This window comes from Megascapheus bottae, chromosome 9 (assembly GCF_031878675.1).
Source record: "Megascapheus bottae isolate mThoBot1 chromosome 9, mThoBot2.hap1, whole genome shotgun sequence".
In the NCBI taxonomy this organism is placed as follows: Eukaryota; Metazoa; Chordata; class Mammalia; order Rodentia; family Geomyidae; genus Megascapheus; species Megascapheus bottae.
This window is the reverse complement of record NC_143517.1, coordinates 35,039,334-35,183,512: the sequence shown is the minus strand read 5'-3', so window position 1 is coordinate 35,183,512 and position 144,179 is coordinate 35,039,334. Positions and strand designations below refer to the sequence as shown.

General features: G+C 34.5%; 1 protein-coding gene across 1 annotated transcript; it reads left to right on the top strand.

The window, feature by feature from the left end:
* Positions 1-39,927: 39,927 nt before the first annotated feature.
* Triqk (triple QxxK/R motif containing) lies at positions 39,928-114,859 on the top strand. Its single transcript, XM_090339055.1, has 7 exons — positions 39,928-40,058; positions 46,093-46,196; positions 47,859-47,939; positions 62,269-62,423; positions 74,848-74,929; positions 106,535-106,620; positions 111,820-114,859. Exons 4-7 carry the CDS (start codon positions 62,346-62,348, stop codon positions 111,928-111,930), a joined length of 357 nt encoding a protein of 118 aa, XP_090195181.1. The 5' UTR covers positions 39,928-40,058; positions 46,093-46,196; positions 47,859-47,939; positions 62,269-62,345; the 3' UTR covers positions 111,931-114,859.
* Positions 114,860-144,179: the final 29,320 nt, after the last annotated feature.

Sequence of the window (144,179 nt, the reverse complement as noted above, 5' to 3'; positions counted from 1 at the left end):
AAATGGAAAGACTTAGAAAAAAATCATATTAAGTGAAGTAAGCCAGACTCAAAGGAACATAGGCTCAATGGTTTCCCTCATTTGTCATAATCAGTAGAAACCTTGGGCTCTCTTAGCAGAGATTTGCAATAGAGCAAAACCTAGATACACAAGGCCATATAGGATGAGGCTAAATGAAAGGACTTCTAGGATATAAAAACAAAAGCCATATAATGAGTGATTGTTGTCCTTAACATACTCTGTTATCTCTCATCTCTTTTGCTCTCCCTTGGTTATCTCATATTGTTACAATATTTCACTTTGTTATCTCATATATTGGATAAATGTGTATTTGGTTATTTGAAATTGGATGGGGAAGGGGGGAAAACAAGATGAGGGGTGAGGGTGGGGGGAGGGAAATGGGGACCAAGACATGAGAAAGGGTATCAATGTATGTGAAGTAATGCACCTTCTATTTGGTGAATATAATGTAGCCCTTCTATTAATTACAATAAAAAATATATGAAAGAAGTGCTTTCTTTACATATCTATCAGTTTGTATCTCATGCTATATAAATATAATATATTCTGGCTTCTATTCAGCATGATTATCTTGAGATAATCATATCATTAGATGACTTTTTTAATGATGATTACTGCTTTGTATAAGTATATTATACTTTTATTATAAATGAACCAGTAATGGCTTCTTGTGTTATGTAGTTTTCATGTATTATTTCCTACCAACATAGCTGTTATGAATACAGTAATACAAGTCTGTCTGACTAGAAATAGGTTTTTGTTTCTCTTCAGTAAAACTTAGTAATTGAATTGTCATGTGATATAACACATATCTGTTTGCCTTTAAAGAAATTTTCAAAGTGATTCCAAAAGACTTTTTTTTATCATGTTGCATTCTTACTAGTACATAAATGTACTTAGGATAGCTTGTTCTACATAAACTTCAAATATGCCTGTAGGTTAAGTACTGTTTTTCCTGTGGCATAGGATGAAATGAAAGATCAAGGATGCTAAAAAACTATATTTCAAATTTAGTTAAGATTTTAAAATTATTTTTTGTGGTCACAGAACAAGTGAGTGGAAGAATTGGAAGTCAAACCTAGGTCTGACAGCCCCAGAATAATTTTCTAGACTGCCTAAGAAAAGCTTTGTATAAATGGAGGATGAAGGTTTACTTTGAATAGTTGTGTTCCTCACTTATTCATTTACTGGCTCCCATTTGACTTGGATAAATGGATATAGTGGGAAATTATTTTAGTTAAAGTGATGGCTCATTGACCATACAAGGTCAAGTTATAACTTATGGTTGAGTGAAATTTAAACTTGTGACCTGCCATCCATTTCAGGAGAGATATATAAGAGCCTTGGATAAACTAACAATCTCCTTAATTTAAGAGAGTAGCTCCAATTTAGATGAAATTCTACTTAAATCAGCAACCATAGCCATGCTTTCCTTGGTTTAATGGCTTTTTATTTTTATTGTTGATTTTGTTTCATGGAATAGATAGAGATGCAAAGACTAGAATGGAAAAATAAATAAATATAAAACCAGCTGTATGTAGAAATGAAGAGGTTAATGCACCTGGAGGAGATTAATGGATGGAAGTGCTTTCTTTTTGTTTCCATTTTTAATAAGACAAGCACATTATGTAAAATTTTAAATGTGAGAACTGTACATTGTTGTATGAAAAGCAACCTTCAAGAGCCTCTTGTGGTTTTTGATGCTGCTGTTGGCACAGTTTCTTCTACCTACTGAGCAGCATTTTGATTTCTACAGTGATTTCTCCTCATACAATCCACTACAGTAACCTAAGACAAAGTAGAGAGGATGAAATAATGGCTTTTGCCTTGCGGTCATTACATTTGGTTCCAAAATTGAAACCGCTGAAGACTTTAACTCTTTTATCTTTCACGAAAAAATTGGGTAGAGGGCTGGGTATTATTTAAGTGTCCATGACTAGAGGTCTAAAAATGTCCACATCTGAATCACTAGTTCTCATACCCTTCCATTCCACTCCATCTCCATTGCCAACAAATGCAATAGCTTTTTATCTTCCATATTTTTTTTTGCCAGTCCTGGGCTTTCTCAGGGCCTGAGCACTGTCCTTGAATTTTTCTCAAGGCTAGAGCTCTACCACTTGAGCCTCAGCACCGCTTCTGGCTTTTTTCTATGTATGTGGGACCGAGGAAGTGAACCCGGGTCTTCATGCATGCTAGGCAAGCACTCTACCACTAGGCCAAACTCCTCGGTACCACATACATAGCAAAAAGCCGGAAGTGGTGCTAAGGCTCAAGTGGTAAAGTGCTAGCCTTGAGAAAGTCCAAGGACAGTGCTCAAGCCCTGAGCCCAAGCCCAGGACTGGCAAAAAAAAAAAAATTACAAAAAAAGGATAAAAGTGTATGACATTGTTAAGTGTGATCATCAGATAAAAGTAGTTTTCATATAAGAATAGGCTAGGCAATGTCTGAAAAAATATGCTCCATAATTATTCATTATTTTTCTGACAGTCAAGCTGAGTTGTGTACCCTGTATTTTTATCTAGCATTCCTCTCGCCAGTAATCTCCTCCTCCTTCACTCTGGTTTCTCTTATTGTAGCAGTGGCAAATTGGAAAATTAAAACATACAGAAGATATGGAATACTTTAATTTAACATGAGCCATTGAGATTGACAGAGTTTTGGTGAATCTTTCAAACCTAGTGTTCTCTACTTATATAAAGATAGAATCAATAGATGATAACTTCAATAAATTGGGAACTGACACCTCCTTGATAAATATGTTGAAGGAATAAAAAAGGAACAATTCTTAGCATAAAACTCTAATAGCAACCTATAACTAACATTCTATTTTAATACTGTTTTATAGTAGTTGTACAAAGGGATTGCCATTCAACAGTGCACCTTGATCAATATCATCTCTTTCATCCTTCTCACTCAATCCTCATAAACTAATCCTTCCCCTCAAATTTCCTTATTTTATAGTATATGAATTGAATAGTATCACTACCTGAATCTCTTTCTTTGAGTCAGCTAGTAAGGGTGTCGGCTCAGTCCCAAAGACATAAAATCTTATGAGGCTAAATCATTATTTTATTCCCATTTTATGTATAGGTAAGGAAACTGAAGAATAGAAAAGTTCATTTTAGTTTTTGCCTTAAAGCACACAGAATTATGTATCAGAAAATTCAGTTTCAGAGACCATATTCTGAACCACTCTGTCATGATGACATTCTCCATAGGAACTGTAATAAATATGCATTGTTCAGGAACAAGATGAAATATAATAAAGATTTCTACTATCTAAGAGTTAAGTAACTGGATATATATTTTCTATTTTTGAATGACATATTTTCATTCCTGTCAATGAAGTCACACCTGCTATTTTATAAAACTTTGTAACTATATTCTAAAATACTGTGGTTGAAATCAATGAATTATCCATTAAATTCAATTGTATTTTACATTTCTAAAAATAAGGATGACTCTTGAGCCACAATGCTACTTCCAGTTATCAGGTGGGTCATTGGAGATAAGTCTCATGGACTTTTGTGCCTGGGCTCCCTTTGAATTGTGATCCTCAGATCTCAGCCTCCTGCATAGCTAGAATTCCAGACATGAGCTGGTGCCCCACTAAGGATGACTCCTTTTAGAATTATAATCAACTATCATTACATTATCATACCTAAATATTGTCACTTACCCATTTGGTATTCAGACTTCCAAATGTTTCATAAATGAAATAATTATTTCATAGTTATTAAAATAGTTTCAGAATTCAAGCAAGTCTACCTAATGTACTTGGTAGAAAGGACTACAATTTTTTCTTTCACCAACTGTTTTTCTTTCTTTCTTGTAATTTATTTGTTGAAGAAAACAGTTATCTAAAAGAGTTTTACACATTCTGGGTTTTGCTGATTGCTTCTTATGGTGTAACTTGACATCTTCCTGTGCCCTCTGAATTTCTTATAAAGGGCTAGCTCCTATGGTGACATGATGCCTTTCAGAGAGATTTGTTTTGGCTTCTTTTAGAAACACTACTTCACAGGTGGGAGCCTTCCTTAGAGAAGCAACTACTGTCTCATTACATTTTTTGAACTGCTAGAAGCCACAATAGAGTTTCTGCTCTCATGGAGAGCGTATTCCACTGAGTAAGAATATTGAGTAAATGGTGCTGGAAATATCTGTTACCCACTGGAAAACATAAAAATAAAGAGTGATAGTTTATGCCATAAAGCAACATTTAATTCCAAAAAATGTAAAGATCTAAATGTATATTTTTAAAAACTTAATCCATGTCAAATATCCAGTTGTTAATTACAAATATTCTTTTAACATCCACTCCAGGTAGTATTAATTAAATCAATGAAAATAATATACAAGATCATTATTCTTATAAGGTAGACATTTACTGTTATGACACAGACACTAAATTAAAATTAGCTCTATAACATATAAGAAAATTGTAAGTGCTTTAATTTTTTTGTGGGTCACAGGCTTGAACTCGTCCCTGAGCTCAAGGCTACCACCCTAATTTCGGGCCTGAGCATTGTCCCCTGAGCTCTTCTGCTCAAGACTAACACCCTCCCCTTGAGCCATAGCCCCACTTCCTGTTTTCTATAGGTTCATTGGAGGTAAGAGTCTCAGGTCCTTTTGTGCCCAGGCTGGGTTTGAACCTTGATCCTCAGATCTCAGCCTCCTGAGTAGCTAAGATTACAGGCATGAGCCACCTTTCCCAGCCAATGTGCTTTAATTTTTTTTTTTGAAAAGAGCTGATTTGGATAAAGAAATAAGGAGTGACTACAGAGATGAGAATATAGTTGCATGGAATTTAGGAGAAAATTATTTGTGATCCTAAGAATATGAAATGTTCTTCTGTAAAACTAAAAAAAAATAACAAAATAGAGGACATATTCTTAATTAATTTGACAATAGTAGGTAAAAAAATTGTACATCAAAAGACACAAGATAGAAACCAAGATGTTTTCAATACATTTAACAACCCCAAAATTAGCATTTAGAGTTTACCAAAGAACCTGTATATTTTCAAAATACTGCATGTCGAAAAAGATGAGGTAAAAGGTATTAGTGAAGAATTTGAATTATACCTAGCAGTCATTTTTTTCAACTTATAATTAAAAGGGTTAACTTATAGGTTACCCAGAACACTTGATTCTTCCCACTTATCTTAGTGATGTTCAGCTGTCATTTTTAATTCAATGCTCAGGGAAATCTCTTCAGAAATAATAAAATACATATTGGTCATAAAAATTACTCATTGAGGCTGTTTTTTCATATATTTTTATTGTAATTGTAATTAATATAAGGGTTGCATTGTGTTCACCAGATAGAAGGTGCATTATTTCACAAAAATTGATACCCTTTCTCAAGTCTTGGTCCCCATTTTCCTCCCCTTCTCCCCCGCCCTTCATCTTGTTTTTCCCCTTTCCCTTTCTGATTTGAAATCAGATAAAGGCTGTTTTAATGCCCGGTTTTCCTACATGTGATGGTGAAGGCAGACCTTGTTAATGCAAACTTTATCACTGCCCTCATGGTTCAAACTTCTACATTCTAAAGGCAATAAATAACTTGGTTTTCTGAAAACAGAAAGCCTTTGTTCTTTATATTGTCAGTTTTCCTTATTCTTCAAGAATTTGCTAAGCACCTTTGATGTGCATAGGCACTGGAGTTTTTGATATAAAATTTTTCTCTTTTCATAGAGCTTCAAGAGACAAAAAAAGTAGATGATAACATGACAAAGCAAACAGTACCACTCATGTCCTAAGGACACTTTTGAAATGATCTGGAATAGAGTGATGGAGAAGAGCTATTTTAGTTAGATTGACAAAGACTTTTGACAGAAATAAAACTTGAATACAAACTTCAGGAAAAATACAATTAGAAAAACTAATGCTCTGTATTTGTCAATAATGAAATCGAACTAGGTTAGTACCAAGTCAGTTTAAAATAAAAAAATCATCAAGGGCAAGACGCCAGTACCCAAGAGATTTAGGATGCTTTAAATATGTGCACTCTGCCAGAGAATTTTTTTTTCTAAAGTAGGAGGAAAGGGGCTATAATCTTTTGAAATTCTGTGTACAAATTTTCTGAATAACTAAAAAAAGTGTTCCCTAAGGTTTGGAACACTTGAGGTTCAACATAGGTATAGCTATTTGATATTATTACATTTGTTTTTCTAGAGAACATAGCAAATTCTGATGCCAGGCTTCAGATGTAAATGTGATTAACTTATTTTTAAGTAGGATAATTCTTTGTATTCTTTCTGTATACAGACATTAAAGCCTCTTCTTTGTACAATCTTTCCCTAGCAATCCCTTTCACAAGTCAATACATTAAAAAGAACTATGAAAAGATTACAAAAAGTATTTTTGTTTTTTTGTTGGTCATAGAGCTTGAACTCTGGACTTGGGCACTGTTTCTCAGCTCTTCAGCTCAAAGATAGTGCTCTACCATGTTGAGCCACAGCACCACTTCTGGTTTTCTAGTGGTTAATTGGAGATAAGGGTCTCACGGACTTGAGTGCCCAGGCTGGCTTTGAACCACAGTCCTAAGATCTCAGCCTCCTGAGTAGCTGGAATAACAGGTGTGAGCCCCTCGCCCCTAGCTACAAAAAGTCTTTATACTGATAAAATAAATGTATTTGTACTTTCTTGGGAACATTTACAATATAAATAATAATGTGAGGATCAGCAGTTATTATTTCCCATGGGGCTAAACCAGCCTACTCTCTAAATATGCTTGTGTGAGCTTATTTATGCTACAGCCATAACCACCACTCTACACTCTGAGTGCTGACTTTAGCTAGCTAAACACAATCTCACTCGACCTATGCTCTCAGTTTTCAAAATATGGTGGATAGACCAAAGCCAAGCAATACTCATTCAACTACAGTTTTTTTGGTGGGACATAGGGACAGATGAAAAAGGACATTACAGAAATCATTTAGGAAAACATGTCTGAAAGTGTGATGAAAACCAAGAGTTAGAAAGAATTTTAAAATCACAAATTGAGCATTTCTAAAGTAGCTATGAAGCGTGAAACTATTTACTGTTTAATCATGATAAGGTGTAGAATTAAATATCTAAGTACTGTTCTTGAAGAATTAATAGGTCATGCAAACACGTGGTTTTTGCAATGTAATCTGATGATTGCTTTGTTAATCATTTTCGCAGTCTATTTTGGAACTGCGGAGAGTCAGTTCTGAAACATCCTGTGGTGCAGGAAGGGTTCAAGGAAAGCCTCTTGAAACAACATCTTTGCTTTGAATTTAAATGACCATTTTAGCGAATTAGTACTCTTAGTTCACAATGCTGCCTCTCAATGAGCACTCCATAGGCAATTTCCCTTTATTTGCTCATGCTTATATTTTTCCTTTAGCTGTCATTAGTTACATGACAACAGTTCTGATCACCACCTTTTCAGGCCATTCCAAGAAATACTGACTTCCCTCCCTACCCTGTTCCCATGTTGGACAGTGGTGTTTCCAGGAAGAAGTGACAAGATAGTCTCCTCTGCTTAACAATGATATGCAAGGAAGTCCATTCCAGGAAGTACTGCATTCAGGAATTGAATGCTGAGAAATCTGAATTGGCAAAGATTTTACTTCTTCTGCTCGGAACCCCAAAATTATCCTTCTAAGCAGAGACATTAGCCTCTGGAGGGAACTTGATCAGACTTCCACCATGAAGAAATATTTCACCTAGTTCCTATAGCCGTGCTGATTTCCACAGCAATTTCCTTCCAAGGGGTAGATGAGCATCAATAAAGGCTCATTCACACTGAACTTTCAGTAATCGACTCATAAGGAACTTTAATGTAATTTGTTGTTACATAATGTAGGCTCATAAAATTCCTCATTTTTCATACCCAATTCATAGCTGGGAAATTTATCGTTAAGAGGTTTCATTCAAGGCCAGGTCCTTTAAAAAAATCAGGGATCCCTCCACACCCACTCTAGAAACAATCCTCCTTTAAAGAACTGAAGTGCTTCAAACATCCTAGTAATGGTACAGTAAATTACATTTTCTCATTTGGAACATTGTAATAGATTTCTCTACAGAGTGATTTATCATGCAACAATTAGGAACCCAAGGGAATTAGATGACCATTTTAAATTTTTATCAGCTTGTTTCAATAAACTGTTAATGTGACCCTAATGTTTGGGAAGCACTTTAATATAATCAGATTTTGGTTGTTCAATCTACTGACATTAATGGCTACCTCATTAATCATAGCATTCTCATTGAGACCTTGGAGGCTGAGCTAAGTTCAGTGGACCAATTCTTACAATAATAAAAACAGGCTATTTTCAACAGGGAAATATTCTCACTTTAACTACAAAACGTGTTTTGTTATTTCTTAGAAATTGACAAGGGTAACTGGAAACTCTAAAAGCTTACAAAATAGCAATTAAAACTCCTTTAGACTTAATTACCAAATTGGTCAATTAAATCAAGTTCTCCTATGATCATTACCTGTAATGATTTTCTATTATTTAAAAGTATAGAGCTATATAGCAAGGTCTAAAATAGGCCAGACGACCAATACATAATAAATGTCTGTCTCCCAATCCTGGGTAGCATCTGATAGTTTACAAGCATCCTACAGAGTTGAAATATGCCTTCAACTTTTCAAAGCCTGTACTTAATTCCTCAGTGGTCTTTCAGGAAGGAAAAGGAAATAGAAAAAAAGTATTACAGGGTGACTTACAAGATTTTTGGGAAATCATGTGAATGTAGAGGTTGTTTTCAGTACTTTTGATTCCCCCCCATTTTAATAATTCTCTCTTAGGTTCTTAAATGTCTACTTTTGAAAGAAACAAGATGTCATGTTTTTATTCCACATCACACCACAGCAAGGTAGCTGTTACAAAATACCTTTGTATTATATATATGTCATTGCTGGGAAAGAGGATAGGATACCATCTGTTTCTCAAGTTATAGTTTTATTTTATTATTTTTTCTTGTAAATTTAATAGAATATGATCTTATTGGAAACAGAATTTAGAAAGCCATATAGTTAGCTGAAAAATGAAAGCTCACGTTTTCAAGGCAGACTGAACTGCTCTGTGCTTTAAAAATATTTAGTTCGGAGAGAAGAGAGGAAACACGAGGCAAGAATTCAATTTATATCCTACAAATTAAGAAAAATGAGGAAAGGGGCAGGTAAGGGAAGGATGTGTGCACATGTCAAAAGGAGTGACACGAATCAACATTCACTATATTCATAAATTGTTTTGTTAAGTGGCAACTCCTTTGTACAACTACTTGGAGATAATAAAAAAATAAGGAAAGGAATCAAATGTGTGGCTTATTTCCTGTGGTTTATATTATCTTCAAAGGTTAAGCTATAAAAAACACAACCACAGAAATAAAATATAAAAATTGATAAAAATGGAATCAAATTTATTTTCCCAAAGTAAACATGAAAATGTGCTATGATTTAATAACAGATCATACTGTTTAACATTTTATATATGCAAATATATCATCTTGAATAGAGATTTGAAGGTAGCTATTTTTAAGAGGCATCTTTATTTTTTATTTTTTTATATATTTTTTATTGTAATTAATAAAAGGGTTACATGATATTTTCCATATAGAAGGTGCATTAATTCACATAGATTGATACCCTTTCACATGTCTTGGTACCCTTTACCCTCCCCCCTTCCCTATCCAATTTCAAATAACCAAATACAAATAAATTCAATATATCAGATAACAAAGTGAGGTACTGTAACAATATGAGATACCCAAGGGATAGCAAAGGAGATGAGAGACAACATAGATTTGAAGGTAGGTATTTTTAAGAGGCATCTTCAAAACTCTGTGAAAATATTCTGATGATATACATCATCCAGGTGACTGTAAACACCATTTTAGACAGTGATGCCAGATCAGCTATTCTGTGACCAAATACCACTTGAGAACATTCTAGTTAGGAATATCACACATTCAAGACTCTAGATTCTGAAAATAGCTTCTTAGTTGCATTATCCTTTACATGATAATGCTTTCTTAATGAAAAGTAATTATATCTGTTTTGCCAAGAACTATGTAGGTACTTACTTGATTCCTGTATGTTTAAATGAATAACTACACCATAGGCTAGCAACTTTTCACATATTCATCCAAAATGCTTTAGCTGAAAATTCTTTTTAAGGGTAAAGTCTTCGTAAGAAGAGAGGTTTCTTGAAAAATATAGATAAAGCTTAACTGTTTATTAGATTGACTAAAAGGCATAGAACAACTTATTGTCTGCCAGGTTAGAATTGTTATTTTAAAAAAAAACAATTTTCTTATTTGGGAAACAAGGAGAACATGAAGGCACATGGCTCCAGTGTCCAGCTGTGGAGACAGCATTCGCTAACAGATCTACTGCTGCTCCTCTCAATCCGTAACTGTCCAGGTATGATAAGAAGCAAGACTTCTCTGAAGGGAAGTGATGTGAACTCCACTCACATCATCGAAACTTTCTTAGCACTATGGTTTAAACTAAGATTGTTTCTTTCTCATTCTCCTTCCTTTCTCTTCTCCTTTCAGACTCCTCAGACTTGCACTGGAGTGTGAGCCTGTCCATCTTCTGCCATTTTATTCTTTGAACATTTCTGCTTAGTAAAATTCTGTCTTGGCTTCTATTTCTTACAGGACCCAAACACATTTTCCTTGCAAAGTCTTTTAAAATACATGGAGGAAAATTGTATCTTACTTTGTTAGAAAGAGCTTTCACTATTAGCAAGTTATAATATTTACTCTCTTTCCAAACACATACAACTTTCTACCATTTTGATCCCATTTTTATTAGTATGACATCTCCCACATCCATACACACTCAAAGCAATTTATAATTGTTAGAGACCAGCATTGATATCTATTAGAAAGAATAAAAATACCATTTCCTTAGCATCATAAGCTTTGACTTGGTTTCTGGTTTCAATGTACAGATGGAGAATGTGTACAAATACATTTTAAAACTATATACATATGCCCAGATGATGACCCGAGATAATGACTTAAGACTATTTTGTCTTGACAAATACTGTAAAATAGAAGACATTTTATTACCACTCACCACTTGGTTTTTACTGTGATTTCTGCTAATGCAGTAATGCCTTTTATTCAGCAACATCATTCCCATTTTCCAGTGTGTAATCCAGTAATTTTCAAACCTTTTCCCTTTCTAACTATATATTTTCTTCTGATAGCAAATACTTTCTAGTAGACAAATAAAAGTGTTAGCATTTAAAGGCTTACATAGTCAACTACCCTAAGGTGCCTAGAATTCTACCTTGGAGTTTGAAAACGACGATTTAGATTATTGTAATCTTTTGGATCACAAACTAAATTTATACCCCCACATGCTGAAAGAAGGTATTTACAGCCCTTGTTCCATATGGCTTCTTTTTCAATTGTGACAGAGCGTTTTATGAAGGACAGTAGAAATTACACATCTGATGTGGGTGAATTAATCTCAGCCAACACTAAAGGGTTTGGTTGGGAGACAATTGTCTTTGTTAAGAAAAATACTTTTATACATTTTTCTTAGACAGTGACATCTGATACTCTTAAGTGATGAGATCTGAAGATAAATTTAAAAGTGATAAGCAACCTGCTCTGCCAAAGATATGTAAGGGAATGTAAGTTGGAAAGATGAAGAATTGGGAGGACAGAAGAAGCAGACAAAACTCAGGCAAGACAGTTAGGGACAGAAGCCTGAGTTACATTTGCAAAAGCTAAAATGTATGAAAAGTCCCATTGTACTTCCAATTATATAATTATATATGACTCTCATTTTTGATGTCAACTTCAAGCTTCAATCTAATTCCCTTCTAATTTATTTCTAATGAACAAAGTGATGTATGATGTACCATCCATTTCTGCTTGACTGATAAAACCAGACTGACACTCTGCCTTTATGTATCCAGACTGAGTAACAGTAGCATATTTATAGACATTTTATTAATGAATACCCATTGTACTAAAAGTTGGCAGTATGATATCACAGGCCACAGAAGTGAAGGTCACAAGCTCAGGGACTGAAAATGTATCTGCTCTATGCTTGTGGTGAAAGATTCCATTCTGAATGCATATTTTTATTTTTAAGACAATATGTTCTAATGAGTCAAACTCTATACACAAGGCCACTCTGTGCTAAGTTAGACACCTTGGCTTTTCACTTCTTCGTGTCTTAGAATAGACCTGAAGTGGGTGGATAACCTAGGAGAACTATACACCTTACCATGTGTTATTGATTACTTCAGGCACCTTTCATAGCTACTCACAGGACTTGGAACAGTGCTTTGAATTTAAAATGTCTTCTTCTGTGCTTGATGTGCCTAATTATGTCAGCACCAGCTGGAAGGAGATATTGACAAGACAGTACAACACGGCTATGTTCCCTACATAATTCAAATTCAGTGGCAGGCTTCCACCTCCGTCTCCCCCTTCCACCTCCGACAGCATGAAGTCGAGCGAGTGTAGAGCTCCATACTAAATGCATAAAGGATAAAGGGCACACAAAGATAGTTTTTGCGCCTCTTTCCATGCTCTATCAAAGGTCTCGTATCGAAATTATCACCAAGAATGAAATTACTTCACAGCCAAGGGAAGTACCAATTATGTTAGCTTTCAGAGGCTGTATTGATGCCTTATTAATTTGTACTTCCGATGACCAATTTTGATCCCTTTGTTCCCTCTTCCTGGGGCTGTAACAGTGTAATAGTCACTTGTTTTCATCGTTTTGGGTGCATAAAGACCTTCTCAGTGTAACAGTGGCTTAAGAAGAACTCATAGTGGATGGATTCAAAGGAAAAGCATCATTGACAGTTCCTTTAAGAAAGGTGGCAACAATGTTCAGGGAGTACTGTACTCACTACCTTCTGCATGTAACTGTAACCCTTCTATACATCACACTGACAATAAAATGCAATTGTAAAAAATCGTTGCTTTCTTTGCTTTGTTTATTCCTTGACTTGTGTGGCTTAACAAATACATTTGGAATGCCTACTATGTTCATGGTGTTGAGGACTCACTAAACCTGCAGCCCAATTCTCTCTCACTAGAATTTCCATGCTAGTGAGGAACACAGACAAGCAGACAAGTAAATTATTTGAACACGTTGAGAAGAAAAGAAAAAATTCCAGGGGAGCACATAGTACAACAACCTAGTATTAGATCAATTTTTAGTTCCATGTAAAATTTTATATGTAAAAGAACATGTCTTCATGCAGTCTCCATGGGGCAAACCAGGCAGTAGCTATTAAAATCAAATGATAGCTGGAGACAAAATTAAACTACACCAACAACTCCAGCAGACACAACTGCCTGATAAAATACAGCCAAGAAATCAAACCACCCTTCTCACCTATTGGTTAAAACACAATGCTGTTTTTAGAAAGTGTTTATCCTAAATGGTTTCCCTAATTTGTCATAATCAGTAGAAACCTTGGGCTCTCCTAGCAGAGATTCACAATTGAGCAAAACTTAGATACATAAGGCTATATAGTATGACGCTAACTGAAAGGACCTCTAGGATATAGAAACAAAAGCCATATAATGAGTGATTGTTGTTCTTAATGTACTATGTTATCTCTCATCTCTTTGGCTGTCCCTTGGTTATCTCATATGGTTACAGTATTTTACCTTGTTATCTGATATATTGTATATTTGTTTCTTTGTTTATTTGAAATGGGATAGGGAAGGGGGGAAAACAAGATGAGGGACAGAGGTGGGAGGAGGGAAATGGGAACCAAGACATGAGAAAGGGTATCAATGTTTGTGATATAATGTAACCCTTCTATTAATTACAATTAAAATGTATGGGAAAAAAGAAAATGTTTATCCTAGCCAGGCGCAATGGCTTATGCTTGTAATCCTAGCTACTCAGGAGGCTGAGATCTGAGGATCCCGGTTCAAAGCCAGCCAGGCCAATGAAGTTCATGAGACTCTTATCTCCAAATAACCACCAGAAAATCAGAAGTGGTGCTGTGGCTCAAGAGGTAGGGTGGTAGCCTTGAGCTGAAGAGCTCAGGGACAACGCACAAGCCAGAGTCCAAGCCCCAGGACTGACCAAAAAAAGTGTATATCCTATTTCTGTAGTGTAGATAAATGAAAATAAGATTGTAATTTTTAAATATAGCTATTATGATAATTATGCCATCACAATATGAAATTAGTATAAAATGGTTAATGTCTTATATACATTTAAGTGCTGAAAATTTGCACTATTTATAGAAATGTACTCAAGATTTCTCCCAATAGATTAAGTATCAAAAGTAAAGCAACACTGGAGAATATAACACACTGTAAAAGTACTGTGCAGATTTGCAAAGAATACAATTTTGCTATTTTCTCTGATTAAACATAAGGCACTAATAAACTACATCAAAAGGATACATATATTAAGTCCAAAAGTTAATCAGTGTCTGCAGTATTTCTAGTTCTATACAGGTTTTTTTTGTTTGCAAAGAAGGAGGATTATTTCACATCACCTAAAGCAGGCATTACAGAAATATAAGGATCTTAGTCAATATTCAAGGAAAGTCAGGAGCAAAAACTGCCTTAAGCAAGAATAGGAATCAATTCATAGGCAGGCTTTGTGGTGATTATGACCTTTTCAAGGTCAACTCCACTGGCAAGTTACCTCTTTGCTTCCTCAGTTGCCTGAGGGCCATTTCTCCTCTGGTTTCCACCTGTCTGACTCTTTCTGGCAATGTTTCCACTCCAGTTCCCACCACTACTAGCTGCTTCTCTACCTGTCCCTCTTCAATTCTGCCCAGACATCAATACCGCTGAGAGGTTAAGACTCTTACATCATGCCATCTAAGGGGCCTCTGCTTGCTGCCCTAACATCAAGTGCTAGTCCTAGTTACATTTCAGTGGTTTCAAAATGGTAAGATCAGGTGGAGGAAAACATGAGAAACCATGATTAATTTGATGCTTGTAAACATTAAAATTTCAGAAAATGTATTAATTCACTAACATTGTCTTCTAATGATTCTTCTGGTTTACAATATGGCATCTTTGTCATCTGCCACATATATAGTTACTTAGTTATTGTGTGTGTGCATGTGTGTGTGAGAGAAATGGTGGCCCATTTTCAAATGCTTTAGTTTTCTTAGAAAACATGAATAGCATTTATAGAAAACTGAGACCAAAAGGTATCTTCTGAACTTACCTCGAATTAAAAACATAATTAATAACTGGGCACTGGTGGTTCATACCTGTAATGCCAATTACTCAGGAGATTAAGGGCCACAGTTCAAAGCCAGCTTGGACAGGAAAGACTATAAGACTCATATCTTTAATTAGCAGCAAGAAAACTGGAAGTGGAGCTGTGACTCACTGTGGTAAAGTGCTAGATAGTTCTGAGCCAAAAAGCTCACAGACAATGCCCAGGCTCTGAGCTCAAAACCCATAACAAAAAGGATAAATAAAAATAACTGTTTGGTATCTTGCAATATAAACAGCAGATTAGAAAAAAAAAACAAAACAGGACTTGAGACTCTAATTATTTCACAGGTGAAGCTTTATTAACACAGACTAAAATAATTATTACTTGCTTTGAAGAGGTCAAGAATTAGACACTCATCAATTAATTTGTTGGTTCTCCATGCTTTCATTGTTACCAGTGTGCTATTACATGCCTTTTACTTAGAAGAGACATGCCATAAATATTCAGACCTATAAATTATTATTAATAATTTAAAATGTCAATAGTCCATTTGTTAACATTTGTTGACGGATTACTATGTGTCATACATTCTGCTTACTTATCTTTATACTGTAATGTATTTGCTTATTCATATTTACTTTAAGGTTCTGAAGAGTAAACTCAGCATGTTAGGCAAATGCTCTACCACTGATCCACCCCATCAAGCCACATGGGATATCCCAAGCCAGTAAGTTAGTGGCTATTAATTTGATCCATTTGTAGACATAGTAAGGTAAACTATTTGCTTAAGGTCAGCTCACAGCTGTCGAGTGCCAAGGCCAGGATTTTGTCCAGGTTCCCTGGAATGGAGCTTACTCTCATCATCACTGTGCCAAACCCACTCTGAGAAAGACATCTTTAGAGGATGTAATCATTTTTACTTTGGAAGAAAGTCTTATTTATCTTTCATCCTGTTGAGAAACTATATATTATCCTTTCCACTTTCCAATGTTTAGAAAAGTTTAAGAAGAAAAAAGAAAAACTGATGAAATAAAGGAAACACTTAGACAATATAGATTTATAGGAAGTTTGGATTGTTCTGCCAATATGACTCTTCTTAATACCTATTCCCTGGGCATATGTATAGTTTATACTACCCATCTTCATTACTATCTATGTTTCCATTAAATCTGTTTGTAAAAACATCATCATTTGTTTTTATGCCAGTACCTCCTATCCTATCTGGTTTTGGTTCTATGGAATTTTGTGTTCCAGAAGTTACTTAACAAAAGTTGATTCTGATTAAACTATTACTAAGCCCATTTTAAGGTGTAGAGATGGGAGAAAATTGGAGAGAGAAGGCTGTTTGTGTGTGTGCGTGAGAGAGAGAGAGAGAGAGAGAGAGAGAGAGAGAGAGAGAGAGAGAGAGAGAGAGAGAGAGAGAGAGAGAGAGAGAGAGACTGCAGTGTCGTTACTCTCTGAAATCTGACTTCATATCTCCAATGTCAATGAGGCTTGATTCAAATAAACCTAAATTTACTTGGAAGACAAGGATAAGAAGAAAGTATCAATGCTATATCTTTTATACTAAAAATTTTACTGTAAAATAAAAACAAACTTGTCTTTTTTGTCTTAGAGAAATAACTCTTGACTATTGCTTTCTGCCATTTTAGAATAACTCATATCTTGATTTATGGAATTGTAACCTATTTGTACAACTATTTGATAAAAAAGATATGAGTGAGAATGTCACCAGCAAAATGAATCCAAATGAATCCACATATACACTGGACTCCTGGGTACTTTGACAGTATTTTTGTACCAACACCTCTCTGAAATCAGATGCTCTGAAGGATGACATCCCTTCACTCATGGTTTCCATGACAAAGAGATTTTTCCACAAGTGCATGCCAAGAGACAGTGCTGGAAGATTGCAAAAAATAGCACCAGAGTTGATGCCAGAAGTTTTCCCTCAATCATATTTCTTTTTCTTTCTCCTCATTTCTTTCTTAAAAGATCTTTAACCTAGGATATTGACCTTCAGCAGTAGTGTGACTTCAATAAGTTTTTGTCAGCTGTTATTAAAACCTAACGTGCCTTCATGTCATTTAAGTGCCTTCAAAATCTGTTGTGAGACTTCTTTTATTCATAAGATATGTACAGCGTTACTTTTTATATAGATTATTTTAAACTTAGAATATGATAAAAAATTGTGGGACCATGCATCTGATCCTACAAAATAATATTTATTGAAATGAACTCCAGGAAAAGAAAACAAGAGGTTTTATATTTTCCTTTTTGCTGGTTTTGTTTTATTTTGTTCTGTTTGTTCATTTACCTTATCTGTCTTTGGGAGGGTGAAGAGAGGCACAGAAATGGAGGAACAAAGAGTGAACATATGTGCCAATGGTATTCACTGGATGCTACTTGAAAATGAACTCTACGACTTGCAGATAGGCAAGTGGGGGAAACCAGGGAGAGAGCAAGGAAAGGAGGGACAGCATTGAAATGAATGTACTCTACCTGACTTAGGTAACTGTAATCCCGCTGTACATGATCTTTATAATGACAATTAGAATAAAAAATAATCAAAAGTTAATGTTCTATGATACATTTTTTAGATCTTTTGAGTATTTTTATTTTTGAATAATAACATCTTTCTCACACAGACTCTATCTATCTAATTTATCTACCTATTATCTATCTATCTACCATCAGAACTGAGATTCCAATAAACATATAAAGGATTAAATCAACATAGCTAACATATCCAATCTCCTCATGTACTTTACCTTTTTTTTAGATTCTTTATCTTTTTTGTGAAAACCTTAAAAACCTAAATTTAACAATTTTGAACTACATATATACTATAGACATCATATCATACAATAGATTTCATCATTTTCTTGTCCAACTAAGATCACTCACTTTCTGACTAACATATGCTAATCTCCTATCTTCTCTACCCCAGACTCTGGTAACCACGATTCTACTCAATAAGTTGAACTCTTTTGTATTCTCCATCTAGGTGTTATCACACATTATTTTCCATTTTGTGTCTGGGTTACATTGTTTAGTATAATGTCCTTAAGACTCAAACACGTTGTTGCAAATGAGTCTCTGTCCTTCTGAATGTTGAGTGTATATCTGAATGACCTTTGTTTATCCATAATGATTAAGGTCTTCTCCTAATCAAAACTATTCTTGAGTACCTACTGTGAGCCAGCTTACTTCCGTTAGCACTTGGGATATATTAGTGAGCAAACCCAAACACAATGTCTATTCTTGTAGTTTGCATTCTTTGGAAATTATTTAAAGCATTTTAGCGGTGAAACTGTTGCAGGCCATTCTTGCTACATTTTTCTGATAGAGATGGCTGACTCCCATCAGAATAGGAAGACTAGTTTTCTAGCCTCTTGTGTCTTTGCTCAAGGAAAGATGTTTCTATGGTTGGCAAGTTTGAGAGAAGTTTCTGGGTGTTTAGCTTTTCCTGACCTTCAGATGGTTATGGCTGTGGGAACCACTGCTCCCCACATAACAACTTGAGAAGGGAGAAGCACTGCCCCTGAGGAAGCAGGTCCAACTCTGTCCAGGGCTGTGTATGACAGGACACATGGCTGTTTTCATTATGAAGAAGTCTCATTTGCAGCATTCAGGACACACCTGTCAATGTGATCATAATGATGGGGGGATTTTGACCTCTAGTCACTTTATGCTTCAGTTGTTTCCTTGTTACAGTAAAGGAGTCATTAATGGGGGCTTCTCAAACACCTGCACTTCCATTCCTGCTATATTCACTCTAGAGCAATATCTTCCTGATGTTCATTCACATTCTTCTGGTCTGTTTATACTTTTTGCCATGTCTGTATTTAACCATAATAAATCTGTATGATTTTATGTGTTCTTTTGACATTTACATAAATGTCCCCTCCTCTATACTGTTTTGTAGCCAAATTTTTTCACTAAATATTATTAAAATTTTTGTTCCAATTAGTCATAAATAGCCACTTTATTTCTAGTCATTGTATGCTATTATGCTCTATTCATATGATACAAATATTTTATTCTCTGTGTGGTGAAGCTTCTTTACAATTTTGCTCTCATTGAATTTCATCTCCTGCCTGGATCTGGGGCTTTGTACCTGCTACATTTTCTGCTAGAGATATCATTTACCACCATCCTTAACCTCCCACCCCATCACCAGTGCCCACTGCCTGGCTAACTACAACATTTTAGATTCCTCTCTGAAGCTCTTCCTGATCTTCATCACGCTTTGCCTTTCTCACATTTTGCAATGATCCACGTTTCTAAAATGTGACCTGAATTTCAAAGCACTTCCTACATCTGACAATTCTATAAAAATTATTTGTGCTATATACCTTATGCATACTTGCATTAGATCTTGTCGCAACTAGACTATTTTTTTCAGATGTGTTTTTCTAAGACTAGATTTGAGAATGTAGGTGGTAATAAAGCCAAATGGCTCCCCATTGCTTCACATTGCATGGAATGGTTTCTGATTAGACTAGAGAGTGTCATTGATATAAAAACTCTTACTGATACCCTTGGTAGACAATTCGTGAATAGTCAGAAAACGTGTCTTTGAATTAGCACATAGACATTTTTTACTTTTTAAAAAATATTAGAGCACTGTTTTATACATGGGATTTGTTCATTTATCACAACCGTATTCTAGTCTTTTCTAGTCTCATTATAATGAGACTTTATCTACTATATTACATAGTTTGAGTAATATGAGAATTTGCTGAAGCCACTTACTATTAAATCTTTGCTAAGTATTTAAGATCATCAGTTTTCAGTGAGGATTTCCAGAATCAATAGAAGAATTAGTAGGTTCTAAGCATATATCCTATGATTCAAATTCAGTGCTGGAAAATATGAATCTCTCAGCATAATGTAGACAGTTTTGTTTCTTTTATTTTCTGTTGAGGAATAGATGTGGTTTCTTTTTGTTTCTGATGCACGAGGTGGTCGGTGGGTAACACTCATTAGGGCTAATGGGGGCAAGATGCAAAAATCTCTCCTGCTTTGTGAAAAGTACAGCCTCATAATGTTTCCAGGAGGAATACTCTGAAACATTCATAAAACATTCATATCAGTTGGATAGAAAAAGAAAGGAAAATAGAAACCTCCTTTAATAAAACATTTGCCCCTATTAGAGTATGCTGCTTTAGGAGTTTACTTATTGAAGCATCCTATGCAATGATTTTGCATTATAGGTTCATTTTGCAGTGAGCAAGAAGATGCAGATTAAACATGCCATAGAGGACCACCTCATGCCATACCCTCAATGTGACAATTGGGTAGAAGCATGCAGGTTTGTTTCCTGTCCTGGGTCTATGTATATGTGGTTCCTAAATTGGATTTACTATTGTTCTTAATACAAAAAAAAGAAGCAGAAAAGATTGTTCTCAATTAATCTTCTGAGCAATGGGTTAGTAAAACTCTAAAACCAAAAATGCATTATGGGGGGAAAATTAAATGAATTTTAAAAATACTTGCAAAAGAGCTACACGCTAAATTTATTGCATAGTGTGGTATTCTGATTAAATTGGCCTATAATTTATTTGGAATTTCAAAGATATATTAATTATTTTTTACAATAAATAAAAACAATATGCAATTCTTTTGAAAAGTTTCTAAATCACAAAAGGAAAAGCTAGCTATTACTGCACATACACAATTTTGTATTTTTGAAGAGACTGTTATGTCTGGTCAGCTTTTTAAAAAGATTGGTGATATTCTGAGAGTCTTAAGGTAGAGCAGTATACAGTTAATGTTCAAACATCTTGGGTAAAAATATGCCAGTCTTCCTGAGGAAATGTTAAAATGTTGAACATCTATGTTCTCCACAAGTAAATAACACATTATATGGCTACATTATGACCAGATTATATCTATTAGTTACTGCTGTGCACCATGTAAATCTCTAGATTCCCCTGGGAAATGAGAAAATCATTTCAGACTTCAATAACTAACAATCAGTTATTGCTCTGGGCAATAATAAAGCTGAATGCAATTACCTAAAGTGAAGTTAGCAGTGTAACAAATGAAATACAGATTTCTTTCTCTCTGTTAAAATAAATGTAGCATCTCCTCATCCCCCACTACTGTGTACTATAATAGGGTCTTGCAAAGAGTGCATTGTCTGAATAGTCTATTTGAGACTTGAAATATATATGCTTAAAACTCATGAAGTTGTTTTTTATAGTATAATTTATTTGGTTAGAGCTCGAAAATATCAACAATAACCAACAATGACCACAAAAGCCAAAAATATCCAGCCGTAAGAACTATAACACTAAAAAAATACAAAACATTTATCTGTAAGACTGACTACAAAGGCTTGTAGTTCTAAAAAAACACTAATTTTTTTATTATTAAGGCTTAAAATTTCCCCTTGTATTCTTTGTTCATACAGCAAAATGGCCAGCATGAGAAATAATAAAATCATCCTCTGAATTAGCTAACATGGCCTTTCATAAGTATCATTGCTGTACATTGTTAAAGTGTTCATTGAAGTGACTAGTGAACAAGAAGTGGTTTATAATAAAGGGTAATTTACAAATTTTACTCTTCGAATTTCTCTTTTTCCCTGTTACATTATTTATTTATCCAAAATTGATTTCTAATTCACTATTTGCATATATTTCCTATTTGTCACAACAGAATGCAATTATACTGAAACAGATTTCCCAGTAGAAAGTTAATCCTGCTGTTTCACATTTTGTTTAACCATTTTTTATGTATAATTGTAGTCTGTGTTTTGGCCTGGGCCTCTACTGAAACAGTAGATTTTCTGGCAATTTGGCTGTTAGCATATATTTGATGGTGAATGTAGCCTTTCATTAGCTCTGTATTCAAATAGCACTGCCAAAGTATTTTTCGTGTTCTTTACTCGTTCCTGTTTATAATAAATCCTTGGAAGCTTGAAGCTGACATCTGTTTTCTGCAGTAATCCTTTCTCTTTCCTCTGTATGGGTTGACTTACTATTGTAGAGTTGGTTTATTTTTTAGAATTGGACTGCTAACAATTATTATTATTTAAGAAAAATGGGTTGTTATGTGGGAATAGAACACATAGGAAAACTGTATGAATAATGTTACCAAAGGATATGTAAAATTCAACACCTACTCACATTGACAGCCTTTGTTTAACTACCTATTTATCATATTCAGTGGTTTTATTATATGTTGAGTAACTTGAGGAATGCCTCTAATTCATGGAGACCACACTATTTGAGAATAAAATTCATGTACCATAGTAAAAGCATTACTGAAATTGTCTAGCCAGGCGCCAGTGGCTCATGCCTGTCATTCTAGCTACTCAAGAGACTGAGATTTGAGGATTGCAGTTCAAAGCCAGACCAGGCTGGATAGTCCATGAGACTCATATTTCCAATAAGCTATCAAATAAGCCAGAAGTAGAGCTGAGGTACAAGTGGTAGGGAACTTGCCTCAAGCAAAAGAAGCTTAGGCATTGTACCCAGATCCTGAATTCAAGCCCCAAGATAGAAGAGAAAAATGGAAAAAAGAAAAAAGGTTGTTTAAGACTGGAGGTATGGTTAAAATGGTAGAAAACCTGCCTACCAAGTACTCATCCAGTTTAAAGCCCTGTACTTCCAAGAAGAAAATGGTCCAATGGTATCAAAACCTTCTTAATTCAAGTTGCCATCTCTAGCTTCTTTCCAACCATCCTTTTTGTTGCCTTCTTCCCTTTCCATTAACAAGTCTTGACCACATACTATGTCCTCAGTCTCTGCCATGTTTCCTAACTATCAGAAGCCACAGTCTAAAAAAAATGAAAATATACACACACAATGACAAGAGGTTATAAAGTGGATGGGAGTCAAGACAAATAGTCAAAACACTTAATAGTGCATTATCAAAAAACATGCATTCATTAACAAGCAGTTTTATGAAGATGGAATTTCTTGAGGAGGATATTGTGTATTACTTTCTCTGTAAGAGGAAAAAAGAAAGATTTGTGCAATGTTCTGTGCTAACATCTTCAAAATCTTCTCTTAGTGTCTACCAGAGAATTCTGAGAAGATTTTAAGAATAGCCAGATTGGTTGATTGATCTTGTGCAAAATTGTCACATTACTTAGACACTGCCTTTGAAATACACAACACACACACACACACACACAGACACTGCCTTTGAAATACATAACACACACACACACACACACACACATGCACGCACGCACACATGAGTGTTCCAAGACCACCCATGGCTTTCAAATTTAGCATACATCAGAATTACTTCACTCAGCATGCTTTGGAAACACAGACTCTCAGTCCCAGTACAGATTCTTTCAACTTCAATAGATCTAGGGTAGGGCCTGAAAAACCTTCATCTCTCACAAGTTCAACAGTGATATTGCTGCCTCTGGACCAAGGACTGCAACATTCTACCCTTTAGGAATATGAACTGCCTTCGGGTTGGAGGAGTCTATTTGAGTTAAAGAAATGTGGAAGCGCACTACTTGGCAAATGTAACTGTAATCCATCTATTCATTATCATGACAATAAAATTTAAAAAAAAGAAATGTGCAAGCGCATCACCCTTTTCAAGACAGCAAATCATAGCTGCTTCACTGTCCTGATATAAAAATGCAACTATTGGCAAGTGTGAAATATAGTTAAGATTTAGCTTAAAATCAAAGACTATCTGCCTTTGTTACCTGGTATATTGTATATATGTTTATTTGTTTATTTGAAGTAGGAAAGGGATGGGGGAATAACAATGATTGGGAGGGGCTAAAACATAACAAGGTGTATCAAGTTTCGAGAACTAATGTACCTATTTCCTGACAAATATAACTCTAACCCCTCTATACATTATAAAATGCAATTTAAAAAAAGATAATAAAACAATTACAGGCTAGAAACTTTTGGGGATAGTTTTTCTAGCTCAATTTGCCTTAGACATTTCTGAAAATGACCCATGAGGACACAGTAAATGCCTAAATTCCTGGTAAGTGTTTTTCTGGTATCCTTATTACTTTCGTGCATAAAGCAATGCTCAAGAGGCTAGAAAACCTTGCTTAACATGAATTGGATCTCTTAAATTATAACATGGTAGTTGGGTATCATTGACTCATGGTTGTAATCCTAGTTGCTGAAGAGGCTGCTATTTGAGGATTGTGGTTTGAAGCCAGCTAATACAAGAAAGTCTTAGTCTTTATCTGGAATCAACTACCAAAAAAGCTGGAAGTGGCACTGAGATTCAAGTGGTAGAATGTTAGAACAAAAGAAGCTCAAGGACACTGCACAGGTCCTGAGTTCAAGCCCCACAGCAAAAAGAAAAAAAAAAGCAAAGATAAAAATAATGACAACTTCTTTGTTTAAAATTAACATGAACAATAAAAACTGCAGTCTTTAAACACAAAGAGAAATATGAACAAAGCTCAGATATACATCTACATCCAAACAGCTAGACAATTTTGAAGTTGGTATAAAAACTGATATGCTCCAAGTACATTTAGAATTACAAATCATTGTTAAATGTAAAGAGAACTAACATTCTTTTTTAAATTTTATTTATTTAGTTAGTCATTTTGCCAGTCCTGGTGCTTGAATTCAATGCCTGAGCACTGTCTTTAGGCTTTCAAGGTTACTGCTCTACCACATGAGCCACAGCATCACTTCCAGTTTTTCCTATTTATGTGGTCTGCTGAGGAATCGAACCCAAGTCTTCATGCATGCTAGGCAAACACTCTACCATAAGGCCAAACTCCCAGCCCTCTTTTACTTTTTCTTTTGTCAGATATGGGGTTTGAACTCCAGTCCTGGGAACTATCCTTTAGGTTTTCACACAAGTCAGTGCTCATTGAGATACAGCATTATTTCTGGTTTTCTCGAAATTATTTGGTCGTAAGAATCTCAGGACTTTCTGACCCAGATTGGCTTTGAACTACGGTTCTCAGATCTCAGCTTCCTGAGTAGCTAGGATTACAGGATTGGCAACTGGGCTAACCTTTAACATTTGTAAGGAAGTAAAATTTATAGTATACATCCCATGATAATAGCCGTATAATATAATAGCAATCAAATATATCATTACCTAGAATCACTCTTAATTGTGTAATGATGTATTCACGAAGTAAATTTACAATTATAACCCAGAAGAAAATGAAAAAACACAGAATTTCACATGAAATGTTAAAACAATTCCTACAAGTCTACCATGAGGAAATATTATAAATTAAAATTCCTTCAATATGAGGAACAAAAGACAAGAAAATAAAAGACAAAAATAAAACAAAATTCCTGTAACTTGAAGAAACAGTAGGAATAATGAATCAAAATATAGACTAAGTTTAACCTTTTTCTAAATAAAAGACCAGTCCAAATTCAATTGCCTCCAAAATGGGAAAATACATATAATTTTAAATACAAATGTGCAATGACATGGAAGTAAAACTAATGTATAAAAGTGAGGAATGCAGCCAGGAGTTTGGCCTAGTGGTTAAAGTGCTTGCCTAGCATGCATGAAGACCCAGGTTCGATTCCTCGGTACCACATACATACAAAAAAAAAAAAGCCGGAAGTGGTGCTGAGGCTCAAGTGGTAGAGCTCTAGCCTTGAGAAAATCCAAGGACAGTGCTCGGGCCCTGAGCTCAAGCCCAGGACTGGCAATAAAAAAAAACAAAAGTGAGGAATGCAACTTTTGGTAAGATTTGAAGAACTGGGGGAAGTTGATGCCTTCTTTTACATTAGTAAGATCATTCTATGTGGTGGAAAGCATGGATAGTTAAAATGATCATAAGAGGAATCCGAAAGTGTACTAAGTATTGAACATTTGAGAAGGGAGTCAGTGTACTTCAAATTTTTCATGTCTAAAATTTTCATTTTGGTGTCTGCATGACAGAGTTGCTCTGACAGTTGCCAGTTTACACACATAAACTGTTTAAAAACAGTTGGTAATATTAGCGAAACAATATATAAGTATTAGCTACTCTTGTTCCTGCAGTAGATACAATACTAATGTTATCTAAAAGTTTCTGGACTCTAAAGAAAGATCAAACTGATTGAAAGTACTACTAACATCTGATTATGTTAAGATAAAATTGAAAATTGGATAAAATATTTCAATTAATTGGAATGACAGTATTCTAAATATAGTATTAGCAATTAATTTCAGCCTATTGAAGCAATTAAAACATTTCACAAAATATAGTGTGTCTATGAAGGTAGGGTTGTCCTCATATTTACATGATAATTAATCTAATCAATTAAAGAATTGTATACTTCTGAATATGGAAGTAAATGCTTAATAGGAATCTGGTCAATCTTGATTCTCCTTTTCACTTCAAAATCTGAAATTGAATAAATTATAAACTAACTTGATTCCAGGGAACAGCAATCGTGCTGAACAATGTTAATATATTTTCTAAAATTAGGACTATGTCAGAAAATGTTGCATTTATTTTCCACTCACCCACAACAAGGTCCACGTCCCGATCTACTTCATTCTTACTATACTAAAAATAAGTACTTAACATGTAGATTTCATATTCTTTCTGATGTGTTGTCCATTATATCCTCCAAAATGTTCATTCCATGAGGACAAATATATTTTTTTCATATAGTTTTTATTATAATTAATAGAAGGGTTACATGATATTTGCTAGATAGAAGGTGTATTAATTGCACATACATTGATACCCTTTCACATGTCTTGGTCCCCATTTCCCTCCCCACCTCCCCTACTCCCATCTTGTTTTCCCCCGTTGCCTATCCAATTTCAAATAACCAAATACAAATGAATTCAATATATCAGATAACAAAGTGAGATACTGTAACAATATGAGATAACCAAAGGACAGCAAAAGAGATGAGAGGTAACATAGTACATTAAGCCCAACAATCATTCATTATATGGCTTATGTTTCTATATCCTAGAGATCCTTTCATTTAGCATCATACTATATGGCCTTTTGTAGCAAGGTTTTGCTCTCTTGCAAATCTCTGCTAGGAAAGCCCAAGGTTTCTACTGATTATGACAAATGAGGGAAACCATTGAGCCTAAGTTCCTTTGAGTCTGGCTTACTTCACTTAATATGATTTTTTCTAAGTCTTTCCATTTCCTTACAAATGGGGCAATGTCGTTCTTTCTGACAGCAGCATAGAATTCCATTGTGTACAAATACCACATCTTGTTGATCCACTCATCAACTGAGGGACATCTGGGTTGGTTCCATATCTTTGCTATGGTAAATAGTGCTGCAATGAACATTGTTGTGCTACTGGATTTAGTATGTCCTTGTTTCTGGACACTTGACAGTTGGGTAAATGGCAAGTAGTGGAATTTCTGGGTCAAAGGGGAGCTCTATGTTTAGTCTTTTGAGGAACTGCCACACTGCTTTCCATAGTGGTTGAATGAGTTTGCACTCCCACCAACAGTGTAGTAGTGATCCCTCCTGGCCACATCCCCTCCAGCATCTGTTGTTATTAGTTTTCTTGATCCTGGGCATTCTAACTGGAGTGAGGTGGAATCTTAGAGTTGTTTCGATTTGCATTTCTATTATGACCAGAGATGTTGAGCATTTCTTCATGTGTCTATAGGCCATTTTTGTTTCTTCTTCAGAGAAGACTCTCTTTAAGTCTTTGGCCCATCTTTTAATGGGATGGTTGTTACTTTGGAGCTTAGTTTTGGATTGATTCAATTTTTTGAGCTGTTGTTATATTTTAGATATGAGGCCTTTGTCTGTTGTGTGGTTGGTGAAGATCTTCTCCCACTCTGTAGGCTTCCTAATTAGTTTACTAGCTATGTCCTTTGCCATACAAAAGCTCTGCAGTTTAATGCAGTCCCGCTTATCCAGCCTTTCTCAGATTTGTTGTGATTCTTGGTCCTTATTAAGAAAGTTTCGACCTGTGCCAAGGAGGCCTACTGTATCTCCTATTCCTTCTTGTAAAGTTTTCAGAGTGTCGGCTTTTACCTCCAGGTCTTTGATCCATTTGGAGTTAATTCTAGTACAGGGTGACAAAGAAGGATCCAACTTTAGTTTTCTGCCAGCACCACTTGTTGAAGAGGCTATCTTTCTTCCATTCTATTTTTTTGGCTCCTTTATCAAAGATTAGGTGGCCGTAGGTCTGTGGTTTAATATCTGGGTCTTCAGTTCTATTCTATTGGTCTTCAGGCCTGTTCTTGTGCCAGTACCAAGCTGTTTTGATAATTATAGCTCTGTAATAGAGTCTAAAGTTTGATATTGAAATTCCTCCTGTGCTGTTCTTTCTGCTAAGAAGTGTTTTTGCTATACGGGGTCTTTTATTATTCCATATGAAATTTTGGATTGCCTCTTCTATTTCTTTAAAGAATGCCATTGCGATGTTGATGGGTATTGTGTTGAATTTGTAGATAGCCCTTGGCAAGATTGCCATTTTTCTGATGTTATTTCTTCCAATCCAGGAGCATGGGTAGTTTTTCCATTTCCTCAGTTCTGCTTTAATTTCCTTTTTCAAAGTTTTAAAGTCAGGAAAGGAACTCCTTTCGCAATAGCCTCAAAGAAAATATAGTACCTAGGAATTACCTTAACTAAGAATGTAAAGGACCTTTTTGATGAAAACCTTAAAACCTTCACAAATGTATTTTTTGTCATTGTTCTGATGGATCATGTATCAAGGTAAAAATGTAAGGTGTTTATGTAAAAATAAATATGGCTTCAAGAAGTAAGAGGAATTTGGTGAGATGATTCTTCCCTTCAAGATTCTGGATTTAGAGGTAGTTTTAATCTCTGCAATGGCAGAGAGCTGATTCTCTCTGTTAACAGCCAGAGAAGGTTGTTTATAAGCATCCCAAAAATCTTTGGTACTCCTCTTCATATCTCCCATTCCTATGACTTCAGGTGCCTTTTGTGCATCAAAGTCAGGTTTGTCACTTACTATTTAGAATTCCTACCTAGTATAATAAGTACAAGTTCTTTTTGTATTTTAACTTAAGCAGTCATAATAGAGATTCTTCTCTATATGGCAAGGGTAGAGAAAGCACCGAAATAAACCAGGAAATGAAAAAAAAAGGAGTATGCCTGCAAAATGGCATCCATATTTATCATAATTGACTGGAATTCTTAGAGTAACAGATGTTATGGTTGATTTAATTTTCTTATAAATTGATGAAATGAAGCTCTCAACACTTGAGAAAAATCTTTATAGCATACCTTTCTTCATTTCAGTGTTTCAGTAGACTGTGCAAGGAGCATACTATATTGTTTCTCCAGTGACACCAGCTTTGTTTCAATCTTACCACCCACTTAGCATTGCTGATGTTATGGCACTGCTATATTTTTAATATATGCATTTATGATCTTAGTTATAAAAGTATTATAAAAGTCAACAAACGTTAGTTTAAGCAAACATAAATATATTTACATATTTCAACACAAATACTCTTCTTCAATAAAAATATGACTTCACTTTTTGAGATATAATACCTATAGAAAATATAAGTAGTTATGGAGTAAAAAGGAAATCACAATTAAGATATCTCAAATTAATTTTTACAATCTTTTACCATATTTACACCTGGATCTTTTCTTTTGTATCTCTATCTAAATCACTATTTAGAACAAAGTAAATATTATTTATTAACTTCCTTTTCCACTGGCGAAGCCATCTTACTGTTTTAAAATATTCTTCAAAATTTAGATTTTTAATACATATCTAGGATCCTACAATCCAGATGTATTGTGAAAATCTAGTCTTTGCATAAAAAATTAACATAATCTTCTAATCATGGCTTTTAAAAATTATTCATTTTGATGATTCCTACATTCACCTGTTCTATTTGGGGTTATTAATAACTACATTAAGCAATTGTTCCTGGTGATAACTCAACAATCCACTAAGCTGCTTCTTAAGATTGCTGGCATTCAAAGATAATAATAGTACTCATGTATTTTGTTTGTGGTAATTATGCAGGAAAAGCCCAAATACTTATTATGTAAAACCAAACTACATAAGCACATACAAGTCTATATATGCATTGAATAGCTCTCTATAGAGTTTCCATTTTTCCCTTATAGCTAGTTTCTCAGAAACAGATTGCATTCTTTTGAGACTCTAGAAAGTTCCTAACATCTGTTTCCAATGTTAGATTTATGAAGCCAGAACTTCAAATCATATGTTCGTGTGCTGAAAGGAAATAGAAGGAGTGGACTTTGTGGCAGAAACTGACCAGAGTAACACAGTTGGTAATGTTTCAAGAGGCTGACACAACTACATTACTCACTTGAATGTGTCATTTCTCTCATACATGCCTCTTAAAAGGCATAATGATATTGTCAGTGCTCCAGATGTCACCATATGTAGGGAGGTAGATATGTATGTGTTCATTAATTTCAATGACTACTTAGAGTATTTGTGAGAGTTATTTTTAAAAAATCAAAAGTAAAAGCATGAGCCAGGCACAGTGGCTTGTTCCTATATTCTAGCTACTTAGGTAATATAGATAGTAAAAACAGGGCTCTAAGCCAGTATCATGCAATAAAAAAAAATTCTCAAGAAGACCTTGTACTAAATATGTTTGGCACAGTAGTTCACACCTGTAACCCCAGCTACAAAAAAAAAAGGCAGAGGTAGGAGAATCATCTTGGGTAGCCTAGGTATGAAACGTAAAAGGAGGTGCTGAAGAATCCAGATTTCACAGTTACTAGATGCATTTTTTTTTTGCCAGTCCTGGGCTTGAGCTCAGGGCCTGAGCACTGTCCTTGGACTTTCTCAAGGCTAGAGTTCTACCACTTTAGCCTCAGCACCACCTCCGGCTTTTTTCTGTGTACATGGTACCGAGGAATTGAACGTGGGTCTTTGTGCATGCTAGGCAAGCACTCTACCACTAAGCCAAACTCCTGGCCGACTAGATGCATTTTTAATGAACAATTATTATATAGAGACATTGTCTCATTTACTTTCTTTTGTTTTTCTTTTTTTCTCTCCCTCCTCACCAACAGCATACACAAAAACTCAAAATATATCACGTTTAAGTTGAAAATCCATGTGTACAAGAAATAATTTAAAGACATCAAAGACCATTGGAGGACAAAGCAGTCATTTAGCAATAATCACAGCATCAACCTGACTTTTGAAAAGAAAATGAAAATGAAGCAAATGTGTAGTGGTGTTCAAGTTGAAACCAGAAAAATAACAATAATATGAATTTATTATCCTTTATGAAAAAAACAGGCAGAAAGGAATATGTCATAATTATTGTCAGAAGAATAAACATTTTCTCAGGTAGAATTAGCTCTGTTAACATCAATAAGTGCTACCTTATACATAATAGGTGAATATTCTTTCTTGTAGTTTCTAGCATATATGAAATAGTAAAATCTATAACCAGAAAGACATTTTTCATTGTAGTGTTATGGAACAAGGTTTTGAATGCAAAATAAAAGATGACTTGTTGCGAAGATAGGCAATCATAGATAACAGAATAAAAACAAACCTCCTTCTTTTCAATTCTTATCCTTTCTCTTTCATCTGTGGTACTGGGATCTGAACTCAGGGTCTTGTACTTGCTAGGCAGGTGCTCTGTCACATGAGCCATGTCCTAAGTGCTTTGTTACTTCAATTAATTTTTCACAGAAGTCCCAAACTTTTTTCCTGGATCTGGCCTAGAATTATAGCTAAGAATCACCACTTCCAGAATGTTTGTGGAGATAGAGTCTTGCTGACGTTTGGAACAGGCTAACGTTGAACTTTGATCTCTTCCTCTAAAGTAGCTAGGTTCATAGACATGTACTAAGGTAACTGTCTTCTTTTCAGTCCTTAAAATAATTAGCTCCAGGAAGACAAGACACTATCCTTATTTTTATTCTTATATCTAAATAATGTTCCTAGCCAATAGTTTTATAACCAATAACTTTCAGACCTCTCTCAATTTTTCCCCTAAATCTTTCCATCTTCATATCATCTGAATCTTTGTCTCCTAAATCCTTAGTTCATCTGCCCAGGAGGGATGCTGTCCACTGTGATGGAGATTTCATATTTTAAATATAATGATGTACTGGAATTGCTCAGTATAATAAAGAAATGAAGTGTGAACTAGAATATATATTCTAGCTATGTAATACAGGTGAGATGCAAATTTCCACCTAACCCATACTGAACGTTACTAGTGCAGAACTCATGGCCTCAATGAGACCAGGGAGAGTGGCTGTGGAACACCAAGTCATTTTAAGCCATCCTTTTAATTATTAGAAAGAATTGGTATGATTTTGTACTTCCTATTTTGCAAACATTTGCATGAGTCATTTCATTTGAAATTTTCCATTTCTGTGATGTAGATAACAGGTAACTGGAACTTGAATAGATGAATGCGGCCAACTACATAAAGCAAGGCATAAAATTTTTAAAAAGCAGCATTGAAATAAGATCTATTGAATTGAACTGATGAGAAAAACAGGCACTATTCCTATGCTTCCTTCTTGGTAAAAGCATAAATTGGGTGCTTTTTTTTTGAAGAAATCAATAAGAAAATAGCCTGACAAAACTGGTGAGAAAGTTAAATGTGAAAAAGAGCTGCCTGGTGCTGGTATTTCATGGATATGATTTTGGTTATGCAGGAGGCTGGCTCTGGCTTTGCCTTCCCTAGTGAAGTAAATGCTGCTATGGTTACTGTTCCGATGAAATTCTACCAGTGTTGTCTTTTCTGCCTTTCTTATCATTTCTTCTTTTCTTCCTTTTCCCTGTCACTTCTTTTTTTAAGTCATGATTATTTTTACCTTTACTAATTCTCAATTTCCTAGATTATGCTATAAGTGTCTTAGCGCTTTTCTTTTCTGTCTGTGTATAATGATTTGGTTTTTGACTTAGTTTGTAACTATTTCTGAATATCTGTTTTGTTTTTTTTTTGGAGTTACTACTGCTAACAATGGTCTGCTTTTGTTCCTCTGAGGAACTAAGGCTTGAAGAGATGGTTGTAAGATCTCCCTATCAATCAAGAAAAAAGTGAAAGTGGCTTCTGCCTGGAAGCCTGGATACTTAGTATTCTGAGAGAAAAGGATCATGAAACCCACCTGGATGGAAAAGTTCATGAGCTTCCGTCGCCAATTTAACAGTAATATGCTGGACTAAGAAGCATGCCTCAAGTGGTACAGCATCATCTGTGAGCAGGTAAGCCCACTGAACACACACACACACACACACACACAACCACAGCTTAAATCAAGAAGATATATCTATCTAAATAGGTGGCTATATCATATCATGAAAGAAAAACACAAGAAATTAAGAAAAAGCAAGGTAATGTAATACCACCTAAAGTTCATCTATCTACAATAACCTCACTCACATATATCACATTGTTGAAAATCAAAAGATCTAATTTTTTAAATGATCAGTGGCTACAAGTAAAAGACAAGAAAACTGATAGAATCAATAAGTAAGTCAGTGAGGGAAACTCATCAAAGATAGAGATCCTGAAAAGAAAAATAGAGATTTGCAGATGAAGATCTCAATAAAATATGTACATACTTATTGAAAACCATCTTCAATATACCAAAGTTGAGAAAGAATATCAGGGGTTAAAAAAAAGAAACTGAGAAAGTAGTACATTCAGATGGCAACAAAGGAAAAGAAATAAGGAATTACAACAAACTAAGCAAGTTTATTGCAAAAGAAAGAGCTAAAATGCAAACTATGGGAGTAGAAAGCTTAGGAAATTCTAGTATAAAACTTCCCAGATGTCAAGGACCCTGTGACATTTAAGTGCAGAAGTTCAAAGCTCTAAACAGACACAAGAGAGGAAATCGTGCATGATACATATAGTTAGAAAGTTGAGAATACAGGAAGATGGAATACTATTAAAAATGTTGCAAGAAACAAGTTTGCTATAAAGGCAAACTCATCAGAATTACATTAGGCCACTCAGCAAAAACAATAAAATCCAGGAAAGCATGGAATGATATATTTTAAGCCTGGAGAGTAAATAACTACCAGTGTAGATTACTATATACAGAAAAGTTATCCTTTAAAATCAATGAGGGAAATAAAGACCTTCTAAGAAAAGAACAGTTTAAAGCTAATCAGGAACACCAACTATTGCAGAAGATATTTTTAAAAATCCTACATGGAAATGAGAAAAGAGTCAGTCACAATCAGGCGAGGTCAACAAACAATAAATCACACAAGAATAATTTAGCATACAAGAATTAGCAAATATTTTAATCAACTCAGTAAGCCAGCAAACCTCACACCTGGACAAGAAAGAAACAAAGAAATTTATTAGACAAACAACAACAACAACAACAAAATTACGGAAATCCGCACACATTTCTTAAGCAATTTAAGTGTAAATGGTCTTAACTCTCCACTTACAGACACTGACAAGATTTAAAGTAAGACACAACTCTTTGTAAGAAAGACAACTTACTGACAAAGTTTCACAATGATTGGAAATGAAAGGTTAATAAATGATACAACATAAGCAAATAGAATCCAAAAGCAAGCCAAAACAGTTATATTCACTTCAAAATACAAAGGCACAAATGGGTTACAAGAATGAAAAATTAAATCACATAATAGTTATTTAGAAGTATTTGACATACTTTAAGTCTTTGGCCCATCTTTTAATGGGATGGTTGTTACTTTGGAGATTAGTTTTGGAGTGAATCAATTTTTTGAGCTATTGATATATTTTAGATATGAGGCCTTTGTCTGTTGTATGGTTGGTGAAGATCTTCTCCCACTCTGTAGGCTCCCTAATTAATTTACTAGCTATGTCCTTTGCCATACAAAAGCTCTGCAGTTTAATGCAGTCCTACTTATCCAGCCTTTCTTCTCTGAAGAAGAAACAAAAATGGCCTATAGACACATGAAGACATGCTCAACATCTCTGGTCATAAAAGAAATGCAAATCGAAACAACGCTAAGATTCCACCTCACTCCAGTTAGAATGCCCAGGATCAAGAAAACTACTAACAACAGATGCTGGAGGGGATGTGGCCAGGAGGGATCACTACTACACTGTTGGTGGGATTGCAAACTCATTCAACCACTATGGAAAGCAGTGTGGCAGTGCCTCAAAAGACTAAACATAGAACTCCCCTATGACCCAGCAATTCCACTACTCAGCATTTACCCAATCGTCCAGAAACAAGAACATACTAAATCCACTAGCACAACAATGTTCATTGCAGCACTATTCACCATAGCAAAGTATGGAACCAACCCAGATGTCCCTCAGTTGATGAGTGGATCAACAAGATGTGGTATTTGTACACAATGGAATTCTATGCTGCTGTCAGAAAAAACGACATCGACCCATTTGTTAGGAAATGGAAAGACTTAGAAAAAATCATATTAAGTGAAGTAAGCCAGACTCAAAGGAACTTAGGCTCAATGGTTTCCCTCATTTGTCATAATCAGTAGAAACCTTGGGCTCTCCTAGCAGAGATTTGCAATAGAGCAAAACCTTGCTACAAAAGGCCATATAGTAGGACGCTAAATGAAAGGATCTCTAGGATATAGAAACAAAAGCCATATAATGAGTGATTGTTGTGCTTAATGTACTATGTTACCTCTCATCTCTTTTGCTGTCCTTTGGTTATCTCATATTGTTACAGTATCTCACTTTGTTACCTGATATGTCAGATATATTTGTATTTGGTTATTTGAAATTGGATAGGCAACGGGGGAAAACAAGATGGGAGTAGGGGTGGGGGGGGAGGAAAATGGGGACCAAGACATGTGAAAGGGTATCAATGTATGTGCAATTAATATACCTTCTGTCTGGCAAATATCATGTAACCCTTCTATTAATTACAATAAAAAATATATGAAAAAGTATTTGACATACTTATGTTAGTGTGAGACAATGTGATGTTTACAGCTCAGAATATTAACAGAAATAGAGTTTCATCTCACAACAATCGAAAGGTCTGTTTATTTTAGGTTGCATAGAACATTCACATTCAGCCAGACCTTAGCAATATAGGAAGCACAAGACATCTAATGTTCAAAGACATATGGACAAACCCATAATCATTATAGGAGAATTAAATACTTATCCTAAGTAACAATTCTAACAGGAGATATTTAATAATTATGGATACAAAAGTAGAAACAATGCTGTTAAATCATTGTAAGTAATTGAAATTAATAAACCCTCTATCTGAGTACTTGGAACACATACAAAAATAATCTACATGCTGGACCATAAAATCAATTTCTAAAATATTAAATAAGGAAAATCATCTAGAGATATATACTCTAATTGCAACAGAATTATATCTGAAATTAATAAAAGCAAGATTGGTGGAAAAATCAGCAATAAGAAACTAAGAATTAAATTCTAAAATAATCTATCATATTAGCACCCTAAAATCAAACTAGAATTTTTAAAAACTAAGTGAAAGAGAGAGAAGGAGATAGTTATTAGAAAAGCTAAAAGATGAATAAAAACATTAATAGCCTTTCAGGGCTGAAAGTCTGATCCAGCTCAAATAGACCAAAGAAAACAGAGAAACATGTCTTACATTAAATGGAGGCATTGCAACTGCCAGGATTTAGGTATAAAGACCACATTTTAGAACAAGCCAACTCTCAATCTATATTAACAAACATTCAAACCAATCTTTGATCAGACAGGGAAACAGAGTTTGCAATTGCAGTACAGTCTAAGTAGAGCCTTGGGAAATATCTCAGTATGGCTATAAATTCACCCTAACAGCTCATAATATCAAAAAATGCAAGGTGACAGACATAATTGACTTGCTGCTAGAAATTTTTTGAGCAGAATATAATTGAGTCCCTGTAGCATATAATTCACAATGTCTAGTTGTAGTTTCGATGTAGTTTGTCCCATAAGGACTGATTTGTTAGAAGCTTGTTAATGTAGACTATTACGTAGGACAAACTTACTTCAAAAGGATATGTTCACAATGAGAAATTCTGTGGAAGACCCATGCTATGTGCTGTTCTAAGCTGTTTTCTTCAGAATAGATTTCTCTCTATATATAGGAAAGTATTTTATCCTAGATGTATAACTAGATACCAAGGTGTAGAATTCTAAAAATATGAATATATGCCTGAAACACCTGGAGCTACAGAGGAGCTACAGCTGTTCAGCAATTACCCATTTACATGCATTCAATGCATTTGCTTAAGCACATAATATTATACATATATATATATGTGAGAATATTCTAACAATAGTATTTGTTTCACTTACTTAGATATGTATTTGAAAAAGGATTCAAACATCACTTTCATTGAAGTCTACAGTATTTATATACCATGCTTATTAATATACAATCACAAATTTCTCTTTAAGCTAAAATAAAATATTCTAAAAATGATTAAAGAACCTCAGTGGGAAATATGACTCATTCAATGAATTTTTCAAATTGTACTTTATTTTCAGGGTAACATATTCAGGGGTTACAGTTTCATTCATCACATAGTGAGTACATTACTTCTTGAGCATTGATACCTCTTCTCATGTTTTTCTCCAAATTTCCCTCCCCTCACCCCCTCCCAATCATCTTGCTTTTCTGCTTCCCTTCCTATTTAAAGTAAACAAATAAACAATATACCAGGCAACAAAGTCAGATACAGTAAACTATAAGGGGAAAATAAAGAGAAAAAAAACTTCACATAGTACATTAAAATCAACAATTACAAACATAAAGCTCTTGTTTCCATATCCTGGAGTTCATTTCACTTAGTCTCATCCCACATGATGATATGTACACAGCGTTTGAGCTATTGTGATCCTCTGCTAGGAGAATCTTAGATGTGTACTAATTATTATAAATGAGGGAAACCATGGAGCCCATGTTTCTTTGGGTCTGTCTTACTTTACTTAATAAGATTTTTTCCAAGTCTTTCCATTTCCTTACAAATGGGGCAATGCCATTCTTTCTGATGGAAGCATGGAATTCCATTGTGTATAAGTACCACATCTTCTTGCTTCATCTACTGAGGGGCATCTGAGTTGGTTCCATATCTTTGCCATGATAAGTAATGCTGTAATGAACATCATTGTGCTAGTAATGTTAGTATATCCTTGTTTCTGGACTTTTGGGTAAATGTCAAGGGGTAGAATTGCTGGATCATAGGGAAGCTCTATGTTTAGTCTTTTGAGGAACCTCCATACTGCTTTCCATAATGGTTGAATGAGTTTGCACTCCCACCAGCAGTGTAGTAGTTATCACTCCTGGCCGCATCCCCTCCATATTCTGTTGTTATTAGATTTCTTGATCATGGAAATTGTCATTGGAGTGAGGTAGAATCTCAAAGTTGTTTTGATTTGTATATTAATGACCAGAGATGTGGAGTATTTCTTCATGTGTCTATATGCCATTCTTATTTCTTCTTCAGAGCAGTCTTGTTTAAGTCTTTAGCCCACCTTTCAATGGGCTGGTAGTTCCTTCGATGATTTGTTTTTGAGAGATTCAATTTTTTGAATTGTAGGCATATCAAATCAGTTTTTCTAAAATGGAGTTATTCAAAAACAGCAAGATTTCAGAGGTTTTTGAAAATCAGCAGAATAAAAAAATAAAACCACTTGAACTTGAAATGTTTCTTCTATTCCAATAATTTTACCACAACATGGTGGCCATTTTAATTGAATTCCAAAGCATGTTTTGCAGAGATCCTTCTTTGTTGTTTCTCAGTATAACTGTACCTAATACGTGAACTATTTCTTAATTTTGGATTAATAAAAAAAAATTTCAAAGCCATGTCCACCAAAAATCTGGCTAAGAGTATTAGTATAATGTACTTTAATTCTATCTTTATTTCCGAGATACAAATTGGAGATCATATAATGATTTAGAAAGACAGAAAAAAAAAACCCTATATTTTGGCTTCAACTCCTGGCCTTAATACACTGAGAGATTTCACAGAACCTTCTTGTCTATACTTGTCTCAAGTTTTTTTTTTTTAATGTTACTTTCTTTACTATAAGCTTTAAGATAAGAATAAATAAGCAATGCTAGAGGAAGGTGATTTACACTTTAGAAAGAGGAAAATAAGTAATTTCAGGAAGAAATTTAAAATTCACTTTTCCATAGTACACAACTAATGGCTGGAAACAGTAATTTGGTGAATGATTTAAATAAAAGTTACCTCTTCTAATTTGTTTCATTGTCACCAGGCTGTGGATAATATCACTGAGTATTCTTTTTTTCTTTATTATTTTAAGGTTAAAGGAAGCATTGTGTTGAAAGCATTCAGCAAGCAAATGTATTCCAAGAATACTGTCTTGATATTTCATTCTCAGTAAATAGATGTGAAAACTAAGTACTAGAAGTATACAGAAACAGTTTCTGATTATTTTTCAGCACTTTTCCTAAATTGAGAAATCTGTTAAAAGTTATATAAAACGCTTTTTTGTTTCCTTTTTTTTTAACTTATATTTTGCTTCTTGAACCTGTAATCAATGCACTGCCATTAAAAACAGCTCCTACAGAGATATTTAGCTGATCTGTGGTTTTGTGTGTGTGTGTGTGTGTGTGTGTGTGTGTGTGTGTGTGTGTGTGGTGTCTATTAGGTGGCACAGTCTCAATAATTAAAATAACTTTTTGTTTATGTTTGCGAAACACGTCGCCGTCCTTACAATTTCTTCCCCTTCCTAAAGACTTTTCCAATCTGCAAAAAGAACCTAAGGGGCCTCATAGAGCACGCACCGGCGTTCAGAACCAGCTCAGAGGCGGGAGAGAGATCAGCCAATCACAGCGCGGACTGAGGCCCCGTCCCCGCCCCTCCACACTAGCCACGCCCCCTTCCGTAAGGCCAAACGGGGAGGCCGGGTGTCCGCAGAGGGCTCGTCCCGCCCCTGCCTCTGAGTGACAGGACCGTGGACAGCAACATTTCCCGCGGGACACGAAGTTTGTGGGCCTCCGCCTTGGCTCGGCTGAGGTGTGTGTTTCTGGCGAGGGCGAGGAGGCTGGGGTTTTCTTTCTCAGAAAGCTCGGGGTCCGGGACTGGAAGTGGGCGCGCACCTCCTTCAGCGTCCCATAGCGGGGCGTTCCTTCCCTGAGAGCTGTTCTCGGGAGGGCTGGGCGCGAGGGACTCTCCGACAAAGGAAGCCGGCGCTTAGGGAAAGGTCGGGGAGGAAGATCCGCCGCTGAGGATCGTCTCTCCCAGGGGGCGCCGGGAGTGGGCATGGAGGGACTGCATCGCCCATAAGCTGAGGGTAGGCGTGGTGCTCCCGGTTGCTAAGGAACGCGCAGGTTCCCGCCCTGCCAGCGTGTCCCGGTCCTGTATACGTTAGTCCCGCCCACTTCCCCAAGGGGGCCTGGGATTCGCTCCCCGTGCTGTCACTTAACTCAGGGCCCTAGGTCCTGCTGTTCCCTTGCAGGCCTCCCCTTTGCATAAATTTCTTTCGCTCTTCCTTCTTAATTTTTGTTCCTTATTAGTGGTCTTGCAGAGGAGTGTGGTAGTGGTGGTGGAGCGGGATACTTTTGTGTGTGTGAGTGTGTGTGTGTGTGTGACTTGGTGCATCCTTGAATGCCCAGTAGATGACCAGGAAAACAGGTCTCAGAGATCTTCTCTCCTCTCCCTGAAGTTCTAATGGAGATCACCATGAGCTCAGTGAACTTCCTCGGGAAGTCGAGGGATTTCACTATACTGTCCAGAGCGTAATGTTCTGAAGGAGTAAACCAAGAGTCTTCTCATTTTTCCCCTTTTCCTTCTTTGGTTCTGTATTTAATGGTCAACTGTGAAGTGGCAGCTCAGATAACCATTTCGAATCCCTATGGTCTTTTGACCCCCACATTCCAGAATAAAACAACAAAGGAAGTAAAATCTGCTTTTACTTTCTGGTGCCAGGTTTAGTGTAAATCATCAGGAAGGAAGCTTGGACTGTTTGTTAACGATGAGAATTACATTAGTCTATAAGTTGGAAAACTGGCAGGATCAGTTGTCCCTGGGTAAGAAGCCTTCTGCTTTTCTTCTGTAATGTGGGAAAACTCTGCCTGTCTTTCCTAAAAAGGAGAGAAAATGATTGATTTGAAAATATAGTTATGATAGTGATCTGCACAGATGCAAAATGTTATTGACTGCACTTTTAATCTAATTCTGACTATAGGATCTGAATTGTTTTCACATGTCATTCAACTGTTAAGTACATTCCATTTTATTTTTCTTGTTTTTTTTCCTTCTCCCTTATCTTTAGATTGTTTAGAAATCAGGAAGAAGCTTTATTCACCTATTTATTATGCACCCAGCATTGATAGTGCTTAGATAATGCCAACAGTGTCTTCCATGATGCTACTTTTTGTTCCTTAATATTGGTACAGGTGGGCCAAGATTTATTTCAGATTCATACCTGGAGTTCTGATCAAGGATCTGGTGAGAGAGACAAGGAGTGCATTTGCAAAGTGTTTTTCAGAAGCAAGTACAGGTTAAGTAACAAGAGTTCCAGTTGAGAATTTAAGATTACTCTGGTTTCAGTTAGTTCCTTTATTCCAGGACATTCCCTATTGGTAGTGATACATTTTGTTTGTTTTATTTTTGTAATTTTTCAAAAGGGTTTCACTTCATCATGTCAGTTTATGAGTACAGTGCATCTGGACCAATGTCCCTCTATCTTTTATCTCCTAACCTCACGAATTTTTCCACTTTCACATATGTACATTTAATATTATGACTTCCTCTATGTGTCCCATCCCTCACCCCCAACAAGGCATGTCCAGTTTCCTGATACTTACTTAGTTAAACTGTTATTTGGAGGAGTTACGTCATTGAAATTCGCCCCTGCATATACCATAGTTTAGTTAACATGTTTGTGTATCTATACATATGACACTGTGCATGTTTTCATATATATATATTTATAAATATAACTTCCACACATGAAAGAAAACATATCTCCTTTGTCTCTCTCTGAGCCTAAGCACTATTATTTTCCAGGTACATCTATTTTCCAACAGAGGACATAGTATTTTTCCTGATGAATAAGTAAAGTTCACACATACATGCATATATTATCTCTGTCTCTGTCTCTTTCTCCTCTGTCTCTGCCTGTCTGTCTGCTTCTCTCTCTCTCTCTCTCTCTCTCTCTCTCTCTCTCTCTCTCTCTCTCTCTCTCTCTCTCTTTCTCTCTCTCTCTCTCTCACACACACACACACACACACACACACACACACGCACACACAGTATTTTTGATCCGTTTGTCCATTATAGACCATCTAGACTGTTCCTATAACTTGGGCTGTGGTGAATAGTGCAGCAATAAACATGAATGTGCAATTATATTCACTGTTCATTGACTTGTGATCTTTTGGATAAGTACCTAAATAGTGGTTGCACTGGTGGTTTACATTCCCACCTATTTGTGTGGTAGAGTCTCCTCATCTCCTTACCCAAACAGCATTGGAGATAGAAATCCTGAAAAAATGATCTAACTGAAGGCCAAAAGACTAATAATGTAGAAGGCTTCACAAACAGAATAAATAATATGAATTGCAAAGATTCTGGCCTTGAAGACAAATAGATATAATAGAAATAAACATACAAAGAAACCTAAGATTTGTGAAAGGAGTTTGAAACAACTTTAGGACTCCAGTTACAGTTTAATTCAGATCATGCCATGAATGTGTTAAGTGCTCTTATTCAGGTTTTTAATAAAATGCATGAGATAGAAGTATTTATTCATGACCTGTTAAATAAGGAAAATGCCTAAAAGTGTAGTTATGTTTATGGTTTAATACTCTACATGCTTTGGAAATCAGTTAGAAATTGTCAACTCCCTTTGCAAATGCAGACAATCATAAGAGCTGGGCTGACAACCACAAAAGAGACATTGTGGACATTTTTGGCCACTTCAGGGATGACTCAGTTTATTCCATCTTTCTTCTGCCCTTTATGTACCAGTTCCCTGTATTGATATCACTAGTATTTTTCTCAAGTATATATATAGTATATATATATATACTTTCATCCTTCACATATATGAATATGAATGTATATTTATGCCAGTGTAGGCCCCACCAAAAATTAGTGAAACCCTATCTAAATAGTTAAGTTAGGCTTATAGTACACATCAATAATTTCAGTTATTCAAGAGGCATAGGTAGGACAGTTCTGGGCAAAAATTGTGAGACCACATCTAAATAACAATTAAAAAGGAGAGAGAGAGAGAGAGAGAGATTTGTCTCTAGTGGTAGAACAGAAACTAGCAATATATATATATATATATTTAAATAATACTCGATGCTTTCAAGAAAAACAATTTTTTTTCGTCAGTTGTGGTGCTTGAACTTGTGGCCTGGGTGCTGTCACTGAGGTATTTTGCTCATGGGTAGAGCTCTATCACTTTGAGCCACAGCCTCACTTCCTAATTTTCTGATAGAGATGAGTTTCTCCAACATTCCTGCCCTTGCTGACTTTGAACCATGATCCTCAAATCTTAGCCTCCTCCGTAGCTAGGCATGAGCCACCAGTACCTGGCTTTCAAGAAATTTTTTAACAAGAGTGAAGACACTGAGTTCAAACTTCAGCTACCATTCAGACTATATAGCATAATACATAGATATTTAGAGTTCTAAAGATTGGACAGAATGCATAGAACATCTGGAAAAAAAATAAGTAAAATATAAGTAAAAATAAGTAAAAATATAGTAGAAATTTAAATTCCTAAACTGAAAAGACTCACGAATGCAAAGAGAATCTTTGTATCTAATAAATGATGTTTAAGATATTAAAAAATCAGAGAAATTAAAATTAGATAGAATGAAAAGGGGAGATATTATCAAGAAGTAAAAATTAAACTGGTTTCAGACTTATTTTCTGTATTACCAAATGCTGAAACACAACAAAACTTCATTCTGTTCCCTTCCCTCTCTGGAATTTTTTGTTTCTAGTATATGAGCAACAGAAAACTAACCTATCAAAAAAAGCCTACCTCATGTCTACTCAACTGTGTAAGATTATGTGACGTGAATTTAAAAAAAAAGCCATGGTGTATATGTGTATATGTAATAACTGATATTATACCGTAGAATTCTACACTATGGAAGTGACTAAAAAATTTGGTTAAGACTATTAAAAATTAAATTCAAATGTGCAAAAATTGCTTATATGAGAAAGCATTTGTTATGAGCATTTATTCCATCATGACAATTTAAATTAAAATAAAATATTGACATATTCTGGTTTATTTAGGACAGGGATGAAACTTCAATAACTGAAGAGTATGAATAAATTTAAAGTATATCCAAGTCATTAATGAGCAGATTCTAAACAGTGTCCATTGCTGCCTTGCTGTCTCTCCCAGATGTCTTGAGTGCTCTGAGTGATTCTTACAGTTTTAAATGGCTTAAAGTATCAAAAGGATAATTTTGTAAAATATCAAAAGTCTATGAAATTCTACTTTTATTGTTTCTAAGTATTGTTTTTGTGAAACATAGCCAAATACCTATGTCTCTATATTGTTCATGATTATATTTGCTGCCCTGATTGCAAAGAATTGGACATGTGGGCAGTTGGTCAGGGTATTATATCTCACAGTGGCAGCTATTATCTGACTTCACCTCTTAGCTCTGCTTCCTTGGTTTTCTCACTTCTGCATCTCTGTAGTCCCTTACAAATTGGAGTTAACATGTAAATGTATTATTATTTACATTTAACATTCTAAATGTTCTCTTTTCTATTTATATATGTGAAGCAAAATTCCTGCATAGACTTTAGAACATACTTTCTAAGGACAAAAAAATCAGATAGTACCTGCATATTTTATGCTAATTGGCATCTACAATCTTTAGTAAGGAAGTAATATATCAACCAGATAATGATTGTCTGACACCTGTAGATAAATTACACATATCAAGTGTGAAGTGGATAATTGACACAGGGTCTTTAAGAATACCTATAAAGTCAAGGTGGATTATGTGAGAGGTATGATAACTTTGAAGAACAAGCTGTGTGACACAATTTAGTAGTGAATGGGATTTTGCCATTCGAAAATAGAAAGAGTTCAGAGACCCAGCACATAAAATGGATAGAAGTGATCAGGCTTGAGGCACTGGCCAATGGACCTTTCTTATACTTATGAGTTATAAATGTTTTCTCTTATTATGGTCTTTAAGATATGAATGATTTGTTGGATGTTTAATTTTACTTTTCTTGCTTATGTTTTGTCTGTTATATATAAGACACTCTTAATTAAAGTGAAGTTTTACTCCTACATTGTACTCAAAGTATTTTATTTCTGATTGAATATATTCTTTTGGTAAATCAACCCTATACAAATTGAAATAATAAAAAATAAATTGAAGTTAACCTCTGTGCATTCCATCTTGATCCAGAACACAGGGGAAACAGCTCCACTCCTTGTCAGTTAAAAAAAAAAGGAGAGATACAGTAAATTTCCAGTAAATTTCCTGTACAGTTTTTCTAGAAGAGAACCTCTCAGAGCCCTTATCCTGGAATTAGACCTTGTGAAAGTGAGACACAAATGAATTACTTTCCATGTATATTCTGATATATTTCTTCCCTTTATATTCTGATATTTCTGGATTGAAAAGGTAGTAGAGTTACCAAAACAAGAGTCTATAAAAAATTATTTCAGAGTCTCTTTTGATGATAGTTTTGGAACAGGTCATTTGATATTTTCCTATATTATTAGTATTATTATTATTTTTGTGGGACATGGGGTTTGAACTCTGGCCTGGCTGCTGTCCCTGAGCTGAGCTCAAGGCTACTGCCCTACCCTGAGTCACAGCCCCATTTCTCCTTTCCTAGTGATTAATTGGAGATAAGAGTCTCATGGCTTTGTATTGCCTGGCTGGCTTTGAACTGTGATCCTCAGATCTCAGTCTCCTGAGTAGTTAGAATTACAGATGGTGTGAGCCACCACTCCCAGCTTATTTTCCTGTATTCTTATTTGTCATTCCAGCAGGAGAAGTAATTATAATAAATTATTTTTGGTATTTGGAATTATATTTTCTAGGAGTGAAGGCAAATCTGACTCATTAGAGGATTGGTTTGGACATACCTTACATGTGAGCAGTCCTCCTGATTTCAAACTTGGCAGCCTCAAGAACACAACGCAAGGTACGTTTACTTGACTTCACATTTGCTAAAAGATGCTTCGATTTATGGTTTGTTTCCCTTTCGACTTGGTTTCATTATTATTATTATTATTATTATTTTGCCAGTCCTGGGCTTAAGCTGAGGGTCTGAGCACTGTCCTTGGGCTTTCTCAAGGCTAGAGCTCTACTACTTGAGCCTCAGCACCACTTCTGGCTTTTTTCTATATTTATGGTACCAAGTAATGGAACACGGGTCTTTGTGCATGCTAGACAAGCACTCTACCACTAGGCTAAACTCCCAGCCCAGGTTTCCTTGTTTTGAGTCTTTCACTTTGGGCAGTGGACCTAGGTTATGAACATGATTCTATCTTCTGGAAATGTTTTTGTATGCATTTATTTTGTGGTATTAGATAAATTCAAAGAAATGAAGCAAGATCTATAGATCTGTGAATGTGTTGGTCTGATTTATTAATTAAATCATTATTACTATTGTTTTCTGATTGGTTGTTACATTTACTTCTTAGTCTCTTGATATTCAGTACATTATTATACTTTACTGATATTTTCATAATTACATGTTTTTAATCAGTGTTGCTGCATAGTAATTAATGAGCATACCATCATTTTTCAACAGTATTTTAAACTTTTCTTAATTGGTACAACCATGTTCCACATGTATTTATTTTTTTCATATATTTTTTATTGTAATTAATAGAAGGGTTACATTATATTCACCAGATAGAAGGTGCATTACTTTACAAACATTGATACCTTTTTCTCATGTCTTGGTCCCCATTTCCCTCCCCATACCCCCTCCCCTCATCTTGTTTTCCCCCTTCCCTATCCTATTTCAAATAACCAACTAAACATATATACACTATATCAGATAACAAGGTAAAATACTGTAACAATATGAGATAACCAAGGGACAGCAAAAGAGATAACATAGTAAATTAAGGACAACAATCACTTATTGTATGGCTTTTGTTTCTATATCCTAAAGGTCCTTTCATTTAGCTTCATCCTATATGGCTTTATGTATCTAGGTTTTGTTCTATTGTATGTAAATCTCTGCTAGGAGAACCCAAGGTTTCTGCTGATTATGACAAATGAGGGAAACCATTGAGCCTATTTGAGTCTGGCTTACTTCACTTAATATGATTTTTTTCTGCCTTTCCATTTCCTTACAAGTGGGGTGATGTTGTTCTTTCTGACAGCAGCATAGTATTCCATTGTGTATAAATACCACATCTTGTTGATCCACTCATCATCTGAGGGGCATCTTGGTTGGTTCCATATCTTAGCTATGTAAATAGTGCTACAATGAACATCGTTGTACTAGCTCCACATGTATTTTAGAGAGAGGAAATATGGACAAAAATGATAGGCATGGGCCCCACATAATTCTTTGGTCATCTTCCTTCCCCATTCCCTTCCCTACCCCCTATTCAGAGCCCTTTCATGACTCTCCATTTCACTTACAATAAAAGCTATGTGGTATTTCTTTGCAGGACCTGATCCTTTGTTTTTGCTTTCATCCTCACTCCCTTGTTCCAGGTGTACTAACTGCCTGTTTTATTTTTTTTTTGAACACTCCGGGCATATTCCCATCTTAAAGTTTTTGCATTTGGTTTTCACTCTGGAATCATTTCTTTACTTTCCTATGCATCTGTGTCTTTTAAAGGGGATCTTCCTCATGCAGACAGCTCTACCATCAACAATTAATAGTTCACACTGCTTGTAGAGATCATCACTCTTCAGCAAGGTATGTACAGTGTTTCTCTTTGCTTACTATCATATTCATCATATGAATATAAGTCCATAAGGGTAAGTTTTTTCTGATTTTGATTAATGTGATAATAAATCCCCAATTATTTTATAATAGAGGAGCTGATTCTAAAACAAGTTAAGTATTTATCTATTATTTGCAAAGCCTTTTATTGAAAGTTTTTTAAAGATCAGTTTTAGGTTCACAGTGAAACAGAAAGGGAAGTGTACGCCCTTTCTATGTACCTATCTCTTGCTCTAATACACATATGATTTCTATGAAATGGAATACAATTCTTATTTTGTTATGGTAGGATTCTTAGAGTTATAGTACATTGGCCTCTTTCAGAACTATTTCCTTATCTTTAATGTTTTATAATTCTAAAATAATGGCCTTAGTATATTTTTTTAATTTATGAATTTATTCTCTGGGCTTTCTTGATCTTTGTTTACACCTTGATATTGACATAGGTGATTCTCATTCATCGTTGTTTATTTATTTTAGTATTCTCATTATATGTAACTTATACTTTTCTTTTTGTCTGTTGTGGGGCTTGAACTCAGAGCCTGGGTGCTGTCCCTGAAGTCTTCAGCTCATGGCTAGTGCTCTGCCACTTGAGCCACAGTGTCCCTTCCAGTTTTCTGGTGGTTAACTGGAGATAAGAATCTCAGGGATTTTTGTGTCTAGGCTGGCTTTGAACTGAGATCCTCAGATCTCAGCCTCCTAAGTAATTAGAATTACAGGAGCGAGAGCCATCGAGTGCCTGATCATAATTTACACTTCTTATAATTGTTCTGTAATCTTCATTTTTTCTGCTGGGAGTTTTTTTTCACTCTCTGCTCTCTTTGCTTTTTAGTTGTAGAAGTTCCTACTTTCTGTGCCCAAGTGCATAGATTCTCTCTTCAGCTCAGCAGTGGCTTTCTTCATCTCTATTACTGTACTTCTGATGTCTTGAATTTCTTTTATCTTTTCGCCTTAAGTTTCTATCTTGCTTAAACTTAATGTTTTTGCAAGCTGTCTACATTATCTATCAAGGGCTTTTTTATATTGATATATTATTCGTTATTTTAACTCCTTACATTTCTAATTCAAACATTCCTGCTGAATCTGGTTCTGATGCTTGCTTGCCTCTTTAAATTGTGCCTTTTTATTTTCTTATCTTTTGATGTGCCTTGAATTTTTTTTAATAATTAGATATGATATAGTTAATAGGCCCTTAGTACAGTAGTTTTCCTGTCCCTACAACTTACCTATGTGAAACACATCGCACATTGCAGTAAATGTTTGAAAATGATAGTTTTGAACATTATTTATAGTATATTTTTCTATACATACATAGGAAATAAACCTTAATTTGTAAATTAAGCACAGTAAAAGATTAATAACAATAAGCAAGAATAAGATGGAAGTTCAATAGAAGTTACATAAATGTGGTGTCTGTTTTTCTAATTTAACATATTCCGTTGAATTTTCACCTTGTCATTTAAAGGAAGCACTTGGTGGAATCTCTTCCATATTTGAAGTATAGTGATACAATCACTGTGATCTTTTTTGTTTGTTTGTTTGTTTGTTTTTTTGGGGGGGCTTTGTTTTTATTATTGTAATTAATAAAAGGGTTACATGATATTTGCCAGATAGAAGGTGCATTAATTCACATACATTGATACCCTTTCACATGTAATCACTGTGATCTTGTGACAGGTGATCTGATAAACAAGACAGCTACCAAAGGATGATCAGGCAAGTAGCATATACAGTGTGGATACATTGGACAAAGTAATGAAATATGTGAGATTATATCAAGTTACACAGAACATTGAGCAATTTAAAATTTATGATTTGCTGCTAGAAGTATAGCTCAAGTGATAGAGCTTTTCCTTAGGAAGTCCAAACCTTCAAGTTCAATCCTCTGTAAAACATACATACATTGCATTCACACATGCATGCATACATACAGTTTAAAATTGCCAACTTGAAATTTTCCACTCAGTATTTTTAGACGGTGGTTAGTTTCGATTTATGGAAACTTGGAAAACTGAAACCAAGTGCAGTGACGTGGTAAGTTATAGGGTGAGTCTGGTGATTAGATATTTTAATCTTCGGAACTGCAAACTTTACAAGTATTCCTCCCTCCTTTAATCCTTTTTACCTCGGAAAAGATTGCTATAGTGGGTGAAGCAGGGATTTCACTGCCACTAGGTCTGTTAGCATGGCAAACTAGTTTCTCCTAACTGAGTTTGTTAACAACAGAGTAGTGTGGTAGTTCATCCTCCCCAGGTGGAAGCACACAGAGATGTTCCTTTAATATTTACTGAAAGAACCTTTTTGATCTTCCTGAACCAAGACCCACAGGCAGGTGGAGTCTTCACCTTTCTTACAGTCTCTGGGGAGTTTTTAACTTTTGGGCTTCCAAGCACTGGCCCTGCAGTCATCGATGCATTGCAGTTTCAGTTTTTCTACCCCAGCACTGATTCTTGGAGCCCTTTCCACTCTTGAGTCTCTGCCCTGGCGAAATGTGATTGTTCTTGTTAGTACTCTAAGGAGTTATGTCTTATTTGAAAGGGATGTCCTGGTTTATGATTTTCATGTTTCTTTTTCCTTTTAGAAAGAGGCAGATGGTATGAAAACCGGACTCCCTTATTTAAAGGGAGTGTTGATATTTATAACCAAGCTTATCTCCAGCAAGATTTGTTGTTGTTGTTGTTGTTGTTTTGCAGCTGTTCCAGGTTGTAAAAAAAAATTATATTAAAGCCCTGGCTTGCTTTTCTTTCCATATTTAGGGGGGAAATACTCAAAATGTGAAAAAAGTGATGTTTGATTTTAAACACGAATGCAATGTAAACTGTGATTTTTTCCGCCTATATGTGAAATTTCTGTTTGTATGCTGTGATGATATTACATTTTTTTGTTTCACTAATCTATTTCCTCGATATATCACACTTGAGAAATAATTTACTCATCATTTTCTATATATCATCAAAGTACTCTAAGGGATGTTTCCTCAAGAGTTAGCTTAGATTGTTAAACAAACCACTTTGTAATTTTCTTTTTGATATTGTAGTCATTTTTCTTTCTACTGAAATTATTTTTTCCTGTGGAATTTAATATTTTGTTTTGTCCTTCTATTACTTGAAGACTTACTTTTTCCCTACTCTTTCCTCCTTTTTTTAACTTTTTAAATTAAAAATACTAACATTGTTTTTTATATTATATTTCAAATGTCATGTTTAACAAACAAATATTCAAGAATCTTTCCTCCTACTTTTAATCTAAATACTGTTGTTCATCTCAGGATATATTTTTAATCTCTAGTTTTATAATTTTATAATTAGTTTTATTTTATAACTAAACGACACAACCTTATCTATTTGGGCACACATTAACACTAAGAATGCCTATCAACACCTGCATATAAAGTAATGTTTGTACATAGTTTTTCCTCTTGCTATATGCATTCATGCATATAGGATATTTTGTACAGAAGTGTTTCGCCATTACTATATTATACATGAAATGTATTGATTGTGTGAACAATCTCTTGTAGATATTTTCTTCTTGAATATAGTCCATTATGCAAATTTTTATGTCAATATTTATGCATTTTTACTGAATTTTGAAGCTCAAAACTTAAAAAAACATATGTAGCTTAAAATTTGTTGTGCAAAAGTGTTTCTTTTCAATATGTCAGTTTATGAGTACAGTGCATCATGATCCATGTCATTCATCCCTTCCATCTTTGTTCATTTTCACATATGTCAATTAAATATTAGGGCCACATTCACCCACTACTACTTTCTCCAACTTCTACTTTTGCCGTTTCCTTTGACATCCTAAGTCATATTTCTTATACCTATAAAACAAACTTTACTAATGGCAAATAATTTATTTCCAAAGGTTTGTTTGCAGTACTGTAATTTTTTAAACTTCTTTTTTCAACTCACAAAATAATCATTTCCTCTCCCTTTAGTTACAGAGTGAGGAGACTTTTATTAAATTTTCAGTTCATTTTCCTCCACATCTTTGTCCTTACTCTATAATGATGTGAACCACGAAGCAAAGTGAAGACTACGGGTGTACCACCTCTCATCTTTCTTTATATTAGTGATGCCTGCACTCTATCTAGCATAATACTTCATTGCAGAAATATAATTTTTTCCTTGAATGAATGGAACTTTATAGAATGTTTAAGACTTTAAATGGAATTTTCAAGATTGAGAAAAATGTTGATAAGAAATGATCAGTTAAAAGTTAATTTATAAGTCTGCCCCTCTATTCCTCAACTTATTATGAATAAAAAATGATTGTAGGAAATATGAAAGTATAAACAAAAATGTTACAAATACCTTATTTTTAGATCTGTTGATTTTTCTCTGTTGGTTTCTATATAAGTGAGTGTTTAAGGGCCCTGGAACATGAGATTTCTATATTTAGTTCTTATTTAGCCAGGTTATCGAATGCCTCTATTTCTCAAATTTTTTCAAAGTAACAATAATGAAAGGACCTTCTTTTAGTCAGTATCTGGCATATCCAAGTAATACCTTAGTTCAGATAGGAGGAGGTAGGAGAGAAAATAATTTTATTATATGACATAACTAAAAAAATGCTCTCTTTAATCATATACATATAAAAGAATCAGTGTCAAAAGGAAATGAAACAAAATATGTGTGTAAACTATATGAATATAGTTAGATTCTTTAATTCAGAAAGCATTTATGAGTTTTTTGTGCTTGAACATTTTTATTATGAACTTTTGAGACTGTTTTATTATGAATTTACTGAGCCAAATAGCACATTGCAGGTAAACTTTCTTTTTTGGAAATTTGTTTTTACAGAACTCAATTCAGAGGTAAAATACCAGTTCCCTGAGGAAGATTTGATTGGCACTGACATACAGCTCTGGAGAATTTCTCACTGGCCAAATTCTTTAAACAAGAATTTTTCTGACTTTTTGACTTTGACTTTAGGTCAAGATTTCATGTTAATATGTTATATCATTCCCACTTAAAAATATCACACAATTTTTTTTTTTTTTGGCAGTGGTCATGGGTCTTGAACTCTGGTCTGGGCACTGTCCTTGAGTTCTTCAGCTCAAGGCTATCACCCTGCCATTAAGCCATAGCCCCACTTCCCATTTTCTAGAGGTTAATTGGAGATGAGTCTCAGGTCCTTTTGTGCCTGGGCCGGCTTTGAACCTTGATTCTCAAATCTCAGCCTCCTGAGTAGCTAAGATTCCAGGCTTGAGAAATGGCACCTGGCATCACACAACATTTTTATATTTTTCTTTGAGGCTCTCTACAACTCTTTTTAAGTAGCATGACTTCCTCTTTATCTGAGTTCAGAACAGGATAGATGTTGGGATGCCTCGTGTTGAATTTTCTATTCTTACTAAGTTGTTGAAGAACCCTTCGCATAGCTCAAATTTTAGTGCAATATTCAGAGGGAAAGAAGAATGAAGAAATGGAAGAGAGGGAAATAGTATAAAAGAAGAGGAACAAAAACAAGTGCAAGTGTCTTACTAATCTGGCCATAGCTTCATGAAAAACATCTGAGTCTTGCATGTGTATGAAGGACATCTCCAGACAGGCTGTAAAGAACCAACTGTTTAAACCAAGGGAAAGAAAATAATTACCTCCCAACCATCTTCTTATACTCAGTATGTCTCAATGGTCAAACTTAATATCCCTGTGCCTCTTCTTCATCTGTGTCCCGAAACCTATGGGGCAGTTTTTTTTTTTTTTTATGAGATCACACACTGTGTCCTACCCACTCTTAGAGTGGGTAGAGAAACTGACCTTCCCAGTGAAAGCAATGTCAGCCACTGGTATTTCAAACAAATAGAACTAAACATCTAGTAGGTGAAGGATCTGAGGAAAAAACCGAATGAGGCTGCAGCATAAGATGATGGTAATCATTGTATCTTGTCAAATTATCCTGTGTAAAATGTAAGATAAACGCTAGCTTTTGCTAGTATGTGGGCCACAATAAGTAATCATCTATTTTTACAGTTTAGGACATGTAATTTCCTTAATCCTAAGAATTACAAATTTGGATAGAGTTTTTTTTTTTTAAGCTGGGAAAATGACCCAAGAACAATATCAGAATAGACTGCATGGTAGCATATTGTCAGCATAACAGATATTGCTTCTTTGAATATCTTTTGTTGAGTCCTAGAATCATATTGACAGACATAGATTCTTGACTGGGTATGTTGGTATGTGTAAGGCTAGCCTGGGCAAAAAGTGAATGAGACCCTATGTCAACCATCAAGCCAAGGGTTTCCCTAGCGAAGCAGGAGACAAAAGCTAGGTTTGTGATCTGTGCCTTCTACTCGGCCCCAGCAAAAACACAAGATCCTATTTAAAAATTATAAAGCAAAATAGGTCTAAGGGAAATGCTTCATGTGATACAGTGTTTTCTTAGTTTTTAAATTTTCTCTAGTAATGATAATGTTTGCATGTGTACCAACCTGTTGACAGAGTAAAAAAAAGGGTTTTATTTTGGTCTATGTCTGTTTATTAAATTTCATTGCTTTTTCTTCTCTCCCTTCCACATTGCCTGCTTGTCTGCCTGCCTCTCTCCCTCCCTCCCTCCCTCCCTCCTGACCTTCTGTCCCTTTATAATATCAATGGTTATTAAGGATAACTATTTTCCATATCTATTGAGCTCTTTATTTTTTCTCCTGTTAATTAATATGAAGAATGGCATATATATGCAGATTTTTTTGTGTGGAAGATCCTTATTTAGTTAATACAGAGAATCACACACACACACACACACACACACACACACACACACACACACACACACACACACACACTCTATGTGTGTATGCCAGTCCTGAGATCTTTACATAGGGCTGGGCCTGGGTGCTCTCCCTGAGCTCTTTTTTTTTTTTTGTTCCAGGCTGGTACCATTTGAGCCACAGCTCCACTTCTGTATCTTTGGTGGTTAAATGGAGATAAATGTCTCACAAACTTTCCTGCCTTGGTGGGCTTTGAAGTGTGATACTTAGATTTCAGCCTCCTAAATAACTAGGATTACAGGTGTAAGCCACCAGTGCCCAGCTGAGAATGGCATTATTTAATGTTAATTATCCTTTTATGTTTTATAATCAGATAACTTATTAGACCAAATTTGTTATGATAATACTTTCTGGATTTGGTCTTCTGATCAATATCAAGCCTTCCTGTTATATAATGTTAATCACTTCCTAATATTTGTTTATGTTTTCTTTTAATTCCTAATACGGTTTGTAAATTTTTTTCAGTTGTACCCTGATAAGATTTTCTATGCTGACTATCTCTTTGGAATCCTTATTTTCCATTTTTTATTTACTCATTTTAGTTTATTGTATCATTTTTTATGTAAGTTTACTTTTCTTTTTTAGTGTTTACAAAGTTTACTTTTTTAGCCTTTTGTCTTTTACAATTTGTTTGTGTAGCTATATTCGTTTTTCACATTGCATTGATATATAATACACATAGCAACATGTGCAGTATAAAGCACAGAATTTGATGAAACAGACAGTATTAACCAAAGACATATAATTAAGGCTCTATTTATTTGATTTTAGTCATAATTTCTAGATATTTTGCATTTTAAAGTTTTTAAACTCTGTGGTCTATTCAATTGAGAAAAATTGGACTGTTACTACTTCTTTTGAACTATCAGGTAAAATATGCATGTTTTATACTTTCATTAGTAAGCTTTTTATTTAGTCCCATTTTTTGTGGAGCTAAATACTTTAAATTACCTGTCACTACCAAGCAGTACTTTGATATCTTTTTAAGTGAGATGTCTATGTAAGGCATTGCACATTTATAGAATAGTACATTAAGTAAGAATTGGATATCGAAAACTAATACTCTAGTGCACAATGGAATGTCTATTATTCCATTCCTATTATGGCTCATATCTGAAAAATCATTATGTCTAGCAATCTTTTATAATAGGAATATTTAATTATGCTCTTTCACATTACATTATTTGTTTTCCTCTGTTTCCTGTAGTAGAATTATATTAGTTATAACCCAATGCTGCTCCTCATTAACCTTTTCTACATTCTTTTCTCAATTTTATAAACTTAATACTCTTTATTACATTTTTCTCATGGTATAATTAGGTAGTTTTATAAGCATATAATTTGCATCATAGTTTGTAAATATAAGTTTTAATATCCAAACTGTTTAGAAACTACCAGTTTGAGAAATTTTTATACTAGTGAAGTGGTAATGATATGATCACTAGGGACTTAAATATAATGAATGCTTTTAATGTAACTTCTCTATACAATTTTGTTTTATACTTTTGGCATCTATTTACTAATAAAGCCATGTAAAAATAAGTATTAAAGAATCATGAATCTATTCAAAATAAAATAACCATAAAGGGCATTTTGAGGGCTGTGTTGAGGTATTTGTTTTTCCCTGTATATTTTAAACTTACTTTAGTGAACATGTCTTTCATTAGTTTAAAAGATATGTTTAAAAGTTATGTAGTATTTTGTATTAAAGTTATTTTAACATTTAATGAGTGTTTCCAGTCATGAAATTAGTTAATCTTAATCTAGTACATATATTCATGTATACTTTTTATTCTATTTTTATTTTTATTTTTGCATTTATACTGGGGCTTGAGCTTAGGGCCTCAGGCTGGTGTTCTGTCATTTAAACCACATGTCTGTTTCTAGGTTTTATCAGGTTAATTGGAGATCAGATTCTTGAGGATTTATCTATCTAGGATGGCTCCCCACTAATATTCTCAAGTCTTAGCCTTTTGAGTAGCTAGGATTATAAATGTGAGAATTTAGATAATTTTTTAGAAGATAAGCTCCATGACTTTGTTTAGGTTAACCTGTAATTTATTGGAATCATGTGGTGAAATTAAGCTTTCATATAGTCTGGTTTAGCATGTTTCTCTATTATTCTTTATTTTGCTGAAGGGAAAATGTTGAATGTGTTTCAAAAAACTATTAGTGTACTTCACCAGAATGTTCTTTTTTGGTTTCACACTCCTAGTGTAGTCACACTAATGAAAGCATGATACATCAAACTCATTTTTGATCTCTCTGTGTGAGCTAAGTGACTTTTAAAAGTATTGAAAAAATGAATTAGGATATTTTGATTACTTGAAATATATGATGCACAATGAAATGCCTAAATATGAGCATAAACCATGCGCAGCTACTAATGCACATCAAAGAAATTTAGTAGGTAATTGCCATCTGTTTATTTTGTAGACTAAAGTGTGGGAAACATTGTTTTAAATTTTGGATTAAAAATACACATATCAATTTACAATAATATCTTCAGCAATTTGTTACATGCAGTCTATTTTTAAATTAATGAATATGTAGTATTTCTTACATATTTAACATGTTTAACATCTTTACCCTCTACTTTCTCAGAATCCTGATTTCATTCCAACATCAATGCTGTCATAGCCAACTGTATGCTAATGGTAAAATAGACCCCATGAATATTTTCAAGAGATAATGATTTAAGAACAGTCTTATTTTCCTTGCTACAAAGAGAAGGTATATCAGTAAAGTATGAGATAGACATAATATGTAAATAAGTATGGTTAGTAATGTGATAGGCTTCTATAGCATGCTGAATATTTAGTGGAAGTTCATCCCCAGTTGGTCTGTATCAACAGAGGTTTGTATATAGGTATATTTAGTTCAAATGGATTTTATCCATTGTTTTAAAATTTCAAATGCAAAAAGTTTTGAATATTTTTATAAAATATTAACTGAGGCAAGTTTACATAAGTGATGATGTCTGAAAATGTTCTCAGTGTTCTCAGAGAAGAAAACTATAAATACAAGTACAGAAATGTTAGAACTGAATTAACTCTAGGTATTGAATTGGAAGTTCTGAATTCTCCCTTATACTTCTTAACTGTGGCCACAATAAGCCATTACTGACTTCATAAGGAGCATATCTTGACTTTATCTTGAGTTGTAGATAGCATTTTGATGTATAAGAGAACTGTGCCTCCTAGGAAAATGGAATATTACAGGGAAGGTGTAGGCTAAGCATAGCATGTTATGGATACTTTAAGTGCCAAGAAACAAGAAACTAGCTTAAAAAATGAAGAATACAAACTACTTGGAAGGATTCTTTGCACTAGCCAAGTTTAGGACAATTTGAGCCTCAAAATAAAATTATATAAATGAATTCTAACTCATGGGATAAAACAGTAATCTTTGAACAAGCACTGCTATACATATACAAATAATTAATTAATGCTATATTTTATAATACTATCCAATAAATGCCATAGGATGATGAATTAGATATCATTTGGTAACAGATTTTAATAGGTCTGACCCAGAAATCTTACTAGATTGTAAACCAATAATTGCAAATTTGATGTAGAACAAGATACTAAATGTACATAGTTTTGGGTTTTTTTTTTGCCAGTCCTGGGGTTGAGCTCAGGACCTGAGCACTGTCCTTGGACTTTCTCAAGGCTAGACTTCTACCACTTGAGCCTCAACACCACTTCCAGCTTTTTTTTATATGTATGTGGTACCGAGGAATCGAACCTGGAACTTCATGCATGGTAGGCAAGCACTCTACCACTAGGCCAAACTCCCTGCCTAAAATGTACATATTTTTAAAGCTTCTTGTAAATATTTATCAAGTGCAAAAGGGATAAGACTATTTGGATAGTGCAAAAATTAGGTGGCTCTGACCTTAGTCACAGGAACAATGTGAACTACTACCAGTTGAGGACTGCATGCCAGGAACCCAACACTTTCATTATAATCAGTATAAAAAATAAGTGAGAAAACAGAATAAACAAAGTAGTGAAAAAATGCAACATGAGGCTGTTCGTGCCTGGTGAAATGATTGCTGGATACATGATTGAAGAAACTAGGGATAGGGAACTAGGACAACGGTAGACATTTGAAAGAATGAGCCACTCAATGAGGTCATAGTATGTAGAGTAGATGAACTAAGGGAATTTCCAGACACCTGAATTTTATTTTATTGTCGGGGTGATGTATAGAGGGATTACAGTTACATTCATCAGGTAATAAGTACATTACTCCTTTATTTTGTGGGTCTTGGGGCTTGAACTCTGGGCCTGGGCACTGTCCCTGGGTCATGGGGCTTGAACTCTGGGCCTGGGCACTGTCCCTGAGCTCTTCAGCTCAAGGCGACCCCCTACCCCTGGGCCTGGGCATTGTCCCTGAGCTCTTCAGCTCAAGGCCACCACCCTAATCCTGAGCCACAGCACCATTTCCCATTTTCTAGTAATTAATTGGCGATAAGAGTCTCAGGTTTTTTAATGCCCAGGCTGGCTTTGAACCATGATCCTCAGATCTCAGCCTCTTGAGTAGCTAAGATTACAGGCATGAGCCATTGCTCCTGGCTTTTACTTTTTGAACATGTATTTCTCCCATTTTTCTTCCTCTCTAACTCCTCCCAAGTTGGAAAGTTCATTTCTAATATATGGTTTTGTGAATATTGCTGTTACTTTGACTCACCCTTTGACCTTTGTCTGATCATCTTGTTTTTTCAAATAAACAAACATATATATAATATACCAGGTACCAAAGTCAGATACAGTAACAACAGGTGATAAGCCCTAGGGAAAAAAAGAGAAAAGAAATAACTTCACATAGTACATTAAAAACAACAATCACAAAGATAAATCTCTTGTTTTCATATCCTGGAGTTCATTTCTCTTAGCCTCATCCTATATGGTCGTATTCACATAGCTTTTGAGTTATTGTGCTCCTCTGTTCTAACCAGTGCTTGATACTGTTTATTAACCAAGCCCTTATTTTCTTCCTCTATTGCTTCTGGATCAGTTTTCCAATAACCAATTCCTGTATTTCCTAAACTTGACATGAAGAGAGGTTTCATGGAATAATTGTATAGAATTTGAAACAGTGGACAGGTCACACTGGAAAATGTAATCTATTGAAGGTCCATTGGATGCTGACAAGATCCATTAGAACTCAGAGAAGTTTTCAATAGTCTTTATACATTCATTAATATATATTTCTAAAACTACCACCTTTGGGAATTTATTTGTGTGTGTTTCAATGTAAATGAATGCATACTGGGAAAAATAAACACTTTAAATTTGAATTAGTAAAATTTTGGAATATATTATAATTTTTATATATAATATGTGTGACAATTCTTCATCTACACTGAATGCTTATTAATTAGCAATTTATAGTTGAATAAACATTTAACATTTGGCAAAAAATAAAAATGTGCAGCCAAGCACCATTGGTTCATGTCTATAATCTTAGCTGCTTAAGAGCCTGAGGTCTGTGAATCCCTAATCAAAGCCTGCCTGGGCAGTAATGTCTGTGAAACATTTATCTTCAATTAACCACCAGAAAACCAGAGGTGGATCTGTGGCTCAAAGTGCTACCGTTGAGTAGAAGAGCTCAGGGAAAGTGTCCAGACCCTTACCTTAGTTCAAGCTCCATGACTGATCAAACAAACACATATATATATATACACACACATATATACACACACATACAAATATGTACATATAATATATACATATAAATAATTTTTCTGTATTTCAGAGGAAGGTATGAAAACTGTAGTAATTGGAACAATCTTTGGCTTTATATATCTCTTTTAAGGTAGCTCAGTTTAAAGAGATTATGCAAAATAAACCTGTGCTCCATTTCCCTATCTCCCTCCCTTCCTCCCTCCCTCCCTCCCCCTTCCCCTTCCCCTTCCCCTTCCCCTTCCCCTTCACTTAACTTCCCCCCCCCTCTTTCCTCCCTAGTGCCTTCCTTTCTTTTCTTCCTCCTCTCTGGTGCTATGTATCAAATCCAGAGCCTATACATGCTGGTCAAGCACTCTCCCAGTAAGTTATATCCCTAGCTTTAAACTGTTTTCACTTATTCTGTCTCATAAAGAAAAACAGTCTAAAATGTTACATAGTAGTTAAAATATATAACAACCTGACATTTTTCAACTGGAGAGTTCCTAAAGCCAAACATACTTTCTTCTTCCCATTCTTCACTCATTAAGCTCTGGGTGCCCTGGTGAGGTGAATGCTGCCCATCTTACTGACTTTATACCAAAATTATCAAAATCTGTTTTGTTCATTTTTGCATATGTATCTGTTCTTGCATTAGCATTTTGTATCAGTAAAACCAGGGTCTGTAGTTTAATTTGTTTGGTATCATATTGTTTTAGTCCTTTGTGATTTTCTGAAAGAAAAAATTATATGAGAAAATAGCCTTCACTTAAAGGGTAGTGTAATTTGTGTGAGTAATATCTTTTTAAATTTGAACTACTAGTTCATGGTAGTTATCATAGACCAATCATGGCCTACCCAGTCTATCTTCTTTTGCAAACAGAATATAGGAAATTAATTCAAGTGTATTTCCTGTTTACTGAAGTAAAACCTAGCTGAATTGTAATAATTATCTTTCTATTTGGAAAAATGGTCACTTACTAGTAATTACATTCCTTAGTTGGCCTCTCAGATTTGAAGTGTCTATTCCTTTTATGTTTGTGCAGAGTTCAGAATTTCTAAAGTAATTTCATGAGACCTAGCTAATGCAGCACCCACTTCCACCCCCAGTGTTGAGTGTTGTTGATTGGTACATACAAGGCAGCTTTTTGTCTATTCTGGGCAGTATAAATTTAATGTGTTGTTTTCAAGTATGTCATGTGTCCAGATGCCACAACAATCTGTGCATTGAAAAGGCATTGAAAAGAAAGTAAGTAAAATATTTGTGGGTATTTTTTGGAGGGGGCTCACAAGATTTGCAATACAATTGTTTTTGTAATAACTTATTCTACTAGGTTTACAGAAAAAACAAGAGCATTGTTTTCTTAGGACACTTAGAAACAGTTTATCATGCACATTTTTAACTCTCTACCCTTACCACCTACTCTATACCTCCTTCTTTCCATTACTTATTTCTGTTATGACAGTGCTATATGTCTAACACAATATTTTGCTAGGTATGACCCCATGACTACTTGAGTACTCAGGAAATTGGTGCGTGTTGAAAATGCTACCATCTTGACTACTTCCCAATTTTACTACTATTCTAAAGGGTGAAGCCTTGGACTTTGAATTTTACTGTCATTCTGGTAAAAAAAATCAAAAAGCAAAACAAAGCATTGATACATTCTCTTTCTGGGCTGGTTTATTCCTCCATCTAAGCTGTCTCAAAATTCTAAAAAGTTAAATATCAAATATCATTTTTTCTAGTTGCTCCCTGAGGAACTTTCCTTTAGAACTTTGCTAGGTTTTGTTCCCTTATTCTTTATTTTCTTAGTCTATTAATTATCTTCAACCATCTCTTACTTTCTAGTCTTATCTAAAAGTACTGATTTATTTATCATACTGCATTTGATGGCTTCCTGTTGTATTTTGGAATAGCCTGTCAGCATGAGAAAACAAAAACAAAAACAAAAAACAAGACAACAGTTCATTAAAAACTCCCACAGTGGACTTCTGCTGCCCAAGGTAAGCTTTGCTATCTACCACAGAGGGAGAAAGCTCTCTTGAACCCTCCTGAAGCTTAATAGCTATTTCCAACCCCATTTCTCAAAAGCTAGCCTTCAGAAGGATTACATGTGAACATGTTAAAAAGAAAAGGAGCAGTTCTCAAACATTCATCTGGTAAGTCTAAAAACAAAACAAGACTGGAGATTTGTGATGTAAATCACTGGGATATGATTTGTTAGGGCACTGATAGGGCTCAGCCATTTGTATTTTAGTGAGCATTCCAGAAAAGTATGATGATGGTAAGAAATGGCCACATTTTCACAAATCTAGACTGGACCTACTTGCCCCTAGTGAACAGGTATTCTTAATTATACTCTTGAGATATGAGACTTTCTTCTGAGGTGTTAAGTTACAGCCAGATGATCTTTCCCAAAGCCACTGGAGATTTCTCTATTTACCCTGTCAAATATCTCCTGTGAGGTCTTAGCATTCAAAGGAATTTTGAGATAAAGCTTGTTCACGATACTATAAATTTCTGTTTCCTTTACTCACTTTCTGATCTAACTTATTTGGACATATGTCCTTCTGTTAACATTTATGCCCTATATGGTGCTGTGATTTGCATTTTTCATAAAATCTGTTGATATTCCTTCCCTTTTATACACTCTGTCCATCCACAACTACTTCATTTTTATCTTTTAACTTTAACTTGATTTTTGTAATAGATTACATTTCCCTGAAGTTTTCTTAAGGAGATTATTCTTTTTTTTAATTTTTAGTTTTAGTTTTGGTTGTGGGGCTTGACTCTGGACTCTGTGCTCTTCTGCTCAAGGCTAGCACTCTACCACTTGAGCCACAGAGCCACTTCCAGTTTTCTGGTGGTTAATTAGAGAGAAGAGTCTCATGAACTTTCGTGCTCGATCTGGCTTTGAGCTGTGATCCTTATCTCAGCCTCCTGAGTAGCTAGTAGTTTTATGCATACCTATTGTTTATATAGGAACTCGAGTAGCAAATACAGAGAAGCCACATTTTGAAAGATGGAATTGACAAGCTTTATTAAAAAGCTAGGGACTGCAGGTAGACTAGAATCCCAAAGAAACTGCATCCCTAGTGCAGTTATTACAAATCTTATGAAGGCAAAAGCCAGGTAGATGTCATATAGTATTATGGTCTGGGAACAAGCAAAGCTGGTTCTACTGAAGCGAGCTATCATACAGGGAGAAGAATCAAGGACAACCAAGACTAAGTATTCTCTGGAGCAAAACACCTTCCTGGAGCTAAGCAACTCATGACACACCTGCAATTCAAGGAATATTACCTCCGTAGTGTTTAACAACCCATAATGAGAAAGTTCTATAGCACTTCTAGAATTCTTGGAACTGGAAGAAAATCCCCCATCATGTATAAAAATGCCAAACTGATGATGAGGACAAGGTGTCCTTACTTAGATGCAGTATCCATATTTCACTATGTATCGAGACTGTTTATTTCCATATGCTATGTCTAGTGCATTTAATTTTCCATATGCTGCTTCTAGAACATTTACTTTTCTCAGTTGTATTTACGAGTGAAAACCTCTACCAAGGACTCACAGCTGTGATCCTAGGTACAAGGAGTCAGAGAATGAGAAGATTATGATTGATGACCAACTCTGGAAGAAAAATTTGTGAGACCATGTCTCAACCCATAGGTGGGCCAGTGGAATTCATCAGCTATCCTGAAGTATATAGGAGGGTGAGAACAGGGTCTCGTTTCCAGATCAGCCCAGACAGAAAAAAGCTTACATGATTCAATTTCAACAAGGTGAAGCTGGGCACATTGGCTCTATTATCCAAATAATGAGTGGAAGCTTAAAATAGGCAGATTGAGGTCCTGGGTAGAAAATGAGAACCTATCCCCAAAATAACTAGAGAAAAATGGGGTTGGAAAATATTTTATTGGTAGACTATCTACCTAGCAAATGTGAACTCCTGAGTTCAGACACTTTGTACTGCAAAACAAACAAAAATCCAAAATAACTAGGATATATTAAGCAAAAAATTCTGGTATTCCTCTGAACTACCATTTCTTCTATTCTCTTTCCTACTGTTTTCTGTGAACATCTGTTCTCAGTTTTTCTAAATCAGTCTTTCTGTACAAGCCTGAATGTGGTTTTGGATATTGTGTGTGTGTGTGTGTGTGTGTGTGTGTGTGTGTGTGTGTGTTAAAGCCACTGCTGCTTCCTTATTCTATTCTATGATTGGTTCATAACTGTGCTCTGTATTCTATTCCTTCCTATTTACTTGGGAGTACTGATTGATTTATGTTTTCAACCTTTTAAATCCTATTATTGTCCTCCTCTTCCTTTTTTTTTCTTTTCAAATCAGTTCCTTTTAGCTATTATTTGGATTGACTCTAATTTCTGACTTTATTCAGAAATAAGCCAAGCCTCAAGACTAAGAATGGCATAACAAACAAACAAACAAAAACAAGAAAACACCCCCGCATTTCCAGTGCCTTTCTATTTCCTAACATCATGCTCCTCCTTTTTACTTATTTTGTAATAGACATTTTCTATTTTCTCACCTTTTTCTCATTCTTTAGACTGTAGGAAGTAGGCTTTCAAGGTGTGTAAATGCCAAGGAAAGAGCAGATATCACCCCCATCAAATGGAACTGATGAGTACCCACTTAATTTTGATCCAAAGAAGCCTTCCTTTTTTTCACTCGGTATGTTTTGAGATACATTCTAGATAATGCCCCCCCTTGGGGAAAAGTAAGGCACTGTGAATAAACAGCAGTCTATTAAGGTCTTCCATTGATCAACATTAGAACTGTTTTCCAGCTTTGCTATTATGAATAAAGCAACTGTGATCATTCTTGTACAAAATTTTTTGGGGACCATATGTATTGATACCCCTAAATTAGCAGTGGAATTACCAGTATCTGTCATGGTGAGGAGCTGCCATTGTATTTTCTAAAGTGGTTGTGTGATTTTATACTTTCAACCCTTATGGCTCCTCACACCATCTGTGATACCTTGTACATGAGATCTTTGTTATCTGAAACATTCCAGTGGGTATGTAGTGTTATCTTTGTTCTATTTTAATGTAAATATTGTACATTTTTACCAATGGTGGTAAGAATTTTTTAAATGTGCACACTTGTCTTTGTGTATTATCCTTGATTTTTAATTCAAAGCTATTCCACCCTTTTTGAAAAAATGTACATTGTTGAGTAGCTCTTTATATATTTTAGATGCGATTTTTGTCACATATATTTATTCTAAATATTTCCTGACTATAACATATATTTTACTGGTCTATTTGATGAGTAAAAATTAATTTATATTCAGCATATATCATCCTTTTCAGTCTTATTTTGTTTCTATTCTAAGAAATATTTTGGTCTGCAAGGCTATAAGTAGAATTTCTTTTCTTCCCTAGATGTTTTATTGTTTTCTTTTTAAAATTTTTTTTCAATATTTTTTTGTGATTGATAGAAGGGTTACATTATATTCACCAGATAGAAGGTGCATAACTTAACAAACATTGATACCCTTTCTCATGACATGGTTCCCATTTCCCTCCCCTCCTCCCCCACTTTTGTTGAGGTCGATGATTGTTTCATAGCTAAGCTCTCTAGCTCATCCTATATCCTCCTCAGCAAGGTCTGATAATTACTCATTGGAGGTCACTATAAGATGCATTATTAAAAGACAGGTTCCACAGTAGGATGGATTGAAAGGACATTTAAAGCAAATTGAAAGCCATAAGTGAATTCATGAAAATTTGATGTTACTTGTTGGTATCATTGAACTAAATGCTGAATTTGATAGTACACTAGAATGTGATTAGGCAACAAATGATAATCTCAGATCATTACTAAGAATTTTTTTCATTTTTAATCTAGCAAATATATCATATCTGGGTGATTGAGTACATTAGTTACATAACAATTTTGAAATTTTCATAGTCTGGAAAGAACGTAGGCATCAAGAAGATCAAGAACAAATATTACTTTGTTCAGCATTCTGTCTTGAACATTTCTCATGAAGTTATCATTTTCATGACTGGTTCTCATTTTGATTAAGCCTTCCCAAATATCTTTTCTTCCTAATAATAACTTACTACTGAACTAAGAACTTTCTTAGGTGAGGATGTTTCTTTAGCCTTAAAGACTGTGATAATTATTTTTATTTTTCCATGGTCATGGGTTGACTCTTTTAATAACCTCTGTTTTGATATGTGTTGAAATGTCACAATCTGGGTTTAATGCTTTTTCTGGAAGCAGAGACATATGTGAAGGCTTTGGTTTGAGAGTCTTATTTCTTTACTTGTTCTTTCTAGATTTCATAAAAAGGTATAAATGAACAATAAAATGACTTGGTTGGAATGTGATTGAGTATAAGCTGATCTTTTTTTTATAGGTCATGTAAGATGCTGAAAAATACATGGGGTCAAAAACAGGTGATATTGGATAAAAATAGATGTGAAAATACTACTGTTGCAATTCCGGGTAGAAAACATACTAAAAGCAGAACATGCTGTTTTCCAGAGTTCTAGAGTGCAAAATTTAATGAATTTTTCAATATGCAATTTAACTATTAAATGAAATTAGCATCTTTTCTTCTTAAATATGTGTTATTAAGTTTCAAGATTGTTAAAAATTTCTCTGATGATTTAATCTAAAATCATTCCTACAGCAAAGTTCATAAATAATAAATACTATCTCATTAATCCATATTTTAGTTTAGCTGGGTCTCAGATCAAGTTACGTCCTCAGAGAATGCAGTGTTCTTTATAAAAGAAGGTGATGAGATATACTCTCTAAGGGATTAAATTGTGAAAACAATCAAGGTATTGTACATGCTAATATAAATCTGTTATTCCCTTTCCGCATCCATCACAGCACATTTTAAATTGTGGCTGATTTTGTATGCAAATAGCTGTCTTATTAGAAGTCGTGGCTGTATGTGCTAATGTCTCCCTGGATTTCTTGAGAGTTTGCTATCTAACCATCAAAACAATAGAAATGAGAGATGATTACTGTAATGCTTTGAAGAACAAAGAAAAGTCAGAACATTTTAGGTTTTAGATGACTGAAACAGTCACAATTTATACTTCTTTAAATAAGCTACAATATTATCAAAGTATTTATTAGTAAAGTAAAACATTCTTTTACCTTCTTGAATTGGCTATAGCGAACAGAATATGTCATTTCACAGTATGTTTTCATCAGGCACTTTTTTGGTTTCATTTAGTTAAATGCTTTTGGGGGATTATTTTATTTTACTTAAATAGTAGAATGTAATGACTTGAAAAGATTTAAAGTCATATTTTTGAAATTTTAATCATTAGCAAATACTAAAATGAGTAAGTACAAATGTTAAAAGCCATTCCCTCTTTTATCTATCTCCTGTTTCTGAGAAATTCTTTAATGAATTTATATTTTTAAAACATATCATTTATAAAAAGCCTTATATTTATATTTTTCACTTTTTAAAGTTTTATAATGTAATGCACATTTACAAATAAGTAATTCTCAATTTCCTTTCCATGAAAGGCCCTTTCATTTTATTTGCTACAGGTAAATAAAATATTAAGAATTATTTAAGTATTTAATTTAAAATATTTCATATTTAAATAAAATGTTCACCTCCAAAGTGTTATAAGTATTGGTATGTTAGTGTAAATGGTCAGGAAGGAGTCTTGGAAGTATAACATTTAGCCATTTTAGCAGAAATCTTTATGAATTTTCTCCTTATGAATTTAAGCATACTGTATAAAGGCAAACTGTGTTGAAGAGGGGATATTATTTTTTCCATATACTTTATTGTAATTAATAAAAGGGTTACATTATATTCACCAGATAGAAGGTGCATTAGTTTACAAACATTGATACCCTTTCTCATGTTCGGTCTCCATTTCCCTCCCTGCACCCCACTCCTCATCTTGTTTTCCCCCCTTCCGTATCCTATTTCAAGTAACCAAATATGCATATATACAATATATCAGATAACAGAGTAAAACACTGTAACAATATGAGATAACCAAGGGACAGCAAAAGAGATGAGGGATAACATAGTACATTAAGGAAAACAATCACTCATTATATGGCTTTTGTTTCTTTATCCTGGAGGTCCTTTCATTTAGCCTCATCCTATATGGCCTTATGTATCTAGGTTTTGTTCCATTGTATGTAAATCTCTGCTAAGAGAGCCCAAGGTTTCTACTGATTATGACATATGAGGGGAAACCATTGAACCTATGTTCCTTTGAGTCTGGCTTACTTCACTTAATATGATTTTTTCTGTCTTTCCATTTCCTTACAAATGGGGTGATGTTGTTCTTTCTGACAGCAGCATAGAAGTCCATTGTGTATAAATACCACATCTTGTTGATCCACTCATCAACTGAGGGACATCTGGGTTGGGTCCATATCTTTGCTATAGTAAATAGTGCTGCAATGAACATCGTTGTGCTAGTGGATTTAGTATGCCCTTGTTTCTGGACGATTGGGAACTGCCAAGTCGTTTGAGGAATTGCCATACTGCTTTCCATAGTGATTGAATGAGTTTGCACTCCCACCAACAATGTAGTAGTGATCCCTCCTGGCTGCACCCTCTCCAGCATCTGTTGTTATTAGATTTCTTGATCCTGGCCATTCTAACTGGTGTGAGGTGGAATCTTAGAGTTGTTTTGATTTGCATTTCTTTTATAGCCAGAGATGTGGAACATTTCTTCATATGTCTATAGGCCATTCTTATTTCTTCTTCAGAGAAGACTCTGTTTAAGTCTTTGGCCCAGAAGAGGGCATATTATTTTGTACTTTTGTTCATTTTAAACTAATTTCCCTCCTAAAATAGGATATCTTTTCTAATTTTATGCAATTCAGGTGAAAGTATTGATTCGCCTTAATAATTAGTAAATGCAAATGCTATGCAAATGGTTGCTATATAAATCAAATTTATATCTATTGACATTATTTATGACACTATCTTTACAGAATTATGTTTAAATTTTTTAATAAGAAAGACTACAGAACTAATGGGTATCTTAACTGTTTTATAAAATTTTAAAAATGAGTTATCTTAGATGTAGTAATACCAATGTATAATAGAGATGAAGATTTTGATCTTCTGTCATCTATAGGCATTTTATATTCCTAGATATTTGTAGCACTATAAATCTGAAGGCTATTATGGAAAGAAAAATAACTTTTAGCTAAACTTGTGGTATGGCTAATTTGAGGAATCCTTTCACTTGTTAGATATGATCCTGTTCAGTTACGCCTATGTGAATATGTAGAAGTAAACAATATATTTTTCCTGAACAGATTTCAAATGTACTTGGCATTTGAGAACCTTCTTAATATCACTAAGGATACTGTAACATAACTGAATCAGTTTATATGGAAGCTGTGAAAAATGTACACTGGCTCAAGCGTTACAGAATTATTTTCTCACTGTACAGTAATTTGAAAGAGAAAAAGTTTAGTTGGAAAGTCCCATCTAGGCACTCAGTGAAGATCCAGGACATCTTAGTGTCCCCAGCTTCATTTCCATAGCAAGGCAACCTTGAGGCCATGTCTCTTAAAGCCCGATGAAGGTGTATACATGCAAAGTTGCTATAAGTTCTAAACAGCAAACTGTAACTTACTCATATTGGCTGAACCAATAGCTAGCAATGAAAGAACTGGGGAAAGGTCATCAGATACATTCAAGACAAAAAGGAAAAAAGATATTCTAATTAACAATGCTTTTCTGCATTCTTGGTAATTAGAACCTCCCCTTCTTCCTCTTCTTGCTCCTCCTCCTCCTTCCCCTTTTCCTCCTCCTTCTTCTTCTTCCTCTTCTTCCTCTTCTTCTCACTTCTCCTTCTTCTGATTATTATTATTACTATCTTTAAGTAGTTGTACAAATGATTTATCATTTAACAAAGCAATTTATGAATGTAATGCATCCTGAAATGCGTCACTTCTCTCAACATTCCCACCTATCCCTTTCCTTGCTCTTCATAATTTTGTCAGATACAAACTGAGTAATGAAATGAATTATATTGATGCTGTATTTGTTAAGACTTGTTTTATGGCCTAAAATGTATTGTGTTTTGTTGAAAGCTGTCTGGCCTACTGTGAAGTATGCACATTCCACAGCTTTTAGTTGGAATATTCCATAGATGTCCATAAATCTATTTAATTGATGGTGCAACTTAATTCTGATTGTTCTGTGTTAATTTCATTGTCAAATAAATCAATGATAAATTAACAGATAGATCAGTGATTTATTGGATTTATCAGGATCTGTTTCTTTATGTCAATAGTGTTCGCTTTGTTAAATTGGATGCACTGGTATTTGGCAAAAGTACACTTGTCACATTTTATGTTCCAAATGAATTCTCCCCTTTATTAATATATAGATACCTTCACCATCTCATCTAACTAATTTGGGCTTGAAATCTACTTAGATAGTAATGTAGCTACTCTTACTTACTTTTGGATTCAAACTGCTTAGTTTATAATTTTTTTTCTTTGTATGTGTCTGTCTTTGAAGTATGTTTCTTACAATCAAGAGGGAGTTCAATCTAGTTTATTTAATCTAGTTAGATAGTCTGCATCTTTTAATTATAGAATGAAGGCCATATATACTTAGGATTATTACTGATATTTCCTGATTTCCTCAAATTTTGTTTAATTTTTTGATAGATTTGAGTAGTCTACTTTTTTCTTTCTCCTTTTATCTTAGGAGTTTTCATATTAAAGGAGTTGAACTAGTTGATTGTTTTCTAAATCTCATGTACTCACTTAATTTCATGTAATTTATTGTTTGTGACTATTTTTGTTGTCTCTATGTAGTATTCTTTAAGAATATTCTGTAGTTGTTTAACCAATGTACATTAAAATGAATGAGTTTGTAGAACAAATTCTGCAAGTTCAAAATTTATAACTTTACATTTAATGAATCATTTTTTTCCAACTAGGACAGTATACACTTTCATTGTTCTTTTAAAAAATATTTATATTAATTATATTTAAAATCTTATATAAAAATATAAAGGTTGCAAATATTCATAGTATACTATGATTCATACATATGTTTCATTATTAAATTAGGTTAAACCTAAAAAAAAGAATCTCCTGTAGTATTGATGCAGGGGTCATGAATTTCCTTGTTTTCTAAGCCTTTATTTTCCCATTGATTGTAAAGTCTAACCTTGCTGGATATAATTATCATGGTGGTAAAGTGTTTACACTTAGGGTTTGAAATAGAACATTTCATGCTCGCCTGGCTTTGGTGAATTTTTCTGAGTGGTTTGGTGTCATTCTGATGATCTTACCTTTATGAGTAAATACGTTTTGCTTATAGCTTTCCATATTCTTTCTGTACGCTGTATTCTTGCACTTTGAATTCTTACATCTTTAACTTGAACCTATAGAGTATCTTCTGTATACGTATTTGAGATTCTGAATAGGTCCTGTACTTTAAGATGCATATCTTAACCTCAATCTCAGAAATTTCAGCCATAGTCTCACTTAATAGATTTTTCTATGCCTTTATTAGGGAAGTTGCTCGGGCCTTAGCCTTTTTTGTTGTTGTTGTTATGTTCACAGTCCATGAAAGTGATCAATCTTGCCATTTTTTCCTTATTGCTATCTTAATGAATGTAATATTTCCTTAAACTTGCCTTTCTTTAATAGTGACACTTTCTTTTGATATGGACCCAGTTGATTTTTTTACCTGTATTTGTGTGTGTGCTTTCTTTCCTTTTCTCTTTTCGTATTTGGGATCAAATCAAGATTGTTGCCTTTGTATTGCAAGGGCAAATACATCCCAGCTGTTTATTTACTTTGTTAAGGTCTTCTTAATTGAGTTTTTGATTTCCACACTGATTTTCAGGTGACTGCTCACAGACAGTAGAGAGAAGCCTTTGGATTTGGAAAAAGGAATATGCAGGGTCATCCTCTCCGTGCATGATATGTTTGACTAAAAGGCCTTTCCTTAGATGATTTCCCTCCAGGATACTAGTAAGCATGCTAGAAGTGTAGGAGTTTCTTCCAGTGGCACTACTATATGTAAAAGATGAAAATCTAGTTTTGCAGTGTCAGCTTCTGTGCATTTGGGGATTCCTAAAGCTTTTCCATTTTAGCCGGGCGCCATTGCTCATGCTTGTAATCCTAGCTACTCAGGAAGCTGAGATCTGAGGACCAAAGTTCAAAGCCAGCCTGAGCACAAAAGGTGTCAAGACAAAACTCTTATTTTGAATTAACCTCTAGGAAATGGGGAGTGGGGCTTGGTTCAAGGGTAGGGAGGTAGCCTTGAGCTGTAGAGCTGAGGGACATTGCCCAATCTCAGAGGTAGGGTGGTAACCTTGAGCTAAAGAGCTCAGGGACAGCACCCAGGAGGAGTTCAAGCCCCATGACCCACAAAAAACAAAAACAAAAGGAAACAAACAAAAAAACCTATATGAGGGGAGGCGGTAGGGAAAGGGAAATGGGGACAAAAACATAAGAAAGGATATCATTGTGTGAGAAGTAATGCACCCTCTATGTGGCGAATATAACTGTAATCCCTCTATGCACTGAAATAAAAAAATTATAAAAAAAACTTCTCCATTTTACTTTCAGTCCTGCTGGTATGTGTGTGCATATGTGTGTGTGTGTGTGTGTGTGTGTGTGTGTGTGTGTGTGCACGTGTGCATTTCCACCTTTGTAACCATATTGTTTATTTCTCCATTATGGCCTGTTGTTTCTTTTATAAATGTAAAATTCAATACCTATAAATTTCATGTGTTCTCTAACTGTCCAGTGTTTATAGTTGCCTTCCTGAGCTTTTCCACACTTTCCAGCTCTTCCTATACTCATATGCCTGATTGTATTATTTGCAATCACACAAGTGGCTGCAGTGTCTTTAATATACCATGGTCTCAGGACCATTACATTTTCTCTTTTTTCTCACATATACACTCCTAATGTTCAGTTCCTTGTAAGTAACTCTGACTAGGTTTCTCTTTAACAAATATTCTGATGACATCATCTATGTTTCCAAAATGCAAAATCTGGTAGATATCCTGCAGTTTTCATTAAGATGGAATTCTTCCTTGGGACCAGTAGCTCACGCCTGTAATCCTAGATACTCAGGAGGCTGAGAACTGCAGATTGTGGCTCAAAGTCAACGTAGGCAGGAAAACTTGTGAGAATCTTATCTCTAACCAGAATGGCCAGAAGTGGAGCTCAAGTGGTAGAATGCTATTTTCAAGCGAAGAACATGGCAACAGCATCTGGACCTGAGTTTCAGCCCTAGGCCCAGCACAAACAAACAAACAAACAGACAAACACCTCTGCAGCCCTTCATGTTATTCATTATTTACCTCAACTGTGCCTTCTATGATATGGTTCTTCCTGCATTAATACTTTCACCATTCCTTTCACACTCCTTTGTAGGTGGCTTCTTAATAGTTAAACCTCGTGACATTATTTTCTACATATGTGTCCATGTTTTCTGGAGTTCTATGCATGAACTGGCTAGATGTGAACATCAAATAAGTAGGCTTGAAAACACCTGTAAAATTTCTGACATGATTAATGGCTGGCACTATCAATATTTCTGGATTTCACCTGATCTCTGTCTGTGCTTCACTATTATTCTCCTTTTGCCTTTCCCATGATACCCACCTCTTATGGCAGCTATGCATCTGTGTTATTTTAGGTTCATGGAGGCATAGGAAATTGTTAGGTATCTGTAGCTTGCCATCTTCCTAGTAGGTCTTTGCATGGGAACTTTAATACTCAGGTTTGAAAATGATTCATATCACTTCCATTCTGATTCCTTTGACAGGAACTCAATCATGTATTTGAATTGGAGTTATAAAATACAGTCCATTGAGAAAATGAGCATATGGATTTCATGAGCAAGTTATAGTTTGTGTTGAAATATTTAAATTCAAACTAATTAAATTTGAAAAAATTGCTGAATATTGAAGACATCAGTTAATATAATGAGAATATTAATGAATACTAATGTATTTTATGGTTTATATTGAGGGGCAGAATTGCTTGCATACAAATATAATGTTTTTAAAAACAAAACTCAAATTATCTGAAAACTCAAACTTCCTTTTTTGTGCAGTATAATAGTAATTGGAAAGAAACATGGCAGAAGAGCATTTTTACAACCCCAACTCTAAATAAATTGTACTTGCTTTTCACTTTTATTGATGTGTTCTCTAATAATAAGATTTAATTGAATATGGAATATTGAAATGATTAAAGAATCTAATTGCCAGTAATGTAACCTTGATAATGAATTTGAAAGATTTCTGTTTTCTTTATGGATAGCTAATCAGTGTAAGTGAAGGCATTTTTAACCATTGTTTTAAAAATGAATTTTAAAGAACAGTGATTCCTGAAGTTTACAGATAGTCTTTTTTAAGGGACTTCAATATAATTGTTTTCTTTCTTTTCAGCAGGCATTTTGGAGATCAAAGATGGGTAGGAAAGATGCTTCCACTATGAAACTTCCTGTTGATCAGTACAGAAAGCAAATTGGTAAGCAATGAATTCCCTTTGATAGACTCCTGTGAATGAAGATAAAGGCAAAAGCAATTATACATGATAATAAGAAAATAATTTTCTATAATTAACATGAAATATAAAAATGAAGGACTCTAGTTTCCTTACCAATAAATACTTACCAGTCTATGCACTTCATATACATATAAGCTTTCAAGTTTTATAACGTTATTACTTCAATCAAACCAAAATAAAATTTGTAAGTTCTCGAAGCTAGATGCTCTAGACAGCATTTTAAAATGTTATATCCTAAAGCATTACTTTTATCCATGTTAGTACTTTTAGTTTTGTTACTAATTTAATGACAATATTGTCATTACCTCCCAATTCTGTTAAAATATGATGGGAAAAATGTCATTTTCTCTGTAGAACTGAGCTTAGAAAGAAGAGAACTTGGGTTCATAAGTGAATGCTTAATCCAGGATGGGATTAAGATTCTCAGGTTTTCTTGAAGAAGGATTCCTAGAGAAAATGGCGTTTCTATCAGCACAGAAAGCGGACGCAAGTTTATATCTGTTTTATGCTGAACTCTAAATGTTGTTTTTCTTTTTAAGTACACAATGGTTATTTGCAAAAAGTTAATACTAGATAAGAAAGACCCTCAAGTTTTAGAGCATCAGTATCCACCAATGTATTCTTTAATGGAAATATAGTCAATAGTAAGTTAGTAAAAAGTAAAAAGGCAAATTTCTTTCTACAACCAATCTCTTTCTCTTTTTAAGCTCCCATTTATCTCTACCTAATCCCATTTTAAGTATTCTTAAAATATCTTTTCCATTATTTACATCGACTATAATTTCTTTCATGATTATTTTTAGATACTTATGTATAAGTTATTTTCATTAGATTAAATTTAGCTTTATTTTTTCTGTTGTTGATGTTGTACATGGGATTATCTATTAGTTTATTTTTCAGGAAATTAATTGTCAGGTTAAACTAATGTAACTGTAAGTGAATTTTTTGTAAGTTTTTTAACTCCCTGCCTCTTTACATTTACTAGGTTTTTAATTCATTTATTTGAATTATATTTTATTATCAGGGTGATATACAGAGGGTTTACATTTACATTTATCAGGTAGTAGGTTTATTGCTTCTTGAACATTGATACCCCTTCCTAAGTTTTTCCTCCCACTTTCCCTTCCCCTCTCCCTCTTAATCATCTTGTTTTACCTCTTCCCTTCCCTATTTCAAATAAACAAATATATATATATATATACACACACAAAGGCACATACAGTAACAACATGAGATAAACCATAAGTTGAAACAAAGAGAAAAGAAATAACTTCACATAGTACATTAAGAACAACGGTCCAGAAGTATCTACATACCATATCAGGTTATTTTGAACACAGACTATAACCTCCAGATTCACATACCTTTTATTATTCTTATCTAATTGCTATATCTATATCTACTTCATTGAGGTGGTGTGAATGGTCTGCCTTGCTTTGTTCATGATAACATAGGAAAAGCTTTCAGTGTTTTCAACATTAGGTGTGGTACTAGGTATTAGTTTGTCTTATTTGTGCTTTCTTGGGTTCTTCTACACCTCATTTGTTCAATGCTTTTAATCATATAAATGTGTGGAACTTTGTCAAATACTTCTGCATCTATCAAGATGAGCATGTACTTTGTAGCACTTATTCTGTTTGTGTATTAATCATAACAACTGCTGTGCATATATTAAAGTATCCTTAAATTCAAGGGATGATACTATTGGTTCCCTTTGAATTACCTTTTCAACGTGACTTTGCATTAAGTTTGCTATTTTGGTGAGGATCTTGGTACTCATTTTCAGCAGAAATAGCTGGTTAATTTCTTTTTTTCTTGTACCTTTATCTTTTATTTGAATCATGAAGTAAAATTGGTAATATCCCATCTTTAATTTGGTTGTAAAAATTTTTTATAAATATTGGTATTAGCTGGGTACCAGTGGCACACTCCTGTAATCCTAGCTACTCAGGAGGCTGAGACCTGAGGACCAAGGATCAAAGCCAACCCTGGCACGGAAGTCCATGAAACTCTTATCTCCAATGTACAGGAAAACCAGAAGTGGGGCTGTGGCTGAAGGGGTAGGGCAGTAGCTTTGAGTTGAAGAGCTCAGGGACAGTGCCCAGGCCCAGAGTTCAAGCCCCACGACCGATAAAAAAAAGGTATTGGTATTATTTTTTCTTTCTAAAATATTGGTGAAATTTATCTGTAAAGGCATCTGATATAGGAAAATTTTTGGGAGAGAAGTTTGTGGTTATTTGATCCAGTTTCCTTATTTATGTATTCTACCTATTCTTACTCTGGGTAGATTACATTTTTCAAGAAATAAAACAATTTCTCCTACATTATCAGCCAGTTGGTATGTTTGATTAATAACAGTCTATTAGGATCCTTGTAATTTTCGTGTCATCATTTGTGTTATCTCCTTTTTCATGTGCTTAGTCTAGAAATGGTTTGGCATTGTTATTTCTCAAGTGACTCACTGCCAGTTTTGTTATATTTTTGTATTCTCTATTTCTTTTATTTCTTACCCTAATCTTTATTATATTCACCCATCTATAAGTTTGGCCTTAGTTCTTTTTCTACTTCTCTGTGTTTTAGACTTAGGCTTTGACCACATGCTTATTTATTTAATGAAAACATTATTACTATAACTTGGTTTCATAATAGTATTGAATCAGTCTTTTTATTATTTTAAAAAATACTCAAGGCATCTTACTATGTAAAGAGAAGGTTTGTCTATTATATTTTTTAAACTAATGTCTATGGAACTTGGGACACAGCACAGGTGTCTAATGAGAATCTCTTGTCATTATTGCATGTCAGAGAAATCAAATGGAACGACAGAGAAAACATGATGTAGTTCCATCTATATTTCTTTTGTTTTGGGCAGTACTATAAGTACTCTACCCTTGAATTATGCCACAGTCCTTCTGCTTTTAATTTTTTTTCAGATAGAGTCTTTTCACTTTAGTCATGACTGGTCTTAGACTGTTATCTTCCTACTTCTGCTCCCAAGTATCTGAGATTAGAGTATGCACTACCACACCTCATCTCTGTAGTTCTTTACCTGTCAAGCCACCAGTTCTATCATGGGCTCTATGCTGATGATGCAATGTAATCATCATTTTCCCACTAAGGCACCACCCCCAATATTATCAACCTATGAATTCAGGGGTTATAGTTTGATAAGAATTTGGGAGGCACAAAAAGTGTTACTTAAATCTAGTTTAATTATTTTGTAGTAAAGAAGATATTTTGAGTAATTTCAATATGATTAAATTACTAAAAACTTACTTTGACACATAGCATATTATCCATTCTGGAGAATAATTGGAAAACAATGTCTACATGTTGATGCAGAGTAGAATATTCTGCATAATTCTTCTACTGATATTGGCTACAATACAATATATATTATGATTTTGAGTGCCTCTATATTAGGTTTTCTGTAGGCATAGATTCAACCCAGGAAAAATTGATGATAATATTTGAAAGGAATTATATCTGTAATGGGCATGGCCAGACTTTTTATTATATTTTGTACACAGCATGGTATGACCAGGATTCTCATAGTTCACATTATATAGGTACTACTAGTAATGTATAGATGATTTAAAGTACAAAGCAGGCTATACACAGATTATATACAAAATTATAACATTTTACAAAAAGAGTTGACCATCTATGGATTTCAGCATCTAACATGTCATTCCCTCTCTTTTATTACGATTTATATAAAATATCTTTTTCCATGCCTTCACTTTCTATCTGTGTGTCATTAAATCTAAAGTGAGTTTCTTATTGAAAGCATATATGTAAATCTTTTCCAAATTTCTTCAGGCATGCTAGCTTTTGATTAGTGAATTTTATTCACTTAAATTAACTATCAATAGAAAAGGAATTGGTATTGCCATTTTAATTGTTTCCTGTTTTGTAAGTATTTTATTCTTTTTTCAGTGTAATGGTTTTTGTAGTGATAAACTAAGAGTCCATAAATATATATATATGTACATACATATATATATATATATATATTTTTAACCAGTCCTGGGCCTTGAATTCAGGGCCTGAACACGGTCCTTGGGCTTTCACAAGGCTACAGCTCTACCATTTAAGCCAAAGGACCACTTCCAGCTTTTCCTATATATGTAGTACAGAGGAATTGACCTCAGGTCCTTGTGCATGCTAGGCAAGCACTTTTCCACTAGGCCAAATTCCCAACCCTCCTTATATTTCTTTTATCTACTATTGGTCTTCTCTTTGGATTGCACAAAGCATAATAATCTAAGTTGATAACAATTTAATATCAGTTTATATAAGCTCTTTGCTTAGTGTTTCCCACAGCTAATTTTTATGACTTTTTATTTTTATATTTTTGTGGGTAATGGTGCTTGAACTCAGCCTGGGCACTGTCCCTGAGCTCTTCAGCTCAAGGCTACAGCCCTACCTTTGAGCCAAGCCCCACTTCCCATTTTCTAGAGGTTAATTGGAGGTAAGAATCTCAGGTTCTTTTGTGCCTGGGTTGGCTCTGAACCTCGATCCTCAGATCTCAGCCTCTTGAGTAGCTAGAATTACAGGTGTGAGCCACCGTGCCTGGCTTTATATGACTTTTTATTCAGAGATTATTTTCTATGTATCAGTTTCTAATATTAAGCTTTTCTTTAGGTTATAGTATATAGTTGATTTTGATAACATTTCTTCTGTGCTTGAAAAGAATGGATTTTAAAAAGTATTCAGGTAAAATGTATCTTACATTGATTATGGTTTTCTAGTTCATTTTGTATCTGATATGTTTTAGCAGTCATTTGGCATGAAAATATGCTAAAATATCAAGTTTCTAATTTTTTAAATTGTCGTACAATTTTTGTTGCTTAACCTTTGTAAATTAATACTTAGTATATCTACTTTTTTAGTATTTACATAATAAAATCCACTTTTTCTACTACAATATCCTGTTTATAAAGTACTTATGAAGCATTATCTTAGCGTTCATTTTGCATACTGATAACTTACTTTTCATTAATATGCTGATTAGTTTTCTATTCTTCTATTTTTATCTATATCTTAATATAGCCTTTTTGGATGTAGCATAAGGATCTTTTTTTTTTTTTTTGATTGGTCATGGTACTTAAACTCTGAGCCTGGGCACTGTCCCTGAGCTCTTCAGCTAAAGGCTACCTTCTACCCCTTGAGTCACAGCACCACTTCCGGTTTTCTAGTGTTTAATTGGAGATAAGAGTCTCACAGAATTTAGTGCGCAAACTGGCTTTGAACCATGATCATCAGATCTCAGCCTCCTGAGTAGCTAGGATTACAGGTTTGAGACACTGCATCTGGCAAGAATCTTTATTTTTAAGTAAGTATATTGAATCCTAAATATTATGAATGCTTTTACTTTCTTTAATTTCATTTTTTATTGATGATGACAGTATTCACTCATTCATTTTCCTGATTATTTTGTACCATTCCTTTTAATTTTCTAATTTTTTGAATTGTCCATTCATTTAATTTTTAAATTAATTTTTAGAAGGCATTTTTATTCCATCAAAATTTTTCTGCCATATTGACTTAATGAAATGTAAGTGACAAAACTTTCGCTCATACTATTTATTTTTCTCATATTTTTCATACTTTTTATTCCTATTTGTGAAATTTAAATATTCATGTAAATATAAGTTTTGAATTTTTACATCCTTTTGTATCTCTGGTGGTGAATATTTAATAACCGTTTGCTTAAATATCAATAAAACAACTTGCATTCTCAGATAACTAAAATTCTGTGTACTATTTGTTTAACTTGTGTGTCTGTTAATCTTAATTGCCTGCCATTTCTGTTGTCTAAAAGTATTTTAATCTTTAATTTTATCAGAATATGTTTATATGCAAATTTCCTGAACTTATATATCAGTAGAAATTTTTGTTGCTTATCTTTGATTTTTATTTCTTTACATCACCAAGGATACTTTGCTTATTGGACTTTCTCAAATATTAGGAGTGATTTTTCATTTCTGCTGTTGTAGGTGTTATCTCCTTCTGTTTTATATTTTGGTACATACAAAGTAAAGTTTGTAACATTTTATACTATCTGCTATTTAACTACATCTTCTCTCCATGTATAACTTGTTGCATATGGCTTTCTTGGAAATTAATAACATAAGAGGAACTTGTTGTTTAATTTCTTAGTAACACAATGCTTAGGTTCTTTGTAGTGTATGCATTCTGACAACTTCTTCAGTCCTAGCATTGAAAAGTTATCATTTTTCAATGTCCTTTATAGCATCATTAAAACAATATTCTTGAATAATATTTTCATTTGTACATTTTTATGGATTAGTTTACCAGCTTTTCTCTATAGGACATTAGTCTCTAAACAATTTTTTTTGTTGGTTGTGGGGCTTGAATTCTGGGCTTAGGAATTGTCTTTTTTTTTCTTTTACAATTATTCATCATGATTGTATTTGTAATAGCCAAACATGGGAAATTACCAAAATGGTCTTCAATTAACAGTTACACAAAGTATAGTAGAGCCACACCACTGAACTAGTCACAGATCAACAGGTATTTCTGATATAGGCAACAACTTGAATGGATCACAAGGATGAGAGAAAATAAAAATTCAAAAGTCATCATATACAACATTATGACATTCTCAAAATGACCCAATTATAGAGAGTTAACAGTTGTTAATTGTCATTGGTTAAGAACAGCGGTGAGCAGGGGACATCGGGAATTGTCTTTGAGCTCTTTAGTTCAAGTCTAGTGGTCTGCCACTTGAGCCAGAGAAGTACTTCCAATTTCTGGTGGATACTAGGAGATAAAAGTCTCAGGGACTTTTGTTCCCCGGGCTGGTTTTGAACTTTGATCCTCAGATCTCAGCCTCCTAAGTAGCTAGGATTACAGGTGTGAGCTACCAGCACCCAGTTCACAATTGTAATAAAATACCTTTATATATATATGTATATATATATATAATTTTCCTTTTATACATAATCCATTTTTTGAAGAAACATAGGCAATCATTTGTATGCTTGGCTACATATAAAGATATACTGTATTTATAATATACTGAATCTATTTTTCTTATGTTTTAATAATATTCTGATTATTAGAAATTTGGCTCAAACAAACAGTTTATCTTTCTCCTGTAGTTTGCTATAGGATGCTCCAACTAAGGTTTTGGTTTTGTAATGAGTCTCCTATAACTACATGTACTGCGGTTGGGGATATAATACCTAAAAATTGTGTTTCTAAGGCAGCTAGGTTGCGTATAACAAATTGTATAGTTCTTTATATGTCATTCTGATAATATAAGAAAAGTAAGAGTCCATGTAATGCTTTGCCATTTGAGAAAGGGAGGAGGGATTTGAAGCAGCTATTGAGAAATTATTCCAAAAATGTTGAAGGTAATATAAAAAGTCTTCACTGTTGATTAGCAAATATTATTTTTCAGTATTTTGGGCATGCTGTAAATAACTCATCTTCCAATAATTCATTGAGTAATTGAATTTAGATTGCAAATTTTTCTTTTCAAATATTTTGACTCTTATCTCTCTGCTTTTCTATTGTATCTTAATTGATGTGGTCTCTGTAAATGGACAATAAATTATATATCTTTGTTATAGAGATCAGACAGTGAATAGAACTTGGTATTCATCCCAGACAGAATTATGATTGAATGTATTTGCAAGATTAAAGCACTGAATTTACTTTTTTCTAATTAAAGGCAATTAAAGATTTCCAGACACAAATAAAAGACAATGAATTGAGGAATAAGTGTAGGAGCAAGTCCATTTGCAGGTGAAAAGATGTGCCTTTGAAGCAGAACCAGCTGTATTTTCCTTGAAAGAATAACAGTTTAGGAGGCTGTTCTGCATGCGTTTGCTTGATAGCATAATGTACTCATAAGCAGCTTATGCAGTATTCAGAAAATAACAGTGCATTAATTTTTAAAGCAGCACAGGCAGTGGAAGAGCAGTGCTGCCACATAATGATAATGATTGTGGCTAGTTTAGTAAAGTCGACTATGGAGAAAGAGAAAAACAGTGAACCTCTGAAAAATGAACATTTATAAAACAATAAGCAGATATTCACATGATAATGAGCTTAGAAATCAGTGCCAAAGGAGGGTAAAGATGCTGTCAAAGGTAAAGAATGGGACAGGGAAGATCCAGAGGCAGTTCAGTAATCTTCCTTAAAATTTAGAAAATCTTCCTGGTCGCAACCATGTAGTAATGACAAGTGACTACTGCTTTGTATATGAGATAAGACATACAGATTTTATATGGCATAACATTTACTTTATTAAGTACAGCATTCTTTCTTAAAATGTAATATGAGTTATAAGGGATAATGGTCAGACCATTTGGGGGATTTATTAAATATTTTTTCATATCTATAAACATTAATGTGTTTTATTAGTATCTACTTAAATATATGGGTTTCAGCTTATATTATGCATTCATGTCCATCCTGGAGCTTGAACTCATGACCTGGTGCGACTCCTGAGCTGTTTTGCTCAGAATTAGCACTTTACCACCTGAGCTACAGCTCCAGTTCCAGTCTTTTGGTCTTTAATTGGAGATAATATTCTCATGAACTTTCCTGCTTGGGTTGGCTTTGAACCACTATCCTCTGATCTCAGTCTCCTGATAGCTAAGATTACAGGCATGAGCCACCATGTGCTCAGTTTTTAAAATATACTTAGGTATGTGTGTTATAATCATACCGGATATAAAAGGGAACAAACTTTTGATGTTAATGCCTTCTGATTAAAAATTATATCTGAAAGTGGCCTTTAAATTCCTTTTGTTAAATAAGACAAAACAGAATTTTTTTTTACAAAGTAGATACGAATAACTGTGAAAATATGTAGACATACTTCCTACGAGAGTGCACTGTGTGTGTGTATGTGTGTGTGTGTGTGTGTGTGTATGTGTGTGTGTGTATTTGTGTGTGTGTTCACGTGCATGCACGCATGTTGGTCCTGGTGCTTGAACTCAGGTTCTGAGCACGGTCGCTAAGCTTTTCTTGTCCAAGGCTATTGTTCAACCACTTGAACCATAGGACCTCCTCATGGGCTTTGCTTCCTCAGGGTGCCTTTGAACTGTGATACTCAGACCCCAGTTTCCCAGTAGCTACAATTACAGATGTAAATTACTGGCATCCAGCAAATGTATACTTTTTAAAATTTTTATTTTATTTTATTTTTTATTGTTGGGGCAATGTATAGAGGAGTTTCAGTTATATTCATCAGGTAGTAAGTGCATTAATTCTCACACATTGTTACCCCTTCTCATGTTTTTGTCCCCATTTCCCTCCCCCTTCTAATCATCTTGTTTTTTCCCTTCCCTTTCCTATTTTAAATACATTTGTATACAATATACCAGCTAACAAAGTCAGATATAGTAACAATATGAGATTAACCAAAGGACAAAAAAGAGAAGAGAAATAACATAGTACATTAAAAACAATCACACAAGATAAACTCTTGTTTCCATATCCTAGAGTTCCTTTTATTTAGTCTCATCCCTTATGTACGTACATGACCTTATGTACGTAGGTCTTCATCTATTGTAATCTTGTGCTAGGAGAGTCCTAGATGTACACTGATTATTACAAATGAAGGAAACCATTGATCCAATGTTCCTTTGAGTCTGGCTTATTTCACCTAATATGAGTTTTTCCAAGTCTCCATTTCCTTACAAATGGGGCGATGTCATTCTTTCTGGTGGCAGCATAGAATTCCATTGTGTATAAGTAATACATCTTCTTGATTCAATCATCTACTGAGGGGTATCTGGGTTGGTTCCATATCTTCCCTGTGGTAAATAATGCTGCAATGAACATCATTATCCCAGTGGCTTTAGTATGTACTTTTAATTATGATTGATTTTAGTTGATACTCAGCTTTTCTTTAAAGTTGATATTTCAGTTTTAGATGTGAAGCAGGAGAGTCTATGAATTCTTTATATTTATAGTAAGTATAAGTACCATATCAGTATCATGAATTCTTTATATTTATAATCTGTGTTGAATTGACAAAATCAGAGACAAATTGATAAATGTGCTTTTATTGAGAACTATACACATATTAAGTAGACATTAGTTTCCTGACATTGGAAAAAAACTGATAGGGGTTATCTTTAAGGAAATGATAAAAATGACTTTAATAATCCCCTAGAAAATTTTCCATGTCTATTTTACCTTGGTCATTATAAAGTACAAGTCAGAGATGGATATAATTATGATTCCAGAGAAAAGCAAGGTTAAACTGGTGTCAGAAAGAGAAAGGCACTCTAGTTCATGTCAAATCAACCAAAAGAAGAGTTATCCACTGTGACTAGTCAATCTCAAGCTTTTTCCTGCTTCTGTCTCTCATTTCTTTTTTTTATTTTTTTATTGTAATTAATAAAAGGGTTACATGATATTTGCCAGATAGAAGGTGCATTAATTCACATACATTGATACCCTTTCACATGTCTTGGTACCCATTACCCTCCCCCCCCCACCCGTCTTGGTTTTCCCCCCTTCCCTATCAAATTTCAAATAACCAAATACAAATAAATTCAATATATCAGATAACAAAGTGAGATACTATAACAATATGAGATACCCAAGGGACAGCAAAGGAGATGAGAGACAACATAGTACATTAAGGATAACAATCATTCGTTATATGGCTTTTGTTTCAATATCCTGGAGGTCCTTTCAATTAGCTTCATACTGTATGGCCTTATGTATCAAGATTTTGCTCTATTGCAGATCTCTGTTGGAGAGCCCAAGGTTTCTACTGATTATGACAAATGAGGGAAACCATTGAGCCTAAGTTCCTTTGAGTCTGGCTTACTTCACTTAATATGATTTTTTCTAAGTCTTTCCATTTCCTATCAAATGGGGCAATGTCATTCTTTCTGACAGCAGCATAGAATTCCATTATGTACAAATACCGCAACTTGTTGATCCACTCATCAACTGAGGTACATCTAGGTTGGTTCCATATCTTTGCTATGGTGAATAGTGCTGCAATGAACATTGTTGTGCTAGTAGATTTAGTATGCCCTTGTTTCTGGATGGTTGGGTAAATGCCAAGTAGTGGAATTGCTGGGTCATAGGGGAGTTCTATGTTTAGCCTTTTGAGGCACTGCCACACTGCTTTCCATAGTGGTTGAACGAGTTTGCACTCCCACCAACAGTGTAGTAGTGATCCCTCCTGGCCACATCCCCTCCAGCATCTGTTATTATTCATTTTCCTGATCCTGGCCATTCTAACTGGAGTGAGGTGGAATCTTAGAGTTGTTTTGATTTGCATTTCTTTTATGACCAGAGATGTTGAGCATTTCTTCATGTGTCTATAGGCCATTTTTGTTTCTTCTTCAGAGAAGACTCTCTTTAAGTCTTTGGCCCATTTTTTAGTGGGATGGTTGTTACTTTGGAGGTTAGTTTTGGATTGATTCAATTTTTTGAGTTGTTGATATATTTTAGATATGAGGCCTTTTTCCGTTGTTTGGTTGGTGAAGATCTTCTCCCACTCTGTAGGCTTCCTAATTAGTTTACTAGCTATGTCCTTTGCCATACAAAAGGTCCGCAGTTTAATGCAATCCCACTTATCCAGCCTTTCTCTGATTTGTTGTGATTCTTGGTCCTTATTAAGAAAGTTTCGACCTGTGCCAAGGAGGCCTAGTGTATCTCCTATGCCTTCCTGTAAAGTTTTCAGTGTGTCAGCTTTTACCTCGAGGTCTTTGGTCCATTTGGAGTTAATTATAGTGCAAGGTGACAAAGAACGAGACAAGGATGCCCACTCTCTCCACTACTCTTTAACATAGCACTAGAATTCCTAGCCAGTGCAATAAGGCAAGAAGCAAGCATAAAGGGGATCCAAGTAGGGAAAGAGGAAATAAAACTATCCCTCTTTGCAGATGACATGATTCTGTATTTAAAGAATCCTATAGACTCTACTCCCAAGCTCCTTGAGCTGATTCAAAACTTTGGAAGAGTAGCAGGCTATAAAATCAACCCTCAAAAATCAACTGCCTTCCTTTACGCCAACAGTGAGAGGAACGAGGCAATAATCAGGAATGTAACTCCTTTCACAATAGCCTCAAAGAAAATAAAGTACCTAGGAATTAGCTTAACTAAGAATGTAAAGGACCTTTTTGATGAAAACTTTAAAACCCTAAAAAAGGAAATTAAAGCAGAACTAAGGAAATGGAAAAACCTCCCATGCTCCTGGATTGGAAGAACCAACATTGTGAAAATGACAATCTTGCCAAGGGCTATGTACAAATTCAACACAATACCCATCAATATCCCAATAGCATTCTTTAAAGAAATAGAAGAGGCAATCCAAAATTTCATATGGAATAATAAAAGACCCCGTATAGCAAAAACACTTCTTACCAGAAACAACAGCGCTGGAGGAATTTCAATTCCAAACTTTAGACTCTATTACAGAGCTATAATTCTCAAAACAGCTTGGTACTGGCACAAGAACAAGCCTGAAGACCAATGGAATAGAACTGAAGACCTAGTTATTAAACCACAGACCTATGGCCACCTAATCTTTGACAAGGGAGCCAAAAAAATAGAATGAAGAAAGACAGCCTCTTCAACAAGTTGTGCTGGCAGAACTGGTTAAGCACCTGCAGAAAACTAAAGTTGGATCCTTCTCTGTCTCTCATTTCTATGGCTCTCTTTCCCTGTCTCTCTGCCTCCATCCTACAGATTCATATCACAGCAAAACCTTATCTGCTTTTCTCTAGGTACAAAATCTTGAGACATTTGTGTATTTGTATGTTTAAATGATCCAGGTAGAGGAAGGAATATTTTTAAATCATGAAATTTACAGGGTAAGTTGTGGTTTTATTGAAAGGGTAGGAGAAATTTAATTCTAGAAGCAAGCAAATAAGTAGAGGTTTCAAGTAGTTATAATTCAATTAGCTGGAATTTAAGACTTCTTCCAATAATTGTTCTAGATCTTCTTGCCTCTGACTAATGTTTGAGCATGTTGAGGGTTTTATCCTTTAGAAGGCATACAAGTCTTCATTCTGAGTGAACTTTCTAATTATCTTTATATTTTTGAGTAGTCAGTAGTTATCACAAGTGTTTCCTCATATCTTTCTCTATTCTGACATCACTGGTGCTTTGAAAAAATTTCATCTTGGATTACCATCCTAACTTATCCTAATTCATGCTATTAATTTTCTTGTTTGCATACAAGACTTTAAAAAAATCCAGTCTTGGCTTATAATTCAAGAGAAATGAATTATATTTTGCCTCCCTTTCTTGCAAACTTGGACAACATATATCACATAAAACTTTGACCCAGGAGAGCAATTTTCCCCCTTTTTTTAGAGCCAACTCCAAGGATAGCTAGAATACAGCAGCTGATGCCAAGATGTTATGAGAATCCATAAATGCTTAAATGGTACATTTAGTTTTGCAATTTTTGAACTAGATTATGCCCCAGTCATGACCAGTATCTTACCCTTAATAGTTCCTTAGTCTCATGACCAGGTGTTCAGTCTCAACCAAAGTTTAGTAGCAATCTAGGCATTGTCTCTTAATAGCTGTTACTTGTTGAAAAAGATATGGTACTATTCCAAACCTCTAGAGACTGCCACTATTTTACTGGGACCTGCCAAAAGCTTGACTATTTCTACTTCACAGATAGCCTGAAACACTACACTCTGCTGTGGCGTTAACTCTAAGAGGTAGAGTAGGTTGCGTAGCCATCTGTTATACAATCGTGTTGAGCCCTACTCAACACCAGGAACTTTGTGGGAAGCTACGTATCAAAAATGGATCTAATAGGCTAGTTTGCTGGCAGATCAACTCAGGCAGATCACATCAACTCAGTATGTGGAAATCGGGAGAATTATAGCTCAAGACCACCTGAGAGGAGCTTAGTGAGACATCATCTCAATAAAAGAAAGTAGGTGTGATAATCATTTTTAATGTGGGTGAGGCCACATGATTGTTTTCATGGTATTTTAGCGTCATACTCTCTTCAACCTGTCCCTTCTTGCCTGACTCCTCCATTCAAATTGTATTTTATAATCATGTCATATAATTATCATTATTTTTTAGATCTATATTCTACATTGAGAACATTCTACATATCTTTCATGATTTCTAGTTCCTTCATCTTTATGTTTGACTAATACTACATTTATATACATATCACTTTTTCTTTATCCATTCATCAGTTGTTAGGTTGATCATTGGATATATACCTGAAAGTAGTAAGGGTTTTTTTTGTTGTTTTTTGTCAGTCATGAGATTTGAATTCTGGGTCTGGGCACTGTCGCTGAGCTCTTCAGCTCAAGGCTACCACCCTACTCCTTGAGCCATAGCACTACTTCTGGTTTTCTGGTGGAGATAAGATTCTCGAGGACTTTAGTGCCCACAATTCTCAGATCTCAGCCGCCACACCTGGCTACTTTTAGTGCTTTGATGAATTTCTAGACTGATTTTCTGATTTTCTTAGTGATGTGACTAATTTACATTCTGTTACTACCAACAGTAAATAAGTGTTCCACCCCTACATCAAATCAATCATTTTTTTAAAAGTAATACTGAGTATTGGACTGAGAGCCTCATACTTGTTATGTAAGCATTTTACTGATGGCCCAACCATAGGAGTTGAAATATTTTATTGAGAAATTTTGTATCTATACTCATCAAAGAAATTTAGTTCTATTTTATCCCACTGTCCCTCAGTTCCTCTTTCCCTAGCTCTCTCCCTCTCCCTCCCCCCTCCCTCTCTCTCTTTCTCTTTTCCTCCCTCTCTCCCTCTTTCTCTTTCTTCTTTCTTTCTCTTTCTTTCTTTCTTTCTTTCTTTCTTTCTTTCTCTCTTTCTCTTTCTTTCTCTCTCTCTCTCTTTTTCTCTCTCTCTCTTTCTCGCTCTCTCTTTCTTTTTTACTTTCTTTCTTCTCTCTTTTTTCGTTCTTTCTCCTGGTCCTGGGGCTTAAACTCAGTGCCTGGACCCTGCTCCTGAGATTTGTTTGCTCAAAGCCAGCAACTACCACTTGAACCACAGTTCTGCTTTCAGCGTTTGTTTTGTGATTAATTAGAGATGAGAGTGTCATGGGTTTTTCTGTTGGGACTGGTTTCTAACCATCAGATCTCAGATTCCTTAGTAGCTAGGATTATAGGTATGAGCCACTAGTACCCAATTTACTTCCCTTTCTATTGCATGAAATAAATTTATGATCATTGGTATTAGTTATTCATTAAAAGTCTAACAGAATGAACAGATTTCCATCTTGTTGGGGATGCTTGATTAGGAGATTATCATTAGTTCAATGTCATAATCAATAAGAATTTAATGTTTTGAGTTGGTTTAGGTGATATATATGCACCTGGAAGCTTGTCAATTTTCTCCATATTTTCCTGTTTCAATAAATATGTTCTTTCTGCTTTATATACCACCATGGGTTCAATATCCAGTATTGAAAATGAATAGGCAATAAGTGGAAAACAAAGGGGAAAAAAAATGTATGATCAGTTTTCCAGAGTTTTATATAGCTACTAGTATGACCCATGAATTCTCCTTTGGCACCATTAAATAGAGAAAAAAATAAATATGTTCTTGAAGTATTCTCCAATTGAATTTTTAATATTCATTTTGATACTGGTTATTCATTTAGTTATATTAATTTGGATCTTCTGCCTGTTTCTTATGGTTTGTTTGGCTAAAGATTTGTCAATGTTATTTACTTTTTCAAAGAAATAATATTTTATTTCATTGATTCTATTTTTTAATTCCTACCTAATATTATTTCTTGGCACCAAGTATTTTTAAGTTTTGGTAGGGTTTTTTTTTATGTGTTGTTTTGATCATGTGGCTTGAACTCTGGTATGGAAGCTTTCCTTGAGCTCTTTTATTCCCTGCTAGTGCCCTGCCACGTTGCGTCAAAGTCCACTTCTGGTTCTCTAGTATTTAATTGGAGTTTGACTCTCCTGGCCATTCCTGCCCTGCCTGGCTTTGAACCATGATTGTCAAATCTTAGCCACCTGAGTAGCTAAGCTTACAAGCATAAGCTTCAAAGACCTTGCTAGGTCTTTTTAGGAACTTGAGGTACAGTGTTAGGTTATTTAAGATCCCTATGAGGTTTTTGTTTTTGTTTTTTTTTAATACGTGCCCATAGGCAAAGTTTTTCCACTTAATTGTTCCTTATGTTTTTGTAATTTTGTTTTCATTTTCACATTACAGGGCCATATGTTTTTATAATTTTCATTTGAATATGTATTTTTAAAATCTTACCTCATTCCTTTGACCACCATTTGATCATTCAATAGTACATTTTTTCAGTATCCAGTCTGTCATTTCTTTGGTGTTGATTTTTAGTTTTTTTAATATATTTTTTATTGTAATTAATAGAAGGATTACATTATAGTCACCAGATAGAAGGTGCATTAATTCACATGCATTGATACCCTTTCTCATGTCTTGGTCCCCATTTCCCTCCCCCCCACTCCCACCCCTTATCTTGTTTTCCCCTCTTCCCTATCCTATTTCACATAACCAAATAAGCATATATCCAATATATCAGATAACAAGGTGAAATACTGTAACAATATGAGATAACCAAGGGACAGCAAAAGAGATGAGAGATAACATAGTACATTAAGGACAACAATCACTCATAGGGCTTTTGTTTCTGTATCCTGCAGGTCCTTTCATTTAGCCTCATCTTACATGGCCTTAGGTATCTAGGTTTTGTTCCATTGTATGTAAATTTCTGCTAGGAGAGCCCAGGGTTTCTACTTATTATGACAAATGAGGGAAACCATTGAGCCAATGTTCCTTTGAGTCTGGCTTACTTCACTTAATATGATCTTTTCTAAGTCTTTCCATTTCCTAACAAATGGGGCGATGTCATTCTTTCTGACAGCAGTGTAAAATTCCACTGTGTACAAATACCACATCTTGTTGATCCACTCATCAACTGAGGGACATCTGGCTTGGTTCCATATCTTTGCTATGGTAAATAGTGCTGCAATGAACATTGATGTGCTAGTGGATGGAGTATGTGCTTGTTTCTGGACAATTGGGTAAATGCCTAGTAATGGAATTGTTGGGTCATAGGGGAACTCTATGTTTAGCCTTTTGAGGCACTGCCACACTGCTTTCCATAGTGGTTGAATGAGTTTGCACTCCCACCAACAGTGTAGTAGTGATCCCTCCTGGCCACATCCCGTCCAGCATCTCTTGTTATTCGTTTTCCTGATCCTGGCCATTTTAACTGGAGTGAGGTGGAATCTTAAAGTTGTTTTGATTTGCATTTCTTTTATGACCAGAGATGTTGAGCATTTCTTCATGTGTCTATAGGCCATTTTTGTTTCTTCTTCAGAGAAGACTCTCTTTAAGTCTTTGGCCCATTTTTTAATGGGATGGTTGTTACTTTGGAGGTTAGTTTTGGAGTGATTCAATTTTTTGAGTTGTTGATATATTTTAGATATGAGGCCTTTGTTGTGTGGTTGGTGAAGATCTTCTCCCACTCTGTAGGCTTCCTGATTAGTTTACTAGCTATGTCCTTTGCCCTACAAAAGCTCTGCAGTTTAATGCAGTCCCACTTATCCAGCCTTTCTCTGATTTGTTGTGATTCTTGGTCCTTATTAAGAAAGTTTCGACCTGTGCCAAGGAGGCCTAGTGTATCACCTATTCCTTCTTGTAAAGTTTTCACTGTGCCAGCTTTTACCTCGAGGTCTTTGGTCCATTTGGAGTTAATTCTAGTGCAGGGTGACAAAGAAGGATCCAACTTGATTTTTCGTTTTTATACCAATGTCAGTTTGGTAAAACACAAGTTGTTATTTAAATTTACTTGAAATTGTTAAGACTTTTAACATGTTAATCTATGACTTATTTAGAAAACATTCTTAGACTAGCTGAGAAGAATGTATGTATCTATTTGGTATAATATTCTATATGATGTCATTTAATTCTGAAATCTATTGACTATTTTGTCTGAATTACCCATGTACTTCAACTATTTTCTCCCATTTCACTCTAAAATGAGTTGTATTACTTTTTTCTTTTTTAGCTAGTTCTCGGCTTGCACTTTGGGCCTGGGCCTAATCCCTGTGCATCTTTTATTTTAATGTTCTACCACTTGAGCCACAGTGCCACTTCTGCCTTTTTCTGCATCTTAACCTCACTTTGGAGGTTAAGATCCTCACGACCTTCCTTCCCATTTGTAGGCTGGCTTCCAACCACCATCCTCAGATCTCAGCCTTCTGAGTAGTTAGGATGATAGTCATGAGCCACCAGTGCCCCAGTGCATTTTCTTTTGATGCAATTTAGCAGTCTGTGTCTGTGGATTAGAGGTTTGATACTGTTAATGTTCAGAATTATTATACAAAGGTATGTAGCAATTTCTGTCATTTTTTATTTTAAAAGATTTGATTCTTTTCTAGTTCAATCTTCATATCTACTAATGTAGTGAGATTGAATCTTATATTAATGGTTGTGTTTATCACCTTTTGTATTTTAACTTCTTGTAAGCATCATCTGTAGGGCTGTCTTTGCTGTACATGAATTTCTTTAGTTCTTGTTATCTTAGAAGGTTGTTTTTCTTTGATTAAAAAGGTAAAAGTTGCTGGAAATAGGCTTCAAGTTTGGTGGTTATTTCCTTTCAGGACTTTAAATGTATCATTCCAACCTCTTCTTGCTTTTAGAGATTTTGTTGAAAAACAGTTATTCTAATGGGTTAACCTGTATATAGACAATTTGACACTTCTCTCTTTCAACTTCCTCAGTATTCCTTCTTTTTTTGGCATAGTATGTTTAATGTTTATAGTAAACCTCGCAGTCATTCTATTCTGGTCCTGTTTTATGACAATATTTTCTCAAAATATGAGAAAATATGATTTTTTGTTAGTATTTCATTGAATATTTTGCATATTCCTTTAACTTATACTTCTATATTCCGAGTCCATAAAGTTAGTCTTTTAGTGGTGTGACAAAGGTTTTGCAAGTTCCTTTCTGTACTTTAAATTTTTTCTTTCTCTTTATCTCAGTATTCTAATATTTTTAACTTACCTTCAAACTCTGTTATCCTAGCTTCCAGTTGATTTATTCCTGTTGGCTTTAAGGCAACTTTATTTGAATTATTGAATTTGTTTCTTCCAGAAATTTTGATTGATTGTTTTCAGATTTTTTTGTATATTTTTGAACCCCTAGTTATCATCTTTCATTGTGTTTGTTATTTTATTCAGCTGCTTATCTGTATTGTATTTGGATTCATGCTGTAGTTTATTTTCATTTTGTTTGAATTCAATTAACACTTTATACATGTCTTCTGTAATTTTAGTGTGTATTCTTGTCATCACTCTTTTGAGTGCATTTTTGTAAGATTTTATCTATTTAAATATTATTCAAGTTCTTTATTGTGTAATTGTTGACCTTTTGACAAGTCATGTTGCCTTTTTCTTTTTTTAGATCACATTTTATTGATTCTGCATCAAATTGTGCATATCTGAAGCCAAGTTACTGGTTGCAGTTTTTAACATTTGTTGTTTTTCAGGATATTTTTAGTGTTTTGCCTAGTATGAGTAGGGGTAATCTAAATGTACTATCTCGCTATTGGAATGGACACATAGCTAAACAATAACACATCTTTAAAAATTAAAAACAATATTGAAGCATCTACATAGCAAGTAAGATTATATATAAAAGAAATTATGTTCATTATAGGGAATACTAAATATGTAAAAAAAATAACAGATATAGTTTTAAAGAGATGTTGGCATTTAGCCAGTTAGGCTAGATCTGACTGGATTGCACTTTGTCTTTGATTATGAAGTTGTTTGGAAGTCAGAGGCCAAAGAAAGCATAGTATAGGATGAATAGACTTATAGACAGGTATAGCATAGACAAAGTATCAAAAAAATATGAGGAGTCAGTATTACAACAAAGATACATTACTTACAATATGTTAATGACAAATGAGTATTAATCAAGAATTGTAAATCTACTTCGTTTTCTTGAATAGAAAAACTACAAATGAAGCACTCTGGTAAACATAAATTGAGATAGTTTGTCAAAGAAAGCTTTGCTAAATAAGAACTGCCTCACTTCTGCCTGAAATGAAAGCATATAGGTAGAAATTTGAATCATCACACACAAAAATAACATGAATAAATTAGTACCTTCAAATACATAAAGATAAAATAAATAAAACATCTTCTCTACATTGTTTTTCTTATTCTAACTTAAAAAATACTTGTGTATCAATAATTATGTGGTATCAACAAATTAAATTTATTTCTATAGACTTTTTGTGACAATATTCTGAAAAGAAAGGGGAATGGAGTCATTGTTTTGCATATTATTGAAATCAGTTAGGTTTTTTTGTTTTGTTTTGTTTTGTTTTTGTTTTTGTTTTCTTCAATTTATTTAATTTTTTTATTGTAATTAGGAAAAGGGTTACATGATATTTGCCAGATAGAAGGTGCATTAATTCACATACATTGATACCCTTTCACATGTCTTGGTACCCGTATCCCCCCCCACACCCCCCACCTGTCTTGGTTTTCCCCCCTTCCCTATCAAATTTCAAATATCCAAATACAAATAAATTCAATAAATCAGATAACAAGGTGAGATACTATACCAATATGAGATAACCAAGGGACAGCAAAGAAGATGAGAGACAACATAGTACATTAAGGACAACAATCATTCATTATATGGCTTTTGTTTCACTATCCTGGAAGTCCTTTCAATTAGCTTCACATTATATGGCCTTATGTATCAAGATTTTGCTCTATTGCAAATCTCTGCTAGTAGAGCCCAAGGTTTCTACTGATTATGACGAATGAAGGAAACCATTGAGCCTAAGTTCCTTTGAGTCTGGCTAACTTCACTTAATATGATTTTTTCTAAGTCTTTCCATTTCCTAACAAATGGGGCAATGTCATTCTTTCTGACAGCAGCATAGAATTCCATTGTGTACAAATACCGCAACTTGTTGATCCACTCATCAACTGAGGTACATCTAGGTTGGTTCCGTATCTTTGCTATGGTGAATAGTGCTGCAGTGAACATGGTTGTGCTAGTGGGTTTAATATGTCCTTGTTTCTGGGTGGTTGGGTAAATGCCAAGTAGTGGAATTGCTGGGTCATAGGGGAGTTCTATGTTTAGCCTTTTGAGGCACTGCCACACTGCTTTCCATAGTGGTTGAACGAGTTTGCACTCCCACCAACAGTGTAGTAGTGATCCCTCCTGGCCACCTCCCCTCCAGCATCTGTTGTCATTCGTTTTCCTGATCCTGGCTATTCTAGCTGGAGTGAGGTGGAATCTTAGAGTTGTTTTGATTTGCATTTCTTTTATGACCAGAGATGTTGAGCATTTCTTCATGTGTCTATAGGCCATTTTTGTTTCTTCTTCAGAGAAGACTCTCTTTAAGTCTTTGGCCCATTTTTTAATGGGATGGTTGTTACTTTGGAGGTTAGTTTTGGAGTGATTCAATTTTTTGAGTTGTTGATATATTTTAGATATGAGGCCTTTGTTGTGTGGTTGGTGAAGATCTTCTCCCACTCTGTAGGCTTCCTGATTAGTTTACTAGCTATGTCCTTTGCCCTACAAAAGCTCTGCAGTTTAATGCAGTCCCACTTATCCAGCCTTTCTCTGATTTGTTGTGATTCTTGGTCCTTATTAAGAAAGTTTCGACCTGTGCCAAGGAGGCCTAGTGTATCACCTATTCCTTCTTGTAAAGTTTTCACTGTGCCAGCTTTTACCTCGAGGTCTTTGGTCCATTTGGAGTTAATTCTAGTGCAGGGTGACAAAGAAGGATCCAACTTGATTTTTCGTTTTTATACCAATGTCAGTTTGGTAAAACACAAGTTGTTATTTAAATTTACTTGAAATTGTTAAGACTTTTAACATGTTAATCTATGACTTATTTAGAAAACATTCTTAGACTAGCTGAGAAGAATGTATGTATCTATTTGGTATAATATTCTATATGATGTCATTTAATTCTGAAATCTATTGACTATTTTGTCTGAATTACCCATGTACTTCAACTATTTTCTCCCATTTCACTCTAAAATGAGTTGTATTACTTTTTTCTTTTTTAGCTAGTTCTCGGCTTGCACTTTGGGCCTGGGCCTAATCCCTGTGCATCTTTTATTTTAATGTTCTACCACTTGAGCCACAGTGCCACTTCTGCCTTTTTCTGCATCTTAACCTCACTTTGGAGGTTAAGATCCTCACGACCTTCCTTCCCATTTGTAGGCTGGCTTCCAACCACCATCCTCAGATCTCAGCCTTCTGAGTAGTTAGGATGATAGTCATGAGCCACCAGTGCCCCAGTGCATTTTCTTTTGATGCAATTTAGCAGTCTGTGTCTGTGGATTAGAGGTTTGATACTGTTAATGTTCAGAATTATTATACAAAGGTATGTAGCAATTTCTGTCATTTTTTATTTTAAAAGATTTGATTCTTTTCTAGTTCAATCTTCATATCTACTAATGTAGTGAGATTGAATCTTATATTAATGGTTGTGTTTATCACCTTTTGTATTTTAACTTCTTGTAAGCATCATCTGTAGGGCTGTCTTTGCTGTACATGAATTTCTTTAGTTCTTGTTATCTTAGAAGGTTGTTTTTCTTTGATTAAAAAGGTAAAAGTTGCTGGAAATAGGCTTCAAGTTTGGTGGTTATTTCCTTTCAGGACTTTAAATGTATCATTCCAACCTCTTCTTGCTTTTAGAGATTTTGTTGAAAAACAGTTATTCTAATGGGTTAACCTGTATATAGACAATTTGACACTTCTCTCTTTCAACTTCCTCAGTATTCCTTCTTTTTTTGGCATAGTATGTTTAATGTTTATAGTAAACCTCGCAGTCATTCTATTCTGGTCCTGTTTTATGACAATATTTTCTCAAAATATGAGAAAATATGATTTTTTGTTAGTATTTCATTGAATATTTTGCATATTCCTTTAACTTATACTTCTATATTCCGAGTCCATAAAGTTAGTCTTTTAGTGGTGTGACAAAGGTTTTGCAAGTTCCTTTCTGTACTTTAAATTTTTTCTTTCTCTTTATCTCAGTATTCTAATATTTTTAACTTACCTTCAAACTCTGTTATCCTAGCTTCCAGTTGATTTATTCCTGTTGGCTTTAAGGCAACTTTATTTGAATTATTGAATTTGTTTCTTCCAGAAATTTTGATTGATTGTTTTCAGATTTTTTTGTATATTTTTGAACCCCTAGTTATCATCTTTCATTGTGTTTGTTATTTTATTCAGCTGCTTATCTGTATTGTATTTGGATTCATGCTGTAGTTTATTTTCATTTTGTTTGAATTCAATTAACACTTTATACATGTCTTCTGTAATTTTAGTGTGTATTCTTGTCATCACTCTTTTGAGTGCATTTTTGTAAGATTTTATCTATTTAAATATTATTCAAGTTCTTTATTGTGTAATTGTTGACCTTTTGACAAGTCATGTTGCCTTTTTCTTTTTTTAGATCACATTTTATTGATTCTGCATCAAATTGTGCATATCTGAAGCCAAGTTACTGGTTGCAGTTTTTAACATTTGTTGTTTTTCAGGATATTTTTAGTGTTTTGCCTAGTATGAGTAGGGGTAATCTAAATGTACTATCTCGCTATTGGAATGGACACATAGCTAAACAATAACACATCTTTAAAAATTAAAAACAATATTGAAGCATCTACATAGCAAGTAAGATTATATATAAAAGAAATTATGTTCATTATAGGGAATACTAAATATGTAAAAAAAATAACAGATATAGTTTTAAAGAGATGTTGGCATTTAGCCAGTTAGGCTAGATCTGACTGGATTGCACTTTGTCTTTGATTATGAAGTTGTTTGGAAGTCAGAGGCCAAAGAAAGCATAGTATAGGATGAATAGACTTATAGACAGGTATAGCATAGACAAAGTATCAAAAAAATATGAGGAGTCAGTATTACAACAAAGATACATTACTTACAATATGTTAATGACAAATGAGTATTAATCAAGAATTGTAAATCTACTTCGTTTTCTTGAATAGAAAAACTACAAATGAAGCACTCTGGTAAACATAAATTGAGATAGTTTGTCAAAGAAAGCTTTGCTAAATAAGAACTGCCTCACTTCTGCCTGAAATGAAAGCATATAGGTAGAAATTTGAATCATCACACACAAAAATAACATGAATAAATTAGTACCTTCAAATACATAAAGATAAAATAAATAAAACATCTTCTCTACATTGTTTTTCTTATTCTAACTTAAAAAATACTTGTGTATCAATAATTATGTGGTATCAACAAATTAAATTTATTTCTATAGACTTTTTGTGACAATATTCTGAAAAGAAAGGGGAATGGAGTCATTGTTTTGCATATTATTGAAATCAGTTAGGTTTTTTTGTTTTGTTTTGTTTTGTTTTTGTTTTTGTTTTCTTCAATTTATTTAATTTTTTTATTGTAATTAGGAAAAGGGTTACATGATATTTGCCAGATAGAAGGTGCATTAATTCACATACATTGATACCCTTTCACATGTCTTGGTACCCGTATCCCCCCCCACACCCCCCACCTGTCTTGGTTTTCCCCCCTTCCCTATCAAATTTCAAATATCCAAATACAAATAAATTCAATAAATCAGATAACAAGGTGAGATACTATACCAATATGAGATAACCAAGGGACAGCAAAGAAGATGAGAGACAACATAGTACATTAAGGACAACAATCATTCATTATATGGCTTTTGTTTCACTATCCTGGAAGTCCTTTCAATTAGCTTCACATTATATGGCCTTATGTATCAAGATTTTGCTCTATTGCAAATCTCTGCTAGTAGAGCCCAAGGTTTCTACTGATTATGACGAATGAAGGAAACCATTGAGCCTAAGTTCCTTTGAGTCTGGCTAACTTCACTTAATATGATTTTTTCTAAGTCTTTCCATTTCCTAACAAATGGGGCAATGTCATTCTTTCTGACAGCAGCATAGAATTCCATTGTGTACAAATACCGCAACTTGTTGATCCACTCATCAACTGAGGTACATCTAGGTTGGTTCCGTATCTTTGCTATGGTGAATAGTGCTGCAGTGAACATGGTTGTGCTAGTGGGTTTAATATGTCCTTGTTTCTGGGTGGTTGGGTAAATGCCAAGTAGTGGAATTGCTGGGTCATAGGGGAGTTCTATGTTTAGCCTTTTGAGGCACTGCCACACTGCTTTCCATAGTGGTTGAACGAGTTTGCACTCCCACCAACAGTGTAGTAGTGATCCCTCCTGGCCACCTCCCCTCCAGCATCTGTTGTCATTCGTTTTCCTGATCCTGGCTATTCTAGCTGGAGTGAGGTGGAATCTTAGAGTTGTTTTGATTTGCATTTCTTTTATGACCAGAGATGTTGAGCATTTCTTCATGTGTCTATAGGCCATTTTTGTTTCTTCTTCAGAGAAGACTCTCTTTAAGTCTTTGGCCCATTTTTTAATGGGATGGTTGTTACTTTGGAGGTTAGTTTTGGAGTGATTCAATTTTTTGAGTTGTTGATATATTTTAGATATGAGGCCTTTGTCTGTTGTTTGGTTGGTGAAGATCTTCTCCCACTCTGTAGGCTTCCTGATTAGTTTACTAGCTATGTCCTTTGCCCTACAAAAGCTCTGCAGTTTAATGCAGTCCCACTTATCCAGCCTTTCTCTGATTTGTTGTGATTCTTGGTCCTTATTAAGAAAGTTTCGACCTGTGCCAAGGAGGCCTAGTGTATCTCCTATTCCTTCCTGTAGAGTTTTCAGTGTGTCAGCTTTTACCTCCAGGTCTTTGATCCATTTGGAGTTAATTCTAGTGCAAGGTGACAAAGAAGGATCCAGCTTTAGTTTTCTGCAGGTGCTTAACTAGTTCTGCCAGCACAACTTGTTGAAGAGGCTGTCTTTCTTCCATTCTATTTTTTTGGCTCCCTTGTCAAAGATTAGGTGGCCATAGGTCTGTGGTTTAATATCTGGGTCCTCAGTTCTATTCCATTAGTCTTCAGGCCTGTTCCTGTGCCAGTACCAAGCTGTTTTGAGAATTATAGCTCTGTAATAGAGTCTAAAGTTTGGGATTGAAATTCCTCCAGCACTGTTCTTTCTGCTAAGAAGTGTTTTTGCTATATGGGGTCTTTTATTATTCCATATGAAATTTTGGATTGCCTCTTCTATTTCTTTAAAGAATGACATTGGGATGTTGATGGGTATTGCATTGAATTTGTAGATAGCTCTTGGCAAGATTGTCATTTTCACAATGTTGATTCTTCCAATCCAGGAGCATGGGAGGTTTTTCCATTTCCTTAGTTCTGCTTTAATTTCCTTTTTTAGGGTTTTAAAGTTTTCGTCAAAAAGTCCTTTACATTCTTAGTTAAGCTAATACCTAGGTACTTTATTTTCTTTGAGGCTATTGTGAAAGGAGTTTCTTTCCTGATTATTGCCTCGTTCCTCTCACTGTTGGCATAAAGGAAGGCAGTTGATTTTTGAGGGTTGATTTTATAGCCTGCTACTCTTCCAAAGCTTTGAATCAGCTCAAGGAGCTTGGGAGTAGAGTCTATAGGATTCTTTAAATACAGAATCATGTCATCTGCAAAGAGGGATAGTTTTATTTCCTCTTTCCCTACTTGGATCCCCTTTATGCTTGCTTCTTGCCTTATTGCACTGGCTAGGAATTCTAGTACTATGTTAAAGAGTAGTGGAGAGAGTGGGCATCCTTGTCTCGTTCCTGATTTTAGAGGGAATGGCTTTAGATTTTCACCATTAAGTGTAATACTAGCAGTAGGTTTCTCATACACAGCCTTTATTACATTGAGGAATGTTCCATGGATTCCTAATTTCTCCAGAACTTTTAACATAAAGGGGTGTTGGATCTTGTCAAATGCCTTTTCCGCGTCTATTGAGACAGTCATGTTATTTTTGTCCTTGCTCCTGTTGATGTGTTGAATTATATTAATTGATTTGTGTATGTTGAACCAGCTTTGCCTCCCTGTGATGAATCCAGTTTGATCATAGTGTATAATTTTTTTGATGAGTTGTTGTAGACGGTTTGCCAGTATTTTGTTGAGAAGTTTTGCATCGATGTTCATCAAAGAAATAGGTCTATATTCTCTTTCTTTGATGAATCTCTGTCTGGTTTGGGGATATCAGTTAGGTTTTAATTAAGATAGTGGGACAGGAATTGATGAATAAAATTACCATAGCTATACAGAAAAAAATACCAAACATAAATCTTTCATTATTAATTATGTAAAGTGAAAATGGCCTAGTCATTGAAATGGTGGAATATACCCTACGGTATCTTTTCCTTCAGCAGTACACTCTAAATTCAAGTCCCCAAATACTTTGCAGATTAAAAAGATATACTAACAAAACAGTATTCACAAGGAGCAGTATGACTATATGAAAATATTTTGAATAAAGTATAAGCTAGTTGAGATGCAAAACATTTTTATAATAATAAGTTCAATTCTCCTGGAAGACATAGTAAGAATGTCCTTAGGATACACTATACATTTATCTCTAAAGCAAGCCTCAATAAATTTAGAAGAATTGAAGGCATATAGTGTTTATTCTCTAACATTTTGGATTGAAATTAGAAATTGCACAAACCAAAATTAAAATAAACATTAACTAGTAATGTTGTAAATAACTGAGATAAAAAATAAGGTAACTACTCTATCAAATGAGAATAATTCATAATATGTCATAAAAGTTACAAGATGCAGTGAGAACACAGTCACATAACCTGGAATTTCATACATGGTAATGACAATATTATAAAGAGTAAAAAGTTAAAATCAATAATGCAGTTGTCTGTGAAGAACTGCTAAAATATGAAGATCAAACTTTAAGTCAAGGTCAACAAAGAAGGAAATATTACCAGAGAAAAATACATCAACAACCAGGAGCTTAGTATAAAAGAGACCAAAACTGTTGTAAAACCTCTAATTAAACAGATAGAGATGAGGAACTTAGAATTACTAACACTAGGAATGACTTTCAAACATAAAATGGACTATGAGATATTATAATGTTCAGTAAGTGTTCCAAGTCATTTAAATAATGTAGCTAAAGCAATATCAAGTGGCAGTAGTATTAATATTGCCAATGAGAATGAGAAAAGGTAAAAATATACACTGGAAATAATGTGTAGACAACCAGTTTGTTAAAGAGTTAAACATAAATTTATTCATTTTACTCATTAGTCCCATTCCTAGTAAAAGGAAACTTATGTTCACACGAAAATGGGCACATTTGTATTCTACTTATACTTTCCAAACAGAAAGCAGCCAAAATACATGTAGGCAAATGAATAAGTAGATAAACTCTGGTTCATTCTTACAATTCAATACTACTTAGCACTAAAGAAGAATGCACTGCTGAATAAATTGAAAAGATTTTATGTTAAAAGTAAGAAAATATTACCACATCAGTGTCTCATTGTTGAAAAGTCAAAACTTATAAATGGATACTTAATTCATGGTTCTAGAGTTGATAATGCGGGAAGTGGTGACTATGTGGTTGTTTGAAAGATAGCGACATTTTTCCTTATCTTACCTATAGTATAGTCCATAAATTAACGAATGCATTTAATTTCATAAAACTGTACAGAGGAAGAACAAAGTAAATTCCTCTCAACGAGAAAATTTTAAAGAATATTACAGAAATCTTCAGGAGGAAGAAAACATAAATCAGTTGAACAGGAATATGGACATGAAGAATAAAGGCTTTGTTACACAGAGTCTTTCCATGCTAGAAAGTTTTACAATCATGTTAGCATAACTATCTGTCTTGAAACAGTAAATATTCAAATGTTGGAAACTTCTTTGGACATGGTGAAAGGTCTAGTTTCAATTGTAATGAATTTAATAGATGCCCCTGTAAATGTTTTCACTTAGTAGAGTAAAAGCACATTTTGTAATATGTATTGTTGGAAATCATAGTCAGCAAAAAGAATATTAAATTAATCATTACAGATGCATGGGTTGGGGAAAGTACCACGTAGTCAATCATTAAATGTCAAATATTATAATTTCAATTTTTCTTTTTGATATAAATCTAAAATATTATTCCTTAAGAGGATAAAGGAGCTGAACTGAAGTACAATGTATCATTTAAGCAACTAATGATTTTATGATACTTGAAATAGAGTGATAAGCTTTCAATTTAACATGAAAATACACTGAAAAGTGTATTTCTGTTTGCTTTGTGGCAAAATGTTGAATAATTGTATAAAGTATTTTTTATTTTCATTTTTATTATTATATTTCATTCTTGGGGGAATGTATAGAAGGGTTACAGTTTCATCAGGTAATGGATACATTACTTCTTTAAAAAAAACATTAATACCCCTTCTTTTCTCCCAGTTTCCCCCACCCCTCCCAATCATCTTGCTTTTCCCCTTCCATTTTCTATTTCAAATAAACAAATACATGTATATATAATATACTAGGTAACAAAGTCAGATACCCTAACAACATGAGATAAACCTTAAAGGGGAGAGAAAAGAAATAGCTTCACATAGTACAGTAAAGACAACAATCACAAAGATAAACTTCTTGCTTCCATATCCTGGAGTTCATTTCTCTTAGCCTTATTCTATATGGCCATATATTCCTAGGTTTTGAGCTATTGTGATCCTCTATGAGGAGAGTCCTAGATGTGTACTAATTATTATAAATTAGGGGAACCATGGAGCCTATGTTTCTTTGGATCTGGCTTTCTTCATTTAATATTATTTGTTTATTTTTTATCCATTGTACTCAGATATTGTAATACAACATTCAGGGGAAAAAAGGACTTTCTTTTTTCAGTTCCTATCTATAAGTCTCAAACATCTTTTCAGATTTTCATTTGAAAATTGTTTTGTAACCCTGAATAAAAGCATTTTATGTATTGTCAACATCCACTATTCTGACCTGTTTATAAATCAGCAGGAATAATGACATGAATAATTTTGACTGTGGCGATAGGAAATTAGAATGAATACTTGTCAAGACTACTGTCAGAAATTTTAAATGTTTCTAGTTTAAAATGAATCTGAGTCATATTTTTATAAATATTACTCATTCCATAATTTAAATTCAGGCAATTTGATATGCATTCATAAAATTAGTTCATTTCTGGGTTATTAAGCTCCATAAAATAATATTTATTGAGCTTCCCTTAGATTTTAGATAGACTGCTATATAACAACATATCTGAGCTGATATTTCTTCCTGTAAAAATTAATAACTTTTCAGCCAGTTTTATACATTTAAGCACAACTGTATCATTCCTCTATTAATCAGTCCATTTGACGCATTTTCTGACAATTCTAATTCTGAAAATTTATGTGGAATTTTAAAGGTACTTTTGGGTCTTTAGCAGATACATTAAGAGCTAAGTTTAGCTGGCCACTAGTGGGTCATACCTATAATCCTAGTTACTTAGGAGGCTGAGATCTGAGGGTCTTGCTTCAAATCCAGCCCAGGCAGGTAAAGTCATGAGACTCTTATCTCCAATTAGCACCAGGAAACTGGAAGTCAGGCTGTGGCTCAAAGTGGTAGGACAGTAGCCTTGAGAAAAACAGCTCAGGGACAACTCTTAGGCCCTGAGTTCAAGTCCCACAATTCACTAAAAAAAAACTAAATTTAATTTCGCATTGTGGATTGGGAGTTTGGCCTAGTGGTAGAGTGCTTGCTTAGCATGCACGAAGACCAGGGTTTGATTCCTTGGTATCACAAACATAGAAAAGTTGGAAGTATACTGTGACTCAAGTGGCAGAGTGCTAGCCTTGAGGAAAAACCCAAGGACAGTGCTCAAGCCCTGAGTTTAAGAAAACCCCAGGAATGGCAATAAATAAATAAATAAATAAATAATTTCACACTGAATTTTTAATGCAGCAACTGCTTTGCTACTTATTTCAGTGTGAGAAAGATGTGAGAAGTAAATTTATGAAGAGTTTTATGTAGAGGAGGCAAATGTGCAGGTAAGTTGAGTTTGGAGAAATAACTGATCTTGAGAGGGAAGGAAGGGAAGCAGAAATAAGTCAAAATAAACTCAAATCTTGAGAAATTATCTGGTCATCTTTTATTTAGTAATTTTTAGGTCCTCTGTTATGTATAAATAAAAGAAAGTTTAATTGCTATTTTTCTAATGAAAACTATCTCAGATATAAATAGGGGTATTTCTCAAATTTGAATATGTACTATATTTACAGTAACAAATTTGCAATTATTGACAAGTTACTATTTAATCATTATGGTAAAATTAGTATTACTAACTAATAAGATTGTACATGTATTAATTTATTTCTGCATATATTTCTATATGCTTCCAAAAGATTTAAATTTCTTAATAAAGTTATTATCTTGTTTTGACAATCATTGCACATCAAATCAAAGATGTTTGTCAAGTCTTCTTGATGAAAAAATAAGTGAGGAGTTGACTTTTGGATGACAGTTTATGGTAATCACAACTGGGAATTACTTTGCAACTTTCTGACCCTGTTTTATTCTGTTTAAACATTCTTTGACATTTCATAGATGACTGTTCCACTTGATTTAGATTTACACATAACTCATTGTTCAAAACCGTTTCTTTCTAGGTAAACAGGATTATAAAAAAACCAAACCTATTTTACGAGCAACCAAATTAAAAGCAGAAGCAAAGAAAACAGCAATAGGCATAAAGGTATATTTCAATTTTTAATAACTGTAACATGATAATGTGTATGCTGTTTCATTATATTAAACTGGGTTGCATGCATGAATGTTCAAAATGTGTTATAACACATCAGAATCTAAGTAGAATGCCAGAATTAAAAGTTGTTAGGGCTTTTTTTTTTTAAGAATTTGTTCCTGGGAAACTTCCTTCTAGCTCTTAGAATTTTCAAGGTCTAAAAATAATGCAGTGTTACCTAAGAAAATCAATTGTTTTTTAACTTTTGCATTATTCTTTTTTAGCTAATAAGTATACTCAAGCATTTCAATGATGTATTTGGCCTTTGGAAAAAAAGGTCTTAATCAATGATTATTATTATCTTCATAGTTGTTTAAATTTATTTGGTTATATATAATTATTAACGCATGTAACTTTACTCCTTGCGTCATTATCAGTAGTATTCTCTGTGATGAAATTCTTATGACACTCCCAAACTTGTCTATTTAGAAAACCAGTGTTGATCTGCTTAAAGGATAAATGCAACCGAGAATGCCCTTAGTGGATAGTAATTCAATGTGCTAACACAGTAAAGTTTAGTAAAGTTACATTTACATTATTATTCAGGTCATTTGTTTTGCCAAGTATTTAAAATTGAATTAACCTAAGTAGAAAAATAAGTTTGACAGTCCTGTTATCAGATATATAAAATAAAAATGATGAAAACATATATTTAAATTTTAAACTGTTAATGGGAGAGTTTGGGTTTATTTGGCAGATGAAAAATCAATTTTTCTAAGTTATAGCTTATAGCAAATGCCAAGGTATTATTACCAAGCTGTAACAGCTGTTGAACTGCCAGATGATATATTTGGTTTTCTTCCAGAATTTGCTATTATGATCACAAAACACTGCCTTCTTTTAGCTGCTGATTGCCCATTTTGATCAAGCATTTCTGTGTGATGTGGTATGTTTTCATAACACAATCTCTTCAGCTAGTGTTCTGTGTCAATTTTTAATGGAAAAAATAATTTTTTTGTTTCAGGCCAGATTAATTTTTATTTTTTTTCTGTTCTTATGCAATTTAATTCATCCTTAAAACATATTTCAGTGGCTTAAATTTTATAAAATGAATGTTTACTTTTTGTTGTATATTTAGTTGCTAGAGAATGACCTCTTATATTGAGTATTTTGATTCTTGCCCTCTAAAGCAATATATAACTTAATTTCATCTGTGGTATTTGTGGTTTGGTTTTTAGAGAAATATTAGTTTTGAATTCTCTTTTGGCATAGTTACATGTGCAGTTGCATATTAAGGTTTGAAAAATAGAGCCAGAGCTTGGGTAGCTCATGTCTGTAATCCTAGGTACTTAGGAGGCAGAGATCTGAGAATTATAATTCAAATCCAGACGAGGCAGTTAGAAAAGTCCCTGGGACTGTTATCTCCAATTAACTATCAAAGGAAGCCAAAAGTGGATCTGTCATTTAAGAGGTACAAAATTAGCCTTGATCAGAAAAAGCTCAGGGTCAGTGCCCAGGTCTTGGGTTGGAAGCCCAGGACCTGCACAAAATATGTAATAAAAGGATTACCAAAACAATGGAGCTCTTGATTCACATTCCACTTTTATACATAGACCCCTTTTTTCCTACTTCTATTCCCTTAAGATATAATTAGTTAATGCTTTTTAAATGAAATTTTTATGAGAAATTTTGTCAAGTATGTATCAGATACGTTCCTAACTTGTTATCAGACCATTGCTTCCTTTTTGTACATTTGTAATAAGCCTGAGGAAAATAAAGACTTTTTCACATTTTTCATTAGCGTGAGTTAGTTGTATTAGGGTTCTCCTCATGTCATGTCTGTATATGCATACAGTGAACCTTGATCAAACTCACCTCATGTGTCATTCTCTCTCATGGCTCTTTCTTTTCTCCCAAAGCTATCTCAACAAGACTTTAAGTAATATTTGCTTAGCCTGAAGATTTATGTGAAGAGCACATTAAGGTGATAGGAAACTTTTTAGAGTCAGAACCATGAAGGTGTTTTACATTTTAAATCTGGCATACTAATTAGTTTGCCCTGTCAAACTTTGATTGCCTTGTCATTTTGGCATAGTATTTTAAATAACGAAGTTTCTTTCAGCAATTGCCATTTAATGCTGTTTAATTTCCCTAGTGAGTGATTTTATCCATACTGATAATGTCACCGAAGCAACTAAGGAGTAATGAATATCAAACATGTTTGACTCTTATCTAAGTTGATACAGAATGACCATAAGATGGTGGTGTTTTTTTTTCCTTTTAACATTTTATCACATATTCTTTTGAATGAGTCACAGTACTGCTCTTCAAGCAGTCTAAAACCATGGAAAATGAGGTCAGGTGCAGGAAAGAACAAAGTGGCAACATTGTGAGTGTGCCTGGAAGCCTCTCTTCCGCTCCTCACTGCAGCTGTGACTTAGTTATGTCTAAGCTGCCACGTTTCTAGAATGTAGGTTATGCCAGTTACCTCAGGCAGGTTATGTCAGTATAGATAGATAGTGCAATAAAAACATTAAACTTTGAACTTAACACATTGTTATCATTTGTTACAAGATCAAGAAGATATTTGTTAGCATTCAACAGTTCTTTCATGTTTGTCAATGGCCCTTCTTCTGTTTTGTGCAGCTTTATTATACATTGTAGAATATCGTCACATTTTTTGTGATAATGATGGATATTCATGTTGAAAATCTTTGCCTAGTTAGCATAATTTCTATAAAGACCATGAAATGTTACTTGAGCTATTATTTGCTAGGAATTAATGTGTTACAATATTGTAGCACCGATGGGAGAAAGATGAGTTAGTTGTGATTGTCCTGGAAAACAAGAGATCATTCCAGAATTAATTACCATATACAATCAACATTAATGCTAACTGAGAAGAGAAACCATAGGCTAGAAATGTGAAGAGTAATGCATTAAAGCCTTTCACCCTAAAGTCTTCTAGTGCTTTTCTGTAAGTCTGTGTTTAGAAATGGAAAATAGTTTGAGGGAACAGCTAATTATTTGGGCATAAGGTATGAATAGTGTTAAAATCTAGAATTGAATTATAAATGAGAAGCTACTTTTATTTTTTGTGTCTTACAAAAATATTATAATTTGTGACAAAATAATACACTGAGTACCACCTAAAATATTTCCACACCTAATTTGCTTGCTATTTAGTTGGCATTCAGTCACAAGATTGCATTTGAGGAATCATAGCATCATTAAAAATTTTTTAGAATGCAAATACCTGTGTTCCAGCATTTAGAAGGAAATGAGTATACATTTGCTAAATAATTTATTTTTCATACTGTACCCTTAAAGGTATAACTTTAACAAGAGACCAAAGATATAAAAATATTAGTTTTACTACTTAAACAAAATGCCAACCAGATCCTGCCTATAATCTCGTCAGATGAAGAACTTGAAGTGTTATATTTGTGCTGTATTTTTATTTCGACTTTGGGATAGAGAAAATGATTTTGCTTGTGTTTTTGTTTGTTTCTTTAAGTTGTACCATTGCTTGAAACCTTCATACGTTCCACTTTTGTAATGTTCATTTCCTCAATAAATGGAAACACTTTGAAGAAAATTACATGATGTTATACCTTCCCAGTGAATCTCATCCTTGTGCCATATATTAACCACATATCATTTAGTTAAATCAGAAATAACTAAAATTTTGTAAATACTCTCCATTTTCTACCCTTAAAATTCTATTTAATGCCTTTGGACATCATGAAAGTGTGTATGATTGTCTAAAGAACAATACAAACAAGTAAAGCAGTGAATTAAGTTGATGTGAAACATGCCTTCAAATTTAGAATAAAAACTTTATTTTTATAGTAAGCCGGGTGAATGGCATGGAGTTGATCAGTTTTGTTGTCCACTCTGTGGAACAGATGGAGTTTACAGTTGTGTGTCACTTGTTTATTACATCCTCTTAAAATTAGTAGCTGTGTAACCAGATGGGTCTGGGAGCACAGCTGTGGATCTAAGAAAATAAATGAAACCTGTCTGGTAGTGCCATGCCCTTTTGAGATGCCAAAGTGTTCCAACTGTAACGAAGAAAAATTCACTTTCACTTGACATTATATTGATATATTACACTTTAAATATCAAGCCCTTCAAAATTGTTGAAACTGAGCTTTTCAACTGCACATATTTAATATTTATTTTCATAGTTTTAATATCTGGGTACATTTAATTATGAAGCCAACCATCTGATGACAATATTTATTTGTTGTGGTGGTGGTCAGGTAAAATTGCATATTGATTATTAATCAAGTTTAATATTTTTAAAGTTTATTAGGTAGCATATGTTAAATTTTTATTCTACACTGTTATGAAATTTATTTTACATGTAAGTGATTTACAAAGCCCCCCGGAAAACAGTGCCAGGTAAGGGGTGTGCTGCACAGTGAGCATCAGAGGAGAATATCAAGTCCTTTAGGATGCTGGACTGGCGCTCTCCATTCTTCATTTCTAGTTAGCTAAATGATACCCTAGTATCAAGAATATTTGTGGTCCTCACACATTTTTTGAAGGTCATATGATTTTTATACTATGTATACAGTGAATGTTTGGTCATTGTCTAAGGCAGTTAACATAATACTTGTGTGATAAATGGTACTATGTGATGCTTCATGATCCTAGTTCACAGTTTTGTTCCCCAGTACATAAAATACAAAACTCAAGCTTTAAAATAATTTTGAATGAGTATCTATTCCAAGACATAATCTATGAAACGAATGATTGTACTCGCTTGCTACCAGTAGAAATGGAATCATAGTATTTCAAGAAAATCTATATGTAAATACCATCACTAATTACAAATGTATTATTGAAGCAGCAAATAAATTTAGAGACATACTCAAGTAGAGAGCACATACATTTGTAAGTACAATCTGCATTGCTTATCTAACATTTTGATATCCAATGTTAAATCAAATTTGAATTTTAGTACCAGGCAAAATTTAAGGTCATAGTACAATTGACTATGTACTTGTTATTATAATGAGTTTTATCCTGTGCAAAATAAGTTACTTATTGGGCCAAAAAAGAGTAAAATAAGATGGATATGACTGTTGGTTTCAAATTACTCATTGTACATTGGGGAGAAATATGGTTATTTTATCTGGTGAGGCAGATAAAAATCAAGTGTTTTCTCATCAATTTCAAGTCGACTTTTTTTTCCCTCTCCAGGAAGTTGGCCTTGTACTTGCAGCAATCCTTGCCCTCCTACTGGCTTTCTACGCTTTCTTTTATCTCAGACTTTCTACAGATGTTGACCTGGAAGTGAATGGAAATGATTAAGCTGAGCATCTATACATTAAAGGAAAATAATTTTATAAAAAGCACCTGTTTGAACCAGTACTTTCTGAAGAAATGACTCTAGACTGTATGGACTATTTTCTTCTGAAATTTTTAGTTTGCAGAAATATCTTTTTTAAATAGTCATGTAAGACATTCCGAAATGAACCCACCTATCCCCATCAGATGCTGCTGGAGACTCAGAAATATTTCTGCCTGGACGAACATTCTGTACATGGCACATTTAGGTAAAATCAATAATAGACACCCTAAATTTTTCAGATGTCCTATCCATCTTACATTGATAACTCCATCAGCTACAGATTACTAAATTGACTTTTCTTCTATGACTCTTGCAGGTATCCTTCACAGAAACAGTACTCAAATCACTTTCTGAGACTAAGAAGGAATAAACATGATGATGTTTAGTTTACCCAGAAACCTCAGGTTCTTTCCAGACATATTTTATGTCATTTGAGAGACTATCTGTACATACATCTTCAGTAATCTTTGTCCTTCCTTGCCAACTGTTCAGTGCACATGTGCTCTGTCAGAAATGGCACCTGGAGGCTCAAAGAGTCACGCATGTCTCTAAAACAGAGTTCCTTTCCTCTTGGGCTATCCAAGCTGATGTAAATAGAAAGTTCAGTTGATCTTGATTTTAATTAACTCATGACTCTATTAATGTAAGCTTGGAATTCTATTTTAATTATGTTGTTCTGGCTGTCTGCAGTATCAGTGTGCCTCTCTAGTTGGGGAGAGATGTAGCAATCTGTCATTTAATTGGGCAGTCTTTTTCACACCCCACAATTAGCAGAAGTCTTACCTCCTTAGAATCATTTTCTTGGATGTCTTCTGAATCTGAACAATGTGAAGTTGTTGCACGTGATTACATTTTGTCTCTTGAGAGTTAATTAGACCAATTGGGTGAAAAATAAACAGTAGAAGAAAATATATGCTTCCTATTATTCTCACATGTACTTTTCTGTTTATATATTTTTATGTATTTTGCATTTGTGGAAATATAATGACTAGTATATGCAATGTTGTATTGGCAATCAACATTTTAATACATTTTCAAAAACATGAACACATAAAGCTCAGAAAATGGGAAAAGATCTACCATCAACAGAGTTGCTAGCCACTGCCTGGTATAAAGATGCATAGAAAAATAGATTCTTTGAAATCTGCATAGAAAATGTTCAATATCATGCGTATATTTGTACAAAATAATAAATTCAGTATTGGAAGTGCTTCTGTACTTTCTGAGAGACAGAAGCTTTGATAAATACTCTAGTAGCATGTGATAGCTTTGTGAGCACAGCTTCTAAAAGGCAAGATCTTCTTTGGTACTTATGCAAAAAAGTTGAATGTGTGATAGTGTAGTGATATGTTCTGTGGAAATCTTTTAAGCAGCATCATTTATTTCCTTAGTACAGAAACAGCCAAAGGTTCCAATATCCTCACATAGTATTCATGCCAAACATCTGCGGGCAAAATTTAGCCAGTGTTATTTGCTAGATTTCTTCCTCTTGAACTCACAAACTGGAGACACAGAACAAGACTTCGTACACACTCACCACAGTGGACCAATCCAAGTGGCATTTTTAGGAAAGGTTGCAGCATTTTATGCCATGTGGTATGTCTGTTCGCGAAGTAGAAGGCAAGGGAATATCCAAGCTGGCATTTTGGATATGATGGGCCTTTTACTTTCCCGAGTGACATGCCACATGTCAAGAAATACTGCTTTTCCTCCACTCTTACCACATTTACGTGAACAAGTTTCATTGACTTATTTCCATCCCATATGGTGTTAAAAAGAGTCACATTAAATAAAGGTTATTTCTGGTTTTCAGTGATAATTTAAATGAGAGGATACATAAAAGTTGTTTATTAGTTACCTATCCAAATTAGCAGAAGTCATGGTATTTAAAATAAATTTTTTACTATTAGAAATGTTTGAAAATTCATCATTGTAGGAAAAACTAAACCATTCTGCCATACTCACAGGGTGTTCTTTGGGGGGAAAAATATTGTTTCCTAGAGCAATAAATATTATTCTAAATGTAGCATAATTTTAGGCAAGCTTCATTGCCTAGTATATTGGCATCTAGAGTCTATGCATACAGTGGATTGATTTGTGGTTACCTGGAGTTTGAGTTCTGTAAGTAGCAGGTAAAGTGAGATAGTATGTATTTATACAATACTGTTTTCGTGAAACAGATTTCACCAACTCACATTAACTGGGAAGCAGCCAGTCTCTTGAACAGCAATCCCAGATTGAAAGTCTGGTTTGACAGTTTGAAGAGAAAGGTGATACCGTCCTGTTATTTCAGATAATATATTTTAAATAGTGAGTGGTGTTTGAAATACGTATCAGACTGGCATCAGACACAAAATTTAGACCTGGCTAGTTCCCATGTAATAATTTACTGCTTAGAGTAATTCAGAAGAATAAATAAAAATATATTTAATGACTTTTCAGAATATTCAAATATATTCATATACTCTGCAGAATAAATTTTCAACTGATTTAGGAGACCTAAAATATAACCTTTGGAATAATGTGAATGAAGTATGAAGGGTTGCTGGTTTTTATTTTGCATGTAAGTTTCAACTAGGGGAAATAATACATAAATATGTTTCCATTTAAGAAAGGATATTGCAAAAACATAATCTCTTGTATTCCTTCTTAAAGAACCTGCTTTATTAGAAGCATAGGGTCGGCTGTTGTTTTAAGGTGCAAAGTACATCTAGAGTTTCTCCTTTTGACTTTTCATAAAGACAAAAGAAATGCTTTTAGCCTTATTGACAATTGTAAAATCCTATGGAATATGTGAAATCCTCACTCGGTTTTGTCATTCCAGTAGTGTATTAATTTTCACTTAAATTTAAGTGCATGTTAAAATGAAAGTCTTTCAGTGTTTATAGAATCTGGTACAAAATTGTGTATATAGTATATGGTCAAATATGTTTTATTTAATAAAATCTGTATCACCAAAATGGATCAAATCTTAGCATGTGGCATTTATAATCCTTGAATGTTTGGGGATATAAACTTTCATCTTAATTATGAAGATTAAGACAACTAAAATCACAGTTAGAATAAAACTGAAACTTTGGTCTTTTTGAAAAAAATCAGGTATGCACATTTATTAAAAACTCATACTATTTGAATTAAATTCAACAAATAAAAACAAAACTTTCACCCCAAATAAAAACAAAACTAATTTTTATTGTGATATCTATATGATACTAGAGAACTCAGTCAACAGATCGAATTGTACTGCCTCATAAACTTGTAGAAATTAAATGTATTCTATTTGACAAATTTCAAACATGACACTGTTGTGCCAGAGACTACCTAAGATAATTCTGTATTCTGTCCTTAGCAGCAAGTAGTCTCTTTTACACTTACCTGAGGCTTCTTTGGGGAGATTCCTACTTCTCCCTTAACAGCCGGCCTTCTTTCAGTGCAGCATGGATAAAATAATATTTGCTAGTTTTATTGCACTGATGCCATATCTAGCAACAGTACAACTTACAGTGAAAAGAAAAAAATGAAAAATAAAGTAGAAAAAGAAATGGCAGCGGATGAATTCAGTTCTTACAAAAACATTCTTACCATTTTGTTCAGGTTTTAACTGTTAGGTTAAGCATAGTGGGAACTTGAAGAGTCATGTAGAACTATACTAGTATAGAAATATCCATAGTGGATCAGTAAGTTGTTTAGAACAATTATATTGCTGTCGTATTCACCACCGTGCCTCCTTGTTACATATTTTTTTAATCCCTAGCAACAGATACAAGATCTTTATTTCAAGAAAAAAAATACTTTGCATGCCAGAAGAATCTTTGATGACAGACCCCCCTCCTATTCTTCATTTTTAAAACAACAACCAAATTGGTGGGGAGGCAGCCAAAAATTTGAGGTACCAATGCTTCAGGAACAGATGTCGCACCATTATTTTTTAGCTCGTTTAGATGAATAAACATGTTAAACTGTGAAGTATTACATTTTAGATTTTTTCATTAAAAAAAGAGACAATCTGTTTACTGTCCTAATTGAGACAACAATCCTTGTGGTTGCCAGTTTTGGCAGTCATAACAATGAACTATAAATATTTGGACCAATCAAGTAAATGGTGACTATAAAGGCTATAGCATGTGTAAAGTTCTGTTTTCACGGGCACCCATCTTAGTACGGCTTTTTTTTTCTGACTTCTTCAAATACAATTGTTTGTGTGAAACTGAAGTTTCATGGTAAGCTCAAAAGAAATTGATTTCAATATCTAATTTCTTTCTAGTTTATCGTCCGTTTAAGTGTTCAACTAGCCATCTACTTGTAACAAATTGCTTGTGCAATTGCTCTGTTGGATGTGACACTCAGGCCTTCACTGGATCCGTTCTCTATGTGTCCTAGGTTAGCACAAAATTCAAAGGTTTGTTATTTTAGGGATTGTTGGGATTACAAAAATTAGACACGTTTTAAATGTGTTACATTGTAGCAATTAGGTTTTAATGTGCGATTTCATAGAAAGACAGCTTTAAATAAAATGTGTTTTGCAAGGGTCATGAGGAGGTCATAATCTTGATGCCTGTATGCATGCTTTACCTGAAATATCAGTGTGGGAGAATTGGTTGACCAAAACAAATGTTATTTATAAGCAGTCCCAAATATTTGTGGTTCAGACAGCATTCATCTAGGCATCTTCATCCTCTTTCTCCAGTCTTCACATTCTAGCCATCTGTCACTTCTTAGTTCTAGTGGTCTCTAACATCCCCTCTGCAGTTTCGGAACCTCACTTCTCCTTCAATGGGAGATCATACTCTTGTACTTCACTGTGCAAGCACTGAGTTTTACTGTCTTTGCCCTCATTTATCATCATTGATCTTCATTTTTTTCCTCTTCTTGCTAAACTTTAATTTTATCATTAACCATGTCCATTGTACAGAGTAGTGAGAAGCATATAATGAACACATTTATCTCTTAGGTTTCAGAAGAGATAAATATACATAATATGTAATAAGCTTATATAAATATGCATTTATATTTATAAATATATAAATTATATTTATATGTATTTGTATAAATGTATATATATTTACATTTAGTGTTATATAAATTATATTTAGAAATATATTCTATATATTATATATTATATCTCATATACACATTTATAAACATAATTATAATAAATATGTAAATATATATGTGTATATGTGAGTATTGTTCTAAAGAGTTCACCATTCTGAAAACCTGCAAATACACATTGAGTTCAATATTATATTGTAGATGTTTAATTCACTTTTCCCTAATTTCACTAATGGCATGACAACTTTCAGCTGTCTCAAATTTTCACTTTATCACTTAAGCTAAGAACATTCTCTGCTCTTTTTATGTTGAGAGTATTACTATAACTTTTTCTTCACTTTTGGGATAACATTTACTTTTTTACAGAGCCATATTTTCACCAAGTTAGAGGCAAGAATATACTCAGCAAATGTTTGACTGAGAGTCTCCACATTCACTGATCTGTGTTAAACCTTTGTTATGTGAAAAATTATTTATTTGTTGTTGTATTGGCAGTGCTTGGTCAAAATCTTGTGAAATAAATTTGTGAATAGGCAATATAAGAGTTCTACTTTTATTAAATTTCCACTTTTTAAATGTACTCTAGATTTGAAAGCATCTTACATATAAATAATCAATATAACTCTAACTGGCAAGAATGTTGGCTTTTTGCTAGACTGTTGACTTAATGCATATTAATGTGAAACTATTTTGTAACTAATGGAATGTTATTGGTTAATATCATCTAAAATCAAGTCAATATTCAAATGTTTCTACTTCCAAATGTCTGTGACAGAATTTGAGTATATGACTATTTCTTTTATTCTATATCAAACTTTGTTTTTTCATGCTGATAATTTACAGATTGTTTATAACATTTGGGTCTTTTTCTAATCTATTTCTTATAACTTCTATGAACTACATGTTTATATGAGTTCTGGAAAATTTGTTCTTTTGTAGTTGTGGTTATTTTAATGCTGAGAATATTCATTAGTTCTTAATGTGATTTTCTTATTTGGGTTACTGAGATTTAACAGTGTGTCTTTGTGCTAGTAACATGATTCCCTGCAAAATAAGGGTTTTTTTTGTTGGTTGGTTTCTTTGTTTTTTGACCACTCCTGGGGCTTGAACTCAGGGTCTGAGCACTGTTCTTGGGCTTTCTCAAGGCTAGAGCTTTACCACTGGAGCCACAGCACCACTTCCAGGTATTCCTATGTATGTGGTACTGAGGAATCAACCAGGGTTTTCATTCATACTAGCAAGCAGTCTACCACTAGGCCAAATTCCCGGTCCCCAAATAAGGTTTTCTGTACAGTGTTTTAAAATTCATTCATAATTTATTCTTATATATGCAAATCAGATATTGACAAAATACCAACTTATTCACATTCCTTCAGCATTAAATTATAAGCAAAATAATATAATAATTATTGAGGCAATGTTAATTCATCTTTATGGAGCACTATATAATTCTGTACTATATGCAAATTTTAGTGAAATCAGGGTAAAAATCACTTTCATGTTCTCAAACATCACTTTGTGATTTTTTTTCTTTTTCTTTCTATCGTACTAATAACCATTCTACTGTGACAAAGAAACTTAGAACTTTTTCCTTTCTCTTTAGGGGACCCTTATCTAACTTCTTTCTATCCTCTCTCTTTCCTGTTCTTCCCAATCTTTATGGCTACCAGTTTATTCCATATATGTGGAATTGTTTTTAAAAAGAAGGAAGTAATGAACATACTACCTGACAAATATAACTGTGACCCTTATATACATTTTCCCGACAATAAAATTTAAAAAAGAAAGATCTTTATCAAGTTTTTTATTATCTACAAAGAAGGTTTTACAGGAAAGGAAAAAAAAGTGAGTCTTTCTTTTTCTATTGAACTTAAAAGTTATGGATAAGTACTCTGTACAGGTGGTGGATGAAGATTTTCTTGCTGTTGCTATTCATTGTTTTAATGTTATTGTAAATTATATATTTCATTTATTTCATCATTTTAGTAGTGACATGAGAATTCTATTTTTATGCTTGACACATGGTTTTACATGATTTTACATTTCCTGAACATGATGGTACATTCAGATTCTAAATATAAGAAAATTTTAAATTATGAAATGATAATTTATTATGAAGTTAATTAAGTATATATGAAAGATGCCTTATAACTTCAATCACTATTATTATATATGTACAAAATTTCAGGAAAAATATGAAATCTACTATACAACGTAACATATTGAAGTTTTAATGACTAAGAACTCAACCCTGGATGGGCCAATTCAATTTTAAAAATAAAGATTTTCTTTAGCCTAAAACCAGGAAAAACTTTAATCTGTAAAATATTGAATATTTAAAATGATATATGAAAAATAAAGTTATAAAAATAATACCATAGGGAAAATGTAGATGGACCAGCAGGAAAAAACAGTGTATAGAAAACTATTTATATTTAAATAATGTACAAAAGGTAAAAAAGATATATTACTTAATAAATTGTGACAGTTGTCATTTTTGAAATTAAATTATGTCCATAACATGAATTACAAGTTTAATTTCAGATGAAATTTTGACTTGTAGATGAGCAAACAAAATTACAAAATGATTACAAGTGTAAGTTATTTTTAGAATCTTTTTTAGCAAGAAATGCCCAGGCATTGATTCGTGAGTAAAAACTTGTAAGGAAAATACCATGAGATTATAACATTAAGCCCTGTGCTTAATTAAGAGTGAGGAAGCATCTTTTTCATAAATTACTTGAGAGAAAAGTAATGTCACACACTTTATGGAAGTGACTTTTGTAGTATACTTCCAAAGCTTTAAATTTCATACATACTTTAGGAATTCATCTCAAGATGGCAATGCAAAAATGAGCAAAGTATGTTAACCACAGCATTGTTTATAATGTCAAAGAAACTGAAAGTAATGTAAATGTCTAGCATAGGACTCTTTTTAAACAAACCATGTTGTATCTATAAAATAAACATGATGGGTTCATTAAAATGGTACATATTTATACTTAATGACATGAAGAAAAGTGAAATCACAGTTATAAAAATTACATGTGATAATATAATTTTGTTTGAATACATATTTGAGAGTGTGGGTTTAAAATGTTGGAAGGATATTTGAAAAGCAAGAGTACATATATCTGAGTATGAAATAAGAGTGATTTTATTTCTTTGTATCAAATGAATCCTTGTGAGGGCTAGGCAGAAATACTCTGAAGAATTACATTGTAAATTCACCTGTTAGATTATCTTCTATTTTTCACTCATTCCCAAACTATTAAAACACATGCTACGTATTGAATATATACATAAATCCTGAGTATAAGCACTATGGAAAAAAAGATAGTTCTACTTTTTCCCAGTGAGAATTGAACAATGTTTTATTGAAAAGGAACTAATATTTGAGTGCATTCGTTTATTGAAAAAAATATACAGATCAAACTTTTGCTGAAAGCCAGTCACTATTCTTTGTGTTTGCTACATTCAAAACAAAGAATTCCTTTCTAATGCCATGTTTCATCAAACAGGATGAAGTAAAAGGGTAGGAAAGTCTTCTGATGAAGGAAACATACTAAAAAATACAGACGTGTTAGTGTCCAGTCTGGCCCAGCTGGGGTCTGAAATAAAGAACCCGGTACCAAGGGGTGAGAAATTGTTAGTAGCCCTTCAAGCTCAATACCATCTTCTTTTCTCTGTTGTGAAACAGAAATCATGGTCCAGGTCAGCCACAGGCAAAAGCATAAAACTGTATCTGAAAAATAACTAAAAAGTAAAAGCAGAATGAGTGCAGCTCAGGCGGATGAGCCATCTGCCTTGCAAGTCCAAGACCCTCCGTTCAAGCCCTAGAAATGCCATGGAATAATAACAAATAAAATTCTTGAAAAGTGAGATATTCCAACTTTTGTATTAAGTATGTTCAACCTCTTAATACGACTGTAAAACAATCAAGGGTTATCAAATTACACATATATAATTTATAAAATACAGTCCTATAATAATCTGTACATGAAAAATAATTGATTGCAAGCACTTGCATGTATCTGTGTGTGTGTGTGTGTGTGTGTGTGTGTGTGTGTGTGTGTGTATATATATATATATATGGTACACTGTACAAAATATGCAATTGTTTATGTAAGATTGATGCCTCCACAAGAATGAATATGCAAACTGCTGGATCATCATGTTAATGAAGTTCTACCAAGTCCTATTCTCTCAATATTTATTTGAGTGGATCTTATCATATATATCATCATTTACTCAGAGAATCAATACTTTTCTCTGAGATCAAAACTATCTTTTTAGAAAAAAAATCTAATAATTTCCTAATAGTAAGTAAATAACCTTTACATTGGTATGGGCTTGACGTAAGTAAACTGTGTTGTCTTTTTCAGGATTAGACATCATTGTTATCTTTGTGCTGCATTGTTAGTGATTTTTTGTTTGTTTTTAAATGCTCTATATCAGTTTAGGATGCCTTAACTCTCCTTCTACTAGATTTGATACAGTGTAGTATGAGCCTGTGTTGTTTCCTTCTAAAATGCTTTGATATTTCTTCTTCATTCTGTTTATAGAAATCTGCCTATTTAAATTTCACATAGTGAAGAAACGCCTGAAATGCAATTTTCCTATATTTCATTTCTAACATAGTTGGATAAGAGACATATGACACCCTCAGTACTTCTATTGAGATGGACTCTCATGAATTTTGTGGCCCAAGTGAATGACACCACAACCAACTGTTGGTTGAGATAAAGGTTTGCATGCATTTTGTCCAGGCTGACATTAAACATCCGTTTTCCCATTCTCAGCCTCCTTGCTAACTACAATTTCACGAATCACACACCCACTGGTAGACCTGACAACTCCTTTATTATTCTTTTGGCATTTGACTTTTTCTCCTCTTTTCTTGATTTACCTAAGTGTTTACTTAAGTTTTGAGATTTTTCTAAAGATTTGATGCACTTATCTTTTCTGTTCTCTACTTAAGGCTGAGCTTCTTTTTGGTTTCATTTTGTTGTAATTGTTCATTTCTTTAGTAGAAAATTTAATTCACTTATTTCATTCTCATAGAACTTATTGGTATTTTCTATTTGGTCTAATATATGACTAGTTTTCCTAAAACAAATAATTCCTGTAACTGTGAGACTATATTTCATTACATAGGATAATACCCAGTATTAATACATAAAACAATAATATCAGTAAGTTATACTGATCATATTGACATATATTTATTATGATTTGTGACCTTTAGCATATAAGAATATTCATAATGCCTTTTTGATCTTTTATTTTTTCCTTTGCAATATTATTGTTTTGTTTGTCAGCTTTTGCCTTACCTATAATTTCAGCCTCTTTGAATATATGTTTGTATACACTACTGTGTCTTATATAGAGCTGAGATTTGAGTTTTTCTTGAGGTAGATGACTTAAACCCATTAATATTTTTTATATGGCTGATGCCTTGTCTCAATTCTGTATATAAGTTTATGTTATAGTTATCATGTGTTTTGTTCCTAGTGCTGTGTTTCTGCATTTGGTAATTTTTTGCTATCTGAGAATTTTATCTTTGTATTTTCAAATGTGTATATTTTCATTTTAGCAGTTAATCCTGTATTTAGAACTGTTAGTGTCCTTAATATAGCTTTACATCAATAACCCTTTATTAATGAACTATGCAAGATTCTTATCAATTACCTATACAAAGTCTTATTCTGCAGCACACTTTTTCATTTTTGTTTTTATTTGATTTTATTACCTGTGTATATTGCATGTTTTCCTCTATCTTCAATTATGTTAGTTAATGTTTTTAGCAGTTTGAGGGCACCATGATACAAATATATTAAGTGAAAATTTTAGAAAGAAGCAAACTGCCTTGAATTGTTTTTCCATTCTTGGTAGAGACATGAAATGCCTGGATGCCATCTTTCTCTGGATATGACAGACAGGTGTTAGGACATCACAGTGTTTTTGTTAAACAACTCTTGTCTTATTAGCCCCAAAGTGAGAGTTGTTGATAGAAATGTTAGATTTGCCAAGTAGAAGTCATAAAGAATTTTCTTTAAAGAAATGAAAGCTCTTAATAAAGAAAGCAAAACCAAAGGTTGAAAGAGTCATAGTAAAGTAATGTTCTTTCTACATCTAGGTATAAATTCAACTTTAGCATTTATATGAGTGTATAGAACATAATCATGTACTTAGGGGTCAGTAGTATTTGTAGTTTCAAGCATGAACTGTGGGTTTTGGAATTTATACTGTGGAGACAGTTAGGACTATTGTATTTTATCTCCCTTTTATTCTGTTGGTGTTTTTCCTGCTTTTCTCTCAAGTGTCTTACCAAATTTACACTAAAATCCATTGAAAACTTAAGTATCTTTTAAGTTTTTTAATTTATTTTTTAAACTGGATTTGTCCTTTAGTTTATTCATTGCAATCAACCAATTGTATTTCCTCATCATTTTCCTAAGAAATATAGTTTATTTTACAATATCAGGGTCTAGCTTACATCTTTACCTGTCATCTATCCAGCTGTCTGTCTGGCTATCTATCTATCAATCGATTGAATTGTGTTATATTATTCTTCCATTTGGCAGGCCATATTTTTGTTTGTTCTTTTTGTTGTTTTGGGAAAATACCAGAATTATTTCAAATTTCCTGCTTCCTTTTCCGATAATATCTGTAAGGAGTTGGTTGGTTATTTTTCTTCCCAGGCATCTTGAGAAATAATGTCCTAGTTCAGAAATGGATATTTAACACAGTGAGGCCAGATTCTTGAGGTAAGTTTGTTGGTGATGGAGGAGGCTTTGACAGAGAATGGCGTCTTGTTTCATTCCAGTTTCTGCAAGATACATCATTGTCTTGTCCTTACTTCTTGTTTCTCATTTCTACCACATCATCAAGGTTATACTAGTTTCTCTACTTTCATTTTAAGAGGCAATACTTTATAAAGAAATTTGCTCCAATGCTTTTTACTTTCAGAACTTCTCCATAGACCCAGACATTTGCCACTTAAGAATTTACTTTCCTTGGCCAGGAGTGTGGCCTAGTGGTAGTGTGCTTACCTATTATGCACGAGGCCCTAAATTCGATTTCCCGAAGCCACATACACAGAAAAATCCAGAAGTGGTGCTGTGGCTCAAGTGGCAGAGTACTAGCCTTGAGCAAAAAGTGTCCAAAGACAGTGCCCAGGCCCTGAGTTCAAGCCCCAGGACTCGCCTCCCACCCCCCATGCCCACAAAAAGTACTTTCCTCCCCTGGCTTCTGGTCATTGTCTTTATGCTTCATTTCTTTATGGTATGCTCTTATGCTGTCTACTTCTCTTTGTATACTTCTGCAATAAGAGAATTAGAATCTGTTGCAAGGCAGTATTTATATATCAATTAATAGGTACCATGATATTCAAGGATTTTCTGCTTCCCAGTAAAGCTTTTGTAATTTTACTTGTACTGTATTTGGGTATTATGCATTTGGAGGTGGAATATGGAAGAAATTTAGAGCAAAATGACATTATTTATGATTTCAGAATTTTCCAGGACATAGAAAATCCAATTGATTTTTTTCCAGGTTCGAAATACACAATAAAACTACCTTGGAATTTGTTCTATTATGTCAAATAGATTTGACAGGTAGATTTGCTATATTGTGCATTTAAGAATAATTTAAAGCTGTATATTCCTAACTGGATTCAGTATTTTCAGGGCTGAGCCTTGCGGTTTTGATTTTTCCCTTGGTAGTTCACATTATAACTTACAAAAGAACTGTTTATTAAGATTGATACAAGAAAAACATTTTGGATAAAGAATATATCTGAATTATTTGTATGTCTTTAAAAACTTTTCTTATAAATATTGAAAACTGCCTTTTCAAAACAAATGTCTAAAAAAGAAGCTATATTTTGAGGAAAAAATGCACCTACAAGTACATTCTCCCCACAAAAGTGGAAATAATGGAGCCTAATTTATCCAATTCATATTTTTAATACATTATCTGTTTAAAAAAACTGCTAAATTTTATTCTTTAATTTAGTATGTGTGAAAATGAAAGCAGCAAACAATAAGAAAATACAGCACATTATTTTAATCTCTGTTATTTATTAATTCATTTAATTTAAATGCAAATTATATGTTTTAATAATCATAAATTGCTTGGCATCAAGTTGTTCCTTAGTAATGAGCAGTTTGAGATATGGTACTTTTTTTTGAAATTCTAATAAAGCAGTCCTTGGAACCTTCATCCTTTGTGAATGCAGCTCTCACTTGAAACATCATCAAATACAGAGCTGAAATGATTGAAAACTTTAGAAGATGTCTAAGGATGGACACAGGAACCTCTCGGTTTCATGGCTAGATCTAAACACCGGAGTTAAGCAATTTCAAATCAGTCTGTGGAAGGAATTTACTTCTGATCATGGGCAAGCAGAGGCACTCTCTCCAGTGGGCATCACAAGTCATGTGATAGGCACTAATGATGTCTGCTGCCTTTGATCATCCCGTCAGGGAGAAGTCACATTCATTTCCACACAGACAGTAAGAACATTTAATGAAACAAAACAGCATTACTGAGCTACAGGTTCACTGTCTTCTTAATCCTAGAAATGAGGCTCCAGGTTCATTAAATTGTGGCTTGTAGAGGTATGCTGCAACTACACTCTACTGAAAAAAATTATAATAAGATCCCAAAGCAAAGCTGTAACATACAGTAACCCTCCTGTCTGTGTTTCAAAAGTTAAAATCAATTCAGCAAATATCATAGGTTTAATGTGTATATACACACACATACGATATACTCACATAAACACATATTTACATAAATGAATTTCCTTTTTGCATGAATTTTTATTATTGAAAAATTACAAAAGCTGACAAGAAAACAATGAAACCCAAATTTTATTACCCAGATGTACCCTTTGATACTGTTTATATTTTTCTTTTTAGTCTTTCAGACTTGATGAAAATATTCATATCCATACAAAAAGTGTAACTTACTTGTTCCCAGTCCTTTGCTTATTAGTGCAGTCATGCCTTAATTTCTGCTACCCTAAACTAAAAGTAGGCAGACATGGGCCTCTTATACTGCCATGTTCTTATCTGTTAATAAATAACTGAGCTTCTACTACATGCAAGGCACATTTTGGCATTTGGAAATGCAGCAGTGAATTAAAACAAATATATTTCTCTTCACAAAGTTCATAATTTGGAAGATGTGTACAAAGATGTAAAAAGAAAAACACAAGTGTATAAACATAGTACGTCAGATGGTGACTGCTTGTATAGAGAAAAGGAACAGAGAGACACTGTTCCTCTACAGAACTATCACAGAATTTGGAAGTCAGAATAGGGCAAAATGTTAAATAATGCAATTGGAAGTGACCTCTTTGGAGGGTAGGGAAGATCGGAGAAAAGGCCCTAGGATAAAGTCTCCTCAAAGATTAAAAAAAAAAAAAAAACCAAATCATTGAAATGCGGAAGTTTAGAAAAAGAAGGCCAAGACAGTGGATACAAAAGGAGGAAAATAAGCCAAGGGATCCTGTGACACAAGGCGGATAGGGAAGGGAATAGAACAAGGTGAGGAGTGGGGTTGGAGGGAGGGAAATGGAGACCAAGACATGAAAAAGGGTATCAATGTCTGTGAAGTAATGCACCTTCTATCTGGTGAATACAATGTAACCCTTCTATTAATTACAATAAAAATATATGGAAAAAATGCCCAGCACTATCATGGCTCATTCACAGTCACACAAGAAGTTAGCAAAATCCACAATTTCCCTAACACATTCCTAAATTCTGTTCAGTTGAATATACCCAGGACTTCGTAAGATATCCTAGGGATTTGTAGATATGTTACACATTTTCTGAGTTGGAGATATCTCCATCACAATTCAGTGGTAGTGGACACTGTACTATAAAAGCATCTTAATGTCCACATCCTTATGTCTGTCTGGTTATGAGTTCAAGGAGATATTTTTGTATACATCAATACTATTTTCACATATTTTACAGTGATTTAGGCATTTAATATGTATAATTTCACAATTCTCTGACTACCTTGAAAGAGCTCACTCTGAAATAAAATTAACATTAATTATTAATAACATTTTAATGGAGCATTATCTTAACATATGAGAAGATTAGGGTGTATTACTAATAGCCTGCATATGATAATTTCTTTAAACAGTTTGAAAATTTACCATGCCATTATATTAGCCCCTTTTGATAAGCACTCAGGATTACAAGTATCTAAACCTCTAATGTTAATCAGCGAGGATTAATAACAATGACAAAGTTATGATCAGTGCTATGCCAGCCAAGGCTCATTGGTAAGCCCCTTATATGCATCGTGTCATTTTATCCTCACAGGAAATTGGAAGAGAAATAGGTAATATTGTTGCCCCATTTTATAAAGAGTAACTTATGCTGATATGTGAAATAATCTTTCCAATGTCATAATCTGGAGGCGTGATTTAGCTGTATTTATTTAGCATATTTCTCTCTCTGCCTCTAGTAAGAAATATATTTGAGTAAGTCATACCAGCTACATCTAGTTGCCAGTTTTTTATATTCATCCTTTAAGATCATGATATGTACCATACTCTAGAAAATACATTCTCAAATATGGGACTTGACTAAAGACAGGGTGCACCATGTATTTTCTGCATTTTCATACTTCTATGTTAGAAACATTAAATGAAAATGTGTGCAAGCTAGGTGTTAGTTTCGCCTTAGGGCCTCACAATGTATTTTTCACAATACTCTAGGCACACTTGGAGTCAGGTTCTCTGGTAGTCTTCCAATACTTTGAAGAGGAAACTTCAATCCTTAAGGACAACCAAAAACATTGATAAGTAACATTTTGTTTCCTCAAATTTCAAATAAGTATTATTTGAAAGATTAGAGACGTAAATGCAAGTGATATGCCACAATGATATTTTTTGTATAGATTTGGGGCTTCAGTTTTATCTTTCCTTATTCTACCTTTCCTATATGAAGACTTTTGGGGACTGACTGTGGGGTCAGTGACCGTGACTGTGGGGTCAGTGACCTTGGACCCGGCGTTGGCATTTTCATAGGCTATGTGTCTAACTATAATCTTCCTTGCATTCTCATCTTGTACTAGGCGGTCTGCAGTCTCCATTAATGGAGACAAAAATTCTAGATAAGGTTCATTCGGTCCCTGTTTAACTTCTACTAGATTTTTTGTACGATTGGAATTGCGTAACCTTTTCCAAGCCTCTCTCGCCGCAGCATTTATTTGTAAATAGGCCTCCTTTGCATAACCCAATTGATCTTCGGTGTTTTTATAGGTTCCCTCTCCTAACAACTGATCAACAGTGTAAGGCAGGTTCTTAGACCTATTTGTTTCAATTTTAGCCCGACACTGTGCAGTGAACTCTGTCTCCCATAATAAGTACTCTCCTGCACTAAGGCATGCTCTGGCAAGCCGCTTCCAGTCATTTGGGCATGCAATACCAGCACACGCGGCCTCCAATATTACTTGAGTAAAAGGGGCAGTTGGCCCATATTGGGAGCAGGCACTCTTTAAATCCTGTAATAGTTTAACAGGAACAGGTTGATGGTATACTTGTTCATCATGATCAACTAAACTAGGGAAGCATCGAGGCCCTGAAATATCTTCCCTCTCTCTAGCAGCCTGAGTCAGGTTTAATTGTGATGCACTGTGCCTGGTTGTAGTGCCTGTTAAAAGGGACTTGTTGCTAGGGCCTTTAGGCTTGCCTAAAGGTTGAAAAAGGGATTGAGGCCGTAAGGCTGCAGCCGGTGGCGGTGGGTGTGAGGGGTAAGGTTTAGAATCAGACACCATAGTGGCCTGAGGGTCATCTTTCTTTCCTACTTCTGGGGGGGCTCTCTGCTCCATCTCCATTTTCGATAGAAAATGTAGCATTTCTTCTAACTTCTTCTCTATCGTAGCCATCCGGCCCTCCATTGACTCATCATAACTTTCCTCCTTGATATTCAAACCTGAATTCTGATACTCAATATCTACTGGTTGTTGTTCCCTTTTCAAGATCTCACTTAGACTCTCTTGGGCTGCGGCATATGGCTCAGCCTCAGGGTTTTCAGAAGGGTCCTTTAATTCATAAAGTTCCCTTAATTCAAGATTAAGTTCAGCATTCTCATGTTGAGGATCTATGCATTCATTTACTAGATTCCATACATCAATAGCCTCTACTGGGGTCTTTTCAGGGCCATATACATTATAATATTCTTGAATTCTTTTTCCTATCCGCTGCCAGGTTTTTTGGAATTCCTCCTCTATAAACCTCGGGCATGCCTCCTCGACAAACTGTAGGAAGCTCTGAAGCACCCCTTTTTCCACCCACGTTCTGTGGGCTTCAAGTAGGCCTGTTAAGATCGGTAGAAATAACCTATGGCTATTAACTTGACCCATAATTTTTACTCCTGACTATACACTCTCTTAAGATCCTCTCTTAATAGCCCTAGGATGTGTTACTCACCACAGGGAGGGGTCCTTCACCTTCGTCCCAGATTTTCAGGGTCCCTGTTCGGGCGCCAGATGCCGGGGCCAACCGGCAGCAAACCAGGGTTCGCAGATTGGGATTCCTGAAATAGGGGGCAAAGACTAGGAAAAAATAGAAGAGAGACAAACAGATGGGTTTCAGGAGGGCTACAGCCCAAATCAGGAGCCACAGCTTAAGAAGCCTGTAGCCCAAGACCGTAGCCCAGTTTATTTCCAGTTCTCAATCTTAAATACACTTCTTTAAACTAGGGAACTGCCAGGGGCTACATTCGTACAAACAGTATCAAGTCTGAAATAGGTTGAATGAGAAGCTATCAAGTCCCAAACAGGTTAAATGAGAAGCTATTGACACAGCCCCAAATCATGATAAGAGCTTACTTCCTTGTGTACTCAATTGTGCGGGTCCAAGGTCACTGACCCCACAGTCACGGTCACTGACCCCACAGTCAGTCCCCAACAGAAGACCATTCTTGACACTGATGGCAAAGCATCAGGGGAATTTATCATATCTGCGCTATATGTTATCTGTGTATATTCTTGTGTAATTAGATAAGATCAGCACTCCAGCCTGGATCTTTTCCTTTACTCATATTTGCAATCTAAATTAGTGTTATCATGTGTGAGTGTGTGTGTGTGTGTGTGTGTGTGTGTGAGAGAGAGAGAGAAAGAATGAGAGAGAGAGAGAGAGAGAGAGAGCGAGAGAGAGCGAGAGAGAGCGAGCGAGAGAGAGAGAGAGAGAGAGAGAGAGAGAGAGAGAGAGAGAGAGAGAGAGAGAGAGAGAGAGAGAGAGAGAGAGAGAGAATGAGGGGGGGGCTCTGAGAGAGAGAGCCTGTACCAGGAATTGAACTTAGGGCTTTCATTCTGCATTTTTCCTTTGTATGTTATTTTATTATTTGAGCCATGTCTTTAGTATGTTTTATGATTGTTAACTGCAGATAGAGTCTTGAATTGAGTTTTAAATCATGACCTTCAGATCTCAGTCTTTTGAATCACAAGTTTCAGATATGAGCCACCAACTCTGGCAAATGACACATAGTTATTCATAGCAACTTTTACTCAATTCTACTCAACTGGGGGCTCAAACACCTTGAGATTCTTCGTTAGAAGTTCCTGATACTTTGGGTAGGGAGAGTGCACTTTTTTGTCATCGTGATATATAAAGGGTTAGTTACAGTTACATTTGTCAGGTAGTAGGTATAGTAACTCTTGAACATTGATAACCCTTCCATGTTTTTCTCCCACTTTCCCTCCCCCATTCATCTTGTTTTTCACTTTCACTTCCCCATTTCAATAAAAATATATACAATATACCAGATACCAAAGTCAGATGCAGTAACAACACAAGTTAAACCATAAGGGGGGAAAAGAGAAAAGAAATAACTTCACATAACGTTAATAAAAACAATCACAAAAATACAAAGATAACCTCTTAATTCCATGTCCTGGAGTGCATTTCACTTATCCTCAGCCTATATGGCCATATGTACATCACTTTTGAGCTATTGTGATCCTCTGCTTGGAGAATCCAAGACATATACTAATGATTACAAATGAGGGAAATCATGGAGCCTATGTTTCTTTGAGTCTGGCTTACTTCACTTAATATGATTTTTTCCAAGTCTTTCCATTTCCATATGAATGGGGTGGTGTCATTCTTTCTGACAGCAGCATAGAATTCCATTGTGTATAAACACCACATCTTCTTGATCCATCCATCTACTGAGGAGTATCTGGGTTGGTTCCATATCTTTACTACGGTAAATAATGCTGCAATGAACATCATTGTGCTAGTGGCTTTAGTATGTCCTTGTTTCTGGACTTTTGGCTTAATGCCAAGTAGTGGAATTGCTGGATCAGAGGGGAGCTCTATGTTTAGTCTTCTGAGGAACTGCCATACTGCTTTCCATAGTGGTTGAACGAGTTTGCATTCCCACCAACAGTGTAGTAGTGATCCCTCCTGGCCACATCCCCTCCAGCATCTGTTATTATTAGATTTTTTGATCCTGGCCATTCTAACTGGAGTGAGGTGGAATCTTAGAGTTGTTCTGGTTTACATTTTTTTATGGTCAGAGATGTCGAGCATTTCTTCATGTGTCTATAGGCCATTTATTTCCTCTCCAGAGAAGTTCCTCTTTAAGTCTTTAGCCCATCTTTTAATGGGATGGTTGTTTCTTTGAGGATTTGTTTTTGAGAGATTCAATTTTTGAGCTATAGGTATATTTTAGTTCTGAGGCCTTTGTTTGTTGTATGGCTAGTGAAGATCTTCTGCTACTTGCTGAGCTTTCTATTTAACTTGCTAGCTGTGTCCTCTGACATATAAACTAAGTACATGCACATTTGAACTCTGAAATCTATGAGAAGCTTTCTCTAGACATATATGTGACTTCTAAATGAATGGTTCTAGATCATTTTGAATTAACAAATCCCCATATCCCTTTAGAAATTTGTTCAAAGCTGTGGGCATTCCTTTCCCATAATAATGCATTGATGCACATTCATTTCATGAAAGTTCAGAGAGTTTATAATCACTTTCATTCATGGGCCCTTCTGGACCAAATTCTGATTAAAGCAACCATTATTAGGGCTTCCCATTTTCCTCTACACTATGATTATGACAATTTTATTAAAGTAACTTTATTGCTAATATAAATAATTTATTTTAATAGTTTTTGTTTTAGGTTCTTATAACATGGGTTCTTGACTGTTCTCACTAAGCATTTTGAAGATTGCCTAAATAATACTTATGTACCATATATATATATGGATCTCTATATATGGATTATATAGAGAGATCTATAGATCTCTCTCCATGTATATATGTGTGTATATATATATACATATAGTACCAAAGGTATTTCATATAATTAGCTTATTTAAGGCAATGTGCACAATTTAAAATTGGGAGGGCCTTTATAATATTCATCAGGTTTCATAATACCTCTTAAGTTGCTCTGTTCTCATCTGTTAAACATGATTAGGATGTACCACATTGTTTATTTCCTTGCTTGTTTTATTACGGTGAGAATTAGGTGGGATTGTCACCTCCCCATTAGCAGGAATGTATTTAGAATTGTTAATTCCCCTTCTTAGCTTTCACCTACAAATAGTACCCAACATTCAGTAGGTGTTTAATGAATAATTAATTAATTATTGAATGGATCAATAATGTACACAAAATTTATACATGTGCAATACAGATGGTATGTTCATGGTAATGGTTTTTACTTTAAGATCTAACAATTTTTTAGAAGTTAAATTATTACAAAGTAAGTAAAAACATTCTCTGAAACATGCCTTTTAGATGAAATTCATTATCCACAGGTGTTTAGCTCACTATAAATTCTTGCTTCTTCTTAATTTTTAATGAGTCCCCCAGATAATGCTTTCTCTGAAAAAATCTAGCTAATGATACTTCTATCTTGACACAAAAGTTTTCACTATGTATCATTCTGAGTTTCTTCACAATCTGAAATCACTGTGTGTGTTTAATTTGCTCTTTACTTTTCTCTAACTTGAGAGTAAGTTTTTTCTACATAAGGAAAGTGTCATGTAACTGCAGTGCCAGGTATAGAGTAGACACTCAACAAATGCTTGCTAAAGATTGTCCAGTGACTTCTGTAAATCACTTTTATAATCATAATAATAAATTGATTTAAATGATTGGAGGGTGGGGAAGGGAAATGAGGACAAAAACTTGAACTCTGGGCCTGGGTACTGTCCCTAAGCTCTTTAGGTCAAGGCTACCACCCTACCCCTTGAGCCACAGCACCACTTCTGGTTTTCTGGTGGTTCATTGGAGATAAGAGTCTCATGGACTTTTTAGTGTCTTGGCTGGCTTTGAACTACAATCCTCAGATCTCAGCCTCCTGGGTTGGTAGGAGTACAGATGTGAGCCACGCCGCCTGCCTTTCCCATCCTCTCTTTATTCAACTACCCTTCCCCTTGACCTCACCCATGCTTCCTGGCATTCATTTTGTTAGACTGAGTTAGTTCTTCTAAGGAGTTACCACTTTTAGATTCTCTCCTTCATGTACCATCTGCTCTTCATAGCCTGTTGCTCTCTCTTGTTTGCCATGCTGTAAATAATGCTTTGATTTTTGTAGCAGAGAGCATTAGTTGCTGACCTACCAGCAATTTCCTATTTATTCTTCCAAATAGAACATAGGTTTTAACTTGTCATCCATTCTCTTCCATGTAATCGTTGCTTCAGGGGAAGCTAGGCAAGCTCTAGCTTCTGAGAATAGGCCTTTATTACTCTAAGTAAAACATAGTCTTAGTCTTCACCAGGGTGAGTAGTTTGATTGTGGACACGACAATGAGTTAGAAGAGCTATTTCCCAAATTTCTAAGATGTGAAAACTTTGAAGACATGCCATATGGTATAAGTATCAGAGAGCTTTAGCTAGCACAGTGATGGAAGAATACAAGAAAAGAGTGAGAAAGAGACAAGGAGCTTTAGAGAGGGCTAGAAGGCTATTGAACTGTATCTGACTTTGTTACTTAGTTTATTGTATATACATTTTTTATTTGAAATAGGAAAGGGAAGGGGGAAAACAAGATGATTGAGGGGAGGTAGAGAGAGAGAGAATTGGGGAAAAAAACAAAGAAGGGGTATCAATGTGTGAGAAGTAATTCACCTACTATCTGGTGAATGTAACTGTAACCCCTCTATACATTACTCTGACAATAAAAAATAAAATTAAAAAATACAAGTCAATTGGCAGGAGTATATGTAAAGAGCATTTAATGGAGATCTAGTTGTACTAATTTTACAAAATGAGCAAATAATAAAAATTAGTCTCTTATTATGACCAGGCATTGTGACATATGTTTGTAATTCTAAGTACTTAGACATAGGTGGATCATGACTCAAAGTCTGTCTAGGAAAGAAATAGCTAAATTATTCTCAAAAAGGAAGTGTGATGATGAATACCTTTAATCTCACCTTTAATCTCAGCTATGTGGAGGGTTGGAAGTAGGAGGACTGCAGTCCAAGCCAGTCCTAGACAAAATATTCAAGATGCTATCTGAAAAAAGAGCTTAGGAATAAAAGAGCTGTTGGACTAGAATACAGATCAGTGAAAAAATTCTTGTCTAGCAAGTGCAATGTACCAAAAAATAAAAATAAAAAAGAGAAAACAAAACCACTAAAAGTGGTCTACACTAGCATGGTAGAGTGCTGTCTACAAAGTCTAGTAATACCAAAATTTTTCTCTTGTTGTGCTGGGCAGGAAAAAGCTTCCTGTAGAAGTAATACATTCAAAGTATATTTGTCTACCTGGTGCTTACCAGTAAGTGACTTATAATAAGATGTATTCAACTTTTAGCTTATTTTCAATACGCTTACTATGTTTTCAAATTATTAATGGAATTTTACAAGCAAGCTGTGTCCTAAGTATCTGGAATCCTCTGATTCTCTAGCAATGGCTTAAAACATTTTGATTATACATAATTATTCATTTCCTATGAAGAATGCCAAGGAATGGCCACAGGTGCCTGGCACATTCTGACTATGGCCAGGAGACCCATAGCATTAAGATAATGACCACGAGTCATCCTACTTGGCTATGTGTTTGGAATCAAAACAAGAGGAAAAACCAACATAAGTGCTGTTAATTTAAGGCACTTTCTCTCTATTTATTATAGCTAATTGCAAGTCTGGCTTACAATTAACAATTGCCTAAAGAATTGAAGTGCCCCTGGCATTTGACAGAACAGAGTGTCCATGGCATTGCCCCTAGATTTAATATTTCCAGCAATGGATTCCATTGTTTACAATGTTATGCCTAGAAACAGTCCTGAGTTATCCCAAGCATCAACTTTGTCTTGGCAATGCCAATGCAATTTATGATTTTATGACAGTCTACACTGGTGTCTAGGATTATAGCAATACAGCTGGAAGCTAATTAATGGATGCAGGTAGGTTGTTCCATCCTGTAAGAGGGAGGTTGCCTGTTCCCTCACCGGCTGCTGGCTAGAGCTCCCATACGGATGGCATGTTGTTGCCAGTGTTGCCACCTCATTAGAAAATTAGCTTTTAATTAACTTTGGAAGCTGTTGCATGGGTTTTGATGGGAGGCATACATTTGTACACATCTTGTTGCAGAATTAAAACACCCCTTCATGTTTCTAATGGGCTTCTCTTTTCTAGCCACTTGCAGGCTGCTACTCCATGGGTAGCAGTGGCCACACAGTGCCAGCCTGCTCCCAATTACACAGAGATGTCCTTTCGTGCCCTCGTGAGCATCCCCTTACTCCAAGGCCGCTGGAGACATAAAGCAGCCACAGAGAGGACCACAGTCCCATATGCTCCGCTTTCGTTCTTCTGACCTCCCAACCTGTCTTTAATGGCTCAGAATCTGGGAAAGAATTTGCCTTACCTCATTTTTATATTTAAAAATCTCTGCCCTAGCAGTGGTGATGAGCCTCCAGACAAGATAAATAGCTAGATTATCACTCCTCTTCCCAGGGGGAAAGTCATGCTGTCAATTAGGCTAATGGGGGTTCTGGGTTCAGCATTGGCATGCCCTAACACCAGGGAAGGCTTTTTGCCCTGGATGGATGCAAAGCCCAAAGATGGATTTGAAAAGTGGCTGCGACCCTAGGGTGGCAAGCCAGCCAAGAGGAAAGTCAAGGAGCCTGATGATTAATCATCTGTGACAGCAATGGGAGGCAGAGGAAGATGAGGCCCAGGAGACTAGATCTTTTGAGCTTCATTATAATTATACATCACCTCTTTCAATTCTGTTTGGTAGCTTAAAAGGAGATCTGGTTGATCTGTGTTTAAGAAGTGAAGCTCCATCTTTTACTGAGAGTGAGTGTTCTTTTGTCAGACTTTTTCAAAGCCTTCACTCTGACATATCGTTTGATCTTATTACCCGTCTCTGAAGCTTATAGATAGGTTGCACTTTTTTTTCTCATTTTTGCATATGATGAAGCTGTGCCACACAGTAGAAGGTAGTAATTTTCCTGTGATCACATAGCCAGCTGGTGAGGGCACCAGAATTGAGTCCAAATAGTAGTTCGGCAGGACACTGTTCCTTGCCTTTTGACCATAGAAATTAAGTTATGATCTGCTCACACACTATTTTTAGAATTATATCCACTGTATTGTTAGATGTAGGAGAACAATGTAAAAAAGAATTCATCCTGGAAAACATAGACTGCTAAAAAATGGAATGATTTATTTAATCCAATATTGGCAAATACAGCTTGAAATTGCATTTTCTTTTATAATTGATGGGACATAGCATGATATGTATTTAGATTCGGCAATATTAATATCTTCTGTTCCAACATAGAGTTCTTTGCAGAGTGCAGGTTGCATTTTAAAGAAGATGATCACATACTCTGTTTTATCTGGGAAAATCATACATTCTTATTATCATTCCAAAATTCCATTGAACTTAGCTTTTGTCCTGTTAAGAGACCAGTTATAATGATACATGCTTGTAATTTTAGCTACTCAGGAGGTAAAAGTTATGTGGATCATGGTTTAAGACCTTAGGATCATGGTTCAAAGCCAGCCTCCAATTAACTACCAGAATACTGGAAGAAGAACCATGGCTCAAAGTGATACAGTGTTAGTCTTGAACAAAAGAGTTCAGGGACAGAGCACAAGCTCAGAGTTCAAGCCCTATGAACAACAGAAAAAACGTTTCTTAGCAGAGTGCACAAATTGCCATAAATAATTGGGTCTTGCTTTAATGCAATTGATCCCTCATTTTGTTTTCCTGATATTGGGCTTGAATTCATGGCTTTGCATTGTTGCTTATCTTTCTTTCTGACAGTTTACATTCTACCATTTGAACTACAGTTTCTACCTGGCATTCTACTAGCTATTTGGAGTTTCATGAACATTTTTGCCCAGACTAGTTTTGAACTGAAACCCTTTACATTGCAGCCTTCTGAGTAGCTATGATTATGTATGTGAGTGAGAGGCACCCAACCATTCTTTCTTTTGATGGCAGAGTTAAGACCATTTATATCAATGTATTTCCTGTCATTTTGTTACTTTCATATTTCCTTTTATATCTGTTGCCTTTATACTTACTTTTTCTTTTCTAATGTATGCATCTATAAGGGTTGTTTCCTCCTTCTTTAAAATTAATATTCTTTCTCTAAGGTTAGTAGAAGTTCCTGATCTTTTGAAATGCTGGTTTAGTAGTCATGAATTACTCTAGCATGAAGTTCTTTATTTATCCTTCAATTATAAAGGATAGCTTTCTTGGGTAAACTTTTCTAAGTCGATATTTGTTATCACCCGGGCTTGAATTTTATCCTTCTATTATCTTTTTGAATTTAATATTCATACTAAGAAATCTGTTGGCTTTCAAATGGCTTGCCATTGAATGTTGCACCCTTCAGATTGCAAGTGATATAAATTTCTGAAACCTATTTTAAATCTTTCTGAACTTGGGCAAAAAGGTGAAAGTGGGGAAGGTAATTAGGTGTTCATTCATTCATTCCTCTTTTTTGTAGATATATTACTGTCAAGATGTATCTATATTGTATTATTTGATTTGTTATGCCTTTCTCTGAAGTATTTCCTTCTTTATTGAAACTCAGGCCTGGGGACTGTCCTAGAGCTTTCTCAAAGCTAGTGCTCTACCACTTAAGCCACAGCGACACTTCTGCCTTTTACTGTGTGTGTGCTACTGAGGAATTGAACTCATGGCTTCATTCACCCTAGGCAAGCATTCTACCACTAAACCACATTCCCATAGCCTATCCATGTTATTTTAAAGTTCATTAATCATATTTCTGATTAAATGAAAGAAACCCTAAGTATTCCTTTCTGTTACAGCATGGCTATAATTCAGACAGCTTTGAAGAGAGAATGACATGCTTAGTTTGGGTTGCATAGCTATGATGTTAGGATACTATGAAATTTAACCAGGAAAAACGTTTTTATTTCCTCTGTAAGAACCAATTTTAATTTTAATGCCTCCATAAATCAATTACCTGATTTCTATAACATGTAGCTAAAAAAATACCTATTTTACTGTGCTTTTAAAAAACACAGACATCTGCTTTGTTATTAAATTTAAATCTACTATAGTGGTCATGTTGTGTTCATACTCCAAAAGTAGCCTACATGATATGAATTTATTTGTCACTCTCATTTTTCTGAAAGATTTTATGAAGGAAAAAATAAATGTAAAACTCGGCATAACATACATCTGTTTCATAGATATTTCAAATATGTATGAAACAAAACAAATGAGCTATAACTTTAACTGCAAATAAAATATTACTTAAATAGGATTAATGTTTACAGAATCATAGATATTAATTTTCATTAAAGCAAACACTTTATAAATGAATCTTTGAAAAACATGTGAAGTCCTTGTTCTTATTTCACAAATAGAGCAGATCTTTTCTATCTTATCTGTCAGTTGTGACAATATTAAGTGAGGAACTGTAAGTGAAAAAAGCTTTGCAACAATAATCTCTTGGGACTGTTAGGTACTTCAAGTGCTTTAAGCTTGTTAATATAATGAATATGAGCCAATGGTTTCATACATCCTTCCACAGCACTGGATTTTCATACCCATAGATCATCATAGAAATGGTGAGAAAATTCAAAATAAGATTGTAAGCCAGTTTGACCAAGACTATAAAAAAGATGAATAGTAAAATATTAGATTCTATAGATTTCTTATCATCTATACAACTTCAGTTTAAAAGTTTTTCTCAAGCTGGGCATCTTAGACATTGTTGCAATACAACCACTTGGGACGTGAGGTTAAGGTCACTCTGAAACATAGTGAGAAGCTATCGCTAAAATTTGTTTAAGTTTGTTCAAAATACTAAGGCCAACAATTATCATGATTCAGAGCATATGGGGTAATTAGTAGGGAATATAGGTATAGAGTTTAAAGAAATAATAGAGTATAAACGACTAACTATACATCCAATCAATACGGGAAAAAAATAAAAAGAAAAATAACCATAGTAAAACTGGATTAATATGTAAAAATAAATAACCGCAACACGCATAAATGTTCTTAATTTGCCTTTTTAAGGACAGACCCTATGTTGGATTTAAAAAAGAAATCCTTTAAATGTTCCTTAGGAAAAAAATGAATAAATACCTTTAAAATTTGGAAGATGAGAGAAAATCTGTTATGGGGCATTTTCAGAGTAAAGCATCGTTAACATAGATAATGAATATTTCTATTATAGGCATGTCCAAAAATTGAAGAGGACAAATGTATACTAGTGGGGGTGGGTGGGAGAAACATTAGTCACATAAAAGTCACATTTAACTAGTGTTTTATTACTTACTAAGTCTAGCAACTCTAAACCAAAAGAATTTCAGTCCAAATATATTAATATCTTACAAAATAAGTGCAGGCCATAAATAGAAAGATATATCATATTAAATTACAATTTTAAGGCACAAATAAAAATAAAAAAGTAGAATACAAAGACTGGAAGAATATATTTCAAATGCAAATAAGAAATGTTGCAATCAAGCATTTATACATTGTTTTCAAGGTAGGAAGCAAAGAGGGATGAAAAAGGGGAGGAAAGGAAATGAGAAAGCATGGTTAGAAGGAAGGATGGAGGGAAGCAAGGAAAGAAGGAACGTGGGGCGGGGCGGGGGTAGGAACTGAATCAACAACAATAATCCAATAGAGAAATCAATTCAAGTAGAAAGTCAAATGGTTAATGCAAGATGATGAACTTCACTAATGAAAAAGAAATGTCAAACAAAAATCCAAAGCTGTTAAAATGTTAGATGTTAACATGTCAAGTGTTTAAAACAGCAAGCTGTAAAAACTTACCATAATTGTTTGGCATGGAAATCAGTAAACCAACCTGGATAGCGATTTGCCAGCATCTGTGAGGATGTGCATGGCTGTAATTTTTTTTTTTTTTTTTGCCAGTCCTGGGCTTGAGCTCAGGGCCTGAGCACTGTCCTTGGACTTTCTCAAGGCTAGAGCTCTACCACTTGAGCCTCAGCACCATTTCCAGCTTTGTTTTCTATATATGTGGTACTGAGGAATCGAACCCTGGTCTTCGTGCATGCTAGGCAAGCACTCACTCTACCAGTAGGCCAAACTCCCAGCCCGGCTGTAATCATTTTTGAAGCTACCTTTCTTGTTGTGAGGCATGCACCTAGTGTTGTCCACTAACCACACAAGCGATTTACATTTAAAAGAAGTAAATATGTAGCCACATTTCAAGTACTCAACAGCCATATGTAGCAGGTGACTATCCTTTTGGAAAGAGGACATATAATACATTCCCATCATCAGAATAACCTTCAGACTATCATTAACACAATTTTGCTGAGGAAATATTTTTCCAGTCACCCCCCCAAAAATAAAACCTGTCTGAACTGCTTCTTTGTTAAGTAATGCTCTAAGATAATTCATTACCAATGCCTTTTTCCTAAATCATTCCATTAACACAACTAGAGAAATTGCTTATTTATGCCTAAATGTATTAAATAAATGAATATGAAGGTAGCCTATATAATTCACTTGCCTAAAATTCACCAAAATGCAGATACATGAGCCTGGGATTGCACTGTGTCTGGCTAGTAGTTTGGTTCTGTTGTTAAAATTGAACCCGTGTCCAAATTTAAAATAAATTTTTTTGATGGTCAGCATCATTGAAGAAACAGAAAAGCTTAGAAAATTGATCCTGCAATTCTTTTTTTTGTTTGCCAGTCCTGGGCTTGAGGTCAGGGCCTGAGCACTGACCTTGAACTTTCTCAAGGCTAGAGCTCTACCACTTGAGCCTCAGCACCACTTCTGGCTTTTTTCTATGTATGTGGGACCGAGGAATCGAACTTGGGTCTTTGTGCATGCCAGGAAAGCACTCTACCACTCGGCCAAACTCTCAGTCCACTGCAATTCTTAATAGAAAAATCCCTTGTTATCACTCAAAAGTAAGGCCTTTATCATGGGGCCTAGTTCCCCCCCTTCCCCAGAGCCCAGTTTGTTACCATCTTACTTTTTTACCTCCTGCCCTCTATATATGAACTTGTGACCCCTTCCCCAACTGACTGTATTCCATTGAGCATACCCAGATATCCACAGCCTCCCAGATGCTATATAGGTGTGTTTGGTTGATCATTCAGCGTAATAATAAAGCTTGTGTTATCATACAAACTTGAAAAGTCTAAAACATCAATTGATTGAGTTAAGATATTTTAGTACTGAACATATGAGTCCCTGCACATGTTTATTTCTGAGGTTTTATTTACATAGACATGTCTGTATTTATACATATGACAACTGTTATTTTGTAGAAATAAAGCAGAGGTGAAGGTCCAGCATATTCAGCTGTTAGAGTGACTGTTGTGTTCACAGACACCACAACAAAAGGCTAACACTGTCTCTAGGTTTACACCTGAGTGGGGTGGAGGAAGCTCAGTGTAAATAAACACAATTTCAAGGAGCAGTAATGTTAAAAGCAAAAAGGGCTAATTACTTTTTAAAGAATTTTATCTGACTGTCTTTACTTGTGACAGGAATTCCTTTCCTTCCCTTAATTAATTAGACAGCATTAACACAGTTCTGGCCGAGGTTAAGTGGCTATTCTTCAGGGACACTGTAAAAAAGACTGCCACTTTGCTGAGTTTGAACTTAATTTGGTTTCTTGACATCTCGGAGTCAGACACAGTCAGTGTCTAAATGGCTTAGGTGACAAGGAGCAGAGCTGCATGAGGGTTGACTATAGTGGTATGATGTAAATCACTTTTGAGGCTTCCTCCAGTTCAATAGAAACTTCACTTCTATTGAGAACAATTCTCCAGCCCCTCCTCCCCCAACCTCAGGGAATCACTGCTCTCTCCTCGGAGTTTGACTATTAAGGTACTTTATGGAAGTGGATTCCAGTGGTGCTTGTTCTTCTTGGATTGGCTTATTTCTCTTAGTATAATGTCTTTCTTCATCTATGTGGTCTCAATGCCATGATGTTCTTTTTTCAGACTTAATAATATTTCACTCTATGTATATCTCCATTTCTCTGTCCACTGCTCTGTTGATGAATATTTGGGTTTTTCCATATTATGGCCGTTGTGAATAAGGCTGCAGTGAACCTTGGAGAACATAGATATCTTTAAGATTGTGGTTTTATTTTGGGAGTTTATATTTAATATTTGATTAGTAGTTCATATGTAAGGTCTATTTTAATTTGGGGAGATCAATTTAATACAGTCACCAGTAATGGTGTTGTATTCTAGCACATTTTATTTCTTGTAATAAGTGTCATAACAGGTGTGATGTGCTGTTTCTTTGTGGTTTTGATCTGCATTTCTTGATGATTCATGCTATTGCACATTGCCCCTTCTTTTTAATATGCCTGGGGAAATGCTTCCTTGGAAATGTCTCCTCAAATATTTTTCTCATTTAAAAAAATTAGATTGTCCAGGAGTTTGGCCTAGTGATAGAGTGCTGGCCTAGCATGCACAAAGACCCGGGTTCAATTCCTCAGTACTACATACATAGAAAAAGCCGGAAGTGGTATTGTGGCTCATGTGGTAGAACTCTAGCTTTGAGAAAGCTCAAGGGCAGTGCTCAGGCTCTGAATTCAAGTCCGAGGACTGGCGAAATAAATTAGATGGATGTTTTTACTACTAACATTAGGAGAGTCTTAGCTATTTGGCTTATTAACACCTTATCAGTAAATGGTTAGCAAACGTTTCCTCCTGTTCTTGGGCTGTCTTTTTAGTCTGTGATTTCTTTTTTCCTTTGCTACAGAGGAACCTTTCAGTTTGAGATAGTTCCTTTGTCTATTTTTTATTTGTTGCTTGAACTTATAGTGTGACATAAAAGCAATATTTCTAGATCTATTATCAAGACATTTTATCCCTTTGTTTTGTTTCAGGAGATTGTCATTTAAAGCCTTATAAATCTTCAATTTAAGTTATTTTTTTTTCACATAAGATAAGATAAGCTTCTGATTTCATTCTTCTACGAGTAAGAACTCATTTTTTATAACAATATTTTTGCATACTATTTTGTATGTTTTTTGTTATTCTTTTCTAGGTTTAGTTCTCTATTTGTCCCATAGGTGTATCAGTGACTTTATGGAAATGGGATCCCATTTTTATTAGTATAGCTTTGCAATATGTTTTCCAACCAAGAAGTGTGATGTCTCAAGCTGTATTCTTTCTGTACCCTTTTCTTTTCAAGATCATTTTGGCTATTATTATGGTTCCATATGAATTTTAGAATTGAATGAATTTATTGAGTCAATTTATTGAATTTAAATATGACATTTAAATAATGATACACTAAATTTGTAAACAGTGTTAGGTAGGGTTTTAAGAATATTAATTCTCCTCACTCATGAACACATGATGTCCATTTAGTCACATGAAGTTTATGTTATATGTTGAATGAGCTCTAGAGATCTATTTTACAGATCTCTAATATTATGCCCTTGAAATATATTGAGAATGTCTCATGCTAAATGTCTATCCCCAAATAAGAAAACCCCAAAAAAATACTCAGGGAAATTTTCGGTACCTTAGTTATGGTGATTGTGCCATATACATTAGGGTAAGCTCGTTAAGATACAAAAGGTAAATATTGGTAATATTTATATCAATTGTATCTCAATATTGCTATAAAGATACTTCTGGTGGGCCAAGCTTAGCGTGCTTGCCTACCATGCACAACTCCCTGGGTTTGATTCCTTGGTACCAT

Excerpts from the sequence above, each read along its gene's own strand:
- Triqk (XM_090339055.1), top strand. The coding sequence starts at position 62,346 with ATGAGAAAACAAAAACAAAAACAAAAAACAAGACAACAGTTCATTAAA. Across the intron at positions 62,424-74,847 it reads GTGGACTTCTGCTGCCCAAG|CAGGCATTTTGGAGATCAAA; the intron begins GTAAGCTTTGCT and ends CTTTCTTTTCAG. Across the intron at positions 74,930-106,534 it reads TCAGTACAGAAAGCAAATTG|GTAAACAGGATTATAAAAAA; the intron begins GTAAGCAATGAA and ends GTTTCTTTCTAG.